Source organism: Arachis ipaensis, chromosome B3, assembly GCF_059453495.1.
Source record: "Arachis ipaensis isolate K30076 ecotype BB chromosome B3, ASM5945349v1, whole genome shotgun sequence".
Lineage (NCBI taxonomy): Eukaryota > Viridiplantae > Streptophyta > Magnoliopsida > Fabales > Fabaceae > Arachis > Arachis ipaensis.
The window spans coordinates 8,553,398-8,697,263 of record NC_142438.1 but is presented as its reverse complement, the minus strand read 5'-3'; the positions used below and the strand labels follow the sequence as shown (position 1 = coordinate 8,697,263).

Below are 143,866 nucleotides of genomic sequence, written 5' to 3'. Positions count from 1 at the left end.
TATTTATAAGATAAAAGATTCTGGTGTTTTTGAAACATAAAAATAGAATTTGAAAGCAATGTATTAATGAAGATTAATGGACGTATTATATGAGGTGATGATTAAGGTGGGGCGGTGGGGATGGAGGGGGGCCAGAGCGGTGATGGACGGTGGTTGGGAGGGGGAGCCCACTAGGGCTAGGTGGTGCAGCAACGCACATGTGGCTACCAACTACTCGTACTCCTTCATCAACAAACAAACGAGTTGGTAGCCTTCAACCCCCTCTTTGCTTTCATTCATTTATATTCATACACTCTTTGGATAATCTTTTTTTTCTATGGATAATCTTCTAACACCCCATTTCTCTTACTCTATCTATCTATTCCTATATATCATTTATATGAATTATTACATCTTTAACCATTTTCTACCTACACATTCTTTTCAATTAGTATTAACTTTTGTAAATTTTTTATTTTATGTTTAAATTATTTTTGAGAGAATAAATCAGGATTAAATTTTAATTTTTTTATTACAAATTAAAATATTATATTATAAAATTACTTATTTAAAAAATTTAAACTAACAATATATATATATATATATATATATATATATATATATATATATATATTATTTACACAAGGATGAATTAAAAATTTTAATACGAAAGAGTCAAATTTTATATGAACTTTTTAATTATTCTTTTTTTATTATATATTTTATTACATAAAAATAATTTAAATATAATATATTTAAAAAAATATCTAAAATATATAATATGATTACTAAAATATAACGATATAAGTCATTATTAATATTTTATATAATAATATAGTATTAAATATGTTAATATTTTAATATTATTATTAGAAAAAACAATTTTTTTTAAATAAATATAAAAATGAGAGTATGTAGAAATCAATTTAAAAAATATAAAAATTTTAGTGTATGATATTAAATTAATTAAATAAAAATTATTAATAAATAAAATAATAATTAAGACATAAATTTAGAATTTGAAACTTCTAAATTTTGAATTATACTTTAGAGAGTAAAATATGATCTATCACTATTTATTTTATAGGTGGAATCAAAAAAAATATAAAAGAAAAAATATTTAATAATAAAAGATCTCACTTTATTATCTAAAATAAAAATCTAAAATTTAGAGGATCTAAATTCAACGCATATATATCTCATATATTGATATAGTTTTTTTCTTAAATTTTGGGAAATTGAGACTACTATTCACCCTCTTTGCATCCGTTTCTGTTTACAACTTTACATTAATAAAAATAATTTTTAATATAAACTATTTGAATCACTTCAGAAAAGATCCATTAGATAATCAATAGTGTAAAACTAAACTTTGTTCGCACAATAGTTAGCAAAACCAACCTTGTAAAAAGTATGATATATGCAAATACTTTTGGTTGCTATAATCCTATTAGTTCAAGATATTCGTTTTTTTAAAACGGATTGATGGGAGGATCATGTTACAAAACTTATCAGCTTCAGATCAATAATTTAGCACTAAAAAATTGAAAGTTTCTTTAATTAGCTCGGAGTACCATGCTGTTTAGAATCTGAACTTTGTTGGAAACACCATGTGACCACAATCTTCAACTGAATAAAAAAACCATTATTGTCCATCTAAATAACCAAAAGCATCCTCTTCTATTATTTATATCAAGGGGATATAAATTTGATTAAAATTTCGTAATTATCATCATCTTACTCCTATAATAGCTGCTAGTACTTTACCTAGTAATTAATATTCTTTTGAGATTTAATTTCCAATTTCAAACACCAGAGTAGTTTTTTCAATTGAAATTTGTTACTTTATTTTGGCTATTTTCCCCTCTCAAACAAGTTTTTGATAGAAAATTTTAGGCTTATGACCCAAACTTAAAATATTAAATTATATAATTTACTTTTAAGAATGATAAGCCGCGTATATATATATATATATATATATATATATATATATATATATATAATATAATTAGATATTTTTTAAATATTGTCTTTTATTTAATTTTTTTATTATATTAATTAAAAAAATTAAAATAAACACATTTAAATAAATTTATTTTTTTAATTTAAATACAAATCTAAAAAAAAACAGAATAACTAAATTAAAATTTAAAATTTATATCTTATAAATACTAACACATCTTAAATAAAACTCTAAATATTCCTTTAAATAAAGATTTTAGCTAGTTACATCTCCTCTACAGTAACCAAAGAAAACCTTTCTTCCTTAAAAAGTAAAAACCTAGAGCTGTACCGCCTCCTCTTCTCATCGCGTCTGTCTTCTCCTGCACCGCACACCCCCCACCTCCCCCCGCGAGAACTTCTCCATCCGCGACGTGCAGCTCCATCAGTAACATGCAGCTCCATCGGCGACGCGCGTCTCCTCCGTCCATGCATGCCTCCTCCGTCTCGAGTTTCCTCTACTATCGTGCTCCTTCTCCGTCTCTGATAATTCTACTTGCACAATTATGTATGATTGGGGGATTTTGTAATATGAATGTAATTTAGATATGCTAAACCCTAATTTTGAATGTGCTTATGTTGTCTAATTAATTGTAGATATGTTTGTGTATCTGTATAATTTCGTATAAGATTTGTGAGATCAAACAATGAGCTTGAGTATTTATTTTGAAGACATTATACTTGTTACTTTATATGTGTCTTGAGCATATTTACGATTCTACATTAAACATCTAATTTTTATTATTCTATTAATTTCGAGTTTGAAATATTAGTGTAATTTAGATGTGTAATGATCTAATTTTAAATATGTTCATGTTATTCATGTTAATATTGGATGTATTTGTGTTTCTGTGTTGTGCCATTTTTAATTTTTCAGAAATTATATACGAGAGTTTTATTGTTTTTGAAAGTGTTCATTAGCTTAAAAATTTTGTTAATGAGATTTGTAATTAAAAGAAAAAAGCCTGAGTGACTCAAAATTTATTGTGTGAAAAAATCAATTATGTGAATTTTAATTGTCTCGAGAGGAATATTATATAATTGAAAGAAGCTTGAATATTGAGTTGAGAGTTCAACCAAAAAAAAAATCATTTGAGAGGCTGTGATTTTTTAGTTTAATTTTGGTCTTTTTGTAATGATTCTCTTTAAACGCCTCTTTATTTGTTTGTTTGCATGAAAGATTAATTTGCTACATTGTTTGTTAATCACAAAGGAGTTTAATGTTTTAGTATTGTCTAATTGTTCTATTTTCATATACTTGTATTGAGGATTTATTTATTTTTATTGGTAATTTTTTATGTCTATCAACTATTTAGTGTGTAATAATTTTGTGATTTTGATTGTGTAATCTTATAATTTTGGATGTAATCTTATAAATTTGAATTTGTAAACAAATTATATGGATATGAGTTTTGAATGTGTTGATGAAATAATTAGCGTGTATTATTATAATTTTAAATATTTAAACAAATCATTTGGATGTATGTGTATTTGAGTTTAATTTTCTCTATCCAATATGTAGTCTACACCCAAAAATATTAATAAAAAAATTTATTTGTGTTAGTCCAAAAAATAGTAGTGTTCAAATAAATAGTGAAAAAACTTAATTAATAATAAAATAAGGTATTATATTTTATTTTTAAATTTTATTTTTTTTGTAATATTTTGGATGTGTGCAGAAAATATTTTGTGTGTAATTATATAATTTCATATGTGTTATAATCGAAATAATTAAAAAGTAGAGTATTTATCTATTTTAGTCCCCAAAGAATTTCGAACCAGACACTTTAGTTTCCAACTAAAATTAATTACTCAATTGGTTCCTAACAATTAATTCCGTCTGTCACTTAGGCCATTTGCTCCGTCAACTCTAATGGAGGACAAAATAGTCCTTGACCCATCTGTTCTGAAACGACACTGTTTTTTCCTAATTTCTATCATATCTCGCATAATCCTAATAGTCTAACAGTACAACTTCAAGCTACACAATGCACATTCTGCAACTTTAATGTTCACAAGAAGAAAAATTCTCAATTTGTTCTCAACTAATTCATACTCAGGAAACTAGTTCTCTCAAGTATTTGTCGTCTTCGATGAATTTTATGAATCTAGATAGCAAGTCCGATTTGTTAAGATCCGTCGTAGTCGCCATCTCCCTCCTCTTCTGTCTTATCATCTCCATGGTTACATACTTACATTGTCCACCACCCTGATCGCTTCCTTCACTACACAAAAAATGGCAGATTGCGACGATTTTTTGGCGGCGGTTACCAAAAACTGCCGCCAAATAAGATATTGCGGCGCTTGATGCGGCGGATAAAAAAAGGGCTGCCAATTGTTTGGAATTTTGCGGCGGTTTTGGTATAACCGCCGCAAAATGAATTATTGTGACGCTAAATAAGCTATTAGCGGCGGTTTTCTCAACCACCGCAAAATACATCTAGCTCTTTTTTTTTTTTAAATAATTGGGTATGATCTACTTACATTTTCATTATTTTATTTGAGAAATATGTTTGAATCACTGTTACTTAAATCATTATAATATTTTGGTATTTGTTTTACGAACAAAAAATTTAATCCCTTACAAAAAATATATTTTGATTAAGGTAATCAACCTAAGAGTTAAAATAAAAGGCAAACAAAGTTCAATAAACCATTAAATTCTTAAAATTTTTTTATTTTAATTAATTAAATTATGTATAAATTATAATAAGACATAATATATATATATATAAGGGCAAAATGTACAATTAAACCAAAGAGAGGACCAAATTATACAATTCTATCAAACTGAAAAACGTTACCTGAATTTTCCAAAAGCACATTCTTATATAATTCGAATCAGTTTTATTTGAATTAGATAAACCAACACTAATTTGAATTAGTCCTATTCGAATTAGTAATGATGTTTGTAATTCGAATTTAAACAATTCGAATTATGTTTGCATCATTGCATATAGTCTTAGGGTAGTTCGAATTAGGATGATTCGAATTATGCATGCTAGGACGTCCTTAGTAATTCGAATGAGTTTATTTCGAATTAATTTTGGACCATAGTAAATCGAATTAATTTACATCTATTTATATATTGTCCAAAAGTATATAAAGAATACAATAAAGAGTACATTTAAATATTTAATAATACCCATAATGAATACAATAAACAGTATATTCAATATTAATAAATAAAAAAATAAAAATTATAAATATTTTTTATAAATTATTAAAAATAAAATATTTTCTAAAAATAATAATTATAAATATTTTCTATAAATTATTAAAAATAATAATTAAAAATATTTTCTACAAATCTTTAAAAATTCAAAATTTTATAATTTTACCAAAATTATAATTTTACATTTAAAATTTTTTATTTTAATGATTTGTTGAGCATTTATTAAAATAAAAAATTTAAAATTTTTATTAAGAACAATCTTAACCTGTATTCTTAGATATAAGAATTCATAATAACTAAATTTAAAATTAATTAATATTTTATCAAAATTAAATACTAAATAGAATAAAAATATTTTTATATAAAAATCAATTAATGATCTACATATTATCATGGTTAATAGATTTAATAATGCTAACCGACCAACAAATATAATATTTTTGGTAAATATTTCATTAATTTTAAATATTAAAGACTAAATTCTAAATCTTAATAAATATTTTTAGAAAATGTTAGATTTTAATAATTTATAAAAAATATTTATAATTATTATTTTTTTATTTATTATTGAATGTACTCTTTTTTAAATTCATTATGGATATTATTAAATGTACTATTTATTGTACTCTTTATATACGCTTGGATCATATATAAGTAGATGTAAATTAATTCGATCTACTATGATCCAAAATTAATTCGAAATAGACCGATTCGAATTACTAGGGATGTCCTAGCATGCATAATTCGAATCACTCTGATTCGAACTCCCCTAAGATTACATGCAAGCATCATTCGAATTGGACAAATTCAAATTACAAGCATCACTACTAATTCGAATAAGACTAATTCGAATTAATGTTGGTTTGTCTCATTCGAATTGGACTGATTCGAATTACATAAAAATGTGTTTTTAGGATATCCTGGTAATGTTTTTCAATTTAGTAGAATTGTGTAATTTCGTCCTTCATTTGATTTAATTGTGCATTTTGTCCAATATATAAGGTGCCTATGATAACTATGATCAGATATAAAGTATATAACAAAAAATTGTGTGGCAATCAAATGTGTTCATATGATATATATAATTATTAGCGCTATATAATAACTATGATCCACACGTTGTAGGTCCATTGATGGAAACGCGGGTTTAACGGTTGAACCGGTTGGACCACCGGACGGTCCGGTCCGATTTCAATAACTATGAACGAAAATACTGAAATTTGGTGGCGGTTTAGAACCGCTACAAAACAAGTGCTATTTTCGTTTATTTGCTATTTAGCGGTGGTTATTCCAGCAGTTAGCATAAACCGCCGCTAACCATTTGCCCGCGGCCCATCTACCAGCGTTTGGTTTAACCGCCGCAATATGTTTGGCGGCGGTTAAAAATCGCCGCAATATGCCGTTTGTGTTGTAGTGCTTCAGCTTCTTCTACGGTGAAATTGCTTGCTGTACTTATAGCTTGGATGCAAGATCGAACCTGTCTGCCAGCTTGGAGTCCGAAAGAGAAGGAATAAAGCATTCAAGATTTATTCCAAATGAAAATTTGCATATGATGTCGAAAGAAAATATTCTCATGATGTCTTAATGTCCAACAATCTATATTATTTGCTAGAGAGTGTAGAAAGGCGTGCCTTTGGGATAGTTGTGGAACTTGGTCTTAAGGATGTGGTAGACATTGTCGGGGTTAGAGGTGATGCTGTTATCAAGAACGTGGAAGTGGATGCGTCTGGTGGGTGAAATGTAGAGGAGGTGGGTGTACCAGTCATAGAGATTTGGAAAGTGTGTGGTCCATGATATGTTGAAGTAGGTGAGACACGCGTGGCAGTTACACCATGACTTGATCTTGGAACTGAAGAGAAGGAAGGAAAAGATGGAGAAAAAGGACTTTGAAGGTGAAGAAGGATAATATAAATGTTAGGGTTATGCGAGATATCATGGAAATTTGGGGAGAACGGTGTCGTTTCTGAACAGAAGGGATCATGGTCCATTTTGTCTCCTGTTAGAGTTTTCAAGGACTATTTTGTCTTCTGTTAAAGTTTACGGAGCAAAGGATCTAAGTGACTGACGGAGTTAATTGTTAGGAACTAATCGAATAATTAATTTTAGTTGAGGACTAAAGCATCTGATAATTCAGTGGCGGAGCTTGAAACAAAATTTTGGGGGGACAAAAATTTATCATAAAAATTTAATAATAATATTTATCTTAAAATAAAATTTATAAATATAATTATTCTTTATAGAGAGAGTATTTCTTGTGAAAGTCAACAAAGACCCATCCAATTCAGTCTAAATTCAACATGTTTTTAATGTTTAAAACTAAAAATTATTGTGCAATAAAAATAAAAGATGAGAATTAAAGCTGAGTGTTTTAAGTTATAGTAAAATTTTTGAGCTAACTAAACTATTTTTTTATTTTTTTTAAAAATACTACTAATTTTTTTATAAAAAATTTGAAAGATTATAACTCTCCAGTCTCAACTAAGTTCTGCCCCTATTTGATATGAATTTTTTTAGAAACCGAAATGCATAAATACTCTACAAATTATAAGTTGTTGTATCCGAACTCTATCTATATATACCGTGTAACTCTTGAATTGAAAATTTAAAAATGCATAATATTTCAATTTGCATGTGTTTACAATATTACAACGTCTATGTAAATTAAAATATTTTTTTATCCGTAATGGAAGAATTGAATTTAATTAAATAAAAACGTAGTACGAGACATCAAAATTAAGAAACACAGCAATACTCATATATACCAGCTAATACTAACAATAGAAATAAAGAATAAACAGTAAAATAAATGGAAAATGCATCGTAAATATAAGAGGAAGTTTGTATACTTTATCTCAAAAGGATAAAAATTCAAAGGAACAGTGATGCAGTCATGCAGTAGAAATGTGTTGAAAGAGAATGAGTTCGAGAGAGATCTATAAAATATAATGTAACGGTGGTGCATTAGAGGAGAAAAAATAAATAATTTTTTTATTTTTTAAACAATTAATACCGTAAAATAATAAATATTTAATTTAATTAAATAATAATAAATTCTTAAAAATAAAAGACATAATTAATTAACAAATAAAAAATAATATCTAAAAAATAAATAGCATTTATCCTAGGTATACAGCACTTATATATTATTTTTGGAGTAGATAGAGTATAAATTAATTAATTTTATATTAATCAGCTCCTTATTATTAAAGTTCGTGAATTAATACTTTATTTTAAATAATTAAGTGTACATCACTTGTGAGGTTTGATAATAGATCCCGGCCCTCTAGAAGATTATAGTGTTTATTTTGAATTGTTAATTATATTATTACCATTAACGGTGATCCAAATCTGTGGAGATTCATCATCGTTGGTGATGAGTAGGTAGCTATATATATATCGGTTGAAGAATTTTGAAGTATCACGTTTACATTTTGGTATCTTGTGAATTTTCCAATAATAATAATATAATGTAAAAATATCCGTGGTTATCTTATTAATTATGTGTATCCGCAAATTGGAGAAGTGTGTGCTTACGAATGATTAAGTAGTCAAATTAGAGAGGAAACAATAATTACCACCAAAAACCTATAATCCAAAACGAGAACGAAAAAGAAAATTTTGTACAAGTAGTGGCAACCCCACTTTGTCTGGAAGAAATTGAAGAGATATATAGATAGATGCCTAACTCATACCTTAATCACGTTGGTGTTTGTTAATTAGTTAATTATGAAAGCAAGATATCCCTACTTTTTGGAAGGTGGTACCAGCCATTAGGCAATATAATTCAACAACGATCATATACATGCAATGGAAAGTGCTTCTTCCTTTTCAATTCTCCCACGCTCTATAATATTAATCTATATTAATTTCATTCAGAACTGAATTTTCTTATCAATTACAAATTAATTAAGTGAAATATATATTTAGTATCAACTATGACTCAAAATTATTTTTAGCTTTTGGATATATAGCCTCCAACTATTCTATATTATAGTTATTTACTTCATTTTAAATTTTATTTTAACGTACTATTAGTATAAAATAATTTTATATGCATATTTAATTACATATTTTAATATCAGTAAAAATAATTATTTTTTATATTAACTTCATAAATAATTTTTATAATATTAATATATTAAAATTAAAATTTTAAATTATTAATTAAATTTTTCAATACAAATGCGTGTTTTTTTTAGAGTAATAATTATTAGTTTCAGGATTTTATTCTAGAAATTATTCTGAAGACACTTGTTTGTTAATGTTACTAATTAGTATGAATTAGAAAGGGTTTTTTAAAGTTTTGTCTATTACATACAAAAATACTACATTTAAATTTTTAATGTAAATATTTTACTAACACCTTTTACAAATGCCCTAATTTATATATATATATTATTTTGCGCGAGCATGATATTTGACTTTAGTAGCTGATTTTAAAAATAAATTAGAAAATAAGAAAATATCGGTGGAGAGAACTATTTATTATTAGACATATATGGAAAATTCTAAGTAAAAAGACCCCAGCAAAAAAAACCATTTTGAAAGATCGTCTGAATATAAAGAAGAAAAAAAACTACTCCTCCTTCCATGTATCATAATGTTAGACTTCAAACTTAACGAAATAATCCACACACACACATGTTGACTTTTTTGTACCTCAAAATTTCTAGCCACCATGCAATATAATTCTCATACATTTGGAAACCTAGAAATTGAATATCCCTAATAAGAGAATCATATATTTATGAAACCTAGAAGCACCATGCATAATATACACAAGTTCTAATTAAGGAATCAAGAAAACACAACACTAATTTCATGCCATTGTCTCTGGCTAACAATATCAAGCCATGATGCAATAATAATAAGGCAAACAATTCAGTTCACTTTATTGTGTCTTTATTAATTATCTTGTCATGCCTACTATGGAAAATTTACATTTGAATTTTATTTGATTTTGATATCTAAAACCCACTATACTTCAACTAATTAGACTTGACTCAAATTAAACAATCAAGTTTGGTGAAAACTCAGGTGCGGTCGACTTTATATAAAGTTGATACCTGAGAGCCGTTAAATGATTTGACTGATTTGACTAAATTTTCATCTAACGGCTCTCAGATATCGACTTCACTTGAATTTTTACCATCAAGTTTATTTTTGGAGTTGAAGTAAAAAGTTCTTCTTCCCTCTTTCATTAGTTTTAAAAAATTAAAAAAATACAAGACCTTAGTACTAAACAAATGAATCAAATATTAGTTAAACTTATTCAAATTAATGTCCAATTAAACTTGAGATTTGATCTCAAATATAAATGTGGTCCTGAAAAAGTGTTTTACCTACTCAATGGGGAAGTTGAGATTATTACATGGCAAATAATGGGTGTAGGAATTTGAGTAACAAAAATGGGAAAGCAAACAAACAATTAGTTAGGGGAAGATTTAATTTACCCACAAGAAAGAGGGAAGCTAAGTAGAGAAAACATTTACAATAAAAATGAATGAAATAAAGGGCATGGCCATAAATTGAACACATGTGGTGTTCCGTTTGTGAAGTTGGTTAAGGTACTATCAAACATTATATATATTTATGTGCACACATGTATATCCACAAAAGGAGAATGGATAAAAAGTACTTCTACCAAACTATGGTTTATGCAACGCATCTTCAATTGTTCGTTGTTGATGAGGATCTACAGAATTGAGATAAACCCTAAAATGGGTCCCACTTTTACATGCCCTCCATGTGATGTGGGTGGAGGTTGAACCAATTTATCTAGTTGAGACCAAACCAAACAAAAACAATTAAGTGCCCCATTATATTGACGGCCTTAGAAAGCAATAAATATAAATCACAACTTTAAACTACTTGCCTTTACCCTAGCTACGGTACGGTGTTCTCTACTATTTTCTTCTTTTTCTTTTATATCAGAGACATAATAATTTAAAATTATTTAATTTAATTTAATATTTATAAACTTGATATATATAATATTGAAAAAATTTTAAGTGTATCGGGGACACCGATGTTCCAGTTGTTTTAACCGTTGATTTCAATTAATATATATTATATATATTTTTTATAATTCAGATCAACGGTTAAAACAACTGGAACACCAACACCAATATTTCCGATACACCTGAAACTCTTCTTATAATATTTATATTTATATATTCATTTACATATAATATCATATATTTATTTCGATAATAATTAATAAATATAGAATAAAATAATTTTAGATTGATTTAAATTAATTTTTGCTGTGTCTCACATATTTTTATTTTTCTACTGAACCTAAAATCTTATTTATAGGTTTGAGATCCATCAATTATTTAGCAAAGTTATCACGTATCTTAAGGTTAGATGATTTGTTTGTAAATGTATTTAAAAATTAGTTATAAAAAAGACGGATTTTATATGTTAATAGAAATAACTTTAATAATATATTCTTTTTAATTTATGTCCATATTTAATAGTCATCTCAAAGTAAAAATACGAAACGTTTGGAAAGTAAACATTTATTTAAAGAATATGGCATATTTAAAAACACATAAATATCTCTATAATAAAATATAAAATATTAAATATTTTATATGTAAAAACAAAATTAGTAAAAATAAGTACAAAAAAATATACTTTTCTGTCTTGTTTTAAAATTTATTATTTTAATAATAAGATGTAGGAAAAATATTAGAAACATCTTTTTTGGTTAAAATTTGATTAACATTTTTTATTTAAATTTATTTTTTCGTACAATAATAATCTAAAACTTAATATATTATTTATTCGTCTACTATTTTCTTGATTACCTATGGATTCTTTAGGAAAATTATAATTAATATTTATTTTATTATATATTAATATATATAACAAAATAAATATCTAGTAAATTATACATACCAACCCTCTTAGTCCCTCTGTGTTTACAATCATATCAACCTCAAAAGAAAAAGAAGTGAAAAAAATCTTAGCTTAATTGCGGCATGAGAGCTGTAAAATAATTAATGAAAATGAAATAAAAATATCTTGTGGAAGCTTCTAATGTGTCTACCTAACACCTTTGAAAAAGAAAAAAAAAATAAAGAGAGAGGGAAGGGTTGATGGTTGAAAAGTGACGCTCTCCATTATTATCTATGGGAAGTGTATATAGTTTTTGGGATTTGGTTGAAAATTAGCTACCACCCATTCTGTCCTTTTTGCTCATTGCTATCTACTTACTTATGTATCTATGTCTTACACTACCTTTTTCTTTTTCTTTTTACAATTGCAATTCATTTCATTTCCTTTACAACTTTATTAATTTTCACCAATTCATTCATTCATTTCATACTTCATATATACTACTATTTATTCTTTTATATTTATTTTCTTTGTATATTTGTTACAAAAAATATGACTAATCATAAGTCATAGGATGAATGGACCATTTTATGCTTTAGAAATTTTTTTAAATAAATCTAAAATATCGGTATTATGTTTTATTAATTTTAACCGTAATCCTCAATTGCTTGCCGGTTGAAAAGCTCGCAACCAGTTGATTTTTGAAGGTTCTACTTCAATGTTGTCTGCTATTCTAGTAAGTTCTGTCAAGTTGCTCCGTAAAATTCAAAGAACTCCCAGTTTAGGTCGTCATCTCCATGAGGCAAGCTTTTAGTTGCATTCAATTTGATTTATCATTCTTTCTTCTTTAAGATTTTTTTTTATTTTTCGACCACGCACCGTTAAATGAATACCTTCAGTGTAGTGTTTTTAAAAAATCTCCATCTTTCATTATGTTGTCCTGCTTTTAGACATTTTTGTATTTCATTTTTCAATAATTAATTAAATATAACCTACAAAAAATATATATTATATATATTTTTATAGTTGAAATCAACGATTGAAACGACTAAAACACCGCGCGAATATATCAAGAACATTTGAAATTCTTTCCCTACTTTATTGATCACTAAAAAAGAATTGTTAGTATGAAAATTGAATAAGAAATGTATTATAAAATTGAAAATTGAATAAGATTATATATTATTATTAGGTTGGAGTAGTGAAGATCTTCCATTAATGGAAGGCACATCCAGAACTGGGCATGGCCTCTTGGATGGCCAATCGAATCAAATTACTCTCTGACCCCATTGAGCCATTGACATGACCCTCAGTTAATGCGGCAGATAAAATCTTTGATGGTTGGTAGGATCAATTCACTACCCTCCTCTTTTCTTTTTATTATTTTAGTTGCTACCACCTTTTTAATTTTGATTTATGCCCATTCACCTATTATAAAGTTCCTTATATATATATCGTCACTACGCAACAAACTAGCTACTATGGAGATTGGAGAGTGAGTAAGAAAAAGTATCCAAAATTAAAAAGGTTGACAAAGGATAAGACATTACTTATGCATCTATGATCTAACCCAACACAACATAATTCATAACCTTTTTTTTTATAAATAAAAAGGGAACTCAAATATATATTACTCGAATTTAATTTTAATATATTAATAATATAAAATATTTTATATAATAATTATTTATTTTTTAAATGGTTATTTATAAAATTAATATAAAAAATAATTATTTTTACTAACATAATATTATATAATTGACTACACGTATAAAATTATTTTATAATGACAATGCATCAAAATTAAATTTTTATAGTTATAATTGACAACTAAATAAAGGTGTCCAATAATTAGATAATAAAATGCCAAATAAAAGTAAACAAGCACCAAATAATATATGGTAGTGTATGTTGATTGGGCTCTTCCTCACCAATTTTAGTAGAGGTAGCATGTTGTAATGGTAATCTCACCCTCTTTTAAGGTAAGATAAAGAATTGCAATACCTAGGTAGGATGATATAATGATATATTGATATGTGTAGGCATACCAAAATAATGAAGTTGGTTGGATCTAAGACCTAAATTATTCAATAAAAAAGGAGGTTGGTAGAATGTTGCATGTGTCTTGTACTCTATACGGACATTTGTTTTTCATTATACGCGTTTTATGTAGCATATATTTAATTATGTTAAGCTAGTTGTAATTATTATTATTATTACTATAAATTAATTAATTGATTTCTTACACATCTCAAAGACATGCATCTACCTCCTTATTAGATCAAAGATAAATAGCAAAATTAGAGTAACCTATAATTGAATTAATAAAATATGATGAAATAAGAGTGTATGTATATTATTATGTTCCAAAATGAAATTAAGAGACCCACCGCAATAGTATCCAATAATTTTCTCCTCCTCTCACAACTTATCCATTCACTCACTCTTTTGTATACACATGAATAGATCTATCATCATCTTACACTCTTTACTTTTTCATCAAATTTTCTCCATAAAAGACAACACCAAAAGCCTCAAAAAGTCCAAAGGAATCTAAATAGATTTCAATGCAAAAGAAAAAGGGATGAGATATCATTACTCAAGGACTCACTGCTCTACATATATATATATTATGACGTATAAATAATGCACATATATAAAAAGCGTAACATACTAAAACATTCATATAAATTTAAATAACTGCGATAAGATGTGGTTATGTAGATAATTAAATTGAATTTTATTCAGTATTATACAATTAATATATAGCTGTCATTACTCATTATTCCAATTGGAAAGATTAAAAAATTTATGAATAAACTCAAATATGAAGCAGAATAAAGGTCTAATTAATGGGATCTTACATTTAGTGGCGCTAATAACTGCTGTTTTTACTCAAAAGAATGATCACAAATGCAATAATAATGGAAAGAAATTAATTCAACAGCACCAAGAAATAGAGCCAAAAATTTGTCCAATACTGTTCAACTGTACCGGTACTATATCTTATGCATCAGCAACTAATTAATTAATTAATTAATTATTTATACAATTTAAAAGAAGGAGAAAAATAATAAGAAAGAAAAAGAAATCAATAGAGAGAGAGAGAGGGAGGGAGAGAGAGTGATTTCAGAGTTACTGAATTTCATGCTCTCAAAACATACACTAGCTAGTTTATCATTGATGAAGAAGAATGAAGAATATAATAATCATCACTTCATTTCCAAGCTTCTGTAATCCCAAACACTACCTGTTTTCAAGCCCAAGAAATCATAACCAGAACCAGTAGCAGTGGTGGTGGTGGTGGTGGTGCCATTACTATTAGTGCCACCATTAGCATTAGCATTAGTGGCGAATCCACACCGGCAATCCTTGCTGTTCTGCAAACCCAAGCTGCAAACAAAGCAAGGGGATCTCTCTATTCCACTGAATTTCTGGTGATCAGGTTCATCAAGATGGCGTGGAGGACTAATTGTCAACTCAAGATTCAAGTCAGGGCACCTTTCCATTGATGATCCCTTTGAATAATCCTTCTTGTTCTTCTTCTCCATAATCCCAAACATGTTTGCGTTGCAAGTAGCACTAGTAGTGGTAGTAGCAGTAGTAGTAGTAATAGTATCTTGTTCTTGTTTAACAGCAGAAGCAGAAGCAGAAACAGAAGAAGCAAAAGATATGGTGGTGGTTGTGGCTGCTGCAACAAGAGAAGATGGTTGTTGTTGTTGTTGTTGTTGTTGTTGTTCTTGGTTGTTGTGATGATGATGTGAAGCAGAAGAATCATTGAGAGGCCTATGAGTTGCAGGGTCAATTCCTCTGCTCAAAAGCTTCCTTCTTATGTGTGTGTTCCAATAATTCTTTATCTCATTGTCTGTTCTCCCTGGCAATCTTCCAGCTATAAGCGACCACCTTAACAAAAACAAAAAAAGATGAGTTTTTTTGAAACGTGTGAGTGAAAACTCAAGACCCCATTTGATTATAGAATCTGTTTTGTTGATGGGGTAGTGTGGGTGGTTTCAAAATCCTTACTTGTTACCAAGGAGACTGTGGAGTTTGATGATGAGTTCATCTTCTTCTTCAGTGAAGTTGCCTCTTTTGAGGTCAGGGCGGAGATAGTTGATCCAGCGGAGGCGGCAGCTCTTGCCGCACCGGAGAAGGCCCGCCGCTTTAGGAAGGGATCTCCAGCAACCCTCACCATGAGCTCTAATGTAAGATATGAGCCTGTCATCTTCTTCCTTCGTCCATGCACCTTTGTTTGTGTGTGCTTTCTCACAGCAAGGTGACCTTCCCATTAATAATGATATGCCAATAAGTCTCTCTCACACTTCCTACTTCCTTCTTTCTTCTTTGATGTTTGAATTTTTGAGCTTCTGATTTATTTGTGTTTCAGTGTTTTATGTTTTGGGATTGGTTTCAAACTTGAAAAACGGCTCTGTATCCTTGCTGCAAATAACAAAGCCGGCCAAAGAAGGATTTGGGGTGTGATTTTTATAGGCTTTTGACTCAGAGAGAGAGAGATAGAGAGAGAGAGAGAGAGAGAGAGTAATACTAATTGAGCTTCTAGATGTGAGTTGGTGAGACAGGTTAAAGGGAGTGGCTGTTGGCTCTTTCTTTAGTTCTATGTATCTCTCTCTCTCTCTCTATTATGTGTGATGATGATATATATTAAAATTATATTATTATTAATATTGTTATTATTATTATATATGATACTATATTTTGCATCAATGATATATAATGAGTTAAAGGACATTAACTATGGGTAACCTTCAGGTTGGTGTAAAGTAGAATAATTTAAAGTATGGGCAAGGCAAGACAAGATGTGATCTCTTGCCCCTTTTTAGGAAAAAAGAAACACCAACAATATAATTTTATTTTATATATCCTATTCACTTTTCCCCTATATATAATTTGAAATTTCTCCACCCATCTAATCTCATGCCTAATCTAAAAAGAAAAAAAAAAATACTGTTTTCCTAATTCCCTTTTCAAATATTGCTGCTTTTGTTTAAAAAAAAAATTTACAAGCTGTTGTTATGTAAGGGGTAAGGCACCTCTTCTGTGTTTAATCAACTTTGAATTAGGGAAAGTAGTATTTCGGTTACACTTACATGTGATGGATGGAATTATATCAAAGCTAGAGACTTGTTATTATTATTATTATTATTATCTATAGTTGACTTAATTATTAGGATCCAACTACTGCATCACTTTTTTTAATTTGATTTTCGTTTCCATGTTAACATACTAATACATACTTTTCTTTTTTCTGATTTTATTAATGAAAAATTATGCTTAGAGAGAATTTCTTGTATGAAACAATTTCAACGGTACCACCAAACAGCAGATGTAATCTCAAATTTCAATTGTGTGTGTATATTATAATAATAATAATAATAATAATACAAGATGGTGTGATGTTCTTTCTGCATTTATTTGATAATTAATGATCAACATTTCTTTTATCACAAGCATAAGGCAAGTTTGATATTGGCCAAAATTCTGAACATCCCTGAATGCCACAAATATTCACCTTCAAATTGATTCAACTACATACATTATGCTCTTTCTATCAAACAATTGTTTATGCATTAGTTTTTTAATATGTTAATTTGTCTAAATAGAGAATTATTTGATATGAGAAAAAAGTAACACTAACATATGCTGAATTACATATAGATAACCTACCAACACAGTGCCTTAATTAGACACTAGAGCTTCATGTGGGCTTAGTTACCCAAAAAATAAGAATATAAAACGAATAAAAAAAATTAGCTATTTCGGTAAGTTAGTTGTAATAGGCAATTCCCTGAAAGAAATGTATCAGTAGTTTGGCTATTCATGTGGCAAAGCATAGAGATGGTAATGGTAGTTGTGGTTCTTTATTTTATTGGTGCATTATCATGAATGAAAGAGATAGAGAAAGAGAAAATCAGTGAGACATGTTTCTAGAAGAGTTGGAGGTTTGGTTTCAATAGTATACATGATGAAACAAGACAAGCTAAGAGGAAAATTGGAAAAGCCTCAAAAGGACTGTGTACTTGTGCTTTAATAATAATAATAATAATAATTGTCATGCAAAAAAAAATTATTATAGATAGATAATTAATTATATATTAATAACTAATTTTTAAACTCATTGATTAAAATATCATTTAAATTAAAATTAAACTAATAATAATAATAGTAATAGAAAAATAAAATAATATATGGACTTTGGTTCACCTTCCACTTTTTGGTTTCTTATTTGTTTTCTTTTTCCCCAAACCTTGTGGTACAAGTTTAGGAAAGGTAGTTAAGGGAAGGAAAAAAAAAAGTTTGGGATTGTAGGGGGTTTCATTCACCTTTATATTATTGTCATCTTCTATCTCCCTTCCCTAATTGCATATCATTATAGTAGTTGTCCACCACCATTCATATGTCCACTCCCTTTTCTCCTTCCCTATGAATGTCAAGTGGATGGTAAGAGTTAATATCATGCCCACAAGTTGCTTTCAAAATAGGAAAAAAATGAAAACAAAAAAAAAAAAGATTCAATCCACTAGAGTTATTATTTAGGAGGGTAGTATCTCATTTTTCACCCACCTCTTTTTCACCCTCATCTTTCTGACTTGTACTTGCAATTCTAGTCCAAATCCTACCTTAGTTATGTGTTGAATCTTTGACATAATGCCATGATTTACATTATTACCACTTAATGAAGTTATTGTATTTATTAACGCGCACACGAACTTTACAACTTTAGTTTAACTACTTAATATGAATTATGATTATTGATATTATTCACATTGAAGGCTAAGATTTGCGCACCAGCAAGAGAATATTAAATTGGGCGTGCAACCGAAATTTCTCGTATCTATTTTTGTTTTTGTTATTAAAGAGAATGAACAACTCAACTAAGATATTGAAGACATTACATAAGTTGCATTTATTTTATATGAAGTTTTAATTGAGTGAGAGGCAACAACATTACCTAACTCTAAATCATAGGGTACCCCAAATTAAAAAAGAAAGAGGAAGTGTGGGTATAGTACTAAAGTTTCCAAAGAAATAATGATGGATTGAACGCCTAACTGCACAGCCATGGTCACTATCTGTGGGGTGCAATTATTAAAAGAGATTAGCCTATAATGGGCTTCTTAGCTAACCCAAAAAGGAGGAGCAACCTAAGGGCTCCTCTCTCTCTCTCACACACTAGTCTTGCACACCAAATTCAGACACCACCCACATGCGGAAATCTCATATTTTGAATACAGCCAAAAATAGTAGACCCAGGTTCGAATTTGCGTAGTAGATGCAATAGCTACTTTAGAGAAGTTAAAGAAAAATAGGGGGAGAGGGAGGGGGTGTTCTCAAATTCTTGGAAAGAAGGAACGAGGAAGAGGGTGTGTGGCGTACGATTTGCATTTGCATGATTGTTTTGTTTCTGAATGGTGACAGCCAGCAGAGCAACACGAGTTTTGTCATGTGCTTAGGTACTTTGTGGGAGGCTGTCCAAAGAGCCCTTACCTACCTCTTCGGCTGTCCTCCACATGTGCCTCTTCTTCTCTTCATATCATGGATAAGATCTTAATTATTCAATATTAAATCAAAACCTTCCTCATCAATCAGAATAGTTTGGTATTTTCCTTTTGGTTAAAATAAATTAGTAGTATTAGCATTATTGACCCACACCAAATGCAGATACAGAGATACAGATCAATCTCGATAACTGTCACATTGTTATTTAGGTCTTGCTTTTCTTCAATCTTTTTAGCTATTTTCGTTTGCTTCCTATTAAATAGGACAGACTGTCCTTCAACGTGCGGATTATTATAATACAGTAACCATTAACCAGTTGGTAGCTTGGTACTACACCATCTGAATCTAAATTCGAATTAATAATTGGCATAACAAACACCGTCACTTGCGCTTGTCTACCTACAAAACCTTCCTTACATTGAGAGCTAAGGTTACATGTTTAATGTTTCAAATACTTAAGATTTCACTGGTAAAGGCTTCCTTAAGAGTTCGATTGACTTTGGCCTATATCAGAAATAAAGAGCCGTGTCACAGTTGAGTTTATTGCATAATTACATTCTAAAAATGTTCATAATTCTGATTTACTGGCACATGATATGAACTACGTAGTAAGTCTCTTGCCTACCCACTTTTTCCAATCTTTCGGAGAACAGAAATACATAATGATGATGACTATAGAAATTTGTATTTACTGCTTACATACTGTAAGTAATGTAGCTTTCAAATGGAGTATTCAGTTTGTTTTATCCAGTCTCAATCTATTCAGAAAGGTTGCAGCATTAATGCATTATTCTTATTAGTACTAGGGGAAAGAGATACTGAAACTGCAAAAATGCACCCAATTCTGTTCATTCTGGGTCATACAAACGTAACAATCTATGCTGAGAGAGACAAATCCATTTACTTCCCTCTTTTGTGGACTTCATACAAGTAACCGAGGATCACCACAGCTGCAGTAACTACAACTCCAACAGCACTTTGAGCTAGTATGGTCCCATCCTTAGGAAAAATCGGTTTTGAACTTGTCGCAAAGCCTAGCTCCGAAAGTTTCTTATGTGATTCAGCATAATCCCGGAAGAATGCATCTTCGTCCTGAAAGATGGGTCAGAGTTTTAAAAGATTCAAGCAATGCAATGAATACGATGCATCAATATCTGTCAGAACTTTGCTGCAAATGGCGAATCTTTATCTTCAATAAATTTTGAGCAAAACAGAAACTTTTGCATGGACGTCATCGGTAATTATAGCAGGTAGTCTAGTCTAGATCAAAGTAGTACTAAAGCACTAGTAGGCATTTGTTATGTAGACACGGAAAACAAGACAATGTATTGTCAACAGTTAGCAGAATAAAGAAACTTTTATTCGTGCCTGACGTTGAAACCAAGAAGAAATAACCGGATTCAAATATATTTTGTTGGCTTCGCTACCCAACAAGCACATGGCAACATCATCAATTTATATCAGGAGAGCCGCAGATAGCATGGCCCATGGTGAAGTCCAAAGCAAATGCTTATACATTACTGGCGAGTGCGGTGGGAAGAGGGTCCTACTAATCAGCTGCAACTAAATGGAATTGCAATGAACCCAGGCCAAAAGATTGACCTAATAATTAGAGGGAAGAAGCCTAAAAGCTTCGTGGCATAGCAAGTGGGTAGACTTAGAAATGCCAGTGAAAAAACATTGACTGGTGTGGCAGGTTACAGCACCAAATAAAGTTCAAATAGGAACTATGTACTTGGCATTTGACTAGAACAGACCCAATTACCTTTGCATACAGCTCAACATAACGGCGAAATTCAGGATCCTCCAACAAGGCCTTGTCTGTTGGAAGTTGAAGCAGACCCGCACTCTCACCTTTTAGAAGTTCCCTGATGTTAACAAACCATATTTAGCTGTAAATAAAATAGCTTTGCAAATAGGGAGGCAAAATTAAGCTTTACAAGTTTCCTTGTAAGCAAAAGACAGTAGTCCAGCACAGGGGTTTCAATCTTACACGAAGTATGAATTATCAAACTTCAGAGGATCCTGTGTCCAAGGTCCTTCAAACCCTGATCTCTCTTGATGTGCTCTTCCCTAATAACCACATAAAACAAATACTTAAGTATCTGGTCTAACCACAGCGCAAAACAGAGAGGATATATATAAGGAGAATCACCAGCGTATGTGCTCCAGACAGTGCAACAATATCCTTGTCAGACAGGCCCATTCGATAGAAGATACTACGAAGGTGTGACACACCTGCAAGCAGCATTCACATATTTTAAATTATTTCTTATTAACCTTGTTGCTTGTTAGCAGAAATTAGGACATGGTTCAATACTCTATTTCCTACACAAGTGAGGAGAATAGTTGTAATGCTGACGAAAAGTTTGGAAACTCACCTAGTTTAGCATCAGGAAGCCGGCCTTCTTTTGTAGATACTTTAGAGTCCTATAAGAAATTGGAAATCACATGAGCTAAGACATTCATTGATTTCATAACAAGTACTGTGGTAGAGTTTAGCACAATATACCTTTCTTCCAGGAACAAATTCAACTGTGGGACCCCCAGTGACCTCAACTGCAACGACACCTGCAAGCTGGAAACACAAGGAAAAGAAATTCAGATTCACAAAATCTATAGGTGAGCTGGTTTTGTTTCTATGAATGCAAAATTTGTTTCCAGGGTTTGCCCTATGAGTTGCAATTTGCAACAGTTCTCACTCCCCTCCCTATATGTTTTTAATAAAATCTGGACTCAACTGGCACTGCTCTCAACAATTTCAGTGTGATATACAAGATCGTCCGGTAATAACAAATCTTGGCTCTAAGGTTATACTGGTCTGGAAATGAATGACCTCAGCCAGATAGGCTTGAGGGGAAAACTTCAAGGACAGATTCATGAAAACGTTGTATGCAAGCCTAATCCTAGTTGGATATCAAACTCACCATATAAAAATATCAGGGGACAACACAAATGCAGACAAGCTAATTAACTGGGCAAAACTTTCAAATCTATTTGCAATCATATTCTACAATTATTGAAGGTAGAAGCCTTCAAATGTCATAACAGGATTGGGGGTGTAGAATTTGAATGATAACAATCCACCTATCAAAATCTGACAAGTGAAACAGGGAACACATCTCTGTGCAGTAGTCATGTTATGTTTGCATATTTAAGACTCACACGTGCGGATACTTAGCCTGTATCATGATCAAGCAACAAACTGAAACATGAACACGAAAAATCTAATCCCACAAAAAAATATATTGGCAAAACAACTTGAGCACTACATAAATATTAGCTATGAGAATTATAAACAGCCTAAAAAGGCATGAATTCAAGTTGTAACTTGCAACTGGGAGGGAACAGCTCCCTGAAATCACACAGATAAATGTTCCCCTAATCATACACTCTCAAGACAAATTTAAAATATCACCAACTCCACCCAACAATTTAACAAAAATAGCAATGGACTATTGATAAATAAACAACTGCTTATAATTACCTGGTAAAGGTCCGCATATGAAATCTTGGAATACTTTGCCTTCACTTCCTCTGTAACATCAAATAAACCAGACAACTCTCAGAAAAAACGACGAAACCGATTCATCTCCATGCATTCTCGTTAATTTAATATTCATATAACACACGCGTAGGCAAAAAGCAAGTAGCTATACAAATCACACTAACAAAGATGATATAGCAATTCATGCAGTGCTACCTATCAACTGGAACTAAATTAAAAGTTAACTGCGAATTTTAATTTATGGAGAAATGAGCGACTAAGAAGCATACCGCAGAAATCAATAGCCTTCTTCAAACCGTTGTTAGCACCATGTGAATACTCTTCCTCGTTCCTGATGGAACCGTTAGCTCCGCCGGTCTTCGTATTGACATCGTAGGTTCCGGCATCGTGCCAGCTGCGTCCGATCGAACATAGCAAAATTGAAAGGGACAAAAAGCATCAACAATCTTATCGAGAGTGACCTAGCTAGATTCATCATCATCATGATGATCATGATAATAATAATTATTCACCGTTGACCGTCTATATAACGAAACGCAAAACTATAAACGCGGAAATTTAGAGCGAAAACGAGAATCGTTTGGAGCGATAGAGTGAAAGAGAGAGCTTACGCCAAGCGGAGCATGAGAGGAGCGCAGTTCCTGTTGGCGATGAGTGCGCGTAGATCGCGGCGGGCCTTGTCAACCTCCTTGAGGTACTCTGCGTCTACCACCACCGGCAACGCCATTTCGACAGCTGGCAGAACAGACTTAACTGCTTTTCTTGAAGGATTTTGGAGAAACTGGGAAGAAGAACAAGAAGAAGAAGAAAAAGAAGAAGATGAAGGAGGAGAGTGAGATTTTATGGATAAAATTGGATGTATGAGTGGTGTGCTTGCCTTGTGCTGCTGCTGCTGCCGTTAACATCACGTGACCCCCCACTCCTCACTTGTGACGTGTCTCAATATCATTGGGTCACATGGCACGCACCTCGAGGAAGTGTGACTCACTCAACCACCTAAACTACTCGCCTTCTCCTCACTTCCCTATTTCTATTTTTAGTTGTATGCGCAAATTCTTTGGGTTTTGTTAAAAACAAAAAGGGCCAGAACCCAAAACTTTTTTGGGGTGAAATATTCTTTTTTCTTTTTGCTATTTGTTAGCTACCTTTTTATTTTCTAAACAGAAGTACTACTTACTACTAAAGAAACTATCGTACATGCATTAATATTTAATACATAATGTTGTTGCTGATTTCACCAAATATTTAAAAAAAAAAAATTCAGGCGATTAAGCCATTATTTAACTAAGTTCTCAACTAAGTGTTTTGTGTTTTTTCTTTCTTTCTCCCTTTTTCTTTTTCATCTTCTCTTCTTTTTTATGTCCTATTATTTATACAATTTTTTTAAAATTGTATTTGTTTTCAAAATTGTGTGTAATTTTGTGTTTGATATAATCATTTCTTGTATTTATTATACAAATTGTGTGTTTCTATTACTAAATAAAATAATTTCTAAAAACTTGAATATACAAACACTTGTTCACTCAACAATTTTTTATAAACAATCAATCAGGTCGGGTTCATAGTAATTAGAGTACTAGACCTGAGATAAATGAATACTAGTATTTCCATTGAAATAAACTGGCCAAAGATAAATCAAAGTACGAGACGACCTATTTTTTTAATGAGATTAATTTGGACGGAAAATGAAACTTAAGTCAGCCGAACAAAACTCTCAAATCCAAAAATATAAAAATTATACATCATATAATTAGCTACCTTATTATTATCTGATTTTTCTAAAATAGTTATCCATATTAATACTTTCTAATGTCATGTACTAAACCATAAGTATTAGAAGAGAAAAACGTCGCAAACAAGCAAGCTACTCATAATTTATACAAGGTAAATAACTAAAAGATCTGAGAGGTAAAACTAAATGTTTGAGAAGAAATGGAAGTCACGTTAAAATAAATATTATAATTATAAAGCATTCATTTAAAAGAAAATAACAATAATTTATGAGAAAATTAAAAGTTGTTTTGATAACCATAAACGGTGTAGGGGAAGTTAATCCAAACAAATAAAGGAAGAGTCAATAACAAAATAAAAGATGGCATGAACTTGAAGCTGCAAAATGGTTCATCATCACAATTCTAACCACAATGTCATGATCATATATATAATAATCTCTATCCAAGTTTCAAACCAAATCATATTATATGCTTTTACTATTTTAGATTTGTATTTCTTTTATTACAAGCATGTACATGATGACCAAATAAACCAATGTACCTCATGAGAAGAAATACAAGAAATGCTTCTCACCTCTTCCTTAAAAACAATTAAAAAAATGAAAATGCAAGCTCAGACAAGTTTTTTGATGGCGTGTGTGTTGGACTATGAAGTTCTCCACTGCAACTCTATCTGAATGCGACCATTCTTGGAGTCTATGAGATGGAACTTCTCATTGATTCTTTTGTTAGAAACAACATCTCCAAGATTGATTTCAACATATCCCAGTGATTCCTAATATCAAGAAAAGAATAGCAGTGTAACAAAGATACCATGAGAATTTAAAAGATTTCAAACAGCAGATTCTACAAGTATTCTTCTAACTCTTCTCAACAATTTGGTTTCCAACTTTCCGCTATGTTGATGGGTCATTATCAGAGATATATTATCATGTTAGAGTTTGAAGTTAGTTACTAGTTAGTTATTCTCATATGCACATTTAAGGCCTAATATCAATCGCATTACCTTGAATTCTTTCATGCGATCAGTTGCATTTGGTTTGTTTTCAGTTTCAGTATTTTCTGTTTTTAAAATTGTGACGAAAGAGAAAACAAGAGGTGAAAACAAAAAACAGAATTCTATTGTTTTCACTGTTTTGTTTTTTCTTTTGCAAAATCCTGAGAATGGAAAATACTGAAATGAAAAACCAAACCAAAAGCAGTTTTTCTGAGTTTTCTCTTGACACTGTTTTCTCTGATCAACCATGGATTTCAAGAGTTGTAATCCAGAACAATAAAAAGTTAATTGGGAAATATAAATTATATACCTTTTGATGGAGCAGGTTTCTTGCAGAAGTGCTAACAACCTCCACATGCAATTTGTCATGAGTGGGAGGGTGATCCAGCATAAATGTGAACTCATCTTCCCATCTTGGATCTCTGTTCTTTTTGATACGCTGCAGTAGCACTAACCATGTTATTATCGGTAACACAAATGTGCCATTCCAATCCCATGAGCACCTTTTTCTTTTCATTTTTGGATAACTATAAGTTGCATTATGCCATTATGGAACACTAGATTGAAAATTTAATGAAATATCAGCCAATACTACTGAATTCGGTTCTTATTTTAATTATATTGGTTAGATTAAAATATTATGTTCATTGTTTCCTTGTAAAAATTTCAGAAGCATATTGGTGGTGCCTACAAAAATTCAATCTTCCAGGTTTAACCGGCTGTTTCACATATACAGTAGAAAAAGATAAAATGCAAGTATTTCTCTTAGGATCATGTACCTTAGTCTTTTTCTCCTCTCCTCTGAATAAAAGCCGAACATGAGGATTAGTATGGTACTTTCCTTCAACATCTTGAGCTTCATGGACTATGACAACAAGCAGACCTCCACCAGCAGGAGTATTTTCAGGAGCTTTCGGTAATGTCTGTGTCTCGTCAAAACTCTTGCCTATGTCCTCCTCCTTGAAAGGTTTATAGGTCAATTCCAAAACAATCTGCCCACGTGATTTCTCATTCTGAACGTCGTTCGGATCCAAAGTTTTTAGGAGGTCAAGAGTGAATTCTTTTGGCTCTTCAGGGGAAAGTTCTTTTAAAGGGATCACATTGATACCCATCTTGTCATGTTTCCCAACCTATGCAAAGATACAAAATCAACATTCGTTACATATTGCATAGCAAGGAACTAGGTTATGAAACTTAAAATTTGAGTGTGAGAGGAATACCTGCTCCCAATCAAAAACATCAACTTCCAGAACCTGGGTCTCAGGATCTTTAACAGTAATATTAAAATCTTCGTTCCATTCAGGATTCAAGTTCTTGTGCTTCACAGTAGTCTTTTTCGACGGCGCCTTATCATCAGTGATCTTTAGCTTCACATAAGGGTCAGATGCACCAAGAAGATCTTTCTTCCTTAACTTGATTGCTCTCACAACCTTTACATGTAAAATCCCAACAGGTCTCCTCATGGCTCTAAGATTCCCAACAACATTTACAAGAAAAGGAGAAACTAGTTAGCAATAATATATCATTACATTACCAAAATTATTTTACAGAAATGCAGAAACATACTTTGATGGATCTAATACTTGAACATCAAGGGTTTTGGGCCACAGATACATATTTGCAACTTGATCTTTGATAATCTCCTGAAAACACCAGACTTCAAATTAGTTTAAAAGCCATAAAGTTAACCCCCGATTTTCAATCACCCCTGATTTCCATTGTCAATATGGAAGTTCACACTTCACAAAGAAGGGAAGCGAAAACAAAATAATGGAAAGGTACAATCGTACAACCATTAAAATCTTTTAATCCAACAAATGCTTCCAATCAAATGCTACCTCTATAACAAATACAGTGAGCGTAAGACAAAGAAATTTCAACTCTAGCAGAGAAGAAATTCTCTAGATGCACAAGCACAAAGTAAAGGCTGCTGCATTGAGAAAATGGTAACAACAGCCAATTGACATCACTGGACCACTTTGATCTTGTATGAGATCCTACTAATTTACCCTCACAAGCTGTAAAGTAACATCTAACAAGATCAGATTTCATTCAACCTCATATCTCCTCTATCCTATATTTATTTTTGTTTTCCTTCATGTTCACCTTAATATTATGCAACTCCTCCATTATAGCAAGACAGTGTGAACACAACATAGCGCATACAGAAATGAAAGGTATGCATTCATAATATAACATATTTCACACTAAGAACAACTTAAGCAAACAATGGTCCAGTTATATATTGAGTTGAGCATCACTTCTGATTCCGGGTTGAATATTGATGTAAGCAATTACAGACCTCAAACGGTAATCTATTATCTATTACGTATATAATTGGGATTGGAAGGGATTTGGTGAACAAATTTTCTTTCCTAAAATAACCTTCATCATGTACAATTTATAATGTGTGTAAGAGTAATAAAAATGGAATCAGTTGGAACAACAAGTTGCTTATAACTTAACTAGTAGGTCTTGGGTTCAAGTCTTAAAAATAGCCAAAAAATAAAATATTTTTGACAAAACAGAAAAAAGATCTAAAATTTAAAAGAAAATAAAAAGGTATCAGCTTAATACCTGAACAAGCCTATAGGCACCAGGAATGGACATAAGATCAGCCCCCAAAAGCTTTAGCCCAAAGTCAACATGTGGCTGCCGGAACAAACAACAAAAACAAAATAACAAAAGAGAGAATAAGACCATACATAAAATTAGGGACGCTGAAAAAGTTGGAGGGCATACTTATAAACTGATCAATCACCAACCTTTTCCATGAGAGAGACATGTATGTTGGCAAAGCAAGGAAAGCTTGGAACCAATGGTTTCAAAGTAATTCGAGGTATGAGAAATACTTGCAAATCAACAACCTGAACAACAGAACTTTTAGCTTCAAAAGAACCAATATCTTTCACACACACACACAAAAGCTACCTGAATGGTTGCTTTGAATCCAAATGCCTTTACACCAATTGTGACATTAGGATTTCCAGCCCACTTTATGGAAGGCTCCATAATCAACTCCTTCTCATCAGTCACATAAACTTTCATTCCTATAAAAGTATCAATATGCAATTATGCATTTATCAAAGGAGAATTAGTATACTCACACCATATGACAAATAAGTTACCAAGACATAATCAATCACATGAACAAAATGGAAACGAAGAAATCATACTTTCTAAGCCTATGATAATTTACAAACTGCCCACAAAATAATAAGTGAAATCAAAAAGAGAATCTCTTTGGGAAATGCATATGCATAACTCTCAATATATGATACATTGAAGAAGATTATAACTAATAAATTGCACATTTATCCCCCAACGAAAATAAAAACTCTGTGTTCCTTAGTATCTTACGACAAAACTAGGAGATTCTTACCCATGAATGTATCAAGTATTATATCTTTTATCTTGAATCTAGATCTACTAACCTTGAAAAGTTGGGGGCAGGCATCCCAGTGTTAGAGTTTCAAACTCAACAGAATCAATTTTGTATTTCGGAATCTGCTCAGCAATTATGGGCTTTGCAATATTCTTCGCAGTCTTGCAAATTGCCTAAACAAGAGAACAATTACCACACTAAGACAAACAAACAACCAAGGTAAAAAGCAAAAATGGAAAAGGGTCAAAGCTTATTCAAAATGCAAATACCTTGTCAAGGTAAGGCCACATGTATTCAATAAACTTGTTCAGCCAATCAATCTTCAGCAAAAACACAGAAACAAGAAACATTGCATCAATAAAAACCTAAACCCCAAATAGTTCAACCAAAATGAAACTAGTCAAAGATAGGTTCTTACCCTATCAAAGTCTGGATTTTTAATCCAAAGTGGAATCTCAGGAAACATTTTCTGCAAGGTTTCTGCGTCTTGCTCCACCAATGGCTTGATTTCAGGATCCTGCCCCCCAACCCACCAAAGCATATATCAGTTTGAAATAAAAAGAAAACATTCAGTGCTAACAAGAAAGACAATGCTTGTAAGAGCCACGTTTGAATTCTTACACACAGTAACAAGAATTACCTTAACATCAGTGGGTTGAAAGTAAATGAAGAGAAAATAGCCAGCTACAAGACCAATGGTGATCCCAACACCAAATCCGAAAAACCCCAATATAGTGCCAAAAAAACCCATCTTGTTCGAAGTTCCAAGCTCGAATCTTTAAACCTACCCAGTCCCAGATCGCGATTCCTCTATCTAAATACCAACTCCCACTACCATTTCATGTCACGAGAACTTCACTTTTAGCTTCAGTCATTCACCATTCCTCAACTACAACCAAAATTTCGGGAACAAAAAAAAAGTATGTGAGAGAGAGAGAGAATCAAATACCTTGGTAAGAATAAAATACCTTGGTAATTAGTAAAAAACAATAATAATAAAAAAGAAACAAGAAGAATAGAATCAAGAGGATGTAAGTTTTATGCTTACTGAGATGTTTCGATGCGTTGAGAGATGAATGAATGAGATTAAAGTCTATTAAAGTAAACGTAAAGACAGAGAGAGATAACAGGAAACGGTCGAATGCGAAGATGAAGCAGATTAAGCTGCTAATGCCCGACGAAGAAAGCAAAGCATATCATTTCATATCATATAATTATTATTAGAATATTTATCCTCACTGACATATTTATCATCTTAATTAAAACATTAAAATATTTACTATTTCAAATAATTTCATACTTATTATTATAAATATTTAATTTATATAAAATGTGAATAAATAAACATATTTATTAATAATAGGAATAGGATATTAATAAGACTAATATTAGTAATAATTAATTAATAGTTTTTAGGTGCATGTATAAACTATAAAGTTAAGAGAATATATGGTAGATAGATTATTATATAAGACAAAAGTATAAAACAATATAATTTGAGTGATGAATATTTGTGGCATGAGTAGAATAATAAAAAGTAGAAAATAGAAAAATGATGCACACGTGGCGTGCATGGGAAGTTGTCGGCATCGGCAACACGGCGAGATCAGCGATAGGGACAAAGAGAGGTAAAGTCTACGTGACACGTGGCCCCTTACCAATTAGGGATACAATATAACTTGCAAATTACAATAAGAGAAAGAGTTACTAGTATTTTAATCCAACTACGTTCATCATTGACCGATTGACCCTTGAAATACAATAGAAGTCGTTGGACTTGTTCAAGATCACATGAGGAGTTAACAGGTAAGCATAAAACTAATCTCCACGTCTCAAAAAAAAGTAGTTGGATGAACCTGTCTTTAGTAAGCTCAAGTTTTTTAAGCTTTTTTAATAGACATAAAATATAAATTATAAATATATAGAAGTTTAATAATAATAATTATTTTTTTATGTTTATCATAATTTTTTTTTAAATTTAATTAATAAAATCCTTAATTCATCACACTCTAAATTTAATCTCACCTCCAAACTCACCGTATGGTATACTAATTCCCAAATCATTTTCCTGTTAACTTACTACCACCTACATGACTCTCTGCTGGTTTCAGGCTAACTTGTCTATTACTAATATATATACAAATTAAAATACATATTAATATCTTTCGGTAAATAATTTACTTTTATTTAATTTATTTTAATTTTAATTATAAACTCACTCATTTTTAAATTAATTATATTTTTATTTAACAGTAATTATAAACTCACTTATTATTTTTTTTCATAATTATATAATATCTATTAATATTATTTTTCAATAAATACTTGTAGTATATAATAGTATAATAGATATAAATTAATTAATACATTATTAAAATTCAAAAATAATACTTATTTTAATATAAAAACAAAATAAAAATATTTATGATAGAGTAAAATTAACAAAATACTTATTGTTCCTGTTTCATATTGTTTAGAATAGCTAGATATTTTTAAAATGTTAGTAAAAATATGTATTTTAAATTTTTAATTCTAATTTTTTAACTATATTTTATTTTTTATTTACATAGGACCGGATTAACCGATTCAACCAGTAACCCACCGGTTGACCCAGTGACCCAGTAGCCTGACCGGTTCGATCACCGGTTCGGTTCTGACAACTATGGTCATATTAGATAAGTGGAAGAGGAAATAAATGGAAAGATAGAAGGGTGGAGAGAAGCTTTAGAAGCAGTTTTCTTTATCTTATATCATTTATATTTTATATTAATAAAAGTAAGACAAAGTATACAGAATTTAAAGTTTTACAAAAAGCTTATGATTTCTAGCTTAGAGGTGCAAATTGGGAAGATATACTAACATCACAATTCAACCAGTTTGTGTTTCTTGGTTTTTATCTAAGATACCTGTTTTCTTCCTAAGATACTTGTTTTCTTTATTCCTCTCTAAAGAAAATATCATAAAACATGTTTTACATTCTTAGACAATTGAGAATGACATTTGATCACAGCCTCTCTTTCTCTCTCTTTCTTTCTCTTTCTTTCTCTCTCTTTCTTGATCATTCATTCCTACTCTTTTAACAGATATCAAGGCAAATCCTCAAATGCATTAAAACAACAACAAAGTTCAAATTTTATTCATTTTATTGAAAATTATAAATTTGTAACCTGGAATTGATAAAAATAAAATAAAATAAAAATTAGTTTACATAATCCTTAAAATTATTCCTATGAGCATTGCTATTTTGATGTTATCAGGTTGACCAATTTTTACATTTTTTACTATTACAAAATATTTAATGAAAAATTAAAGGGTGGACTAATAGGACCCAACCTAAGTGGATGAAACAGAAAGGAATTTTAGGTGTTTTAAAAAATGGTTTCTGGGATCTTTTAATAGGTATCAATGCAAACAGGGTTCCGTCCATCCCGCTAAAAGATTTGTTTTGTTTCCAAAACTAATCTCTAGTTCACATTATAATTCCAAGACACCAAGCAATGAACAAAAATATGGGAAGTTTCGAAAAGAAAGAGCAAACGGAGCAAACTTTGTATGAAAACATTAATATAAAGTGAAGAAATATACAAATGGCAGCTAAAAGTGAAGTTGGTATGAGAAAACAATACATGTTAGGGAATTAATAATATACAAGAGAAAACACATAAATAGCATTTGCAGCTGTTCTTGCTGCTGTGAGTGCAGCTTTTGCCTTTGACCAAGCTGGAGAGTAAAGTCAAAGCTTTTGAAAACTCCTTATTTTCCATCAGAAGTGTTGCAAGCCTTGTCTCAACTGGAATTTTCCATCAGAGTGCAATTTGAAGAGCAGATGTTCCTGGAATTTTAGTAACTGGACAAGAGCTGCAAAACACACATACACAGTGTCTTCAACATTTAAAACCACCAAAATGGTGAGATTGGAAATCATCTCAAATTACAAGCTCAGATCCAATTCCAAAAACTAAAGGAAACAATAACATACACAATTAGTATTATTGCAACTACTGAAAATCTAACATGTTCCAATCCAAATTAAGCATAACTATAGACTTGAAGTTGTGCAATTACAAGCTTTAACTAAGTTTTCAAGGTCTCAAGTCATTAACAATTGTTTCGCAATGAAATAATATACAAGAGAACAGGAAGTAAATGAACAGTTGAAGGGGACAAATCATAGCAATTGAGGAAATCCACAATTTTTAATGTTGAAAACAATAACAAGAACATCAAAACACCCACAAAAATACAAAACGGTTGGCTCCATAATTTGATATACTCATAATGATTATTATTAATACAGAAAGATTAACAATCAGGATCTAATGTTGTACATTTAAACAGTAAATATTCTAACATGACATCCCTTGTATGAATATCTAAAAATTCTGACCAACTGAAGCTAAGTTCTTTATCCCCATCAAATGTTCATCATTAGAAATATGTAGTGATATACGAAGATTAGTCAATAACTCTTATTGTTCCCAACTTAAAGAACCAGAAGCATATATTGCCTCTAGAGTAGTGTGATAGGCATGCAACTCTACCCTATGAATTCCTTCTGCTACATCCTCCTCAGGAGAAATTGGACACCCTTTATCCAAATCTCCAACATTTAAAGACTCTGCGTCACTAGAAAGGGTATCTTCATCATAGCAAGAACCTGCTAACATATTACTGGAACTTCTACTTGTACTACTACCTATCACACTACAACTGCCAACAGAACTCAGATCATTACAAGAATAATCTGGCTCCGCAATTCTTTCAAAATAACGTGTTGTAACATGGGGAGGTTTCATCCATGTTTCACAATATTGGTTGGTACCATTAATAATGGAATCATACATGCATTTTTCACCCATTTTATTTTGTGGGTAAGCAATAACATCTACCTTTTGGGCTGTCGGAACCACTTTGGATCTTTCATACTCACCCTTATTTATAACAGCCCTCATCTTTTTAGGATAAGCATCAACAACAGAATTACCATATGGAGACAGTCTCTTCATCCCTGTAGATGAAGCTGCAAAAGGCTTGTAGAGAGCACTAGCATTTGTACTTGAGAAACAATCACTTCTATCTTGCTGACTTTTTTCTGGTACCAGGTTGTTGAACTTCATGCATCACCTTATAACTGTTTGAAATCAAATTGTAGCTAGACTTCCCACCTCCCGAATTACCAAGATCCTGGAACAAGCATAAAAGAAAACACAATAAAAAAGCCTTCGGGCAAATATTCAACATAGTATACCACTAGTTTAAAGCAAAAAATGGAAACAAAACACAATAAAAAGCCTTTGGGCATTTTCATAAACTTTTTTATTTTTACAAAGTTTGAATTTATTCTACTCACTGTTGATAGCTCATGGGTATTCAATAATCAATTAGATCTAAATCCAATCACCAATTTTCACATCACCATAACAGAGTCAATAAAAGATTGATCTTCTGTACCAATTTTCACAACTGGATATTGGAATGACGAACTCAAGAAGCTGCAACAAGTAATTTAAAGCTATAGAGATAAGATTGAAAAAACTCAATTTTAATTCAGTTCCTGTTCCTTTCAACTCAACAATTATAGCCCCAATAGTGAAATTCCCAGCAAAAGTGAACATCACTTACCACATAAGAATCTCCATTTTTCAAAACATTAAATCAAAATATATAACAAAAGAAACTCTATTAAAAAAAATGTTGGAAAAGGGGGTAAGTACCTGTTTGCGTTCCCTGAACCTAGCAGCAGACTCTTGATCATGTGTCTCTGCTTCTGAAGAGTGGCCTTGTCCACTGGTTCCTCCACCGCCCTTCTCTTCCCTTTTGACTTATTTTTTATATGAATCAACAATCAAATTACTGATGTGGCATAATTACTATCATGCTATCAATTAGAACTCTTCAATTGTTTTTCTCCTCATTTATGAATCCTGGCGTTTTTTTTCTTCTTTTTTGACAATTGTTTTTGGGATTTGGATTCTCTAAAATTTAAATTTTACTTTAGAGAATAAAGTGTGATCTCTTAATTATTTATTTTATCGGTGAAACCAAGAATAAATATGAGAGAGAAACCATTCAAGAATAGAAGATCACACTTTACCCTCTAAAGTACAAATTTAAAATTTAGAGAATCCAAATTCTTGTTTGTGTACTTTAGATGATAATAAGTTTAGTGCATCTTCTTTACTAGAAACAAGTGCAAAATTAAATCCTGAGGATAAAAAAATTAATCCTTCAATAAATTAAAAAAAAATCATGTAGAGATATTTCAGATGTAAATTTCACTCACAAAACAAATCAACTAGTATCTCAAAAAAGATAATTGTAATCTTAAAAAAAATGCCTTAAATAATAAATAATTAAACCCAATAAACTTAAAAGAAATTATTCGGATGATTTGCCAGAGAAGTTTCAATTCTTCAACCTCAAAAAATAAAGAGGAATATAGGACTAATGTCAAATATTTAAAAGAAAGGAACATCTCAAACAGAGACAATGATAAAAAGTAAAAATCCAACATTGTCAACTATTATTTACCTAAGATTCTGCTTGTATTCAATTCTCGTCGGATTTGATTTGTACCGTGTAAGTATTATAGGTCGCGTTTCACTCACACTCTTCAACTCTTCAACAACCTTTTCCAATTTCGCATTCGAATTCGAATTCTTCATATCCTTAAAAATCGTAATTTTATGTCCATTTCAGATATCTTTTTCGCTTCTTCTTCGATGCATTCCAACTCTCCGTTAAAAGTTCTTAACTAACCGGCTAAATAAGGTACCTTGAAAAAGTGAATTGTAATCCTTTGGCTAAGTTCCCCTAGTCGGCCGGGTCATTTGACGGAAATAGAAGGATTTTCCCCTATTAGATTAGAGAAGGCCCTCCGAAGCCAGCTTCTAATTCTACGGAAGAAACGGAGGAAGAGAAAGACTAACTACGCACCCGTCCGCTGTCAGGTCTTTAGCTAGAGGAAGCTCGTTCTTTCCTAACACATGTGAACTCTTTATGCCTACCCCCCGGTTCATTAATGGTAAGAGCAAAATGGCTATATTTTGATAAGTTGGGCGCTAAAGAGCCTGAGAAGGCATCTTCTTTCTTCAGTTAAAACCCCTGAAGATAAGGGCTACGTAATTGAGGACCTTGAAGCGCCTAAAGATCACTTAGCGAGCGAATCAAGGAGAAGATCTGGGAAGAGAATCACAGGAAAGAATATTGAATTCATCCCCGGTTGGGTAAGAGAAGAGACGTGACTACGTAATACCAAACTTCCCGGGCCTAGCTTTAGACTTATAAGTTCGAGACAGACTTTACGCTTGAACCCCAACTTCAAAAGGCATTTTCGGGGACTAGCCTCCTTCCTTTTCCTTGCTCATACTACCAGTAAATTTCTAGAGTCCAGCCCCTTATACTTATAGTTCTGTTATTTTTGTTATTTAATAGTAAAAGGTAATATAGATCCTTTTTGTTGATGGTCCGGATTTCCTAAGTCAATATTGCGTATTAATCCCCGAGAGCATCCTCGGCAGTTGAGTCTTACGCGTTAGGCTCTAACTCTACACGAGGACAGCTGGCACCTAGAGAGAAAGACATCAGCTAGACATTCAAAATGCATTCTGACATGGCTGGACTAGTTTTTCGTCTGAAGAAAGATTGATATGGTTTGAAGCAATCTCCTCGGGCCGAATCAGTTGCGACACCGATGGGAATGCATGCTACGAAAGATAGGGTAGAGTCTGAATGCAAGCTATGCAAAAACGGATTTCACTCATTTTCTTAGCCCTCAATCTCTTTTTGACACAGGGCTGAGCGCTCTAGAAGCGAAATAATTACCCTCACGGGGTTGATGAACCTGCCTTTTTGGTTGGCGTGGGGACCTCGCAGCGGAAACGAAAGAAGGACCTGTACTGCTTAGAGGGAGTTCACTTGCTTTCTTAATGCGTTCGTGTCCCTCAGCCTAGCTGCTGAATTGCCGACTAGACCTAGCAGCAGAAAGGCCGCTATTCCTGCTGACTAGCTTATCGCGACCCTCGGACCAAGAGGCTTGGACTATGAGCCCGCTTAGCAAACGAGGCTCGTTTTCCTATCGTATCTACGATCGTCCTTTGCTTTGCCAGGCTCCAGGCTAGAGAAGGGCTATTCCATATATATAAGCTGCTATGCTAGCTCGACTAGTTCTTAGCGCAATTTCTTTCTAAGATCTAGCTGTGGATGATGTCCCAGCTGGAAAGTAAACCTTTTCATATTAATGCCTGCCCTATTGGAGATTCGACAGAGTGGAAGGGCCTGTGCTCAATAAACCACTCACCCACGCTAGGGCTAAGACTGAAAGTAGCTCTTCTGATTCATCCTGTCTTTCAAGGAGAGGAGTTTAAGGAGCTAGTATAGGTTCGAAGAGTTGCTGCGAGTGGGTTCAGGGAAGCCTTTGTGAACAGCTAGGGGAATTTTCCAGAGAGGTGGGGGAATGAAGAATGGGAGAAGTCCCAAGTTCGGGGCTTAGCCCAGGTGAGAAGTCAGATAATGAAGCTGGTGAAATGGCATCTGACATTATTCTGGAATCATCAAGGACTCGAATCAACAAATTGGCCTTTTGAGATGACTATAATTTTTTTAAATCGAATTCAAGAACAATCCAAACAGAAGAAAAGCCTATCCAAATTCTGAATAATAAGTCGTACTAGTTTTATCTCCCGTGCCAAGCATAGGCATTAAAATTATAATTGTAAATAAATATTATTCAATAAGAAAACGAATTAAATTATTTAAAAATAAACAATGCTTGCGGCCAGCAACGTTTATGATTGGCAGCATCAAATAATCATCAATGATGATTTAATGGTGGTGGATTGGTGTGAGATTTCATCAAATGACTCAACGTTCTCTACGGATTACATGCTAGCCAAAATTAAATAAAATTGCTAGCCCCCTAGACTTTTCCTTTAAAAATAATTGTTTGTATAGAGATGTATTATATAAATAATAATATTTAATATGTAATTAAGTAAGAGAAAAATGTTCTTTATTTATTCTTTAAGAGTTAGAAGAACTGCGTACCGAAAAGATTACAGAAGGAGCACATGAGAGGTAAACCGATCAAGGGAGAATGTTAGGTAGCATCCCGGTAAAAACTTCTCTATAGACAACATTAATAGTATGATCTGAAACTTTGCCGTTAGAATCAACAGATAAAATCTTCAGTCCAGAATGCATGCTGACCCGAGAAAGCGCAACATAAAGCTGACCATGAGTAAAAACAGGCCTCGGAAGATAGACGCCAACTGTTGACAGCGTTTGACCTTGGGACTTGTTTATGGTCATCGCAAAGCAAAGAGCAACCGGAAATTGACATCGAGTAAACCTGATTGGTAATATATCGTTATTGGGTGACATGTTCATCCTGGGAATAAATACAACATCACCAGTATTACGACCTGCTAAGATGACGCACTCAATGATATGGTCACCAAGACGTCTACCCTGCATGCGCGTACCATTGCATAGTCCATTGGATTGGTCAATATTGTGAAGAAGCATCACAGGAACCCCGATTTTAAGAACTAACCGGTGTTGGAGAATTCCTGAACAATTTAGCGCATTCAATGACTCGGTGCTCATTGTATATAATTCAGATTACAAGTGACCATCTTCACTAATTAGTGTATCAGAGCCCAAGTATACCCTCTCGTTGCCAAGGATCAAAGACATCACATGATTGTTTACTTCAGTTACGACATCAAGTGTTGGTGCTAATATATTCCTACCCTTAAAATAATCCATGCTAGAAGAATAGAGTAAGATGTTAGGATAAATGAACAACACCAAATCATGCAGACAGGGAGACTCAACATTAAGCAGCAAGTTGTCGGGTATTCTAATCACTGATTCGCCATCGGTATTGTCTCCGATTAACCCGTCACCAACTTGAAGCAACCATGTAGCAAATTCCTTCAATTGTACACCGTGGATATCTCGTGAACCACGGGACAGTCTCATGTTTTCAGTTAACTGCAACACTTGGCAAGATTGCCACAGGTTCGAAGCATTAATACACGAATGAACGATTTCTTCCCGGGAACCACGAGGAATCACAGGCAATATATGACGGAAATCACCTCCTAGAACAACAATTTTCCCACCAAATGGGGCATGAGGATTATATCCACGATCAAATCGAAGAACATCCTTAAGGCATTTGTCCAGCGCTTCGAAGCAAAATTTATTTAACATAGGTGCTTCATCCCATATAACTAATTTTGCAGATGAAATAAGAAGCGCGGGGGGTGTGCCTTGCCTTATATTACAAATAGAGTCTTGGTTAACACTGAGCGGAACCTTAAAGCGTGAATGAGCAGTTCGCCCATTAGGCAACAACAGAACTGCAATGCCATTGGATGCAACATTTAGGACAATATCACCCTTAGACCTTATCGAAGCAGACAGTGCATTCCATAGAAAGGTCTTACCAGTTCCACCATAACCACAGACAAAGAAAAAACCACCAGCGTCACAATGAACTGCATTTGCTATTGTGTCGAACGCAACGCGCTGGTCTCGATTCAACCGGGAAATCAAATCCACGGCGATACTTGCCAATTCTGTCCTGTCAAAATTTAGCTCATCAGAAAAGATTGTGTCAGAAGGTTCAGGTAAACCAGCATAATCAGGAAACGGCATGTCAGAAAATTCTTTCAGGCTCCGACCATTCGGCTGCAAGAGTTTTTCAATTTCGGCAAGCGTGATGGACTTAATCTCATGAACAGAACGCTGAAAACCTAAAAGCAAAAAAATGCAACGTAGTTACGTAAGAAACAAACTGGACACGATGACGAAGGGAAAATAAAATAAATGCATAACAAACTGCAAGAGGTGGAGACGACCGGATGTTTTTGAATGGAGTGGTCTGAATTTATTGCGAAACAGTAACCGGATAGTAAAAGCAATCCGGAAAGTTTACCTAAGTTATGTCTTCCAGAAAGAAGCGAGTTGTCCACGCAATGTTGCCAACATTTCTCCCACACCATGTCAGGACGCACAATGTTGTTCGACATCAAAAGCATTGCAAACAACCTCCTGATATAATTCGGCGATGCCCACGCACTGGCTTCATTAAGTGCATCAATAAATTCCTTATCATCCTGCAATAACCCTAGGGCATAACAGGCCTCTTTGAATGTATCGTACACAATCCCACAAACGGAACGCACATCAGCAAATGTCTGGCACCCTTTTTGATAATTCAATAACATACGAAGGTAGTACTCCTCTCCATGCGAGTGAGGAATATGCGTGAGACGACCTATGACATTCCCTTGCTTCCGTGGCCTCCACATATACCCCTGCTTGTCCCAAACAAAAAATGACGGCATCTCCGCGCAAGTCAGTGTACGGGCCAGATCAAAATTCTTGTTAGCCTTAAACCAACCAATAAACATACTATCCTTTGAGACCGCAGCGTCGATAACATTCTCAATAAGCTGGTGATCTTCGTACAAAACATTTTGCTCATTTGGAAGATGGTTATCTTCATATTACAGATAGAGTATATGAAATAGATAGCAAAAAACGAATATATGATTTATGAAGATATGAATAACAGAGGTATTGAGGCAAAAGGAAACGTACGGCCACGGGATCCAATGCAAGGAAGAGAAGCCTATAAAAATCAGGGTTGGGATCACCATTTTCACCCGAGTCAGCCGATGGCTAAAGGCACATACTTCACAAAAAATAGCAACAGTGTCATATGCTATGTACGGACAGGAAGATCTCATTTTGCCTTAGCTTGTAAATAGAAATCGCTATAAAAGGAACGCATAGGCTTGTGTGTGTGAACATAAATAGAAAGCAACATATATATTGGTGACTCATCCATGGTCCACCAAGCCGTAAATAAACTTTTGGAACATTTCAGAGAATGACCGCATGGCTAAAAACAAAAACAACGTTGGGGGAAACAGCGGAATCCTGTGGAGTGGGGGGAGGGTGTGGAATGTTGTGCGTTGAGTAAGTGATGTAAGGTAGACCAGGAATATATGTGTATATATTTATTTATTTATTTATTTAAAATAACATATGTATGTGTGTGTGTGAGATACGCTCATGCATATAAGTGGGGTTATGAATAGCCTATTCAAATATTTGTATTAAGTTAGTCATATTTCTTATCTTTATATTTATGTATCTATTTATCTATTTATCTATCTATTCTTGTATTTACAAATTAAGTAATATATAGTAAGCGGTGCCTAGAAAGGTGTGAGGGTTACAAAAAAAATACTAATAATATAAAAAATAGTAATAATAATCGTTGATGCAATTGATCAAAGATCGAGAGATAAAATTAAAAACTTATGAACAATAATTGAAGAATACTGTATGAAAGAGGATTATATTATGAAATCACTAAGGATATTATTGCGCCCACCGTGGGTCGGATAGGAAAAAAGAACCTTGATTAGATAGCCAAAATTGAAATTGGAATATTAAAATTTATAATAAAAAATTGTGGAATTGAAGAAAAAAATTACTGTCAAATTATAAATTATAATTAGGGTAAAAAATCAAGCCAAGTCAAGAATCATGTAACGTAAATACGCCAAAGCGAAAATCGTTTCAGCAATAAGCCAAATCATATTTTTATATAATTCGAACCATGCTGGTTCGAATTCCATTTCTACATAATTCGAACCAACTTGGTTCGAATTATACACAAACACATGCATACACGTAATTCGAACCAGCTTGGTTCGAATTACACACAAACACATGCACACACATAATTCGAACCAGCTTGGTTCGAATTACACACAAACACACGCACACACTAATTCGAACCAGCTTGGTTCGAATTACACACAGTAATTCATGGTATAATTCGAATTATGCTGTTAAAAAATTAATAATTTATTTAAAAAAATTTATTAAAAAAATTAATAATTTAAAAATTAAAAAAATATATATTTTTATTTCATACGTTAAAAAAAGCTAACAAAATATTTAATTACGAGACTTCTTTAAAATATTAATGAGCTATCAATTCGAATTCCATACAATACTTTTCTGTCCATTTTTAATAGTTCATGAATATTTTTTAATAAATTTTTTTAATAATTTTTTTTAAATTATAGTACAAAAAATATTTTATCCTATACAAAACAATTTAAAAAAAATGGCTTAAAAAATGTTAAGAGTACTATAAAAATTTGTAATGTTATAATAACTTAGGTAAATACATGCATGTACTCAAATTTTAAATAAAATACTCTACATAGTCAATAATAATTTAGAAATGAAAGAAAATATTTTATTCCATACAAAATAATTAAAAAATATATTTTATTCTATACAAAATAATTTTAAAAAATGGCTTAAAAGATGTTATGAGTACTATAAAAGTTTGTAATATTCTAGTGATTTAGATAAATACATGATAAAAATATTGTTTCTTTAATTTCTAAATTATCAGTGACTATGTGGAGTATTTCTTTAATGTACTAAGTCATTAGGACATTACAAATTTTTATAGTACTTCTAACATCTTTTAAGCCATTTTTTAAAATTATTTTGCATAGAATAAAATATTTTTTTATGATATAATTTAAATAAATTTATTAAAAAATATTCATGATTATTTTTTAATAAAATTATTTAAATTATATGGTGAGATATTACATGATTCGAATTATGCATAGGGAAGTTCGAATTACTCTGATTCAAATGATATGGTGAGCAATTCGAATTCTATACAATACTCTTCTGCCCATTCTTGATAGCTCATGAATATTTTTTAATAAATTTATTTAAATTATACCACAAAAAAATATTTTATTCTATGCAAAATAATTTAAAAAATGGCTTAAAAGATGTTAGAAGTACTATAAAAATTTGTAATGTCCTAATGACTTAGGACATTAAAGAAATACTCCACATAGTCACTAATAATTTAGAAATTAAAGAAAAAATATTTTTATCATGTATTTACCTAAATCACTAGAATATTACAAACTTTTTTAGTACTCATAACATCTTTTAAGCCATTTTTTAAAATTATTTTGTATAGAATAAAATATATTTTTTAATTATTTTGTATGGAATAAAATATTTTCTTTCATTTCTAAATTATTATTGACTATGTAGAGTATTTTATTTAAAATTTGAGTACATGCATGTATTTACCTAAGTTATTATAACATTACAAATTTTTATAGTACTCTTAACATTTTTTAAGCCATTTTTTTTAAATTGTTTTACATAGGATAAAATATTTTTTGTACTATAATTTAAAAAAATTTATTTAAAAAATTTATTAAAAAATATTCATGAACTATTAAAAATGGACAGAAAAGTATTGTATGGAATTCGAATTGATAGCTCATTAATATTTTAAAGAAGTCTCGTAATTAAATATTTTGTTAGCTTTTTTTAACGTATGAAATAAAAAAATATATTTTTTTTAATTTTTAAATTATTAATTTTTTTAATAAATTTTTTTAAATAAATTATTAATTTTTTAACAGCATAATTCGAATTATACCATGAATTACTGTGTGTAATTCGAACCAAGCTGGTTCGAATTAGTGTGTGCGTGTGTTTGTGTGTAATTCGAACCAAGCTGGTTCGAATTACGTGTGTGCGTGTGTTTGTGTGTAATTCGAACCAAGCTGGTTCGAATTACGTGTATGCATGTGTTTGTGTATAATTCGAACCAAGCTGGTTCGAATTATGTAGAAATGGAATTCGAACCAGCATGGTTCGAATTATATAAAAATATGATTTGGCTTATTGCTGAAACGATTTTCGCTTTGGCGTATTTACGTTACATGATTCTTGACTTGGCTTATTAAGGTTTTTTACCCTTATAATTATAAATGAACAAAGCAATAATAATTATTGAAATTGTCCAAAAGATGAGAAATAAAAGAAAGAAAAATTTCTTTGAGTAAAATTTTGGAACAATAAATAAAAAATGACAATTAAATAATTAATTAAATTATTATATCTAACAACCGAAGAAACCTATTGAGGTGAGCAGATGGTGTCATAATTTACGGTATTGTTATTGTTATAAGATATATGGGATCCGAAGTTGTTGGCAGGTGTGTTATTTGGGCCATCCAGGTCCGGATATCGAAGGAGAGATTGGATTAGCTATACTAAAGGAAAGGATTGGCATAAATAAAAAATTGAAGAATTAATGACTAAAGCAATCCCTGAGTGAGGTGGGTATGACAAATGTGATCACTATGAGTCTTTTCATGATAACAAATTGCGTAAGTTAAATTAAACACTTAAGCAAAAGGTAGTATGGCCAATTAACCGAATAAAACGAGAGACCAAAGTTATTTAGATGTTAACAATGCTAGGAAACCAAAAAATTAAGCATCAATTGTTCAATAATCAAAGCAACCAAGCGGTGTTCATTAAAAAACTTTGGGCCCCCTGAAGCACAGTAAATAGAATCCCAGCTGATGTGATGATCAGAGGGCTTATTAAATAACCCATTAGAGATATTTAGCATGTAATACAACGATAAATAATCATGATAATGACCAGCATATATATATATATATATATATATATATATATATATATATATATATATATATATATATATGTCAACGGTTCAGAATTAATTACGGACAATATAGGGAGCACTTTATACGCAGGAATCAGACAAAGTTAAAAAATTTGAAGAAGAAAAAGTTCCTGCCTTTGGAGTATAGCGCGACGAAAATTAATAAGAAACAGGTACTCAATAAATGCAGATCATGAAATGAGATCAATCAGCAACTAAGTAGTCTGAAGACTAAAAATAGCATTCATAATAACTTAGTTTAATTACACCTGACATAAGTATGACTAAAAGAAGATAAAGTATCATTAAATGTAATTCACAGTAAGTGTTGAAGCAAGTATGGAAAATGAAGTTTATTAACTCCAGGTAGGAATCTGTCTTGTCACGAGAGATTCACAGGGTTGAACAGGATGGATAGGAAAGAATAGAACAGATATAAACTAATTAATTGCGTTGAATCACCAAGCATATTGAAATGGAAGCAATATTAGATGAATGGGGAAGTCGGATGGATGTATCATACATGGAGAGATGCATGGGAACCAAGCAAAAAAGGTACGAGAACGTCATAGTAAAAAATGAGCGCTGTGACAGATTTTAAAAGCGTTGATGTATATGTAAATGTATTTGCAATGAAAATGCTGGGCTAACAGATAAGCATAGAAGTAAATAACAAATGAATAAATTTGGGAAACAAAAATTATTAGGAGCAAAAGAATATACTTGGCAGCCAAAAATAAATCGGAGGATGCGTAGAGGCATTGGTTGATTGCATCTACTCGGTTGTTAACCAGTTTAATGATCAGCACCAAATCTGAATAGCAAAAGTTACGTTGCCAATGTTAGCTTAGCGGGGGAATTCAGCAAATAGGAAGTCATGGCCTAATAAGCTAAATGTATTCAAGCTAAATCAGATTGTTAAATAGGTAAAGATATGCAACCTAAATCAGATTAGTAGGGATCATCAATAGTGCACCTTGATTTTGCCATGCATAAAGGAACATTTAGTTATATAAAAGCATGATTGTATAAAATATCGACTGATCAGAACACAATCTCAGGAAGAATAAAACTGACATGTTGCAATAGGCAAGATTATGATGTGCACAAAAGTTAATAGATTGGTACCTCATATGCCTCAGAAGCTTGGCGACAATAAACAGTTCTGCCACCTTCGAGCGAGTACAACTAATCCAGGAGTTCAAACACTTCACTGCATGGTTGATGAACAGAAGCCCAAATTGTTCTTCGATCTCTTGCCAAAGCACACATTGCCTTAGTCCCAATTAAAAACGACGCACTGCAACAACAAGACATGTAAAACTTTATCTGGGCTAAGAAGATCTTTAAAAACTTAAAAGAGAAAATCAAAACAGAGAACACATGAATTCACCACATACAACTCTTTTTCTTTTAGCGCATGCTATCATGTCTATAATTACCGTCCTATGCAAGGTTGATCAACATTTAAAAAATATTGCCAAAATTCATATTGGGTTTGTTAAAAATCTGTTAAAATTTTTTAATTTTAAAAACGAATCAGTTTTTTTTTTTAAACTATGTTGTATATCTAAAATCTAAATCTTAAATCTTAATTTTTAATAAACAATAAAAAAGTGATAAATAAAAAATGGATCTTAATTTATATTGGCTCAATAAAAAGTGGTTTTTTATGTTTTTCCCCGAAATCAAAGTCACGGTGGATTTGTAGTTGTAAAATAAAGATATAACTACATACAGAGACTGAACTAATAAATCCATAGAAATCATTGTTGTGTTAGATGAGTCAGTTGACAAATGTCAATTTAACGATTCTTTAATATGTCATATGGCATATGTGGCTATTTAATCGTCATTTCATATATATATAGGTTCCCTTTTTTTAGTTTTAGGGTACTCCGGAAAACAAATCCAGTGGAGACGGGATGGGGCCTGTAGCTCAGAGGATTAGAGCACGTGGCTACGAACCACAGTGTCGGGGTTCGAATCCCTCCTCGCCCACAACCGGCCAAAAAGGTAAGGACCCTTACCTCTGGGGGTAAGAAAATCATGATCGGGCTGTGTCCGAAGAAGGATAGCTATACTGATTCGGTATACTCGAAAGACACCCTGGGTACAATATTGACGATCTAACAAGGATGATTCTCAGTAAATTTCTACTTACTGCTCTCATCTTTTATGGAATCGATCCCCCTTTGATCAGTGATCGATTTCTAGGTTTCGCCGTAAACCTAATTGGTTACTTCCAATTACGTAAATCAATAGTTCATATATATATATATATATATATATATATATATATATATATATATATATAATGCATGATACGATGATGAAGAAAAGATAAAAATAAGCCTTTAATTATTAATTGCATCACCCTAATCTTTACTACAAGAAAAGGATATCCTGTGTTTAACTATTAGTGAGGATGAATAATATTTGATGGTATTATTATAACTATGATCATTATAGGCAAAAAGCACAGTTGACTAATAACCTGCGCAGTGAGAAAAGCAGCGCCAGGAAAGCATATATCCTCGAAGTTCATTAACTAAGCATTGCCGCACAAAAGCCGGAGCTGCAGCGCAAAAGATGTAGCTCAAAAGTGGATGGTATTAACATATGCGGTCAACGAAATTAGTCGGAATCAACAAATGGGATAGTCCGGCATTAGTTGAAACAAAAGATTTTTCCATGCATGATGTTGGAAAATGCGATTTCTCGAACAACACAAACCAAGCATAGCATCAAAACCGTCGGAGGGGGTTAAATTTGTGAGAACAATGAAAAAAATAAAAAAAAGAAAAAAGAAAATAACAATAGAAGGGATGAATCAGGAATTACCGAGGTAAAATGCAAAATGAAAGTGTCCTGGCCACGGTGAGGAGCAAGAGCCACAATAACGGCGAAAAGAAGGACCGGCGGTACGATCACATAGAGGCATTGCTGTGCCAACCTGTTAGCCGTGAGCGACGGCCGAGGCAAGGGTTTCAAGCGGATACGAAATTAGGGGGGGTCGTTGCAGTAGGATTAGGTCATATCTTATGTGTGGGCCAATGCAAACCCAAACCACAGTTACAAATGCAATAGATTGGGCCCATGTGAGGAGAAAGGGCCGGTTATGCCTGAAAGAATCATGATGCATCTATTGATGCATTTGGATTGAAATGGCGGGTTGAAAACGGCAGCCCAACGGAACAGGCGGGCTGTGACTAAGTTACGATATGTTGCAAAGAGAGGAAAAGTAACCGCAACACAAGGTACTTGGCCAAACCAACCATTATCATAACCACCAAATCCAGGTCTAGCATCACCAATAAACAATACCCAACACATTACATGATAACCAGGGAATAAAAAGCGGGATTTATAAAAGATAAATAAAACATGAAACATTTATCAAGAGACATGGAGACAAAAGTTCTAAATCATATCAAACCCATCAGCCCCCGGAAAATGATGCATTAAACTCGGGGGCCAAAACTAAATACTACAATTGGCAAACCACCAACTTGTTCAGCAAGTGCATACAAAAAACTAACTGGATCAAAGAGGAAAACACATCGCGTAAAAGAACAACACGATAATCAGCAATAGTCAGACTTATATAGAAAACCCCATGCACCCCCTGATGTAAACAACTCCAGGCCATGTAATGCTTCCAATAAACTTCACAACTCCGTCGTTCAGACCAATGGAGCGGAACTAGGCAACCGAAACAACCTCATCAAGCGACGCCGCAGCACCGTCGAACCCGCAGACACAGTGGTTGATCCCGAGGAGATCGCGGCCTATCTTCAGAGAGGGTGTTTCCGTCATGTTAGCGACACCAATAAAGTGATGTCGACCCCACGCCATTGCGCCAACATGGCTAAGGTTGATGGTCATGACATGCACTCCAAATCTCAAAGCGGACCGCTCATACGTTACGAAATCTACATAATCATCGTGGCCAATCAAGGTGGGATGATCCAGACATGCGCTTGCGCCTATCTCTATCTCATCCCACGCGGAGTCCATAGTTTCAAATCGAACCACGAAAACCGGTGTCTTCGTGAATCTACCTTCACAATTGACCCAAAAAACCCGGCTGCTGACTACGGCATACCCACTGCTCAGTCTATCGATCATTGGCGGGGTTCGGACAGCGCTACTCCACCGACTCGTAGTCGAAAGATACATCTGCACATCGTATCCAGGACTTGCCAGATTACGCTTCGTCAAACTGAGAATCTTATAAGCATCACAACCCACCATGCTGAGAAAGGCATCAGCAGAGCAGTCGTCACAGTGGTTATAGTGGTAACCGTCAGACCTCTAAGAACCCAACGGATCCCAAGTGATCAATGAACTCGAACGACCGTCTATTGAGAATCTTGCACATACCTTGCCGGAGTCTGTTCCCACCAGGGAAAACCAGGTCCATTCCAGAGGAGCCGCAACCGAAATGGCTACACGAGTTTCGAAGACAAACATGGAAAGCCTCCCACAATCAGCATCTCTCAGGGGGTTGTCCAAGTGAAGAACCACCGCTTTCCCACCAACCGATTTGAAATGAGTCACTATGTTATTTGCCCGGTTCAATCTGTCGTACCAATCACGCGACGTACACCTCCCTTTTCCTATCGTTTTTGCATCAGAAAGAAGAAAAATCTTCAAAATCACGTCGGTTGGCAAGGCAGGAATGTTGAAATTGGCCTCATCGCTACCATGCCCAACGTGGAAGGCATGATCAACCTCTTCGATTGTTGCTCGAGACATTCCAAATCGATAGTGAGGTTCTTTCCTAGACACGAAGGTGGAAATTCTCTGTAAAAGGTAGAAGTATTTCTCTAGTTGGTGTGGGTTCCTACACCGTGACTGTCGCTCTACTTAAATACACAAACAAAAGCATACAGTAGAACACAATGGAGAATGAAGAATATAAATTATAAATTATGATTATAAATTATAAATAAAATATATATTATAATTTATACATATAAACAAATACATAAAAAAAAACTACATGCAAGTAATAGTATATTTTATATTGTATATTATTATTATATATTATACAATTATATAATAATAATAACTATATAACTATAACTATATAACTATATTATATTACATTACATTATATTATATACATTATATTATTTAACTATAAATATAAATATAAATATATAACTATAATTATCCTAAAGAAACATATACTTTAGTGGGTCAGTGGATATATATTAGTAGATAATTTTTTTTGTGTACCATACTTTGATTGAAACCGGGAATGAATGACAGCAGGAAATAGAGTCGAATTGTCAACAGTCAAACGCATGAGCTGGTTGAATGGTTTAAATCAAAGGAAGACCGCGAAACACCTGTGTTGAAAAAAAAAAGATTCACCCAGTATTACCTGGGGTTGTGACACCTGGACAGCTGAAACCGAAAATTAGGATATTAACTTAGAATAATACATGTACTATCAAGAAAATTGAAGAGGTAGAGCAAGTACTCTACACAAACCATCACCAACAAACAATAAAGATATATAACGACATAAGTAGAAGATGATAAAAAAAAAGGAAGAAAAAAAGCGTCATAATTTATAAATAGGAACAAAGATTAAATTAGAGAATTATAATTAACAACATAATAGTGGATATGTCTAAAAAATTATTTTTATATATTTTAAAATTTAAAATTCTAAAGTGTCTAATTTTAAAATTTTTAAAACTGATTTAACCCGCAATAAAAGTTTAAATATGGTAAAGCCTCATTCCATTCTTAACGTTATCTTATGAGTTGAGGAAAATAAATAAATTAAAGGACTTGATTAGTGAGCAGAACCGTAGTTGAGGAAAATAAATAAATTAAAGGACTTGATTAGTGAGCAGAACCGTGGCTTTATGCTCTCCTACTAGGAGATGACCCCATTAGTGTTTTATAAAATTCACTCTCGAAGAATAATTAACGAAGACTAATTAATTATTTATTATGTCAACAGCCAAATGCTTGATTTGATTTGATTAAACACTACTCGTTGTTGTCATGTTGTGTGCATTGCATGTAGTGGGGGGAGATCACCACCACTCGACAAGACAATGATGTTCTAAAATATCTTAACTTTTTCGCCACTTATATTCAATACTCATAAATTATTTTATGACATTTTTGGATTTTTTTTAAGTGTTTGTTTCGGTAATTTATAGGTATCGGTATAATATAAAAAATAGACAAATAAAAATTTATCACATAAATTATATTTATCCACACCAACATTTTTTTTAAAAATATTATGTGATTGTATATATAAAAATACCTTCATTAATATTACAAAAACACAAATATATCCTTTTAATTATTTTTATTAAATGACTAAATAATTCTTTTTATTTTTATCACACAAATACTCTTCTTTAATAACAATTAAAATAAAAATCAACTCATCAAATTATTTAAAAAAGTAAAACGAAAAATCAATTAACATTAAAAATAATTCCAATTTAAAAAAAAAAATCTAGTAGCTATTTTTGTGTTTGTTTTTTACCCTAACCCATTGTTCTTGTTCTTTATCCTAACCCATCCAGAAAAAATGAATTCTCTCAATGCTCTTCTCTCTTTCCTTGTTGCATTCCCAACCTTTCTCCTTTGCATGCTCCCCTATTTTGCACCCTCCTGTTATAGTCCGTGTCCCGCCTTCGTTGTCCTGCATCGCGGCATCGTGCTTTCGCCGCCCTATATCGCGTCATCGTGCTTTCGCCGCCCTGTCCCATTAGCTTCCTAACACATTCAAATGACGTAAGGACGGCAAAAGCACGATGACACACACACACAGGGCAGCGATAGCACAACAGAGTTTACACCATTCGAATAACGGATGAAAAATATTTTAAAACGAACAAGTTATACGCGTCCGAAGTTTGGTGTACAGAACAGGAATTCTGGACATAGCAGCATTTTTGCAACTTCTGCTATGCACGTGTACGCGAGGGGCACACGTGACGCGGGCATAGCTCTCGAGTTGAGGGGATCGCGTACGTGAACCAGTGACACGTACGCGAGAGTGTCCAAAATTGCTTCCTGTGCACGCGAGCAGGGTTCCGCATACGCGGACCTCTGTTCTTCTGAAAATGTGCTTTTTTAACATTTTAAACCATTCTTCTAACCTTCCAAACCTCTGTAAAACCTGTGAAAAGTACGATAGCTAGTATTTATACTTTGGGGTAAGCACGAGAGGTAGTGGGTGAATTAAGAATGGATGTTTACCGTCATAAATTTAGAGCCAATAGAGTAGAGGGTAGAGGTTTGGGTGAGTTATAACAACGACTGATTTTGTTGGAAAATAATGAATATAGTATGACGAAGATGATATTGATGTTAATATTTGTGATGAATGAGATATGATTAGGAATGGAGGTGCGAATGATTTATAATGAATTTGAAGATGAAATTGACTTTTCTTGAGTTTTGACCTGGCAAGGTTCGTGGTGGTTTATCGCTTGTCCAGTGTCGAGACGTATGTGGGGTTTGTGGTGCTTTACCGCCCACATATTTTTTTTTTTAAATGACAATGCTTTGTGGGATTTGTGGTGGTTTATGGTGGTTTACCACCCACATATTTTTAAATGAGAATGCTATGTGGGGTTCGTGGTGGTTTACCGCCCACTTGTGTGTGTTGTTTTTCCAATCGAAAATCTTGCGAGGTTCGTGGTGGTGTACCGCTCGCAGTGGTGGGGTTCGTGGTGGTGTACCGCCCACCAATTTTCAAGAAGACGGTATCCGGGTTAGCTACCAGTTGTGTCAGATTCTGGCAAAGTAACTGACACGTGAGCTTATGGCTAGTAGGAAAGGCATGCATCATATGCATTTATGTGTCTTATTTGGTTTTGCGTTCTTGGGTTTGCGTAATTGATATTCATGCTTAACTGCTATATATTCTGTTTGCTGTATCTGTATCTTACTTGTAAGGGTGGCAAACGGGCCTAAACCCGCCAGGCCGGCTCGCGTAACCCGCTAAAAAAGGCGGACTGAGCTGGAAAATTAGGACCGTCAAATAGCAAAAGCCCGCCTAATCCGCACTGCTTAAACCGCGGGCTTTGGCGGGCGGGGCGGGCTTCCCCGTCGGGCTTAGTATTTTTTTATCAAGGGATATTTTTACAATTTTTTTTGCCAAAACCTAACTTCCCCCAACCCAACTTACAAGAGAATGAAGATGAAAATTGAGTGTTTTGGATTATGTTTATTTTGTTTTAGAGACTATTTATAATTATGTTTTGGATTATGTTTATTTTGCTTTGGGAAAAATATTTATAATTATGTTTTGGATGAAAACTTGGTTTATAATTATGTTTATTAGATATTTATAATTACAAAGACTTTAATGTTTGTGAATATAAAAATTATAATTTGTTTATACTTTTAGAAATTATAATAGTTAAAAGTAAAAAATAGAAGAGATTTTTTTATGCTTTTATATATATTATTTAATAGTTAAAAGTAAAAAAAAAAAGATATTTGGCGGGCTGGAATTTTGGGACCGCCTCACTAGGCGGGGCGGGGCGGGCCAGCCCGCCAAATGGTGGGCTTCTGGCGGGGCGGGCTTCCCCGCTTGCCACCCCTACTTACTTGTGTTTTTCTTTGTCTGTATTGTTTGTCTGTACACTGGAGCTTTGGATGATTGGAGGAAGGTGGAAATTAGGGTTTAAGTAAGAAAGGAATTAGAAATAAGAACCTTAGATAGCCTACCCTATTTATGGTTTTCAGTTTTAGTTTTAAGTTTGAATTTATTGTCGGAAGTTCTAGGATCGCCTCTGGCTTTCCCGAAACCTTATATGTTAGTTATGTGAGCATTGTTACCATGTTGAGAACCTCTGATTCTCACCCCATACATATTTTGTGGTTTTCAGATGCAAGCCATGAGACACCTCGCTGAGGCATATTGGGAACTTCTGAAAGCGAAGATCTTTTGTGCTTTTAGGAGTTTATTTCGGTTTTGATGTATATATGTAGATACTTATTATCTCCACTGTATGTATATTATGCTTTATCCCTTGTAGAGGCTTAATTGGAGAAATAGGTGTTGTAAACTGTCTTTTTGGGCATTTTGGGTTTTATCTTGTATATATGTATATATGCTCTGATCGGTTTTAACTTCGCGAGTCGAGTCAAAAGCTTTGTTATTTGTATTTTTAGAATTCTTTTCCTATGTATATATGTTGCTTTACTCTGATCCTGTCTGGTATATGTTTATCGTTTTCGAGAGTAATGCGCTTTTCTATTTAACGTGTTTATTTAATATTTTTCTTCAAAGGCTCCTAGATAAAACAGTTTTTCATTTATATTATATGTATGATTTTATTTTTAGAGGTTGTAATACCTCGTCACCTCTGTTTTATGACTTAAACATAAGACTCTGTGTGGTAGGGTGCTACATTATGGTATCAGAGTAGTTCGTTCCTGTAGAGTATGAGGGACGGAATGACTATGCTTTCTAAATATACTCTAAATGTCTATACATGCTAAATTAGGTTATCTAGTTGATATATGTGGCATGAATGTCCATGAGCATATATTTGAGACTTAAAAGTACTGGACTTGCGATATTGAAATTGATCAAATTGATATCACTTGTTTGGTGTGACCAGAAATCAGATGTCGACTCGCGAACGCAGTTGCGGGCGAGGTAAAGGTATAATAGATAATGCAAACCCTGAAATGAAGGGAAACGACTCTGTAGACTGCATGGTAGGGTGTTACAATACCAATACGTATAAATTAATAAATAATAATCGTTCGTAGGGAAATAAATCCCTTTTGTATGTAGTCACAAAAAAAAAAAAAAACCCCTTTTGGTTTTTATTGTGATGCCGTATTTGTAGTCTTAAATATTTTGGTCTGTATTTTGAGAAACTTGTTTTTGTTTGCCTGAGACCGCTAACTTTGTTTTGGAATGTATACTATGTGGCCCGCTTTCAGGTCCAAAGCTGAATGAGAACCAAAACCTTGGATCTGACCCAATCAATTGATACCTTTACCTGTCTTCGGCCCGCCCAGTTCAACCAGCTCTCTACACTCAAAAAACAAAAAACAAATAAACTTCCTCTCCTTTACTCTTAATCTTCTAAAACGAAGAAATTAGTAAAATAATAAAATAAAAATTAATTACTCTTAAATTAAAATAATAGGATACATATTTTATAAAAATTATAAAATTAATAATAATTAATATTTATTTATCATTTTATTAATTTTTTTTATTTTAAAAAATCCAAATTCTTCAAATTTATCTTTATACTCTAACTTTTGCCTATTTCACTTCTATTACTAAATTTTTTATTTGCTATAGGATATAAATTTAAAACTAAAATGTTTCATGAATATTAAAACTCAATTATTATGTTCTTTATATATATATTATTTCATATACTTTTTAAAAGTTAGAATGATCAAATTTATTATTATATTAGAAACCGAATATTTGTACAACTATAATTAGATTTTTTTATAAATTTTATATTATTTATAAAATTTAATTATAAATATAAATATGTGGTTATTTCGTATATCAAAATATACGTTATATATCGATTAATTAATAGTTAATTTTTTTATAATTATATGGAATCTAACATGGATGAATTTAGAGTATTGAAGAAAAATAGACAACCTTAGTCAGATAAGTCAGTTTTTAATTATTTTTGGTTTGTGGAATAACAAATTGGGTTTGAACTAGTTAGCTACGTGGCCCGTGGGTACATGTATGAAAAATTGAAAAGCTTTAATAAAAGTACGTCGTTGGAGAGAGAGCTGGAAGCTTACGCGCCACACTGCGGCAGAGCCACCGAACGCGCTCACCCCAACTTCGTCATTCACAGCCACTGTTCCATCACACTCTCCAATCCACTCACCACAAAATTATAAATTAAAAAAAAAAAAGTAGATTAATTAAAATTATATAAAAAATATACAGAGAAAGTTACATATAAAAGGCTCGTCTTCCTCCTCTGTCTCTTTATTGATTCTTTTCCCCTTTTTCCCTTCCTTAGGGTTTTCAATTTCATTCTCCCAACCATCTCTCATTTTCTATCTCCGTCGATTACACACAACACACTCTCTATCTTCAAAATTTCACTTACCGAATCGTCATCTGCGCGCGAAATTACTCCCGGTAACGATTTCTAGGGTTTCGATTTGGGGATTTTTTTGCCCCAGCTGATTGTTCCGAACCGAAGCTTTATTATTTTTTGTGTCGATCTATTTACTCTATTCGATGCTAGGGTTCGTTCCATCGATGGTAGTGTGAATCGCCGCCTTTCCGGTGGCGAGCGAGTTGACTCGTTGAGGGGTGGGTGAGTTCTTGTATGGAAACTCGGAGCCGGAAGCGGGCGGAGGCTTCCTCAGCTGCCCCTTCATCTTCCTCCTCTGTTCCCACCACTCGTTCCAGCAAGCGCGCACGCCTCAGCCACAACAACGCAAACAGCAGCAACAACAACTCTTCCTCTTCTTCTTCCGCCGCAGCAGCAACCGCACCCGCCGCCACAAAAACAGTCACCACTCGTTCCCGCGCAGCGTCTCGTTCCACCGCCAAGGATCCCTTACCGCCTAAGAACCCTAATCCTCCTCTCCCTCCTCCGATGGACTCAACCAACGAATCATCAGGCTCGCGCAGAAATCGCGGGAAGAATTCCGCCGATAGAGACAATTCCGACAAGGGGAAAGAGAAGGAGCACGATGTCAGGGTCAGGGAAAGGGATGCCGAAAGAGGATTGGCATTGAACATGGAAACTGGAGGCGTTGGAGACGATGATGATGATAGCGAGGGCGGAGTTGGGATTCTGCATCAGAACTTGACATCAGCCAGCAGTGCCCTCCAGGGCCTTCTTCGGAAACTCGGCGCTGGTTTGGACGATCTGCTTCCATCATCGGCCATGGGTTCGTCTTCGGCCTCTCATCAGAGTGGTAGGCTGAAGAAAATCCTTTTCGGGTTGAGGGCAGATGGAGAAGAAGGTAGACAGGTGGAGGCATTGACGCAGCTGTGTGAGATGCTCTCGATTGGGACTGAGGAATCGCTCAGCACTTTCTCTGTTGATTCGTTTGTTCCTGTGCTTGTTGGGTTGCTGAATCATGAGAGTAACCCTGATATCATGCTTCTTGCTGCAAGGGCGCTTACACATCTCTGTGATGTGTTGCCTTCATCTTGTGCCGCGGTTGTGCATTATGGTGCTGTGTCAATATTCTGTGCGAGGTTGCTTACCATAGAGTATATGGACTTAGCTGAGCAGGTTGTTCACTCTCCATTAGTGTTGTATGATTGGTGAAATTCCCATTGGCGTTGCCATTGGTAACTTAGAACTAATATTACATGTTGCCACTGGTTTTCTTGTTGAAGGGATATTGTGCATTAAATTGATATGACATTGATGGAACGGTGTTCTTATTGTTTCCTTACTGTGATTTGTGGTTTTACAGTCTCTTCAAGCACTAAAGAAGATATCTCAGGAGCACCCAACTGCTTGCCTTCGAGCTGGTGCACTTATGGCTGTGCTTTCTTATTTGGATTTCTTTTCTACAGGAGTTCAGGTAAATGATTAGTGAAAGCTGAAATGCTCAAATGTGAGCAAATCTGGTTAGCACTTGACATTCTGATATTGACATGATTCTATGTTTCCAGCGGGTGGCATTGTCCACTGCTGCAAATATGTGCAAGAAGCTTCCTTCGGATGCAGCTGACTTTGTGATGGAAGCCGTTCCTCTTTTGACCAATCTCCTTCAGTACCATGATGCGAAGGTAAGACCATATTTTCATTATTTTTTTTCTTGCTACGCCGAGAGTTTTAGCTGTAAAAGAACTTATATTTGAGAAGAGGGAAGTGGAGATGATTTTTGCACCGATGCAATTCTAAATTTTGTAGGTCCTGGAGCATGCCTCTGTATGTTTGACTCGAATAGCTGAAGCATTTGCATCATCTCCGGACAAATTAGATGAATTGTGTAATCATGGACTAGTAACACAAGCTGCTTCTCTGATTTCGACCAGCAGCTCTGGAGGTGGACAAGCTTCCCTCAGCACATCAACATATACTGTAAGTGCAGTTCTACTCCATTTTATGTTTGAGGCTTTTGCCTTCTGTAGTTGGTAGTTAACTTTATAGGCATATGCAGGGTTTAATTCGACTTCTTTCAACCTGCGCAAGTGGGTCACCTCTTGGGGCTAAAACTTTGCTTCTCCTGGGAATCAGTGGCATTCTTAAAGATATTCTGTCTGGGTCTGGAGTTTCTTCAAGTGTTTCCGTGTCTCCTGCCTTGAGTAGGCCGCCAGATCAGGTATAGTGCTCTGTGGATTTCTTCTTTTGGTTCTGTGCTCATTGGGCAGATTTTTACCTTGAATTACAGTTTTGATACTCGATATTTGCTCTTCTCTCTCTTTCTGAGGTGAAATATTCTAACCATGTTCTCTAATAAACAGATATTTGAGATTGTGAACCTTGCAAATGAGCTTCTGCCCCCATTGCCACAAGGAACAATTTCCCTCCCTGTAAGTACCAGCATGTTTGTTAAAGGGCCTGTTATAAGAAAGCCTCCTACTGGAAGTTCTGGGAAACAAGAAGACACAAACGGAAATGCTCCCGAGATATCTGCTCGGGAGAAACTACTAAATGATCAGCCTGAGTTACTTCAGCAATTTGCAATGGATCTCCTCCCAGTTTTAGTACAGGTTTACATTTATTGCATATGCTTAAATTATGCTTCATATATTAGTTGCAGTGGAAATATTCAGCTCTGTTTCATTGCAACTTTACTTATACATCCCCTTCGGTGATTAATCTTATCAGTCTTGGTTTGGTTATGAAACAGATTTATGGTTCTAGTGTTAATGGTCCTGTTCGGCATAAATGCCTTTCTGTAATTGGAAAACTGATGTATTTCAGTACAGCTGAGATGATCCAGTCTTTGTTGAGTGTGACAAATATATCAAGGTATCTAGTAATTCATTTGATTTGAATAGCTTGAAACCCTTGGCGTTTTAATGGTTTTGGACACTTATCAAATGGTGTTACGATCTTACAGTTTCTTAGCCGGTGTCCTAGCCTGGAAAGATCCACATGTTCTAGTTCCTGCCTTGCAAATTGCTGAAATTCTTATGGAAAAGCTTCCTGGGACATTTTCTAAGATGTTTATCAGAGAAGGTGTTGTCCATGCAGTGGACCAACTTATTTTGGCTGGTAATTCAACAAGTGTCCCTGCACAAGCATCTTCTGCCGAGAAGGAGAATGATTCTGTATCTGGAGCATCATCTCGCTCTAGGCGTTATCGTCGCCGTAGTGGTAACAACAATCCTGATGGAAATCCCATGGATGATTCGAAGAGTCCAGTTTCTGGAAATGTTGGTTCACCTCCTGGTTCTGTGGATATTCCAGCAGTAAATTCTAGTATCCGGTTATCTGTCAGCACAGCTGCAAAAGCTTTTAAAGACAAGTACTTTCCTTCAGATCCTGGGGCTGCTGAAGTGGGTGTTACTGATGATCTGTTGTGTCTGAAAAATCTCTGCACAAAATTAAATGCTGGTGTTGATGATCAAAGGTCTACTGGAAAGGGGAAATCAAAAACTACAGGATTTGTTGTGGAAGAGATTTCTGCTAACAAGGAAGATTATTTGATTGGGGTTATCTCTGACATGCTAAAGGAACTTGGCAAAGGGGATGGTGTATCTACTTTTGAATTTATTGGCAGTGGAGTTGTTGCAGCTTTGCTCAATTATTTTTCTTGTGGAAATTTCTCCAAGGACCGAACCTCTGAAACCAACCTTCCCAAGCTTCGCCAGCTAGCACTTACAAGGTTCAAGTTGTTTATAGCTGTCGCACTTCCTCCTAGTACTCATGAGGGTTCTGTTGCTCCAATGACTGTCTTGGTCCAGAAGCTTCAAAATGCTTTGTCTTCCTTAGAGCGTTTCCCTGTGGTTCTTAGCCATTCATCTAGGTCTTCTAGTGGAAGTGCACGCCTCTCTTCTGGACTAAGTGCTTTGTCTCAACCCTTTAAGTTGCGTCTCTGTCGAGCCCAGGGTGAAAAGTCACTCAAGGACTATTCATCGAATGTTGTGCTGATTGATCCATTGGCATGTCTAGCAGCGATTGAGGAATTTCTTTGGCCCCGTATCCAGCGAAGTGAATCTGGTCAGAAGGTGTCCATACCAGCTGGGAACTCTGAATCTGGTACAACTCCTGCACAGGCTGGCGTTCCATCACCTTCTACGTCTACTCCTTCCACTACCCGCCGTCATTCTACCAGATCCAGATCATCCGTTAATATAGGTGATACGCCAAAAAAGGAGACAACTCCAGATAAAGGCACAAGCTCGTCTAAGGGCAAGGGAAAAGCTGTTTTAAAGCCAGCACAAGAAGAGGCAAGAGGACCTCAAACCAGGAATGCAGCACGCAGAAGAGCAGCTATTGATAAAGAAGAGCAAATGAAGCCGGCAAATGGCGACTCCACTTCCGAGGTATGCTATGACTTGATTTCATGATGCTACAACCTCTATTAAGTTTACAAGTTATTTAGTCTTCAACTGTTTTCACCTGCAGATCTGGCTATGCATTTGTGCTGTTGATTTTTGTTTTCTGTTCTCTCTTTTATATGCTGATTATCTTCCGTTCCTTTATGATAGGATGAGGAACTGGATATTTCCCCTGTTGAGATCGATGAGGCATTGGTGATTGAAGATGATGACATCTCTGATGACGAAGATGATGACCATGAAGATGTATGCTATAATTGTTTCTTCTTCCTCATTTGGCTAAGATTCTTTTTCCGTGTTTTAATAGTATCTCTTCTGAATAATTGTTTTTTTTTTTTTTTGGGGTGGTGCTTTTCTCTTAGAAATACATAAAAAAATGCTTTCTTTTTTTTTTCTTCAGCTGTTTTCTCTTTTTCTCATGATTAATATAGCTTTTGATAAGTTCAATTCTGTGCAGTTTTAATTGCTTGCACTATATTTGGCGCTGTTCCCCTATCTTCTATTCAAATTTTATCTTGTCTAAATTCTCTTATCCTTTCAATTTTAGATTTTTAACATTCATCCTTATTTGTTATTAATCAGGGTTGAACAGCATCATTAAGCTCAGTTGCATCTGTTAGTTACTAATGTCTTCTTTAAAATTTTGTTGTGCAGGTCTTGAGGGATGATTCTCTTCCTGTTTGCTTGCCTGACAAAGTACATGATGTGAAATTGGGTGACTCGGCTGAAGAGAGTAGTGCTGCTCCTGCTACAGGTGATGGCCAGACTAATGCTGCCTCAGGTTCTAGCAGCAAAGTTGGTACTGCCAGGGGATCAGATTCAGCTGATTTTAGGAGTAGCTATTCATCTGGTTCAAGAGGTGCAATGTCCTTTGCTGCTGCTGCCATGGCAGGACTTGGATCTGCTAATAACAGAGGTATCAGGGGTGGTAGGGATAGGCAAGGACGACCGCTGTTCAGTAGTTCTAATGAACCTCCGAAGTTGATCTTTACTGCTGGTGGGAAGCAGCTTAACAGGCATTTGACTATATATCAAGCAATTCAAAGACAACTGGTGCTAGATGAAGATGATGATGAGAGGTTTGGTGGCAGTGACTATGTGTCCAGCGATGGAAGCAGGCTATGGGGTGATATTTACACCATAACTTATCAGAGGGCAGATAGCCAAACGGATAGGGCTTCCACTGGTGGTTCAAGTTCTAATGTGTCAAAATCTGGCAAATCTGGTTCTGTGTCAAATTCTAGTACTGAACCAAAGCTTCATCAGGCATCCGTTCTCGATAGCATTTTGCAGGGAGAATTGCCTTGTGAGCTTGAGAAATCTAATCCTACATACAATATATTGGCGCTATTGCGTGTTTTGGAGGGTTTGAACCAGCTTGCACCTCGCTTGAGGGCCCAGGTCATTACTGAGAGTTTTGCTGAGGGGAAGCTTTCGAATTTAGATGAGTTAGGTGTTACCACTGGTGCAAGAGTTTCTTCAGAAGAATTCATAAGCAGCAAATTAACTCCAAAATTAGCTAGGCAGATACAAGATGCCCTTGCCCTGTGTAGTGGGAGTCTTCCCTCATGGTGTTACCAGTTAACTAAAGCATGCCCATTTTTGTTTCCTTTTGAGACCAGGCGACAGTACTTCTATTCAACTGCCTTTGGGTTATCCCGTGCCCTGTATCGACTTCAACAGCAGCAGGGTGCTGATGGTCATGGATCAACAAATGAAAGAGAGGTAAGGGTTGGGAGATTGCAGCGTCAAAAGGTTCGTGTCTCTCGAAACCGCATATTGGATTCTGCTGCTAAAGTGATGGAGATGTATTCTAGCCAAAAGGCTGTACTTGAAGTTGAATATTTTGGTGAAGTTGGTACTGGCCTTGGTCCCACACTTGAGTTTTATACACTTCTAAGTCATGACTTGCAAAAAGTTGGACTACAAATGTGGAGATCAGATTCCTCAGAGAAATATCAAATGGAAATTGATGGAGATGAAAAGAAAATGAAAAGCAGTGAAGGTTCTCTTGCTGGTGATGGAGAACTTGTTCAAGCTCCTCTTGGGTTGTTTCCACAGCCTTGGCCTTCAAATGCCGATGCAACAGAGGGTAGTCAGTTTTCTAAGGCGATCGAGTATTTCCGACTTTTGGGCCGTGTGGTTGCTAAAGCTCTCCAGGATGGACGTCTGTTGGATTTGCCCTTGTCAGTGGCATTTTATAAGCTTGTTCTTGGTCAAGTAAGTTCTTTCAACTACTGATATGTTGCCCATTATAAAAATCATATGTATAGTCAATCTAAAAGCTGATTTCATTTGATGAACACATGTTTAACCTACAAATTTTGCAGGAGCTTGATTTGCATGACATTCTTTTCATTGATGCTGAGCTTGGAAAAACTTTGCAAGAGTTGAATGCACTTGTCTGCCGGAAATATCATCTAGAATCTACTGGTGGTAGTTACACCGATGTGAATAGTAATTTACATTTCCGTGGGGCTCCGGTTGAAGACCTCTGCTTGGATTTTACTCTTCCCGGCTATCCTGAGTACATCTTGAAATCAGGAGATGAAATTGTATGCAGTTAAACCTATATTCAGTCTTTCTTTCTCATTTTGGCTTCCGTTTTACTACATTTTTCAAATTGAGTTTAACCTTCTGCCAATTTTCAGGTTGACATTAATAATTTGGAGGAGTATATATCTTTGGTAGTTGATGCAACTGTCAAGACTGGGATCACACGTCAAATGGAAGCATTTAAAGCAGGATTCAACCAGGTTAGATACTGATCTTCATCAATAGAAAGGAGTTATAATTTTGATTAGATTATGTTTGGTATTAAATTCTCAAAATGAGTTTTGATTGTTATTGGGAAGTTCTAGTATTAGATTGTATTATATTTATTATTTATTTTAATCATGGCCTATTCTTGTCTCCCCCTTTACTAATTTTTTTTAATTATCCCTGAGACATGCTGAAAGAGAACTTGACGGATTAAATTTTTATAGGATTAAATATTTTTTTCCTCTGCTGCTATTTCTGAACTTTAGAGTTCACTGATACATAGCATCAATAAGGTGACATGTCATTGAGTTGTTTTTTGTACATAGCCTTATCTATGTGTCTTGATATTGTTTGTGAATTAAGAGGGTGGTGGTTTACTGCTTGCATCAACAAGGCAAACAGATGAGCTGGACTATAGTTGGCAAATTAGTTAAGGATTCTTTTTCCAGTTCACTTGAATTCAAAATTTTAACACTTGTCACTTGTTTCTTTCTTTTGGTCATTTCAGGTTTTTGACATATCGTCTTTGCAAATTTTTACTCCTCAAGAACTGGACTACCTGCTTTGTGGTCGTAGGGAGATGTGGAAGGTCTTTTCTTATGCTATTTTATCAATGCTTATGACAATAATTTAAATCTTACCAATGGCAGGTGAATCATTTTTCCTGTTTTCTTGCTTTTCTGCAGGCTGATACACTAGTTGACCATATAAAGTTTGACCATGGATACACTGCCAAGAGCCCTGCCATAGTCAATGTACAATTTCTGTGTGTTAGAAATAATGTGATTGGAAAATTAGGGTTATATTTTATTCTCATCCTGATTGATGCTATTTCAGTTACTTGAAATTATGGGAGAGTTTACACCAGAACAGCAACGCGCTTTCTGTCAATTTGTTACTGGTGCACCTAGGCTACCCCCTGGTGGACTGGCAGTTCTAAATCCGAAACTAACTATTGTGAGGAAGGTATGGCACATGTTTCTCTTGGATGGTATATTTCAATGCAAAATTCTTTGTAATGTGGTGTCTTGGTTGACTGCCTGCCTGCCTGTCAAAATGGTAGTGGCTAGCAATTAACCTGACTTTATTGTGATAAAAGTCAAGTGGATTTGTTGCTCTAATAACTCATTACATCTTTAGTTTAATGGGGGCCTAAATATGCTAAGATGATCTTCTCTTTTAATAACCAAGTACAATTTTAACATATGATTGCATGTGTGGGTGCAGCTTTCGTCAACTGCAGCCAATGCTTCGTCTAATGGGAATGGGCCTTCGGAATCAGCAGATGATGACTTGCCAAGTGTGATGACATGTGCTAATTACTTGAAGCTTCCTCCCTATTCTACCAAGGTATAATTCATCATATAGATTTGATGATTCATTATCATGCTCATTGAGGTTTCTTTTGGCACTGATTTACAATACTCCACATTTTCTTGGCAGGAAATTATGTCCAAGAAACTACTCTATGCAATCAATGAAGGGCAGGGATCCTTTGATTTATCATGAGTCTCAGGAACTAACCAAGCTGTCCCTGAATGTTAATATGATGAATCAGGGCTTACTTTTGAGGCTGAATTAATTTTTGGTTGCATGTATTTCCCCTCTTCTCATCTCAAATAATGGCCTAGTTTGGGCTGGTCATCGAAAGTTGTGGCAAAGTTCAGGTTGGTGTATCACTTTCTGTTAGTAACTTGGTCTTGCTAGATTCTCTCTTTACTTCCTTTCTTTCTTTTCTTCTAACTAACATGAATTCATGTATAAATGGCAGCTGAATCGGATTGGCACATTTTCAAGTTGTAAAGGGATTCGCGGAGCTCATTTTAGCTATTAGAACGTGTAAATAAACATAGGAATGTTGAGTTTTTTTTTGCCTCCCTAAATTCTTCATTCTGTTTGCAAGTCAAATTATTGGCAGCTAGTTATTATACATGTATGGAATATTATGGTAAAAGGGAATAGAAATAATTTGAATTATGTTTTATGATTTCATTATATTCCTGTTAGATTTTGTCATGTGGGAGCTTCATGATGATAAATTTTGTCCCATTAGATTTCTTCTACATGAATGGATTTAGCTACTCTTTTCGAAATGAATGCTGTCTAAGATTTGTTCTTGTGCATTTTGGGCGTAGGGCATGGTAAAGAAATTGGCAGTGTACATCGAATATAATTCGATAACATGCACTAAAGTTTTACTTTTAACGAGTTAATATTCATTCGTACATGATTATTTAATATTTATGTAAAATTTTGATGAAAAAACGAAACGTACGAAAGTTATCTTTTACTTGGAGACTGCTACATCCTTCTCACGTTAAATAAGCATGTTAAAAAATTCTCATGTTAATTGAAAAAAAGCGACTATGTTATGGAGTTTATTCTTCTAATGATGCTTAATACCCAGAAATTCATTAAAATGAAGAATAAAGAGCACGACGAGTGCTTTAGTTGTGTAATTTGCTGAACAAAACATCCGATATTTTAGTATTATTAGAGACAAGCAGTAGTTCTTCCCGTACTTAGCATTCTTCTTTTCTTTTCTTTTCATTTTTTGATAGCGCTATCATATGAAATGGTTGGCTATAAGAATGATTGTTAGCGTTTCCCACTAATCTTGTAACATACAAATCTTAAATCTAACGGCATTCTGTATAAGAAGTCCCCAATTATTTCATAACAAATTAACAACTCCCTAAAAATATTCAAAAGAAAAAATATGAACATTGTAAAAACGGAAAAAATGCCTTTGCACATACAGCACAGGTATTGATGACTATGTTATACTTTTAAGTTTTAACTGACACTTAACCTAATATGTTTTATATTTTATAATACAACTTCTATTCAATTATTTAATTCTATTTTTGTTTTATAAAAATAATATTTGGTGTCTTTGTTTCAATGTAAATATTTGGTTTCTTATAAATAACTACTTTTTGACATTTGTATAAGATTTCTTTTCTTTTTAATCGAAGTAGAATGTAGTTGCATCATTTTTCTTTGTTGAGTTAAGAAATTAACCAAATTAATTAGTGATGATAAACATTATTTTTGGGCAAAATAAATAATTAGTGTTGATTAATTTTAATTACATATTACTAATTATTTATAAAATATTGCAGGCCAAAATTTGAATTACAGCCCAAATGGAATGGAAAATAAAACAAGAAGTGATGGGTCAATAACATAAACGAAGCCCATAAGGAAAACAAGGATAGAAAAATTAAAACGGGTTGCTTAATGGAAACCAAATCCAAGCCCGTGTCCATCCCACAAAGCTTCTCATACAAGATTGAAGTCTTCACTCTTTCAATGTGCTTCAATCAAAAGCAACGTTCACCTCTATGAGTTGGTCAGGAACTCAGAAAAGTAAGAAAGAGAGAAAGACCTTCTTCCCTAAGCTAGTTACCAAAGAAGCAAGAGAGAGAATGATTAAGCTTGAAAGGCAGATGTCAAATCTCAAAGTTCAAACCAAATCAAGCTTAGGTTAAAGGTAACTCATTTCCTATTGCATGCATCAGATCTTCTTCTCTTCTTCCAAACTCTCTGCAAGTCCGAAAATGGCATACAAGGAAAAATTGTTTTCTGCCATAATCTGCTGTATATCTACGGTCACAAGTGATTCTTGGGGACCAAGTAGCTTCTCAATGGCTCAGATTAAGTTGACCATTGAAAAATTTTTGTGGTTGCTGTTGTATGGCTTTCGGTCAAGATGAGGAAGTCAGAAGGAGAGTTTCTACTCTGGGGATTAAGGAGAAAAAGTGAATCTGTGGGTTGGTGAGACTCAAGACTCAAGGTGTTGACGTTGGAGGAAGAACCAAGCAACATGTAAGGAGATAAAAGAAGACTTTCTGCTCATTAAGAAGTAAGGAGAGAAAACCAGTGCGTGAGAATAGTGTTCTGCAAAGAAGTTCCTCTACTTGGATAATGTTTTCTTTCAAAGAAGCATTTGGCCAATACTGAAGAACTGTATCTGAGTTTGCAAATCTGGTTTTGCACATAGCTAAGAGGCTGCTGATGAAGTCAATCTCCTTCATGTTTTACTGATTGTAATGTACTTTTCTATGTATATCTTTCTGTAATTTCTTGTGAGAAAAGACATTGTGAGAAAACTCAAGTAAAAGCCATGGGTGGAAAAAGGTTGAGTGATACATTTGAGAGAAAAGTCTAGATTTATTTCAGATTTCTTTAAGTATGTTTATGTCTTGTATCTTGTACCTGTGAGGTATCCTTTTTTAGTTGGGTTAGCACTAAGAGTGAATAGTTAGGTATTAGCATAGCCAATGTCAAGTTAGGTTAGAACTTGAGTGTGAAAGGATTGGGTCAATCCTGTGGAATTGGTATATGTAATACTGTTAACTATAGTGGAAATTCCTCCATTGTTGTGGAGGAGACTGGACGTAGGTTGCATAGGACAAGGCAACCGAACCAAGATATATGCTGGTGTTAGCTTTTTTCTTTTCTGCACTGTTCTGTTTTCTGATATTCATGAGACAAAAATAAATTGTCTCATAAATTTTCGCTGCTAAGTTCAAACAAAATCAGAATTGAAAGTTTGTTTAAAAAGAGTCATAACAGCCACTAAAAGAAAGGTATAGATTCAACCCTCCTTCTCTAAGCCTACCACAACCTTCATTCTTAATAAAATTTTAGAAGAATATCATACAAGATAAATTTTGCTAATACTTTATTGTCTAAATAACATGGTGATGCCAATAAGCTATAACTTATATGGCATAGTCTTCTCATACTTACTTAGAGATCGCGAGTTTGAGTCTCCATATCTTCGGTAAAAAAAATAACATGATGATATCATTAACTTCTACATGAACAAATGAGTCTCACAACTTTAACTAATTGAACCACCTTTATATCTTCTTTCAAATATTCTGGTTAGAATTTTTTTATTTTTTAGCTGTATAATACTGCTTTTTTTTTTCTTCTAGAAGCTAACTGTTGTCTTGGTTGTTATTTTTTAACCCTTTTTTCTATATATAATAATAGAAACATGAAAACCTTAAATCTTTTTCAGGTAATGGAATAGAATCACTCAAGTACTTTATTTTGTTAAAAGTCATGAACTCCATTACTCCAAAACAGAGGCCATGCTAGCTGCTGGCTAATATAAAAGGAAACCGAATTATTATAACTTCTCTTCTACATTAACATTTCTTGGGATAAATATAACTAACAAAAAAGAAGAAGAAAAAAACAAAGTTGTTGAATACAGACACAAATACTCAGGTCAGGTAGTTACTACTACCTACCAACAACAAAAAAACTAACCAAAATCTGAGAGTCTCTCTTGTTAGACTCTGCATTTATATCATACAAACAACTAAAAAATTAGGCCACCATTCAAATTCAGTCTTCACTTTTTCATCTCATGGCAGCTGTAGGTGAGCCACAGTTAACTTGGACAGCAAGTGTCTTAACCACACCTTTGCAATCAACTGCGTTGTTGAATTTTGACAGTGGAACAAAACATGAATCTTTTCCCAAGCATTCCTGTTCATTTGCAAACATATCTCATAAGAGAAAGCGAAACAAAAGAGAAAAATGCCGCAGAGAACCTACCAGAAGAAGCATAATGTAACTTGTGGGGCAAGTTATGCTTCTTCTGGCAGGTTCTCTCGAGCGAAATAGATATATATACCTGCTCAATAATCTGTTTGGAGTTAGGTGCATTGCACTTTCCCAAAACATATTCTCCACAGACGCCTGAAGGGTCGCCGAAGCTTGCAAACTCGACGGCCGTGATCTTGTTTCGGTCTGGACAGATGAGTGTGGCTCCTGCTTCAGGAGGAGTATCATCAACAGGCTTCAGTTTCTGGCCCTTGACCTCCCATGAGTTCACATTTGGTGGATGATTTTCAGTGATGAAACTGCAGATTGTGTTCCTGTCCACAGTATTGATCACAACCTGATCTGGGGACCCTGGCTCCTCCTCCAACACAACAAGCAGGTTGTCACGTGGATTCAGGAAAGATCTTGGGATGTGGTAACTGTTCAAACAAACTCACATACTTAACAACATGCAATTTGGTCTCTAAGATTGCAAATTTGATTAGTTTTTAGTATTTGAAGTTATCTTATGATAGATTTTAGACCAAGACTCATGTGCAGTTTATCTTTCTGTGAAGTTGATAGTTGAGACTCGTTTTAACTAAATTATCATCTAACGATTTTTTACTATGGGCTCTACATGAAAACAACTGCATGCGAGTTTTCGCCTAACTTACTCGGCCTGAGTAGGCTTTCCAAGAGGCGAGAGGTAGCTCATCCAGTAACGACCAATGTTATTGCCATTGATAAAAACCATTCCTTTCCCCATGCCAGTCATCCTTATGGCAACAGGATCTCTTCCTTCAGGAGTTGCAAAATGTGTCTGCCAAAATCAACATGTATTATTAATACATAAACTTCGGAAGCTACAAAGCAAGTTAGTTGTAATAATTGAACATTGTAACCCTTTACCTTGTACCACCTTAGACCTTGTACTGGCCCGGTTACCGGACTCCATTGTACCTTCTTTGATCCTGCCTCAGTGAAAATTTCAAGCTTCTCACCTTGAAGACCAACCTGAAAGTAGAAAAGTGGTGTTTATGTTTCTGTCTCTGTCTATGCTTTATCCAATGTTTTTTAAATGGAACAAAACAATACCTGATGACCCCAACCATTATGAGTAACATCAATTGTTCCAGTGTTCAGACCAAGGATAGTAATAGACTTTGGTCCAGCATACCTGTGTTCCATGTATGCTCCACTGTCCTGCAGGGAATACAAAGATGTTATTTTCCTAATTTCCTCCTTAAACCTTACATGTACTTCAACATTTTATAGAAGTAAAAAGTTTGATCCTCTTACTGGGAGTCCCACTGTGCTACCCAAGATAGATATATGGTTAGTTCCAATCCTGAACTTCACTGGTTTTTGGAACTCAAAAGCCTTCTCTTCATGTGATCCATGGCCAGATCCTTAAAAACATCAACACAATAGACAAATTATTAAGTAGAATGATCCATCACTTGCACTTGATCAAAGCATGGTTTTATATGGCAGTATCTAAATTTATCATTGCATACCAATGTATTCTCCATTTACATAAGCACACAATGAATGTCCGAGACTCAGAATTCGAATAACCGGGGATGTTCCATCCTTCTTTGGGAAGTCTTCTGGTCCCAATTCAACACTGCAGTAAACATTACATTTCAAAATGTCTTAAGAGAATGATGTTGCACTACATATATGAAAATGAAGTGAAGAGAGTTATAAACTCACCTTGTGGTGAACCATGCATAATCAGTCATGTCCTTAAGCATGCTATAAAGCTCTGCAGGTGCATTCTTATCTGGTTTCAATTGCAAAGTAGTTGGAATCTCCTCAACATACATCTCCCACTTATGATTGTTTCCTAGCTTTGACCTCTTGAAGTTTCTTGAATTATGTTGTGAAGCAATCTAGTTTGTGGAGGCAATGCAAAATATAGAGGTGTAAACAAATCTTCTGCTTTGATTGTAATAATAATTATAATTAATGATTGATTAGGAAGTTAATTACAAGTTGAGTGTTGTAGATGACATTCTTGCAATCACCAAGGATGCTTATGGAACGTGGTGGCAAAAAGTAGTCTTTTCCGTTGAAGTTTATAGTTGTATCCACTTTGGTGTGGTTGTTTGTAAGAAAAGCAACACACCCATCACCCTTCTCAAACTTTATAACCTGCACAATTCATGCTCAATCTCTGTGATGCCTAGGATTCTTTCCTCAAAATTTGTATTTGATGCCAACAGTAATGTTATATATATACATTAAAAAGCATAAAAACCAAGAGGAGGTTGTTGAGATGCATTCTTAATTACCTCATTAAATTCGGTTAGCTTGGTGACAGTAGAAGAACCAAAGAGGAGAACCTTTTTACAGAGATTGATAGCCCTATGACCATCCCTGAGGTGACCCCATTTTGGATCTCTTTGTAGACCATACTCATCAAGAGGAGCTTCATCGTAGTATCGAGTTGTCGAAAATGCAGAACTTGTTCTACCAAAATTTGTTCCACCATGGTACTACATACAAAGAGTTTCAGAAACAATAGTACCCCTTTAGTTTCATTTCATCAAAATCAAGTTGGAAGATGAAAGGTTATTATTATTATTACCATATAGTAGTTGACCAAGGACCCATTCTTGGAGAAGAAGCGCACAATTGAGAAGGCAATGTCTTCTGCAGATCTTTGTGATGGTGGATCTCCAAAAACTCTGTACCTGAAATTGCAAAATCACCAACAAAATATTATTAGCTTGAACATGAAATGAACAAATTAGTTTCCAATCATACTTACTGAGCAGTCCAGTTTTCAGTCCAGATTTGTGGCTTGTATGGTTTGTTTGGTCCTGAGAAGGTATCACCACAATGCCTTCCATTGCATGCATTGATCTGCAAAATGAAGTGCAAGTAGGTAACATTATCAAGTCACATTTAAGTCTCAATTTGAACAACTTACCACTGGATCAGGAGCATCCCTTTGCTTGCACATGATCCACGGAACTCCGGTATCCAATCCAACTGCCATTCTTGCAGCCCATTGGACATAGTTATCACCCTCCTCATCATAAGCAAGTTGAATGTGGTTGTACTCATTCTCAATCTGAACAATAATTTCAGTTAATATGTATGATATTGAATACAGACTTTTAGATAAGGATACAAAAAATGCAGGGGAATTCAAGAACCTGTGACAATATTATGGGGCCTCCTTGGGAAGCAAAGAGCTTCTCTTCTTTCATCTTTACTATCACAGATGTTACATATTCTTGCATATATTTCTGCAAAGGATTATTCCATTATTAGTCATGAAATTAGATATTATTTCAGTAGAGAATGAAATTAAACATTTGTGGTTACCTTAAAGGGATCATTGTTAGATCGGAATATGATGTTAGGTACTTCTCTTAGCCAATATGGAAGTCCACTGTTGTAAACAAATTACAACCCTTTATTTATTTAATAGTAAAAGAATGTGTTTGGACTAAGAAGACATTGGTTATGGTGTGTATGTATGTACCCGTGATTCCATTCGGCTTGAATGAAAGGTCCAACCCTGAGTGTAACATACATTCCTCTGTCTTGAATGAGCTTAAGAAACCTCACCACATCATAGTTAGTAGGATCAAATTTGAACTGCATCATATACAACATTCATGCATTAATTAATCATTTCTCTTAATTAAAATAAAGTTAGGTCATGCATGCATGAATGAATGAACGTTGCATCATCATACCTGGCCTTTCTCAGGCTCATGAGCATTCCAAAATATGTAAGTTTGAATCACGTTTATACCTCCACGTTTTGCCTTGTCAAGAAGGTCCGGCCACATCTATAAACACATCAACCATTTTCTACTAATTAATTACTTGAACTCTAGTACACAGTAATACTAAGAAGACAAAATAAAAAAAAAAAACAATCAGAATTTGTCTTATTTAATATTTATTAATTGTTGTCGATTGTTTTTGATTAATTTTTTTTGTTATCAAACATTTTCACAGATACAAATACAGAGATACCTCGGGAGTGCTTCGTGTATAATGAATGGAACCGGAGTAAAAAAGCTCTCGTTTTCCATTGATAAGGAGTGATCTTCCATCGTAAGTAACTTCGCTCAAGTTACTTTTGGCCAGTGAGGAAACGATTAAGGAGACAAAGGTAAGTAAAAACACTTTGAGACTAAACATTATCTTAGCTTAGCTTATTTTTTCTTGTTAAGTTACACACTGGTTACTTACTACTAGTTAATCATCATTATCATTACTATTACCGTGCATTGATGATGAGTAATTAATAAATAAAACAAGAGAAAGCTAAGATATGAGAGTGTGATTGGAGCCTCCGAAATTCGATGGGAGTTCAGTAACATCAGTGTGATTGGAGAAAAGCACGCTTCTCTTGTTTTGAATAATTAATTTTCTGTTACAAATCATTGGTACAGGCTTTGTCTTCCTTTCCATTCTTCATCAATTTGCTGATTATTTCTCCTTCTTTCACTTCCTCTTATGTGATCTGCTTTCTTTCTATTTTTGGCACATCACTAATTAACTACTGTTGTTCTGGTTATTTTTCTTCATTGTACTCCACTCTAATTTACACTATAATTTGATTAACTATCTTAGTTGTATACAAAAAAATCCATTATCAAATATATAAAATATATGTTAAAATTTAAAATATATATTAAAAATAAATTAAATAATTTTTGTATTTATACACAAATATACAGTGATTGATTTTTTGGGAGCCATTCAGATAAAGACATCTAAAACGTCTTTTTTTAAAGATGTTTTTCAGTAATTAAAATTTAACATATATAATCAATTAAATCATATTATTTTTGTCAAAATTAGACTAGACAAATTGATTTAATTGAAAAAATAGTGAATCAAATCTTGAACTGATCTAAATTAATATTATTTTTTTATAAAAAATTATTACAATACCCTTATTATAGAGAATGATTAAAATCCTCTTATTATTTATTTATATATATATATATATATATATATATATATATTAATTTTAAAAATTCTAAATCCTAACCTTCCGATAGAAAAATAAAAGAATGAAATTTAGAATTCTCAAAATTAATATATATATATATATAATAGAAGTATTTTAGTCATTTTCTATAATAGGATATTGTAGTCATTTTCTATAAAAAATAATATTAATTTAGACTAGTTCAAGATTTGATTCACCATTTTTCAGTTAGATCAATTTGTTTAGCCTAATTTTGACAAAAATAACACGATTTAATCGATTATATGTGTTAAATTTTAATTATTAAAAAATATCTTTATAAAAAGAGATTTTCAGCGTCTTTATCTGAGTGGCTCCCTGATTTTTTTTCATCCACATAAGAATACTTGTTAAGATGTTAAAATGACAAAATCTTGTTTTTATTGTAAAAAATATTATTTGAATACAAAAATTCAAGTATTATATATTTGTGTATAAATACATATGTTATTTAACTTATTTTATTATATGTATTTATATTTTATTATATATTTTATACAGATAACTGATTTTTTATTTTATTTTTTTACAAAATTTTAAAAATAAAAAACATTGAAAATAAAAATTAAAACCAATCAAACTCTTAAATTAAAATTTTTAAAACATTTATTCTATAAAAAAAACATAAAATCCAAAAATAAATTTCAAAATAAATACCTTTAATTTGTGCTCTTACAATATTTGTTAGCAAAATCTTTCACTTATTTATAAATGAAAAAGTGTCCCAAGATATTTAAATAAAAGATTGTTTATGATGGAATTTAGGATACCTTTTGAATAAGAAGTGATATATCTATGCATATTATGTAGTAATAATAAATTAAAATGGAAAATAAATTGTGAAAATGGGAGTTTTCAATACAAAATATATGTCCCTTTAGAAAGCTGAGTTCATAGCATATGCATTGGTGTTTGGTAGGAACTGAATAGGACTCCGATACATCATCATAATATAATGGAATTTTGAGGCTAATAAAGGTTGGTGGACATTTATCTGTGAACATGATGGATTAGTAACTTGGAAAAAAAATGTTACAACTTATTAGCGATACAAAAGTTTGAGCTTTAATTAATGAATATCCATCTACCAGTTCTAAAAGGTTATATGGTAAATTAATAGCGTATTATTTCTAATGATTTGTTGAAGTTCAAGTGGAGTGAATTATATTCTTTCCAAATAAAACATGTCTATGAGTATCATTTCTGATCTTTAAGTTTTGGTTTCATTTTTCAATAAAATAAAATCATCCGTACATATTGCGGGTTATTTTAGAAGGAGATTATTAATAAGATCACCTTTAATTTATTTTTATATTTTTTATCATAAGATTTTTTAGTTTCGAAAATTGTCTATGAAATTATATTATTCTTATGTTTGTTCGAAGCTTTAAAATATAATTCCTAAAAATAATTTATTTTCAGAAAAAAGTTATTGTCAATTTTTTTTAGATAGTGATTATTGTCAAAATTTAAATTTTTAAATTAAACTCATCCCCAAAGATGTGTATATTCCCATGTCAAGGGAATAAGGATTAACATATATAATTATTATTGTATCTTTTAATTAAATTATTCCTACCATGCTCTTTTTCGTCGCTTTGAATAGGTAGACTTTAATTAAATTATTTATGTGCTTTTAATAATTAAGTAGTTCATTTATTTGGTAGTTGGGCCTATAATATTAATCTCTGTATAGGAAGATAATTATTCCTACCTTATTCCTTTCATAATTGCTAATCAATCAATGGCAGATGGACCTGAATTAAACCACTTTTGTGTCCACAAGAATTAAAGTAGTTTTTGAAGACATTGGTACGCTTTAGATAAATAGCTTAATTAAGTTTTTTTTTTTTTATGTAAAATAATTTAAATAATAAATGATTATATTAAAAATTGTTTATAAATAAATTATTTTATATTTAAATTTTTAGTTTTAAAAATATTTATTTTATAAAAATATAATAAAAAATAATAGTATTATGAGATAAATCATTTTTTTAATTTTTCTATAAGTTTTTAAATAATGTTTTAAAAAATTATAATTTAATTTTAAAAATTATACTAAACATTAATATTATTATTTTTTATAAATCATAAGTTCAAAAAAATTACTTTTAAAATTTTTCAAACGAGGCATAATATTTCTCATGTTTATGATTTTACTTTTACATAATAGTAATGCTCTAAAGTCTAAAATAACCTCTGATTTGGTGGGTGGTACCACTAGCCACCTTAACAGCCTTAGCTTACTTTCTTTTGCCATCATACTCAACAACCATGCAAAACAAAATGAAATTCACATTCTTATTGTAATGTAAAGTGAATATTTCCCGCCCCGCCGGGGGAGAATATTTCTCGCCCCGCCGGGGGAGAGAGAATACTCTCAACGTAGACTTTTGTAATTAATTTTTTTTAGATTATTAAAAAAAAAAAATCAAATTCCTATAATTTTAAATATTCTTAATTAAGTCTTTATGTTATGCAAATAATTTTAGTTCGATCCTTTTAATGAACACTTATAATCAATAACTTCTATATTATACAAAAAAAATTTTTAATGTTAATGGTAATTAATTATAATAGGAATACACAAAGTTACATAAAATTAATCATAAATTTTTTTTTTCAGTTTTTTATTTTTATTTATTTAAAATTTTTAAAATAAAAAGAATTAATTTTTCTTTCTCTCTCAGTTTTTATTCTTCTTATGCCTCTTTTATTCATTAAACCATTAACATCATCTAGCTTAGATTTTTTTCACGGTGTTGGATATGTTAGTTTTCCTAAGAGGATATTTTGCTGTGTATACAACCGAGCATGTATGTGAAATTTTTTTTTTTTCGGTGAATATGTATGTGAAATCTTAGTAGACACACAAAAGGCACTGAACACAGAGCGCATTCAACAAATTAAAGAAGAAGAAATGGCAATTGAGTTACTTAATGGTGACAGCAGCGGCCACACCAATGTCACCGGAGTAGCCAAAGCAGACTAAGTGGTCAACGGGTGTGGCACCAGGGGACTATGGTGGACCGCGAACCACCAAAAAAAACTTGGCAAGTACTGGGGTGGCGAGGAGAAAGACCCTTTGACCTCCGATGAGTTCATGTGGAACAAGGACTTTGTTGGTAGTTTCAAGAGGCTGATTCAGGATCCCCAACATGCCCCTCTTACGCCTCCTAAGGAAGAACCTTCTGGATTTCTAAGCTTAAATAGACTTTGGAAGTTGATTTAAGCAACGAACTCTCAACTCCTGTAAACCGCAATCTAAACCAGCAAACAGAGGAAGAAACCGATGTTACTAAAAAATATATTTTGTGCTTAATTTTATATATTTTTTATGTATTTTTATTATAATTAATTATCATTAACATTAAATTAATAAAAAAAATTTAGATAACAAAATAGTAATTTATTTTCTAAAATGTTTGATCACAAAATTTTTAAAGTAGCTATTAATAATATTTTTAATTGTGTGAGATTTTATTTAATGGTATGGAATTACTCACTTTTCTTTTATTAGTTACATACTGGCCAAAATTTAATAAAGTTGCTGATCTCTTAGACTTTTTTGATATAAAAAAATATTTAAGCTATTAAAATTTGATTAAATAAATTATTATAAGATTAAGAAATGGTTGAACTTTAGAAACCTCATAACAAAAAGAGTTTAGAGATGGATATATGTTAATTCTTAATGGACTTTAAATGTGTGCATTTGTAGTGTTCTTGTATGGATACCTGGAGGGAGAGCTCGGTCTCTGGGAATCGACGCCGAGTTGTTATTTTCGGTGCCGACCTTTGAGCTTTGTGGTAATCCGAGCTTTACTCCAAGAGGATGTTCAATCGCATAGAGCTTTGAGCAAGAAACAGGGGGGAGTGTACCTGCAAAGGCACTCCGAAGCTTAAGTCAGTATTCTGTATTATTCGAACTTACTGAAGAAAATACTTTACCTTGCTTTATATGATGGACCTTTCGTCTGTTACGCTTTTGGCATTAAGGTTGGTCTTAAAAATTGTGGATAACGTATCCGAGTTGTGTGCCGTTTGATCGTCGGTTATGATAGAAGCATTTATCTAGCCGAGTTATAGCTCATAAATGGACGAGCTATAACGGATGACGCCGAGTTATAGCTTGTAAATAACGATCATATCAAGTCTGATTGTAATGTATAACGCCGAGTTATAACGTAAAGTGCCGAGTTATAGTGCATAATGCCGAGTTATTGTATATAATACCGAATTATGACATCGGATTTGTAACGGCCATATCATAGCCCCCAAGCTTAGCCTGACTATATTTTGATAAAGCAGGTTGAGCTTTTTTAGTTATAACTCGGCGATTTGAGTTATAGGTATGGAGCCCCCAGATCAACTTACTTTATTAAAATAATGAATAATTTAAATTTCAGACGTGATTTGAAGTTAACATGTATTGGAAAGTGTAGTAGTCTTGTCATTGATTGTGCCTTTGATTTTTCCAATGTAATTTTGAACCGTTGATTTAATAGATGCAACGGTTAGGTTTTTTCATGGAACTGAATAGTTAATTTGAATAGTTGATGAGACGATTTTGATAAAAGTGAATTAGTTGGACGAGAATATTGAGTTAGTTCACCGTTGTTTGGTGATTTGATTGAGTTTGATTGCGCATGTGTAAACGATGCGACTTTGAATTGAAGAGTTGTCGCGAATGGATCAGTGTTTGTACTTGTATGATATGTGATTGAGTTTGTTGACTGTTGATAGTCATAGTTCGGAATTGAAGATTGAGTTTGATTGCGCATGTGTAAACGATGCGACTATGAATTGAAGAATTATCGCGAATGGATAATTGATTAAAGATTGTGTTTGATTGCGCATGTGTAAACGATGTGACTTTGAATTGAAGAATTATCGCGAATAGATAATTGATTGAAGATCGTTGATATAGATCTTATGATAGTTGATATAGATTTGACAATAACTAATAATGATTGATATAGCTCGGATAATGATTGATATAAATCTGAAAACTGAGATAATAGATATAGATTTGAAAATAGAAAAAACAGATATAGGTCGGCGAATAGAGATAACAGATATAGGTCGGCAAATAAAGATGACAGATATAGATCGGCAAATAGAGATAACATGTAGATCGACAAACAGAGATAACAGATATAAATCTGCAAATAGAGATAGATTGGCAAATAGATATAACAAATGTAGATAGAAAAATCAGATATAGATCGGCAAATAGAGATATCAGATATAATTTAGCAAATAGAGATAACTGATAAAGATTGACAAATAGAGATAACTGATAAAGATTGGCAAAAATATAGATAATTGATATAAATCGGAAAGTAAAGATGATAGATATAGATCGGCAAATAGATATAACAGATGTAGACCGAAAAATCAGATATAGATCGGCAAATAGAGATATTAGATATAAATTGGCAAATAGAGATATCAAATATAAATTGGCAACTAGAGATAACTGATAAAGATCGGCAAATAGAGATAACATGTAAATCAGAAAGTAGAGATGACAGATATAGATCAGAAAATCAGATAACATATATAGATCGGCAAATAGGGATAACAGATATAAATTGGAATATAAAGATTATTAATATAAATAAGAAAATAGATATGACTGTTATAGATCGGCGAATAGAGATTTTTTATATAAATCGGCAGTTAGAGATGATTGATATAAATCGGACAATAGATATAGATCGGCAAATAGAGATGACTGATATAAATTGAAAAATAGAGATGACAGATATTGATCGGAAAAATAGATATAGATCGGCAAATAATTATACCAGAGATGATTTGAAAAATAGAGATGACAGATTTTTTATCGGAAAAACAGATATAGATTGGCAAATAAATATAACAGATATAAATTGAAAAATCGAGATGACAGATATAGATGAGAAAAACAGATATAGATCGACAAATAGATATAACATATAAATTGGAAAATCGAGATGACAGATATAGATCGGAAAAACAGATATAGATCGGCAAATAGATATACTAGAGATGAATTGAAAAATACAGAGATGACAGATAATGATCGGTAAAACAGATATAGATCGGCAAATAGATATACCATAAATGAAGAGATGACAGATAATGATCGGAAAAACAGATATAGATCGACAAATAGATATGCCATAGATGAATTGAAAAATAAAGATGATAGATAATGATCGGAAAAAGCAGATATAGATCGGCAAATAGATATCCCATAGATGAATTGAAAAATAAAGATGACAGATATTGATCGGAAAAGCAGATATAGATCGGTAAATAGATATACCAGATGAATTGAAAAATAGAGATGACAGATATTGATCGAAAAAGCAGATATAGATCGGCAAATAAATATACCAGATGAATTGAAAAATAGAGATGACAGATATTGATCGAAAAAATAGATATAGATCGGCAAATAATTATACCATAGATGATTTGAAAAATAGAGATGACAGATTTTTTATCAAAAAAACAGATATAGATCGGCAAATAGATATGCCATAGATGAATTGAAAAATAAAGATGACAGATAATGATAGGAAAAACAGATATAGATCGGCAAATAGATATGCCATAGATGAATTGAAAAATAAAGATGACAGATATTGATCGAAAAAGCAGATATAGATCGGCAAATAGATATACCAGATGAATTAAAAAATAGAGATGACAGATATTGATCGAAAAAGTAGATATAGATCGGCAAATAAATATACCAGATGAATTGAAAAATAGAGATGACAGATATTGATCGGAAAAATAGATATAGATCGGCAAATAATTATACCAGAGATGATTTGAAAAATAGAGATGACAGATTTTTTATCGAAAAAACAGATATAGATCGGCAAATAGATATGCCATAGATGAATTGAAAAATAAAGATGACAGATAATGATAGGAAAAACAGATATAGATCGGCAAATAGATATGCCATAGATGAATTGAAAAATAAAGATGACAGATATTGATCGGAAAAGCAGATATAGATCGGCAAATAGATATACCAGATGAATTGAAAAATAGAGATGACAGATATTGATCGAAAAAGCAGATATAGATCGGCAAATAAATATACCAGATGAATTGAAAAATAGAGATGACAGATATTGATCGAAAAAATAGATATAGATCGGCAAATAATTATACCATAGATGATTTGAAAAATAGAGATGACAGATTTTTTATCGGAAAAACAGATATAGATCGGCAAATAGATATGCCATAGATGAATTGAAAAATAAAGATGACAGATAATGATAGGAAAAACAGATATAGATCGGCAAATAGATATGCCATAGATGAATTGAAAAATAAAGATGACAGATATTGATCGGAAAAGCAGATATAGATCGGCAAATAAATATATCAGAGATGAATTGAAAAATACAGAGATGACAGATAATGATCGGTAAAATAGATATAGATCGGCAAATAGATATACCATAGATGAATTGAAAAATAAAGATGACAGATAATAATCGGAAAAACAGATATAGATCGGCAAATAGATATGCCATAGATGAATTGAAAAATAAAGATGACAGATATTGATCGGAAAAGCAGATATAGATCGGCAAATAGATATACCAGAGATGATTTGAAAAATAGAGATGACAGATTTTTTATCGGAAAAACAGATGAATTGAAAAATAGAGATGACAGATATTGATCGAAAAAGCAGATATAGATCGGCAAATAAATATACCAGATGAATTGAAAAATAGAGATGACAGATAATGATTGGAAAAACAGATATAGATCGGCCTTTTTCGGGCCTTAATGATTTACTATATGACCTTTGTTTACAAAGGTGCAGGTAAGTTTGAAACCATTGGAAGGAAATGGGGCCTATAGAAAGAAGGGTGTTTATTTCGAGGCCCCACGGTGGGCGCCAATTGTTCTTGTATGGATACCTGGAGGGAGAGCTCGGTCTCTGGGAATCGACGCCGAGTTGTTATTTTCGGTGCCGACCTTTGAGCTTTGTGGTAATCCGAGCTTTACTCCAAGAGGATGTCCAATCGCATAGAGCTTTGAGTAAGAAACAGGGGGGAGTGTACCTGCAAAGGCACTCCGAAGCTTAAGTCAGTATTCTGTATTATTCGAACTTACTGAAGAAAATACTTTACCTTGCTTTATATGATGGACCTTTCGTCTGTTACGCTTTTGGCATTAAGGTTGGTCTTAAAAATTGTGGATAACGTATCCGAGTTGTGTGCCGTTTGATCGTCGGTTATGATAGAAGCATTTATCTAGCCGAGTTATAGCTCATAAATGGACGAGCTATAACGGATGACGCCGAGTTATAGCTTGTAAATAACGATCATATCAAGTCTGATTGTAATGTATAACGCCGAGTTATAACGTAAAGTGCCGAGTTATAGTGCATAATGTCGAGTTATTGTATATAATACCGAATTATGACATCGGATTTGTAACGGCCATATCATGTAGTGTGATGGAGTAAGTAGCTAACAAAAAGGAGCAATGTATGTGCTGTAAAAGAAGTTGCTGGTTTGATATGATAATAATGTAAGACTATAGTACCTTGTCATGGATTTAATTTCACATAAATAATTGTTGCTCTAAAAGCCAAGGTTGCCGTCCATACCCAACCAAGGAGCATTACAATACAAATGAATACATACATGGCTTCCTAATGAAGTAAAAGTGTGGTCCATTCTATCTCTTTGCTGTTCTTTGTCACATAATTGTAATTGTTTGCTTTCTTTCACATCATCCTCATCACTCTAGTCACCATCTTCCACGTGCTTCTTAACTTCTTATTGGAAGATATCTATGTATTACTACTATTGCATTCTCCATTCTTATCATCTTTATTATATTATTGCAAGATCTACATTTCAGGCACAAAAATCTCCACCTTACCATGCCAATTTCAATTTATGCCTTGTGTATATATTAAGCATCACATTAATTAGACCTATATCGAAGTGATAAAAATTAATTATAATATAATATGCAAAAATGAATGTAATATATATTATTTATTTGTTCATTTGGTTGATTTTTGCATAGCTAACAAAAAGCTTGAATTCAAATTTTGTTAAAGTTTAATGGCATACAAATAATAATCTTCCATATATAGTTATTAAAATTTGTTGTTTATTTGCATTGGCATTTATTCTTATTATTAGTTCTCAATTCTCATTTGTAAAAGCAATTGCTTAATTATAATAAGCTCTTCCATGTAGTAGACGGCAAGATGGGTTGACTTGACTTTGCATTTTATTATGCTACAAAGTTACACAAGTAAAGAGTTAGTTAAAAGGCTATAAAATATGCTCACTTGATAAATTAAATTATAATTCTGCTAAGTAGTTAACAGGAATCTAGCCAAATAATAAGTCAATAAATATTTTTAAATTATATTTTACATTAATTAATTATTATTAATTAATTGTTATTTAAATTTTATTTTTAAAAAATATAAAATTAATGATTATTAATTATAATTATTTACATTTAGTTGATTAAAAATTGTTTATCTATATTTTTTTATTAAATTATTATATGAAATGTGAGACTAATGCGTGTAACTCCTACTTTATTTTTAACAAAATCAGGGATAAATAAAAAGTAATCATTTTTCTTTGTTAGAAGTCTATAAATAACAAATAACCCTTATTATGAAGTACATTAAAGACCGAAGATATTGAAGATTATTGACTTTAGAATTTTTTTTAATTATTTAAAATTATCATGCATGTTACATTGTTTCATATTTAATTGTAAATTGATTAAAGAAGCCAATGTACACCTTTGGTGATGCTACTAGCCCTAGTCTTCAATAAGTACATCCATTGAATTGCATTGCATCAATGCATGAAGTTTAAGATTATTTTCACTAAGTTATTTATAATTCTTCTCATATATATCATCCAAAAAACTATTATTATTCTCCAAGACATTTTGTATTTATTGTTCATTTTGTCGATTTAGCTTTAGTCTTTAGACCTTCACGGACCTAATAAATTCCAACATCTTGTGATTAAATATTGGTGAACAGCTTTAGTGGGCAAGAAAATGAAAATGGAAAACAATTAATTAGACATAAAATAAAACTTTTTCTTTATTTACGGCAAACGATAAAAATTAGGTAAGCTTTTAACCCATTTTATATGGTTAAAACCACTATTTTAAAGTAATGATTCCATAAGACACGTTTGTGTTAGTTTCACATGCTAACCCTAATTATCTTATTCTTTTTTGTTTTTGACAAACCAATGACATTGTTTTAATTTAATATATCAACATAATATCTTTTATTTCTCAAAATTGTCACATATATATATATATATTTTCGTTGACATAAAATATTTGCTATTTTTTTACTATATATATCGTGAAAAAAAATTGAAATTAAACAGATAGACTAAACATTTAGATTTGAGAAGATGATTCACCTGATATTATAAAAATTAGTATTGTAATATTTAAAATATTTACATTCAAGATAATGAATGGGTTTAATTTGAATAAAATAAACTAAATATGATAATTAAATCTTGAATACTCAAATTCTTTTAGAAATGAAAAGAACATATATAAATTAAAAAAAAATTAGATTTTTTAAATGATGTATAAATATTATTTTTATAAGCATTAAAGTAATTTAGAAAATATGCTCTAATAATAACATAATCATCAGTGTATCGAATTTATATATTTTGTTTTTAATAAAACAAAATAAGACAATTAAAAAAGCTAAAAGCAAGAGAGAGTTGGTGGGTGCATTATTTATTTATTCATATTTATATATAAAAAAAAGGGTATAAAAAAAATTTGGTAGAAAGATGAGCTGAAATTATGGCATGAATGATGAATGTATGATATATAAAAATATAAAAAAAATATAAAAATAATAATCTATAGCTGGCAGAAGCTGTCTCTACTATAGGGAGGCCCAACACACCAAGTTCCCAAAAAAATTCAATTTTTTTCAGATTTTTTTCTCTCAACACAAAACAAAACACTACAATTTACAAACCCCCCTTTTTGCTCTCCCATTTTCCTTCTTGAGCATGCACAAAGCTCAGAACTTGAACATCAGCATTGCCTCATGAGCCATTAGGGTTCATCTCCCAAGAAAGAAGCACAGATTTTGAGGAAGATTTCGTTTGTGGGTTGCTTAGGTTACCTGCAGAAATGAGTGCATCAAGGTTCATAAAGTGTGTCACTGTTGGTGATGGTGCTGTTGGCAAGACTTGTATGCTTATCTCCTACACCAGCAACACTTTCCCTACTGTGAGTTCAATCCTCTTTCTTCCTCTTCTTTTCTCCATTCTAAGGGGATCAAGTGTTAAGTAGCTGTATTTTGAGGTGAATTTGATGATATTGGGGGATTTTGTGGATGCAGCTGAGCTGGTTGTTCTTTTCAAAATGTGAAATGGGTTTGTTTTGTAATTTTTAAATTTTATGTATGTTTTTGCTTTTTTTTTTTCTTTTGGTGTGTATTTTCTTTGTCAATTTGTTTGGACCTTTTATTTGGACATGATAATGCCAAGATTTCTTCAAAATAAGGAAAAAGTGTGATTCTTTTTCCATCAATTTTGTGTACACTTGCTAGAAAGACTTTTAATTTGGCCTGATTTGTTGGGTGAAAGGGGGGAAATTATTGAAATCTTTGATTTTGACTTTGATTCTTAGATGCTGTCTTTATGTTTGACATGATTCTGCTCTGCTGAGTTACAATGATCCCTCCAAGTAAATTGCTTTGCTGAGATTGGTGTATCAGGCTATTAGGACTTAGATTTTTCTTGCAATAATCTTGTGTTTCTTTGTATCCATTGGCAACAGGATTATGTTCCAACTGTCTTTGACAATTTCAGCGCAAATGTGGTTGTGGATGGGAGCACTGTGAATTTGGGTTTGTGGGACACTGCTGGTAAGTTATTTCACTGTTTATATCTCAATTCTTGTTTCGGGAGTATCTTGGTTTTGATTTTTTTTCAAATTCTTTGGAACAGGCCAAGAAGATTACAATAGATTAAGACCTTTAAGCTATCGAGGAGCTGATGTATTCCTGCTAGCATTCTCTCTCATAAGCAGGGCTAGCTATGAAAATGTTGCCAAGAAAGTAAGATTGGTATATACTTGTTATTATTATTGTTTTTTTTTTCTCTCTACTCTGGACTAATTTTTTCTTTTCCTCCTTTTCCAGTGGATTCCTGAGTTGAGGCATTATGCTCCTGGTGTTCCAATTATTCTTGTTGGAACAAAACTTGGTTAGATTCTTGTTCTTTCTTTTTTTATCTTCTTGATGTTTGATGCCCTTATTACCTACCTGATAACCTTCAGCATGATAGTAGTTCCGTGATCCTGTGAAGTTTCATCATATTATCATACTAATTGCTGTGTTTTACTCATACTGTGTTTCTTTCATTATTAGAAAGTTGGGGAATAGATTCTGGATTCCAATGTCATTGCTGTTATTTTTTTCCCTTTGATTGCTTGTTATTCAGTAGTGGTTTAGAGAAGGAAGTTCATCCTCGAAGGTTACCTAATTCATGACTTTAATCAAGAATTGATTCAGATATACCAAACCATTTCATGGAATGCTTTCTTAATTTTGCCCTTTACCTCCTTGTTTAACTAAAAGGATAATGTAATGATTGTTTTAAAAAGTAAATGGCTGTTGATAAATCTTGAAAAAAACTTGATTTATGAAGAGTATTAGGAAGTTTAAAGTGACAGAAGATTGCTACTACTAACATGAGTAATTTGCCTTGGTGGAGCTGGTGTTTGCATAAGTTCTTTTCTTATTGACTCATTAGAATTTCCATTTCTGATGATCAATAACAAAAGTAGAATTTCTATTCTGAAAATTGTCTCTGGTCTCGATTTTTCATATGGTTTCTTTTGGAATTTGTCTTCTCCCATATATAGTGCTAACTTAATTATATGTATTTAATGGTTTCCTTGTAAAGATGTCATTATTAACTTGCTTGGGCATTTCTTGAATATGCAACTTGTGTAGATCTTCGGGATGATAAGCAGTTTTTTCAAGATCATCCTGGTGCAGCGCCTATCACCACAGTGCAGGTACTTCCTAGCTTTCATTGCTATCGCTTTGTGTCTTATTTCATTGCCTTTTAGCCTTCAGTTGGTGTTCATAAGAGAGACCATCTGCTTACTTTATACATTAGTGATCTGATTTTCTCTCTTTGTTGAAGGGTGAGGAACTGAGAAAACTTATCGGTGCTCCAGTTTACATCGAATGTAGTTCAAAAACACAGCAGGTACATATATGTTCTCTGCATCTATAAAAGTTCCAAAGGTTAGATAATATCACGGCCCTAACGATATCTGCCTTTGAATACAGAATGTGAAGGCTGTTTTTGATGCGGCCATCAAAGTAGTTCTCCAGCCTCCAAAGCAGAAGAAAAAGAAGAGAAAGGGTCAAAAAACCTGTTCCATATTGTGATCTTCTCAGTTCTAAATTGGTAGTTGGCAGAGGATGACATGACTGTAGCCATTTCTTGGTAGTCTTTGCCATTCTATATCTTATATACTATTTCCAACCTAGAGGAAGAAATCGCCCGGCTCAACTGACCACATTTACGGTTCGCTAATAAGCATCAATCTATTTGTCTCTCTGGCTGTAGGATCTGTGTACACAGTCATAATCTCAATATGTTTGGCATGAACAAACTTCTAGTGCTCTTCTGGGCTGTTTTACCTGTTGTATTGACACTATTAAATGACCATTTCCTTCTGTGGACATGGTTTCTATTTGGATTGTAATGTAATGTAATGTAGGAAGTGCTTGCATATGTGCCTTGATATGAAACTAAGTATATGTAATTATGTTAGCTGCTTAACAGACTGAAATATAGTTGGTTTGATTAAGGGTTCATGCTTTCATCTGTTCCCTGAATTTTAATTTAGTGTGGGATAAATATCAAAGATGTCAAGCTTTGACAATCTAGAAGGTTATGATTATGGAATTATGAGGGAGAGTATAATCCCATATTAAAGTGGAAAATGCATGCTGCTAGTTAACAAAAAGAGAATCCTAAGCTGTCAGCAACTTTGTGCATGCATGGGAATATGCAATGTATTATTAAGATTCACAGAACAAATCTGGACTCATCTGTCACTTGTGACTTTATCAAATACTCAATGGTTGGCTATTATTATTAGGCATCCAATAGATTTGTATCTTGCATCACTGGTTTTAGGATTTGGTACATTTCACAAGGGAAATGGGTACCTCAAGGCCTAAAAGGAAGAAAGAGACATGTTTGAAAATGTCGACAGATGCTGGATACATTGTAACAAACAATAACATGCAATCGGCTACATAAATCACACGACGACAGGTGCCAAAAATTCATTAGTGTTTATAGTGTCATATGAATATGGTTATAAACTATTAAAATGACTTCTTAAATAAACAACTTAGCAGTAACTTAAAGTGCTTATGATTAATTAAAACTTTGAAAGATTAACAAGGTAAAGGTTTGAGCAGCCTAAAACACAAGTAAAATGGCAAACACCTTTCACACATTCCCCATTTCCTAAAGCTAGTTTGATTCTCAAAATCTTATCATACCCCCTTTTTCCTGAGGAATATATACTGTGCCCACTTCCATTGGTCAAAAACGACAAATGGTACTAATCTTGATTCCACTCAATCTCTCTTCAAACACCACATATATGCTTCCATTAAATATGGCTTCAACCCTCTTTTTCTTTCTCATAGAATTCTTTGTACTACTTTTCATTATTTGGCCTTCTCCAATCATTCCCCTCTTGATTTCTTCTTCCACAAATCTAATATCAAGTGAATGGCATCCAAGAGAATCCTGAAGGAGCTCAAGGACTTGCAGAGAGACCCTCCAACTTCATGCAGTGCAGGTAAAGAACTTAAACCATGCTCTTATTATCATTATTATTAGGTAAAGAGATTGATCCCTCTCAACTCTCAATCATAGTCATATTTGTCTTCCCAAATGGTGTTCTATCTAGAAATAGAACCTGAATTCTTATTGGACCTTAGTGTGTCTTTACCACTTCACCAACACCCTTATTGATTGAATTGGGCCTTTAATATCAGTTTTAACAATACTACAATGTTTTGTAATCTTGTTGCATTGCTAACTTGTTATGGTGGGTTTTTCAGGCCCTGTGGGTGAGGACATGTTCCATTGGCAAGCAACAATCATTGGCCCAAATGACAGTCCCTATGCTGGTGGTGTTTTCCTTGTCACTATCCATTTCCCTCCTGATTATCCCTTCAAACCTCCCAAGGTACAGCCCAAAAACTTCACCATATTCATCCATTAATGTTATATGCAATATTTTTGTGCATCTTCCATTTTTAGTTTTGAAAATGATTGATAAAATGTCAGAGAAGATAAAAAAAAAAAAAATTGTATTTTATACCATAAAAAGAAGGTATACAAAAGAAATATATAAAAAAGTAGTTCAAATATCATTTCTCTATTCATTTATATATATGCACTGTGTCTGTGTTTTGATTAGCTTATTTTAAATTCAAAGCAGCTTTAATCAGAAGGGTAACTTTCATTACAAAACATGTTTATAACTTTATGTTATCATAAAAGGGTTGGATCATTGGCAGTATGTATGGAGTCTTAACCTTAAAAGGATTAGTCCTTTCTGTAGGAAGTGGATGAACAATAAATAGTAAAAGGTTGAATGAATCTGATTAATACAAAAAATTGTGAACTTTTTGCAGGTTGCATTCAGGACCAAGGTATTCCATCCCAACATAAACAGTAATGGCAATATTTGCCTAGATATACTGAAAGAACAATGGAGTCCTGCTCTTACCATATCCAAGGTAATGCATGAATGGATATATTTTTCTTCTTCTGTTTCATGATATGATATGTTGTATAAATGCTGATTGTTAAAGCTAATGATTATATGCAGGTGCTGCTGTCAATATGTTCATTGCTAACAGATCCAAATCCTGATGACCCTCTTGTGCCTGAGATTGCTCATATGTGCAAGACTGATAGAATAAAGTATGAGTCCACTGCTAGAAGCTGGACTCAGAAATATGCCATGGGCTAAATAAACAATAATAACATCTTGTTGCAGGACTTGTCTCTTTTTGGTCTCTTCAACTCTTTGAAAAGTATTATAATTAATATGGCTTTGGAAAATTAAGCCATGTTGGATGCATGTGAGAATTGGTTCTCAAATCTCAAGGCTAAGGCTTTAACTTTGTAATTGGAGTATAGTTAAATAAATGATATTCTGATTTGAAACTTTTGTTATGTTCTTCTTGGTGAATGTTTGGAATAAATGAATAGTTGGTCAGCATCTAACTAATTACTACTTTTTTCTGTTTTAAAATAGATATTTTAGAAGGGAAATAGCATTTGTTAAGGGTATTATATTATGTTACAACTCAGCACATGCTTTACTATAAAGATTAAGGAGATTTTATTGGGGACTTTTAAATTCTTGTCTAATTAGTCTAAATATGACCAATTTTTGGTGATAAGAAAAAACTATAAATGAACTTAATTGTAGGTACTATAGTAATAACCAAAAAATAAAAATCTCTAAAAAAATATGTTTAACATGAGTTATCCACTTGTTGATCACACGAATATTTGACCCTACCATAGGGTTCTTGAACTTACTTTTTTAACACTTCTAAATTAATGCTTAATTATATTAATATCTATTATATATTTTACATCTCTTATGAACAAAGTCTCAATTTGTTTATAAATATTGAATATCTCCTATTTTATGAATTAATTTTTAGAATTGAATTAGATTCACTTCATTTCAATTTTAATATAATATTAAAATTTATCCAATTTACTATTATTAGCCATTTACCTGCAAATGTTTATATCCTAAACAATTATTTATAGACGTAAAGGAAATATTACAAATGAAGAGTGTTAGGGGCAGCAACTTTTATGTTTTGTAATCTAATTGTGTGAGATTACATTTAATAGTAGAAGATCACTCACTTTTTTTTTATGGCTAAGTGCTGATCATAAAATATAAAAATTGCTGACTCCTGGACTTTCTCATTAGCAATCTCATATTCCTTAAAAATAAAATTTTTAAATAAATAATTATTAATAAACTGCTTAAAAGGGTTTGAATTACACCAATTCACAAAAACCCCTTTTTCTCTCCCGAGAACGACAGAGTATGAAACTTTTCTGAGGACTGTCGCCACCGCCTCAGTCAGGGCTGCAGTGACCTGGCTCTCTCCCCACTTTAATCTTCTTCTCTTTTCTTTTTCTTCTTCTTTATTATTTATCTTTTTTCTTGTTTTACAGTTATAATCTCACTTTCGCTCTTTGCCAATCGCATCTCTCACTAGATAATTTTAAATCTAAATGCAATATTGATTAAAAAAAAAAAAAGATAATTGAAATACCTTCAAAAAACCTTTGAAGTTATTTTTCTTTCTTTTGTGATGTATTAGTCTTTTTTATGGGTATTTTAGATAGAGAAAGTATTGGGAACCAATATTAATTATGTACAGTGTGTACAATGAGTTAAAAAAAAAAAGATAAAATTAAAATTAGTATTTAAATCCATTCACACTATATACGGTTATTTCTAATTTTACCGTAACTTCCAATACACGTTCAAAACTCACCGTCATCTTCTCCGGTTCTCACCTCGCGTCACTGAATTTCTCACCGGCCATACCGAGGCCGTCGCATCCTCCCACCGACACCATCCTCACCTCCGCCGGTCAGCTCGATGCGCCTCGCCCTCCGACGCTCAGCCTAACATTGCTGCCGCTGTTTCCGAACCGGCTTCGCTTTCTCCCATTCCTTCAAGCCTCTTCTCACCGATGATACCACCATGATCTTCTTCTTCTTCTTCTTCGGATCCAAGCATGATTAGTTTCTTTCATGATTTGAGCCCTATGCTTCACAACAGTGCCGCTTTTGTCATGACTAGTCCTTCAAAATTATGTTTCACCACAATAATAGTTTCTTCTGTTTATTCATCTTCTTCTTCTATTTTAATGGTCAATTTAGGATGGTCATTTTAGTAGGTATACGGATGGTTGTTTTATTTTTATGTAGATGATTATTTTGATTGGATTGAGTTTAATTATATATAATTAAAATATGTTAGATGTTCAATTCATTAGATATGCGGATGATTATTTTTCTCCTTAAGTGGATGGTTATTTTTATTAAGGGTGAGTTGCGTGTGGCAAGCCAAGTAGCGACGGTGAAATGAGATGATTATTGATGAATGTGGGGTGGTCGCCGGTTGAAAAAGAAGAGAGTATTGGAGGATTTCAGATGGTTATTTTTTTTTGAAATAACTAATTGAATTTTTTAAAAATTTGGAATTGGAGAATTTGAAATTTGAAATTTGATGTGAAATAACTGAATAAGAGTTTTTAAATTTATTATTTCATGAGTAATTTTTATTTTTAGCTCATATTGAGCTAAATAAGCAACTCATTGTACATATTGTACAAATACCCTATTGACTCACTAACGGGACTCTTTTAGATATGATATTATAAGTACATAATGAAGATACAACGAGAAAAACTTGTTATTCGCATAAAAATATCTTCAAAAAACTTTTAGATCTATTTGGAGAAGAAGAGAAGATTTTTTTTGTGTTACAACACTTTTCGTGTAGAATTAGAAATAAAAGAGATTGTGATTTGTCTCTATTTCTATCTTATAAGATTATTTGTAATCGAACTAGTGCTTCTTCTCAAATCATAAAGATTATCTATTTTCTTTTAGTCTTAAATCTAATGTGTTCTCTGTAATTTATAAGTGTCGTTCCACTATTTTCTTAAATAAAAATTTTTTTTATAAAAAAAATAATAATTAAGACTTAAGAGTGAAAGACATTTTTTACCTGATGAACTAATAATTTTGAGATTGAGTTAAGCACTCTTAATCTGAATTCTAATAATAGTTTAGTGAGAAAATCAAATGCTATGAATCATTTTTTTAAGTGTGATAAGCCAAGTTTTTTTTAACAATTTTTTTTCAAAGGGTGGTTGCTACTCCTAATGAAAATGGAAGCACAGATCAGCGTATGTTTCATATTTTGTACATGAGGTTGAGGTATATGAAGAAAAAACGAAAAAAAAAAAAAGCACTAGTGGCGAGTTAAGCCCCACTTTGGTTTTTAAAATTGGCGAATTGTACTGAATTAGTCCTCGAGATTTCAATTGCACTAAATTAGTCCACCAGATTCGAAAAAATGCACCACGTTAATCTTTCTTCTAATTTCCGTCACCGGAGCACTGACGCCGTCAGTGACGTGGCCAGTTCTTGCCACGCTGGACCCAACAATGGTTAGATGACATGGCAATAAATTTGATTAGCTCCAATTTAGTCCTTGTCCCCTTTTATAACCAAGATTTCTGTTCTAACTTCTTACTCTTCTTCTTCTACCCACTTTTCCTGGTTCTTCGTCTTCTTTCTCACTGTGCAGCTTTTTGGGTTTAGGATCATGAGTGCAAGTGCGAGTCAGAATTTTCTGCGGTCAAACAGAAGGATCTTCAAAGAAACTAGTAGAGTATCGAGTGTTCCAGAGTAGTGTGGGTGTGACTGCCACCCTATTCTCGGGTGGTCCACAACAGAGGCTAACCCTAACAAAGTCTCAACTAATAAGAATTATACATAAATAGATATGTAATAAAAGCATTAAATTTTTATGAATAACTACAAAGTGATTTCTATCTAATCCTTGAAGAAATTGCCAAAAGAAATTACCAATAACCCATGAACTTGATAGATTTCATTATCACAGAAAATGGTGGATGATGGAAATTGAAAATACCTGATATCCATGAGAAAGATGTCCACCATGAGGAAGATTAAGTGCCATGATTCTGTCATGAGATTTTAGCAATGCAGTATAAACTTGAAAATTTGACAGATAGAGGCTAAACGTTCACTGTAGTTTATGGGTAATAACATATGAGAAAAATTGACATCTAAATATTTTAAAAGAATCTACTGAATATCAAGAAAGCTCATAAGCATTCATTTTGAAATTTAACCAGCAAAAAGTTTACAAGAGAATTCAACCTAAATGCTACTTCTGAATTCTGAACAAAAACTCGTGTGCCTCAAGTGGTAGAAGAGGAAAGGGGAAAAAAATAAAAAAAAAAAGGTAATCACAAAGAATAGATCATGTCCACCTGCAAATTTAGAACAATTAGAACAACAGGCCAATGACCAACAAGATGAAATAATGTGCAATCAACAAAGCCAAATAAAAGGGTATACCAATATAGTTATTGTGCAGTTACCTCCCCATTTAGCTGGATCCAACCTAAATGCCTCGAGGGCGCGCTTCTGACATAGTCTTTCTGCCATATCAATGTACCTTGAGGAAGAAAGGCAACAATTTTTTAATTGGACTAGAAGCAGGAGTCCAATAATAAAATCCAAAATGCTAGCCACTGTATATTATTGTGTTTGTTGAATTATCGAGAGGTGAACGAACACAAAGAAGAAAAGTGAGTTCCAATTCTTATGTAATGTTCTCCCTAGGTGCGATAATTTTGAACAGAACCACGATTGAAACAGAAATAATTTTGTTGTTTCATGGTCTCTGCAATCACATTGCACGCAATAATTGTAGCTGCATAAATGAAGAGTCTCATGACCAATAACATGTATGTAAATAAATTACCTTCCATTGCCTAGCTTTTTCGAGCTCAAATATATCAGCAATCTAAGGATCAACAACCTCAAGTGGGGCATTCAATTGTTTTGGCCATTGAAAATTCCAACAATTTGAAATCGAAACCATCACACTACAACCACAATTAACCTTCTTTTTTTTCTATAGTAGAGATGAATTGAAGTGATATCTTACTGTAACTCCTGGTTTCTCTTTGTCGTAGACAGCTTCATCAGGATTTGTTGGTTCTGTGATGTTGGGTAGTGAAGTGTTATCAGCCAGGGCAGCGGGCTTATTGCCTTCGATGGGTGCTAATTCTTCCACCATTGAAACAGAGCATAAAAAGAAACCCCTAAACACAGTTCCACAAAACATCAAAACAAAACTCTAACATAAAATCAGCTTTAAAACTTGTGAACTGACAATATACAAAACACTTAACCATGATCAACACACATCACAGCATTCCATTAAATTTGAAAAAAAAAATTTCATCCTCACTAACCTCAGTAACGACACAGAAGATCCCTGTAGTGGCAAACGTACTCTTCCGACAACTGCACAGCGAACGTCGTGTTCCAATGGTCTCGAGAAATCCTATTGCAGCCACCTGTTGCTATTTTGGGTCACTCATGTAAGAGAAACCTTTTTTTCTCTGCACTGATGGAGAAGTAGAAGACGAAGAGTAGAAACAAAAAAAGGGTGCCTAACGTTTTATTTCTCATCACATACAAACGACGTCATTCAAAGGGGTGTTTAGTGCCAAATTAGAAACGACCTCGTCTCATTCTGTCCAGCGTGGCAAGAACTGGCCACGTCATTGACGGCGTCAGTGCTCCGGTGACGGAAATTGGAAGAAGGACTAACGTGGTGCATTTTTTTGAATTTGGGAGACTAATTTAGTGCAATTGGAATCTCGATGACTAATTCAGTGCAACTCGCCAATCTCAAGGACTAAAGTGGGGCTTAACTCCACTAGTGGCAGAACTAGTAAACGTATGAGTATTACCATAATAGTTATATATTGACACTTAAATAATTTAAAAAAGAAGTCCTCTATTATTCTTAAAATGACACATCTAATCCAAGTTGATTAATCATGAATGAAACTAGGTTTAATTTGCCTTTATGTCAATCAATTTCATCAAATAGTGAAGAAACCACACCACTATTCTTCATTCATCAGCTTCCATTGGCCAAAACTATTAGTTTCTTTAGACACCTACCAATCATAATAAAGTAGTTAGGTTTAATGCTATTTATGCTCCTATGTGAAAGTATATATATACAAAAACAGTTGAACAGGCATTACCACACATAATAAAGAATTCAAAGATAGCAGTGATGATGATAGAATTTGAACAGGGTCATGTATATATGGAATGGCAGCATCTAATGAAATGCTTATGGTTGTTGTTATTTCAGAAAGAATAGGGCATATCCCCCATCAATATGTGGTTCCAAATATGCAGTTGAGTAGGCCATGTATTTAGTACCAACTTTCTTATTTAATATCATTCTACATTATTCATCACTGTGGGGAACCCTTGTGATTTTGATGCTTGAACTGTTTTAATAATTCAATTATTCATTTCAATCAAGTTAATATAAGGGACATGGCATGGCACGAGAAAAAAAAAAAAAAAAAAAGAAAGGTGTATGTAGATGTATCATATATGTAGCGTATTCAATTGGTGTATGTATACATTGATATAATATATTTAGGGAGAGTTGCATAGCAAAAATAATTATTTGTATTTAATAAAAGTATCTATTAAACAAGAAAATTATATACATGTGAATCCTAATTTTTTGTTGATTTTTTAATAAAATTCCTAAAATTATCCCTATACTCCACTACCATCTTTTCTTTCAACAAAGATGTTTCTTTTTCTTCATCCACCACCACCACACTTGTACTTTCTCTGCCCCACTCCTTTTCAAGCTGCTACTGCTACTTCTTCTTCTCTATTGTTCTTTTCAATTGCCAATTCGAAATTTTTGACCTCTTCAATTGATTAGTGATACTTTCTCTTCTTCTTTTTCTTCGAAATTTTGATTGCAGAATTGGCGGAAGACTTATTCTCTAAGATTTTTTTCTTTTTTTTTTTCGTCGATGTCATAATGTGCAGATCCGATATTGTTAGGGATTTAAATTTGTTCGTTTGATCTCTGAAAAGGTTGAGTGAGTTTTTTCTAAAAGGAATTGTTGTCGAAGAATAAGGACGCAAGGGCGGTGTTTGCTTTCAGCGGGGCGGCAAAGAGCGAGGAGAAAATACCGATAGTGAGAGGGACGAAGCTAAGTCGTCGGTTTGGGAAGGGTCTTTTGATTTCTTTTTATCCATTATTTAAATTTAAGAATACACCGAGTCAGAATTTTGGGTTTGGGTGACAGAAAAAAACCCTAAAATTGACACGATAAGACAGAGCAGAGGAGCACGATGTTAACCTCAAATTCAGTAAAAGCAATGCTTTTGGTGACAATAGAGGATTGTAAACGTTCGAAATTTTTGGAAGAAGAAACGATGGAGTAGTTGAGGTTAAAAATAAATAATAGAGGTAATTTAAATATTTTATTAAAAAATCAACAAAAAACTAAAATTTGAGTATTTTTATCGGACAAAACTTATTTTTTATAAATATAATGTTAATTTTTTTATTTGATACATATTTTTGTCAATATTTATAAAATTTATGAATATAAATTGCTATTTTTACGAATTAGATATGTATAGTAAGATGAAAAAAAAAAAGAGTATATACCCATTTTAGTCCTCAAAGAATTTCAGACCAGACACTTTAGTCCCCAACTAAAATTAATTACTCGATTAGTCTCTAACAATTAACTCCGTCAGTCACTTAGGTCCTTTACTCTGTCAACTCTAACGGAGGACAAAATAGTCCCTAACAACCCTAATAGGAGACAAAATAGTCCCTGATCTCCTTTGTTCGGAAACGACACTGTTCTCTCCCAATTTCCATCATATCTCGCATAACACTAACAGTCTAACATTGTAACTTCAGGCTACACAATGCATACTCTATAACTTTAATGTTCATAAGGAAAAAAATCCTCAACTTATTCTCAACCAATTCATACTCAGGAAACTAATGACTATGTCTTTTAACTACTTATCATCTTCGATAGATCCTATGAATCTAGACAGCAAGTCTGATTTGTTAAGACTCGTCGTCGTTGTTGTCATCTCCCTCCTCCTCTGCCTTATCATCTCCATGACACCACATTGTCCACCACTCCGATCGCTTCCTTCAGCTTCTTCTCCGAACCAATGTTCAGTAATCGCTTCAATTTTCATATGAGCGGCAATGGCGATATTGCTCGTTTTACTGATAGCTTAGATGTGAGGTTGAAGCTGTCTGCCAACTTGGACTCCGGGAAAGAAGGAATGAAGTACTCGGTGTCTATTTCAAATGAGAATTTGTATATGATGTCAAAGAAGAATATTCTCATGATGTCCTAATGTCCAACAATCTATATTGCTTGCCGGAGAGTGGAAAAAGGCGTGCCCTTGGGATAGTTGTGGAACTTAGTCTTGAGAATGTCGTGGACGTTGTCGGGGTTGGAGGTGATGTTATCAAAGACGTAGAAGTGGATGCTTCTGGTGGGTGAAGTGCAGAGGAGGTGGATGTACCAGTCACAAATATTTAAGAAGCGTGTTGTTGTCCATGACATGTTGAGGTAGGTGCGACACGTGTGGCAATTACACCATGGCTTAATCTTGAAGTTAAAGAGGAGGAAGAAAAAGATGAAAAAGAAGATTGTGAAGGTGAAGAAGGAGAGTATGAATATTAGGATTATGCGAGATATGATAAAAATTGGGGAAGAACAGTGTCGTTTTCGAATAAAGGGATCAGGGGCCATTTTGTTCTTTGTTAGACTTGTCAGGGACCATTTTGTCTTCCGTTAGAGTTGACGGAGCCAAGGACCTAAGTGACTGACAGAATTAATTGTTAGGGACCAATCGAATAATTAATTTTAGTTGGGATTAAAGTGTCTAGTTTAAAATTCTTTGAAGACAAAAATGGGTATATACTCAAAAAAAAATTGATAATTTAGTTAAGACTTTATAAAAGAGAGCCATATCAAATAGAATAATTATGTTTGGCTACTACTTTGATCGGTTGTTTGTCCATCTTTTTAGAATTAGAAAAAATAAATCTTTTACTAACATTATTAACTATATACAAAAATCAACTATCAAATAATATTTATGTATATATCTTTTGTATTCAATTCTATATAAGTGAAGATTTGGTATTTACATGTAATATGATTTTTTTTTTATGTGTTAGAAAAGAAAAAGGCCATCCTCTTGAATCATGATTGACTTGAGAGAAATAGTTTTGCCACCCTACATATATTTATGTAACAACCAGACACAGATTTTTTAATATATATAGGTTTTACCAAGGTCAGATCAATTGCGATGACCATGTATAAAATTAAAATCCATTCTTATGAAAATATGTTGACTTGTCTCGTGTCTTCTTTCTTGTAATCCTTACACCGGTTAATATTAATTTGGACTTTGTTGTCTTTTCAACCTTAGCCTTTTTTTTCATTTTTAAATATTTTATTGTATATAGTAATTTAAATACAATTAAATTAAAAATTAATTTTGATACATTATTAATATAAAATATAAAATTATTTTATACATATATTTAATTATATAACATTATATTAATAAAAATAATTATTTTTTATATTAATCACGTATTTTAATCATAAAAAATGAATGCAATTACATAATTTTATAAATTATTTTACACCGTAAATATATTAAAATCAAACTCATTAAACTGTATAAAATGATCCTTTTCTATGTGAAGAGAGAAGAACGGTACCCTCAATTAGACAAATTAAAAGAAAATAAAACTCCAGTTATTTACTATAAATCAAACCAAACCAAACCCGATCTAATATTCTGTTATACCTAATATATCCGATAAAGAAACAGTAGATTATTTCTCAATTCTCATAGATTATGAACATGAAGTCAAGGTAGAAAACGTGGAAAAATTGAAAGGAACCTAGCTTTCTACCATCACTTTGGACTTTGACTTTGTGGGACCTATAACCTGTTTATGAATCGGTTTAATTATTTTTAACGTGTTCAACTTTGATTTCATCGCTAATTTCATTTTTACTTATTATATTTGAAGAAGCAACCAACAAATTAAATAGAATTAAACTAAACTAAGTAACTAACACGTTCAAGGTATAGTAACAGTTTCATTTTATCACCCCTCTTTTTCCTTCCACTTTATTTAGGTTGATGCTGCTGAGCGGTTGCTGCTATAACAAATATGTTAATGTTTTTTGCTCTGTAAACAAATTTGATATATCAAAGGAAATTAAAATTGAAATCAAATATTAATTATAAAAATATATATAGTATTTACCAATTCTTTTTGTTACTAAAAAACGTATTAAACACTATTAAAATGTCATTTCGATACTCATTTTAATATAACATATAATTTTTTAAAAAAAAATTAAATATAGAACTATGATAAGTATTACACATTTTTATTAATAAATATGACATCATATTTTATTCTTTATTATTAGAATAATACTACACATTTAAATCTTTTTGTTAACTAATTATAATTAAATTGGTCTAACATAATAAAAATCAGTTATGACTAATATTATTCTAAGTCTTATTATTTAATTTGGTTGGATCGAACAAGGTTTATAAAAAAATTTAAATGTATAATATTACTCTTATTATTATATGAAGAATTTAATTATGACTATTCTGTTGAGGGCCTTTTTTTATTTAATTTGCAAATTAGCAAGTTGATTTTAGTTAAGCTGTTGGCTGGTGGATCGGAATCGTTGGATGCCCTGCAGCCTCCATAAAAGGAAGTAGAAAAGACGTATTAGAATCTGTAGAGTGTAGACAAAACATTATTATTGTAGCTATAATATTAATTAACTTGACTTTATCCCATTTTAAATACTTTTGAAGGAAATTATTACACGATTATGGATTATATATGTCATTCAATTCAACAAGCGTTCGTGAAACACGTGCTTAACTTTATAATCAACACAACTTGAGTTATTTAGACTGCGGTTAATTTTGAGAATAGGACAAGATAATGACATTGAGAATAAGATATAAAAATAAAAATATAAAATTTAATATTTTTATATTTTGTTTAATGATAAATTAAAATAAATTATAAAAGTCTAATTTATTTTATTTTTATTTAAAATATTTAAAAAATATAATAATAAAAAATATAATTATAAAAATTAATAAAATAAAAAATATATTTTTTATTATTGTCTTAGTATTTTTTATTAAGAATGACACAAAATATACTAATTTAATATTTTTGAATATAATATCTTTATCCATATCTTATCTATCAAATATTATAATTTTGTGTTTTTCCTATCCTTATAAATTAAACAAACTAGCATTATAGTCAGTATCAAATGCTTAGTCTTTTTTACATTTTTAAAAAAATTACTGATGAATTATTTATAGCTTTAAAATTGAAAGCAATTATAAATTATAACTTGTTTATGTATCATGTTGTGTAGTCCTGCATAACACATTTTTCACGACATTTGTAGTAAAATGGAAAACATTATCTTTTAATATGATTGAACAAATTCGAATTTGATCCTACGTTGACATATTTAATATTTTAATTTCATTCTTCACATATATTTTTAAAATAAATTTAAAAAATATGTATATTATTTATACAAAAATTATCTAAATAATGTTGTATAATTATAAAAGATACATAAAAATTAGTTAAACAAGTTAGTTTGCACTTTAAAAACGTTTTGCATTTTATATATCAACATGTCAAATCCTTACGTTTTTTTTTTCTAAATTGAAACTAGCGTACCTGCATATCAAGTTTTTTTTTTTTAACAAAAACTAACACAACACAACAAAATGGAGTAATTTGAGAACAAAGAGTTATTAATCAACCAAATATAAATTAATTTATAGTCATTTTTTATATTATCATTAACAACTAAAAAAAATTAAAATCAGTCTACTATTTATAATTCTTAATGGACTTGTTAATAACTTTTAATACACTTACTTCTTGATTTTTTAATATTCTATCATTTCTTTCTAACTAAGTATTTTAAATGTTAACAAAAAAAACCAATCAACCACCTATTCAATTTTTCATTTTTTACAGGTGTTCCTGTTCAACTCTCAAAGTGTTACTTGATTGTTCTTGAGATTGACAATAGTTTATTATAGGCGACCAACCAAGTACACCACAACTGCCAAGTAAACTCACACCTAAAAAACAAGCGATAATAATTTTCAGTACCTTTGTTACAAAAAAAAAAAAAAAAAAAAAACACAAATATTATCATGTTGATCAATAGTACCAAATCTACTTAATCTGTCCTTAGTATTGGCCCTGTTAACTAACACAGATCAGGTAAATAAGTGAATAACTCAACTCTTGGTGGTACCAAGTTCCTCCAAATAGAATTAGTGAAACTATAACTTGTAATGTCTTTCGAAAGTGTTTGAGGCTGTAAGACCTGCACAAATGGGTTGGTAGAATAAATGCTTGATATGTCAAAATTTCGTACAATTTTATCTATTCTCTTATTTATTAATATCTGATAGATTGTATAACCTATGAAGTCGGTTAACTAATTCCAACTTCTATTGGAATAGATCCCTTCTCTAATAAAAATTTCAAATCCATTCTAATCCATCCCATAACTTATAGTCCCTTATTATAGATTTGGCTTGGTTATTGTCTATTAAAAAGTGTGGCTATATCTTGAAATTGTTAGTTTAACTTTGACACTAATTTTTTAATTTATTTAAAATTTAAATTTTTAACAAAAATTTTATTAGAGAATTATTTTATCTTTTTATTATTTTGTATAAATTTTATAATATTATTTTTTTACTTCTATTTCAGTATTAGTTTCATATTTTTTATTTTTTACAAATTTAATAATTTTTTGCAAGTTAATTTTTTTTACCGTTTTTATAATTCTATTAATAATTTTTTTATATTTAAAAATCTACCAATTTTTATTGCTAATTATTTTATATTTAAAAATCTACCAATTTATATTTTATATTAATTAAAAGATTCAATATCATTTGAATTAATATTAGTTAGATCATTAATTTTTAGTCTATTAATTTAGATTAATTATTTTTTAATTAAATATTTTAATTTATTTATTGATTTTATTTTATTCATAATTTATATTTTTATTATTAATTCATGTTTTTTAAAATTAGTTTTTTAACTTCAGCCAAATAAATAATTAAAAAAATATTTTTGTATTATTAGTATCCTTACTACTTCACAGTGAATAGCACATGCACTAGTCCCCGCCACCACCAAGGTGGCCGGTCACATAACACCTTGCCAAAGAAGTTTTCGGTTCACAACACACACAAAAAATTATAACTTGCATCAAAAGCAAGAGCTAAATATATATCTAGTAAAAAAAGAATACTGATAGTGGCAAACGGCAATTAAAACAAAACCTAATGAGAACCAATTTGTATTAAAAATAAGAAACCATAGTTACATAGTAATTTGTGAGGAAATTATTATAAGCTAAGAGATCCCTATATCATATCATGTAATTAAACTAACAGCTCATGGCTGATAGTGGAAGCAATGTGGTCCAGCAGGGTCGTCGCCCAACCCGCAATAACCGGTAAAAAATATCCACCAGCATTTCCTCCTTCCATGTAATGCGACCGGATATCAAGGGTTTCCCGCCAAAATGTCCGGTTACACTCGAGTGCTAACTAAATTAACAACATTAGCATATATCACGCCCATTTTTTTTCCCTTTGTATCTTATAATTAAAAAATATATGAATAACCAATTTAGTGACAGATTTTTTTGTGTAAATATAATATTTTTTATAATAATAAATTATTTATTAATTAATTAAAAGAAAACTAGTATTTCTCTGTACCTTCCACTTAGGAGGCTTTTGTTACCTCACTTTTCGCACCAATTCTTTTCTTCGTTGCCGACACTACTTTAGTTTCCCTTCCCCTTAATCCTCTACCATCTCTATGATTCTCTTTTCACTTCCAATTTTAAACACCAGCCACTGAATTTAATTAATAAAAAGCACACATTTTTTTTGTTAGTTAGAAAATTTTCTTTACCTATCTGGGTTCTTAATATTCTATCATCACAATCAAACAAAATCTCTGTAGATTTGGTTGAAAGTAGGTGAGCCTGCTGATGCAATTTGGCGGTAAATTCAGTTAAAAAAATAGAATTTAACATATCAACATAATGTTATTCTCAAACCGTGGCTGCTTAGGTACACATTTCATTGTCAAATGTTGTTTTTTTATTCAACATTCTTTTTTTCTTAATGCAAAATGTTGAAGGGTCTCAACTTTTGTTTCATCCAATGAGTCTCATGTGACTTTTTATGTCCATGCTTCATTTTTTTTTAACAATATTTTTTATTTTCTGATGGGGTGGTGCTACTATTTATATTCAAGGTATGCATGATGAGCTATTTTAGCTTATTCAAGTTCCAACCATGGTGGTTCCTGTTTTGCAGGGAACAATAATGAGATGGATGTTCATTCAAGAAGTGATGATGATGATGCTAGTGTGGTCAACGACAACCAGCAGATAATTGAAGGTGTTTCTTCTTCTGCAATCCATAGCTTTTTCTGGTGTTGAAGTTTAAAGCAGGGAAGGTGATTGATAAAAGGTCCAAATCAAAAATCAAAATCACAATGACAGTTGAGAGAAGGTTTGTTTTGGTTGGGATTAGAATAGATAGCCATAGCAGACATCTCCTCAACTGGGCACTTTTTAAAGTTGCTGAACCTGGGGATTGTGTTATTGCACTCCACATAGTAAAAAATCCAGGTAATTAATGAACTTTTAATGAGATTTTGCACTTATTAGCGTATGTAACTTTTCTTCCTTTTTTTAAACTCAAACATTGTAAAAGTAGTTCCTTTCTTTTCTTATGCAGCTTATGTTTCCAAAAATCAGACTTTGATAGATGGATACTTAGAGGTTTATGAAGGACTATGTGATGTGAGGAAGGTACACCGACATTTATACACCTTTAATGCTTCTTTTGTTGATGGGATTGGGAAGTGCCATTCATTTTTATTGATGGGGCCGCCAAATTGGGTTTCAGGTAGGACTCACTGGTCAAATCCTGACAGGAAGTTCAATCAAAGACATTCTTGTTAGAGAAGCAAAAAACCATTCTGCTGTGGCTCTTGTGGTAGGGTATGTATATGTATGTAGGAGCTTGTTAATTTTATACAACTTCTAAATTGTGGGTTTAGTTTACCTTATTATTATCCTTATGCATGCATTTACTTACTCTAGTACCATATTTTCATTTCCAGGGGCCGAGCTGCCACAGCTAAATATTGTGCCAAACGACTTCCAACTACTACCAATGTTCTAGCCATTCAAGATTCAAGAATTGTCTTCAGAAGGTGCACCAATAAAGAACTACCACTATCAGGTTTGATATCTTACTCTTTTTTATTATATTATAGGAAACCTACTCTTGATCTAAGAGAAAAATTAAATCACTTTATGACAATAGATGCTAGAATAAGGCTTGTTTTTCATGTGTTAGGTGGTTTGCTAGTGGATCCAAGACCAAGCTTAAGCATAGAAAGCATGAGTGATAGAGTAGTTCAGTCAGAATTTGGTGACTCTGAGTTGGAGATTGAGAAATCAAGCCATTGGGGTACCAGGGAATCAAAGCAAGAATCGTTAAGCGGAACAGGGAAGTTCAAGACAAGGTCATTATCTATGTTTTCAGGTGATCCTGCTGAGCAGAAGCTTGGATGGCCTCTGCTCCTCAGAGCCAATTCAGAAATCTCACAAAACCTTCATGCAAGGGACATGTCGGTAGTGAAATGGGTGATGAGATTTCCGGATCGTTCGCCACATGGAAGTCCTCACTCTTCCATCGAGGAGGGAAACCTGTCTGAAAGAGGCATAAGTGATTTCGAGGATGAGAGCTCTAAAAATGGTTCACCTCTATCTTCTCAGCTACCAAAGGGAATAGAAGGGATGCTTAACCTCAATTCACTCAATTGCAAATGGTTCAGCCTTGAAGTTCTGAAGTCTTGCACTAGCCAATTTTCTTCAGGTTAAACTGATTCCACTTTCACTGATTCTGATTATGCTTTTCAGGATTTAAATTTTAAAGTAACATAACCATGGATTCTCATTTCATTTCAGAAAACTTGATTGGGAAAGGAGGGTGCAATCGTGTTTACAGAGGAACTCTCCCTGATGGAAAGCCAATTGCAGTTAAAGTTTTGCAGTCATCAAAAGAAGCACGGAAAGAGTTTGCCCTTGAGGTGGAAATAATATTATCACTGGAGCACAGAAACATCACTCCTCTGCTTGGAATTTGCATTGAGGACAGTGAGTTAATCTCTGTTTATGATTATTTCCCCAAAGGGAGCTTAGAGGAAAATTTACATGGTAAAGTTTCATTGTGAGTTTCCTTTGCGTTCTCTTTTTCATTCATCATTGAAAATGATGCTGATATGAATTCAAAAATGGATGTAGGAAGGAACAAGGATGGTCCCATCTTATCATGGGAATTAAGATTTAAAATAGCTCTTGGAATAGCTGAAGCCTTGGATTACCTGCACAGGGAAACTCTGAAGCCTGTAATACATAGAGATGTCAAGTCCTCAAACATTCTTCTTTCCCATGAATTTGAACCACAGGTAATCAAAAGCTTCTGATACTATTAGTCTATTAGTACTCAAATGATGTAAACAATTATGTGACTCATGAGTGTCCTTTTGTTGCAGTTATCTGATTTTGGGCTTGCAATATGGGGACCAACAACTACATCTTTTCTGACAGAAGAAGATGTTGTAGGAACATTTGGTTATCTTGCTCCTGAGTACTTCATGTATGGAAAAGTCAGTGACAAGATAGATGTTTATGCCTTTGGTATAGTGCTACTTGAACTCATATCAGGGAGGGAACCTATCAATCCTGAACCTTGCAAAGGACAGGAAAGCTTGGTGGTGTGGGTAAGGCCTTAACCCCATTGAGAGTGATACAAAAATTGTCACAATTTTATTGATCACATGAGATAACATGTTTACTAACTGCTACTGTATCTATTAAATTAATAATTTGGTCAAATTATTGTATTAGAATACAAAATTATGATGACTTACACATAATTAAAAAAAAAAAAAATTCTTTCAGGCAAAACCAATCCTCGAGAGGGGGGATATAAAGGGCCTATTGGACCCAAGTTTAGAAGGGAAGTTTGATGAGGTCCAATTACAAAGAATGGTTCTGGCAGCATCTCTTTGCATTACAAGGGCTGCAAGGCTTCGTCCTAAAATGAACCAGGTAACACTACAAAATGAACATTCTTAGCGTATGCCATGAGTTGGAACCATTGTTACATAAATTCACCAATTAAGTGACATACTGCATATCAATTTCCATACCAATTCATAAATTACTATGGTTGGAACATTTTACAAGAAATTCTATGGATTTATCAGTATAATATTGTGTTGCAGATACTAAAGATCCTAAAAGGAGACAAGAAAGTTGAAGGTGTCCATAACTTGCAAGGGAATGATAATAATGATGAACATTCAGAAAATCAAGAAAACATTGATGATGAGGTCTACCCTTGCTCAAGTACAGAGTTACACCTTAGTCTTGCATTACTTGGTGTTGACGATGACACTACATCATTTAACAGTAGTGAACATCCAAAAGAACAATGGAGCAGGTCATCAAGTTTTGATTAGTTTCTTTATCAATTGTATGAGTGTATAGTTTTTTTCTTAATTAGAAAACAAAATAAAATAAATAAATGAATAAATAAAAGAGCTGCACCCATTGCTGAGGTGGTTTGTTGATTTAGAAAAAAGGCAAAGTTTTCCTTATGAAGTTATCCAACCAATAATACAATAATATACTACTCAAGTAGTATATTAATATGGGATTTGAGGTTAGCAATCATCAATCATAAGTAAAATAAAATTAAAAAAGAGGAATTTTAAAGATTTATAATACAGCATAGTTGGCACTTGTCACCTGCTCTGGGCCTGTGGCATGAGGTTAAGTGTGCTAAATCCGTTGACTGAAACCAACAATAATCTAAAGATAATTGCTTTGAAAAATTTTTATTAACCGTGACCAATTATAGAAATGTTCAATAAGAAATAAGTAACGTGACAGCTACATATAAGAAAAAGAAAATTATATGGTACAGATCTAAATCTGTACAGATTTAAAGATTTGTTTCCTTAAACCACACTTTTTAAAGCCACACTTTTCACTTAAAATCGTAGCTCTTCACAAAGAAAAACGTCACCTAATGAAAAAAAGTAAATTAGAAGATTTAAGAGAAGAAATAATTAAGTTATCGAAATTAATAGATCAAAAATTAATGATTTTAACTAATGTTAACTGTAATGACACCGAATTCTTAAAATCAATACAAAATGATTTTTCTCAAAATCTTTATTTTACTATAAGTTTTATTGAAGGACTTCAAAAACCTGAAAAAACTTATTTTTCACACGAAATTTCTAAGAAATGTTACCATGGAAATGATTCCCCACATCTTTATCATACTTTTAACCCACAATTAAATTCTATAGTAGATATGCTTGAAGAAATATTAGTATCTATAAAATTTCAAAGAAATAAGGAAAAAGAAAATCCTAAAGAAGAAAAATTTCAAAATATAATCAACATAACAGATTTAAAAGTAAAACCATCACTAAAATTATGAATATTGAAGAAAAATTAGAAGAAGTTACAATGCTTTTTAAACAATTAAAAATGGCTCAAGAAAATAATATTATGGAACAGGGATTTCAGATAGAAGAAGAATTAGTAAATTCTGAAAATATAGAAAATGAAGAACACGTCCTAGATTATTCAAGTGACGAAGAACCAGCAATTCCAATACAAGTAAAAAATGAAGCTGGAACATCTAGGGATAATCAATCTCAATTTAAATGGGAAACAGGTTTTGATAACTATGCTTTTAAAAAAGGATTTATAAATAAAGATTCAAAATATACAAAAACATCATCAAAATACGTTCCTAAAATCCAGAAAATGGAAGGAGAAAGAATGCTCGATTTATACTGTAAAAAGAATGAAAAAGAAATTTTCGAAAACTGGTTGAATTCCTTCTTATTAGAAGCCTTTACTAATCCAAAACTTAATGAATTATCTGGAAGAGATATTTGGAATTACATAGGGTTTCATACTAAAGGAGCTATAAGAGATTATATGACATCAATAGAAAACCAAATAATAGAAGAATTAGCAACAAAAACAACAGCTTATGATAAGATATTATATATAATGATGATTCTATATAAAGAATTTTTTGGAAAAAATATTATAGATCATAAACAAGAAGTCTATAATAAAGAATATCAAGAAGCAAAAAATCATTTAGCTAACATTCAGATATATGATCTATGTAATGTGGAGTCTTATATATGTGAATATAGAATACATTATTACAAATTAAAAGAAGAAGATAAAAATCATTATCTTAGTATGTATATAACAAAACTTCCATATCCTGCTAATGAATTTATTATGGGAAGATTTATAAGAGAAATAAATAGAGGAACAATTGAAAATAATTTTGGTGGAGCAACCTCTGCAATAAGAGAGGAAATAAAAGAACGTTGTATGCAAGAAGCAACTCAAAAAAGATTTGCAAATATAATTAGAATTTGCTGTCAGGATAATGAAGAGATACCTCAAAAATATGGTCTTAATAAAAATTTTCAAAGAAAAAGAAAATATCAATTTAGAAAAAGAAAATACTATCCAAACTGGAGAAAAAAGAGGTATTTTAGAAAAAGAAATAACAATAAAAACAAAAGACAAAAAAGTGATTATTGCCCGAATAAAAAAGAAAATTGTAAGTGTTGGTATTGCCAAGAAGAAGGACACTATGCAAATGAATGTCCGAAAAAGAAGGATAAAAAGGATCTTACTAAACAAATAGAAATTGCTAATTCCTGTTTTATGGAACCATTAGAAGAATCTGATGATAACTTAGACTATATTTTTGAATATGTCTCGGAAACAGACTCAGAGACTGAGTAATAATGCTACATTTATTACTATAAAAATAACAGAAAAGTTTATAAATGCTTTCATAGATTCTGGAGCAACGCAATGCTTTGCTAGTTCAAACATAAAACTTGATTGGAAAAAATTAAAGAAACCATTAAGAGTTAGAATAGCCGACAAATCAATACATAAAATTAACCAAAAAGCAGAGATGGTTGAAATTTTTATTCAAAATTATAGGTTCATTGTTCCATCTATATATATGTTAGACTCTGGAATGGATTTTATCATAGGAAATAATTTTTTAAAGCTATATCATCCATTCATTCAAGAATTAACATATATAGTTTTAAAAGCACCACACGATTCTTCAATAAATCAAAAATCAAAACGTATAAAAATACCAACTACCACTATAGATAAGATCTTAAAATTTAAAATATTTTCTATATTAGAGACATGTTATTTAAATTTATACTTTCAGATAAACATTCCAAAAAATAGTCTTGAAATAAAGATAGAAGAACTTTTGGATGAAATTTGTGCTGAAAATTCTTTAGATGTTAAAAATACAAATAACGAATTAGTAAGTATTAAATTAAAAGATCCTACAAAAGAGATAAATGTTCCAAATAAAATTCCTTATTCCGCAAGAGATAGAGAAGAGTTTTCATTAGAATGTAGAGATCTTTTGAAAAAAGGAATTATAAGATTAAGTAAAAGTCCTCATGCGGCTCCAGCCTTTTATGTCGAAAATAATAATGAAATTAAAAGGGGAAAACGAAGAATGGTTATTAACTATAAGAAGATGAATGAAGCAACTATTGGTGATGCTCATAAACTTCCAAGAAAAGATTCTATTTTAGAAAAAATTAAAGGAGCAACTTGGTTTTCATCTCTTGATGCAAAATCAGGATATTGGCAGCTTCGTTTAGACGAAGAAACAAAAAAATTAACTGCTTTTACTTGCCCAACAAAAGAATCAACAAGTGTGTTACTCTATGAATGGAATGTATTACCATTCGGATTAAAACAAGCCCCAGGTATTTACCAAAGATTTATGGAAGAAAATCTAAAAGAGTTAAATGAATTTGTTTTAGTGTATATTGATGATATACTAATTTTTACAAAACAGGATAGAGAAGATCATCTTCAAAAATTATTAATAGTTTTAGAAAGATGTAAAGAAAAATGATTAGTTCTTAGCAAAAAGAAAGCAAGAATAGCAAAACAAGAAATAGAGTTTCTTGGATTAATTCTATCTACTCAAGGAAAGCTAAAACTTCAACCAAATGTCCTAGAAAAGGTAAATTTATTTCCTAATAAAATAGAAGATAGAAAACAATTACAAAGATTTTTAGGATGTATAAATTATATTTCTGATCAAGGATTTTTAAAGAATATAACGGAATACACTAAAAGCTTATTTCCAAAAATAAGTACTAAAAAAGAATGGAAATGGAATGAAAAAGATAGTATGCAAATTCAAAGGATTAAAGAATTATGTGAAAAACTTCCAGAACTTTATATTCCAGAAGAAAATGACTACTTAATAGTAGAAACAGATGCTTCAGACATAACCTGGTCAGGATGTCTAAAAGCTAAGAAAGCTATAAAAAGTTTGGAACAAGGAAAAGAATCACTAGATTCTAAAGATTCCCTAAAGGAATTACTTTGCAAGTATATTTCAGGGACTTTTACTCCAACAGAACAGAGATATACCACTCATGAAAAGGAAACTCTAGCAGCAATTAAATCTCTTAAGAAATGGAAAATTGATTTACTACCAAGAGAATTTACATTAAGGACAGATTCAAGCTACCTAATAGGTTTCATACGATATAATTTAAAAGTTGATTATAATCATGGACGATTGGTAAGATGGCAATTATTTTTGTTACAATATTCAATAAAAATTGAATATATTAAGGGTGACAAAAATGTTATTGCAGATACATTAACAAGAGAATGGAGTTCGTCTACAACGCATTAGATCAAGAAATTCAAAAATATGAGCAAGAGCTCGAAAAATGTAAGCATTGTCAGCAAATAAGGACACAGATCCAATCCCTCAAGAAGGCCATCGAAGCAATGAAATCAACACAACAAGCAGAAACATCAGAGTTCAGCCAGCTAAGCATGGTGGACAAATCAGGTGAAGAAAAAATTTCAGAAAATAAAACAATTGCTGAAATCATTAAAAAATCCACCCAAGATAAAAAATATTATGTAATTTATAATGGCTCCATGAAAAGAGTATATGATGCCTGGGAAAAAGCAGCACCATTCACACACCAGTCAAAGATAATTCATAAAGGAGGGTTCCTAACACTGGAAGAGGCAAAGAAATCCTTCAAGGAATATGAAGCTCTTCATCCAGAGCAAACCCTAAAAAGAGCAGATAAAGCTCCAATTTAAACCCAGAGAACAGGGATAATAAGAAACATTCCTACAAGGGCTGAAATCAAGGAAAAGAAAAGGTCTGTAGATCTAATCTCAGAGAAACCCTTAACATAGTCCTGAATTGGACTGAAGAAAAAAGGGCAATTTTGGGATATTATCCTGTTGCCAAAGAACAGCTAACAAAGCTGGTTATATTTCCAGATGCTTCCCCATCTGACACCTATCAGTTTTTCCAGTATGGATTAATTGATACAATCTTAATTTTTAATGATCTAAAAATTATTAGTGAGTTTCCTGCAGGATTCGTTGATGCAGTAAAGAGATTTAAAAATATGATTGACAATGTAAATCCAAGGGATATATCCCTAAAATTTACAAACAGTCAACCTATTTTTAATGAAGAAGAAGAATGCTTGGTTCCAGCACACCAAGTAATATTCATGTCCGTCTTCCCAGGAAATTTTCAACAAATTGATCAAATTCAAGATTTAACAATTTACAGTCATGAAGGAAGGCTAGCCAGCACATTAGCAAGGGTCTTTGAAAGAACTCAAAAAATAACGAAAGAATCTCACACAAGGATTAATTATAAAAGTAGAAATACTCTGCTTGTGTCCAGTAAAAGAAATGAAATTGAAGAAAGAGAGATGAGACTCTTAGTAGAATTTGAATCAGCATTTTACAACTTATCTGGACTTTTAGAAAAGCTCCCTGAAGAGATAAAGAGGAATCTCTGCTATTTGATAAAAGACAGAGAAGACCACAAGTGCCAGCTATGTGCCTCAGAGTTATCTGAAGAAAGCAATAATGAAACGGAATCAACTCACATGATGAAGGAAGAAGACAATACATCTGACGGTCACATGATAAAAGAAGATGACAGCACATCTGAAGCATCTCTCAACATTATTGCATAGTGACGTAAGCACTTAGGTCATAGAGCACCAATAATGTAGCTGGTGAAAGAGAACAAACAATGACGTAAGCAATGACGTCATAAGAAGGGTAAGGATGGGAATTGTCCATCAAACCCAACTATTATAAATAGGCTGCTTAGGCAATTGTAAAGGCATAAGACAATAGGAAGCAGGAGGCTAAGAGTACTCATATGCTAGGAGAGCAAGGAGGAAGCTGCCGAGGCGATTCTATAGTCTGAGGAAGAATCCCCTTAGGGAAAAATAGTTCTAAACTCCCCTCTGGAGTTAGTATCTACAATCTCCCCTCTGGAGATAAAACCCCTTATGTAAAATATACTGAATAAAGGAAGTTTTTCTCCAGAAAGGTACATCTTCATTCTAGTCTTTCAATTATGAATTATTTAGAAAGTTTAGAATTAACAGAAGAATCTGATTATTATAGATTAACTGCTTTATTAGATAATGAAAAGTAGGCTGTTCTAAAAACAGAATTAAATCTCAAATCAAATGAAAATTTTAATAAACAAAATCTTTTAAAAGAAGTTTTTAACAGAAAAAATATAATATACTATGAAAAAATTCAACTTGAAGCTCCTATAAAAATAAAATCTGCCAATGGAGAACTTGAAATAGCTTTGATAAATAATGAAGAATTGAGTAAACAGATTGAGAAAATTAAGGATCAACAAAAAAGATCTAAAATTGGATGGATTCATATTAGTACTATACAAGTCTTAATTAAATCTACATATATGAAAGGAATTAATTCACCAATAAGTTTAGCAATCTATGACAAAAGAATTACTGATGACCCAATAGATCAAATAATTGGAATTGTTCATGGAAATTTGGCAAACGTAAATGTTAAATTTAATGCCCATCTTGGATATGCTATACCTTTATCAACTGAAAATCTTGGAAGATCTGTAAGTTTGGCTTATAAATTTCATAGAAAGAATCTAATGGAACAAGATGATGAACCATTTTCAATTACATATGCAATAAATTATGCTTTAACAAATAGCCATCATAGTATAATATTTAAAAACAGAGAAAGAATTTATGTCGATGAATTATTTCAGAAAATTGTAAAAACAGAAATACCAAAATATAAAGCTATTGAAAATTCAGTTCTATTACTAAAAGAACCATCAGGAAAATTGGTTTCATCAAATTTTCAAATAAGAGAATCTAAAATTAATAGTCCCTTAAGTTTATCTAAGTTAAAGATTAAAGAAGAAGATTCTGAAATAAAAGAATTGACAAAAAAGGTCGAAAAATTAAATGAAACCCTAAGTACTAAATTATGACAATAAATAAAGAAGAAATATATGTAACTTATCAAGATAAGAAACAAGAGCTCTTTGAAAGAGAAAATCGTTTGAATTATTTGCAGTTCTCTGAAATAAATCAAAGAGCATTTAAAGCTCTAAAAATAATCTATGACAAGTTAAAAAGAGAAGTTGAAGAGTTAGAAAAATTAATAGAATCTCTAGAAAAAAGTGATGAAGCAATGATAGAATTTGCAGAAATTCTAAAATAAATAATGAAGCTTACAAAAATTGAAAGACCAGAAAATAAAATAAAAAGAAAAAAAGCGAAAAAATTAAAAAGTAAAATAAAGGAGTATAAAAAGGAATTAAATAATCTTCAGATCGAAATGGATGACCTTATAATAAAAAGGATAGAAATAAGAATAAATATAAACAAGTTGGAGTTAAACTTAAAAAATTTATAAATGCCTGGAAAACCATATTATGACTTAAAAGAATTAAAGCTGTTAAAAGAAAAAATGGAGAATGAGGTTGAAAAATTAAAAAGATATTTAGAAACAACGGAAAGTGTAGAAATAAAAGAAGTTTTTGAAGATTTGAAAAAATATATTAAAGAAAAAGACAAACAGATAAAAGATTTTATAAACAATAATTCATGAAAAAAAGAATATTATAAACTAAAACAAGATTAAAAAACTATGAAAATGAAATCAGAATTATAAATACTAGTAATAATAGAAATTTTCAATATCTTCAAATCTATACACATTATAAACATAAAAGAGTTAAAAATTGGTATCAGAGTCAAGTTAACGATTAAGGGTAACACTTTCTCTTTAAGCAACACTTTTAGTGATACGCTTTTAAACCAAATAAAAACAAAAATCTGTAAATCTGTACCAAAATGCATATGTACACTAAATAGACCCTACAAAACAAACACAATGGACAAGTGTGTATCATAGCATTGTTGTTGATTCCCTATTATTTTTGGAGGAAAAAAAGATTCCTTGATAAGCTTAACAAATACTTATATTAATCATCACTTGCAATTCTAAACAAAACAGGTAAATCGAGACATGTAAAATCCAAACTGACCACACATACTTCTAAGATTTTATTCTCGTGAAATTTGTGAGTACTAGAAAACTGTAAGTCCAAGATGAAATAGGATCGAATAAACAACGATCGTTGTCATAGATTTATAGATATTCACGTAGGGATGTCAATGGGACAGGATGGGGGCGGGGGATGCCTCTCTGCTCCCCATCTCCGTCCTCAAATTTGCTCTCCATTTTCGCCCCATTTCCCGCTGTGGGAGAATATTGCTCCCCATTCCCATTTTCTACGGGGTCCCATTCCCGCAGGGACCCATTCCCATCTACATAATAGTTCTAACTAATTATTAATTTCCATATGAATAGGGCTGCAAGTATCTATCTTATACAAAAACTGTAAGATTTTATACGAAAAGTCTAAATGACACGATGGTGACTTCTTTTGAAATAACGCAATGGAGAGACGCAACGACGAGCCAAAGGAAAAAGCAGTGGACGAGGTGGGAGACGCGACAACAGAGAAGAGAATGAACACGACGGCAGAGTTACAAAAAGGAACGCTGCAAATAGAAATTACGACGCAGTAAGGGTGATGGCACGGTGAGGTGTGACGATGCAGTGAGAAGGGTGACGAGGAGGTGGCTGTAGAGAGGTTGGATGGAGTATGGACAGTCTTAGGGATCTCTGAATTGAAGAAGGGTTATGCAAATAAGGATTATGAGTTTTGGATTTCTATATATATGTGTGTGTGAGAAATGACTAAAAAACATATATGAAAAATAAACTATTAAGGATAATTTAAGGAATTTATAAATTTCGGGGAATAGCGGGGACGGGACGGGGATCCCCGCTCGGGTCCTCGCGCTTGCTTCGGGGGAATTTTGTCCCCCATCCCCATCCCCGCAGGAAAAATTCCCCACAATCGAATTCCCATTCGGGGCAGTTCTCGCAGAAATTCCCGCGTCTCGAAAAATTTTGCCATCCCTATATCCACGCATAAGTTTCTTTTTTTTAATTATTATTTTCAATTTTGCTATCAGCCTAATTTGTAATTTCTCATGATGTGCCAATAAAATTTAGAAAGAATGTAATTGCGCTATCTATAAAGGCTGGTTCACTCTAATTTCGCTAGGTCTATCGCGAAATTGACTAAGAATTCATTCTTTTTTATCGCTAGAATTTTGTTGGTTCTGATGACAAAAATAACAGAAATTTTCTTTGTTCAATTTTATTAGAATAAAATACATCATTATAATACTATAAAATTGTGTTTAACAAGTAATAAATTTCAGCGATAAAATTACAGATACAAAGTATTTTTGTAATAAATTCAATCAAGTTCGCATCACTTGAACAGAAAAAGTATGCATATGTACTATATGCTTCTCTTCTTTCGTTTTTTTTTTTTAAGAATTTAATTTTAATACAATGTCAGTGTAAAGTAATTCTATATGTATATTTAATTACGTAATAATACATTAATAAAAATAACTTTTTTTTATATTAAGTGCGTAAATGATCATCTAAAAGAACATATATAATTGCACGATTGTATAAAAAATTTTATACTATTCATGTATCAAAATTAAACTTTTTTTATTATAAAAGCTTATTGATATAACATAAAAAATTTTGCGCATGACAGAAATTTTTAAGTATAACACATAATTTATTGATATAGTATAAAACTTTTTACACACAGTTAATAAATTTTTACACATAACTTAGACTTTTTGCACATAATATAAAAAAATTTTATATGAATATATTTTGTTGTTTGAGTTCAATGATTTAGGCATGTGGACTATAAAAATTTCGGTACTATATGCTAAAATTTATGTATTATGCACTAATATTTCTGTGTTGTGTATTAAGATGTGCGTATTTTATTAGTTGAGTGTCAATATTCTAAATTAGTTTTTAAAAAAAAAATTTGTACTGTACACTAATGTTTTTGTGCTTCGTGTTTTGTTAAATATACATAAGAGAAGAAAAAGATGATAATGATGATAATAAATGAGAATGAAGAGTAAAAAAATAGAAGAAGAAATTAAATAACAAGAAGAAGATAATGATGATAATGTTAAAAAAACGCCTAAAAGAAGAAGTAAAATGATAAAAAAAAAAAATGACGATAATGACTATGTTAAAAGAAGTGCGCTTATATGACTTGGTTAGTAAAATGAATGGCCGTGTAGGTTTATTGTTTTTTAATATATCTTGATCCAAACATAATACATTCAATAAAACCTTATTTAACCGACACTTTTTTAAGTAGAAAAGTAGTTTAAATACAACACAAAGTTAAAAAATAATATTTAATTTGATCTCTAAATTTATATACAAACTTCAATTTGATCTTTAAAATTTTAATTGTATCTATTTAGTTTTGAATTTTATAAGTATGATTCACATTAGTCTTCTGAACAATTTGTAGCAAATAAATATTAATAGAGTACTAATATAATCATACAAATACTATGTTAAATTCGTGAAAAATTATGTGTTTTGACTTTGGAGTTCAAACAACCAAAAATAATGTTATATCACTTGTTTTAAAAAAAATTAATAAACATCAAAATAAGTGATACAATATCATTTTAGACTATTTAAACACCAAAAATAAAATGGCATTGTTTTAAGAAGTTTAATATGATAATCCATTGTCTACATCACCATTCTATTAATATTTGATTGCTAAAATTTATCTCAAGAACTATTATAAATTACATTTATAAAATTTGAGGATAAAATAAAAAAAATTAAAATTTCAATAATTAAATTAAAATTAACGTATAAATTTAAAAATCAAATTAAAAGTTATCTTCAAAGTTAAATAAAAAAGAATAAAGGAAGCCATCCTATTGACAATTTTCTCAATTATTTAGTGTAGTCAAATGGATTTAATAAGCCTTTGAAAAACCAATCTGAAATACGAAATACTACTAAAATTATTAGTGATTCATTCAAAGGTGGTTGTGGAACCACAATCTGAACCCGAACATAGTTGACAAAAGTTGCTTACCTTTAAATTATTCATGTTTATATGAATATAAGAAACCCGCAATTAATAAATTACTTGCATAGAAATATATAATTATTTTATATTTATATTTACATTAAATTATATTTAATGAATAACATAATTAAAATAAATCCATATTTATAATAAAATTTTATAAATAACATAATTAAATTAAATATATATTCATAATCTAAATATAAATTAATTAACTACTAATAATTAAATATAAATATAAATACGTAATATGTAATAACTTTTTTTTTTGTATCTTTGTATACTTTCTAAAATCATTAGTCGCATAATACACAAAAAAAAAATCAAATATTTTAAAAGGAAAAATAATAAAATATATTAAAAATTTAGAAATAACAATAATAGAAGTATTCGGCTCGTGTCTCGTCTGGGATGAGAATACGTATAAATTGGAAGCGATTAGGGTCTAGGGATTTGCAAAATTGAATTCTGTGTCTCTCTCAGAAAATAGACAGAGAGAGATAGAAAGAGTGTGTGTGGGAAAGAAAGGGAAATAGAAGAAAGAGAACCACCAAAAAGAAATCGCAGAATCTCGAAACCTGGTATGTCCATTACTGCTTTTTCCCAAAATGATGTCATCTAATTAGGGTTTCCGTTTCATCCCCAAATTCTATTCAATTATGCTGCTTCTTTCTTTTCTTTTTTTTTTTTACTCTCTTCTTATCAAATGAGTATCACGTTTAATTTCCTCGGCTTTTCATTGTTGCAAGCATATTCTAATAACTGCACTAACCGCACTATTCATCGCTTTGTATTCTAAATTTTCCACTTTAAATTTGTTCCTTTGGCTGCTTTCAATGCCAATTCAGTAATTTGATTAACCTTTTGTCCCCATTTAGAATTCAACTTAGCAAAAAAGTGCTCTTTTTTGTTGTTGACGATTTGTATATGATTCTTCTCTGTTATTTGTGATTAAATATTATTAGGTTTTGTGCCATCTTTAGGGGTTCCCTTCTGATGGACGACGGGGAGCTTGATTTCTCGAACCAGGAAGTGTTCTCAAGTCCAAACATGGCTGAACTTCCAAGCAGTGGATCAATGGATAGCTTCTTTGAGGAACTCCTCAAGGACAGCCATGCTTGCACGCATACCCACACCTGTAACCCCCCTGGTCCTGATCATTCCCATACTCATACCTGCTACCATGTTCATACCAAGATTGTGCCTGCGCCGTCTGAGGAGCAAGTTGGAACTGACGACACTGCTGAGTCTGCTGAAAAGAAGTCAAAGAAGCGCCCATTGGGTAATCGGGAAGCCGTACGCAAGTACCGCGAGAAGAAGAAGGCTCGGGCTGCTTCTTTGGAGGATGAGGTTGTCAAATTGAGAGCTTTGAACCAGCACTTGATGAGGAAGTTGCAAAGCCAGGCTGCTTTGGAGGCAGAAATATCGAGGTTGAAGTGCTTGCTAGTTGACATTAGGGGCAGGATTGAAGGAGAAATTGGAACATTCCCATATCAGAAGCCAGCGGCTCCTGCTGTGAACCCGCCAGCACAGAACTTACCTGGCTCGTATGTGATGAACCCTTGTAACTTGCAGTGTGATGATCGGGTCTATTGCCTTCACCCGGGAGCAGATGGAAAGATTGCCGAAGGTGCATCACTAACTACTGAAGGATTTAATGGTTGTGAATTTGAGAATCTTCAGTGCCTAGCAAGCCAGAATCTGGCCCTTAAGGATCTACCTTCTTGTGGAGTTGGACAAACAGTGTCTAATGTGAATTCTTCTGCATCAAACAAAAGAAAAGGTAGTAGCTTATTATAGTTGCTCTAATCCTAGGATGAAATATTTGATTTATCACTTAATTCATGTTTATACTTGATTCCCATTTTAGTTACGGGTGCATGATATGGCATGCCTGTCATCTTTGAAATTTATCTTTGCGATCCACTGTTAATTATGTCTAACTGTCTAGTTTTTGCCTTGTAAAATTGCAATTTAAGACTGAAAAAGAGACCACTGGAATTGAAGGCTAGCTTACTCTCTACTTTCACCTGCTTCATGTTTTCTGTTATGGTCATAAATAGGAAGAATTTTGGAAATAAGATAGTCACACAATCTAAATTTTTAATTCTCCTTAGTTGTGCTGAATTATGGAATTATCAATGCTCTTTAACTTCTTTGAGAAAGTCACATTTAATGGAATTATTGATAATCCAAACATTTAAGTTATACGATTGTAGTGGACATCTTAGTGAAGCTACAAGTAATTTATCACACACACACACACACTCATGCATGCCACGGACGTATACAGCTGGAATGGTTATATGACTTATGCTTGCATCCATCCTTTAAATGACTGAAGTTTGTTTATTTATAGGGGGTTCTCGTGCAATGACAGCTGGCTGAAGAATAAAATGGTACTTTTTGTTGTAGCCATGTTAATATCTACTTCCAATAACTCATTACCAATCGCAACATCAGCCATCCAGAAGGTCATCTTTTAAAGTAATTTTCTCTGTTTGGCCCTCTGCTTGTGTAATGGGTTGGGATGGCTGTTCTAGTATTGGAAGATGAGTCCTAGCTCAATGTTCTGTTAGCAGAATTAGCAGTTGATCTGTAGCTGGTATAGCTTATGCAATTCAATTTGCGATCTTTTGATTATCTTTGAACTAGTTAAACTGCTATCATAAATGTTTCTCTACTGGTTCATTCTTGAATCATGTAAGTATTTGTGTTGTTGTTTGCACTGTTTAATGATCCAATATTTAAGCAGAAATTCATGATTTCTAAGTACAATAAGTTTGTTATTGCTGGATTACAGAACTTGGGGAGATGGGGTTGTGTTTCATCTTCTAGTACTCTGGATGTGTACAGGTGAGGCACCATTATCATTGTATAATACTGTAATCTTTTAAAGAACACTACTTTGTGAGACAATAAAAAATGGGTTAGTGCCTTAGTGGCATTTTTTCTTCATCTTGATTTTTCTGAATCAGTGGTTTATTTCTGTCTTAAGCATTTTGCTGGACAAATGTTGACAATGTGACTGAAGATGTCATATATGGGCTCTCCTCTTCCCCGAATCAAGCCGGACTTGTGATTTGCTTTGTGTTTGATATAAGTGGCTGTTAGCTTTGCTAATTGACACTGGCAACACTAGTGAGACATATGTACATAGGTGGAGTTGACTTAATGAGAAGTTTTATCACAGGGATCATCATGCATCATTCTCATCAACTAATCACTTGCCACATGGGAACACAGCAATGCTAAGAAACAACCACCAAGAAAATAATCAATCATATAATTAAATTAATCGTGCATGCCTCCACCCAAGGTTCCTAACATCTAAATTGAGATTTTTGTTGGAATACAAACCTAACACCATTTAAATTTATTTGAAAAACTATGCTTACAACTGTCATTCTATGGGGTAAAATTTATTGAGACATGTGAAGATAGATATTTGCTTGTTTTTGATAATAAAAACCCTCTCGCGTTATACCTTCACAAGGTTGTACCTCTTAATTCTAGTGTTATTTCGTTCGCCATACTTTGCCATTGTGCTAATATTGTAGATTGAATGGATTGTAGATTTACAAGAACCAATTAACTGACCCTAAATTATGAAGTACTATTAATGGAATCCACTTTAACAAAATTGGTGGATTGACCCTTTTATATAGATTAACGTTTTAAACGGATTTTAACTACGGTAGGAACTTTAAACTTTTAAGATTTCTTCACGCAAAGAAAGTCTTGTTCTGAATAGAAAATGATAAATCATGCTCCAATGACACCGTATTCTAAGTTCCAAATTTTAATAGAAGAGAAACAGAAAGTAATTTAAATAATCTCAGCCTTGGGTATGATTTGGTTAGTTTTGACCATCAGCTGTCCAGATATCTTCGTCATCACCATCTTCATTGTATATATTCTCAGCCATTTGCCACACATGGAAAGAATTGTCCTCAGCCACACTTGAGATAACCCATGGTTGATTCTTGTTCCACGAAAAGTCCGATATCTTCCCTTTGTGACCACCATGAGAGAAGAGTAGCTCAGGAGGGCCACCATCACCATCCCCTTCATTCTGCTCATCCCCGACTCTGAGTCATCATCACCACACAAAGCATGCAAAATCATAAGCCACCGTTTTTAGTAATGTGTAACTCTTTGCAAAGGTGTAACCAATAAACACATAACAAAGGAGATCAACACAACCAATGTCAAAAATGAAAGTGAAACACCCTTAGGAGGACTCTTTTTTCCTTTTACCTGCTAAGGTCCCAAACGTTCAGCCTTCTGTCAGCACCTGAAGATGCCAACACGGTCTCATGATTAGGATCCCACTCCACCTGGTACACCTCATCGCTACATACATTTAGAAACAAACAAAAACAGTGAGCAAATATAGTTATACAATATGACTTATAGCTTGCTACTGTGATTGCAACATGAGCGTAGTAGCAACAAAAGAAACACATAACGTGATACATAAAATGACATACGTGTGGCTACTCAAAACATGCAGTGGCTCCGCCAGTTTCCTTGTATCAAAGAGGGCAATGGTGGTGTCTGAAGATGCTGTAGCTACAATCCATTCATTATATGGATTGAAAGAAATAAAGTTCACCTGATTTGACCCAAAATCGAAAAATAAATAAAAACAGATGGAAGAACTGAATGAGGAAGAGAAACCGATATCAAGGGTAGCCAATTGTATCAGAAACAACAGTGTAATCTCACTGTTCCAACATGAGAGTTCCTATTTCCTAAATTCAAGGAATGAATGTGCAAAGACTAAAGGACATATAATAGTTCAACGCAACTTCATAATACAGAAGATCCCAATGGAGGCAGTTCTCTTAATGAAACTAGAACTCCTCTTTATATTTTCCTCTTTTAGGGGAATTTTGGATTTTAAAACAAGTTATTATAAGAGATGCTAAGATCAGATCAGCACAAGCAACATGGACTTCTACATGACATACACATTACAGAATGATCAGACTCACTATATATGCTGATCCTTTGAACACTTCTATTAAGAATTGCATAAAACCAACTTAATAAGCTTGATGAACAAGAAGACTCTGTAAGCATTAACAATCACAGGCATTACCTCATTCTCATGTGCCTTGACTGATTGCTGGGCCTTATTTGTCCTCAAGTCCCAAATGATTAATTTGCAATCATCGCCAACAGAGCCAAATAAACTCTCGTGCTTTGAATGCCAGGATACATCCCCAACCACGCCATCATGTGCCTGACAAGAAATAGCACACAAATTAACAAAACAACCAACATCAACATCACAAAACAATTACCATTTATCAGACAAGCATAATTGAATCTCAGCATCATTACCTCAAAAACATGGATCGCATCAAGCACATTATCTTGATCCGCAGCTAACACATCCCACACGCAAATCTTTGAGTCATGGGAGCCACTCAAAAGATAGCCTTTCTTAAAAGGGCTCCAAGACAAACCATACCCTTCTTTGTCATGACCCCTCAACCTCAAATCAGGATCACAACCACTACCTTGTTCCTTTCCATGCTGCTTCTCAACATCAAACACATAAACCTCAGAACCACAAGTCTTGGAAGCAACAACACTAGGGTTCTGGGGCATACTCCTCGCCCTATTCACCTCCCCATCAACCATAATCCTTTGGGTAACCTCCACCTACAAAGAAATAAGTAAATGAATAAATAAATCTCACTGTGTCATTTCATCAAACACATGGCGCCAAAAACTCAAAGCTAGTTAGTTTTCTATTATTTAATCATTAACAAAGTTAAACCTTGGGCAGAACCGGGTTTTCAGCGTCAACAGCAGCAGCGACAGGCTGTGATGGGTTGGCAGGAAGAGCAACATTGGCGAGGATGAGGTAGTTCGGTTCGGAATTTGAAGTGTGAGTTGCGTAAAGGATCTTGTGGAGATTGAAGGAAGGATGAGAATGGGGTTGTGGAGAAGAATGGAGCCAGTGAACAGTGAGAGAAGGCCATGGGAGAGGGTGCGAAATGACAAGATCGTACAACAACGGCGTGTTCCTCTTCCAAACGGAGAACTCTTCTTCGACATCATCATCGTACTCTTCTTCCGCCATTTTTTCTTTCGCTTTTGCCGCTCTTTCTGTTTTCCCTCCAAAACTCTCTCTAATGTGCAATGGAAAGAGTTTAGGATAGGGTTTCTTTTTTTTATTTGGGGGAAAACTGGAAAAGCTTCGTTTGAACCGAACCGTAATTGTTTCCCGTTCACGGTTAGACCAGTCTGGGCGACCAATTTAACCCAACCATGGAGACATTTGGGCCTGAATTGGCTGGGCCAGAACCCCAAAGTCCAATACGAGCTTCGGCCTTTAATTTTCAGATTTTGTATTTTTTTTTTCTTTTGTTATTATTGTCTGAATTGATTGATAATTAATTAATCTTAACCTTTGTTTTTAGGGTCAGACAGTAAAGTGTCACATTCATCCATTCAACTTTGTAATTGCAATCAATTAAAGGGAGTTGCTTTAAAAATTGGAAACCGATCATGTAGTGTTCAATCATTTCTGTGATGAAATGATAACTAATCTAATAGAAACACTTTCATTTTATCATAACAGTGTGCATGGGCCATATAGGGGACTTGTTATCATGCGTCAGCTTGGCGAAACATATGAAGTGTACAAAATGGATTTTGAACCTTTATATTGTATTAAAAGTTAAAACAGAGAGTTCAATATATATACACTACTATTTAATCAATATTTAAAGATTAGTAAATTTTTTCACAATGATCATTTCTAATTTTTTTCCAACATTTGGAGTTTGAATTATTTGTATGTGATAAAGTGTAGGCGTGTAGCGGCAATAATCACCTCCTCAGTCAATATTAGTACATTTCAGCTATTTTATTGACTTTATAACACTTTCTTTAACTAAGGTTGATTTATTTTTGCAGAAACATTTTTATCATTGTTAGATATCATGTTAATATTGTATATTTAAATAATATGATTTTAAGGAATACGCTATGTTCCAGATTTAGCGCCTAGTGTTTGTAAGGAGATGAGAGTAAAGGAAACGGATTCGTTGTCGGTTAAAGAAAAAGGGAAGAAAGAAGAGAACGAGACTATTTTATTTTACAGATGGATATAGGTATAGATATACACTGGATGAGTATAATTGTTCCTAATAAAATAACACTATTTGATTTAAGATATAAAAATAAAAAAATAAAAATCTATTTAAAAAAAAATTAAAGTATAGAAATTAAATCTTTTAATTTCAATTCCTATTATAATTTTAAAAAGAATATAATTATAAAGTATATAATTTTTCTCATTTTTTTGCCTACAAAATTTAGATATAGGAGTGAGATGAATGATATACGTTTTCAAAATTATTAGAGGTACACAAATCAAATTTTGTGTTTAAAAAATTTAAAAAATTTAGAGTACATAAATTTGGAGAGTCCAATATTCCAATTTGTATACCCAAATTTTTTTAATTTTTAAATACAAATGAAAGAGTCCGAATAAAAAAACGAGAAGATCCGATTTTAATATTTTATACTTAAAAAATTAGATGGTTCAATTTCAATACCGATTGAATATTAGACGGTCCAAATTTTGCTGCTAACACCACAACGACATAAAATAGTCGCATACTTTATATCTACGTCCTACACTATTCTTCCTTCTATATTTAAATTAAAAAATATTTTTTTTACTCCAATTTGTTTTCATACAGAATTTGTAATCTTAAAAACAAATGTAAATAAATTCATAATCAATTCAAATATGTTATTATGTCAATACTGTCATATGACTTCATCTCTATTTTTTATCAGTATTTTGTTAATAAAAAATCAAATTAATGATACCATCTATTTTTTTCTCATGTAATATGAAGAACGAAACGACTAAAACAAAAAGAAAATAATATATCACATTAATATTCAGAAATAAGAACCAATGATTACAGACAAACCAAACTTATCTTAGTTTTCACACGAAACAACAAACACTACCTAACCTGTTATACTTTTTTTTTTCTTTTTCTATTTTTTGATTTTGCTGCAATAATTAAAAAAAAAAGCGAACAATAAGAAAGTGTAATTACATAACGGCACATGCGGCGGGATTCTCGTCGCTGAAGGCGGTGGTGTACCTGACCTCTGCTGAGCTGGCACGCGCCAGCTGTGAAACGTTGGGGTCAACAAACTCCGTGTTCCTCACATACCCTGCGGGTGCTTTCTTATCGTACACCCCCTGAGCGTATGGGTGCGCCACCACGTCATACGGCACGTATGGCCACAACTCTGCCCTCTTTCCCGTCCTGTGACCAATTCGCGCCACCACCTTCGAAGGTTCCACATAGCCCTGAACAGTTACCTTGTTCGCTTTCCTCTCCACTTCTACGTTCGTTACTCCTTTCATTCCTTCCACCGATTTCTTCACCTTCCTCTCGCATCCTTCGCAGTCCATCTTCACTTTCACCTCTACCGTCTACAGATTCATAAATATCATAATATATTAACTAAGTTAGATTTGATTAATCAAATATAAGTTAGTTAATTAGGTATTAAATTTGATTAATTACCTGAAACTGCTTGCGCTTCTTCTTGAGCTTGGAACTGCTGTGAGAACAGTCAAATAGATCAGAGATGTGATCCAGAGCACCCATTTTTCTTTTATTTCTCTTGTTAGCAGATTGATTGATTGTGTTTTACTTTTGGGTTGGTTCGGTTGTTTAAGGGAAGTATATATAGTGAGAGTGAGACTCTAGCTACTAAGTAAGGTATGTTAAATGCTAGTACTTTTATCTATTATTTATACACGACCTTAGTGGGGTCAAATTCAGACTACCAAGACTTATTATAAATTAAATATATTTAATTTTCATAAGGTGAATTAATATTTGTGGCTAAAAAATTTAAATATAAGAATGAGATGAATGATATATTTTAATATGGTAATTTTTTATGTCTTTTAAAATTGTAAGAGGTACATAGATTGAATCGAGTGTTTAAAAAATAAAAAAAAAAACTTAGAGTACATAAATTGGATTTTTCGATTTGTGTTTAAAATATTAAAAAAATTTAGAGTACACAAATTAAAAAGTTTAATTTATATACCCTAAATTTTTTAATTTTTTTAATACAAATCAAATAATTCGAATACAAAAATAAGAGAATTTGATTTTTACTGCTAATATCACAATTACATAAAATACCTATACACTCTATAACTATATCATACACATTCATCCTTCCATATCTAAATTAAATTAAAAAATGCAATAGGGTAGGAAGGTTCACGGAGAGAATCTAGGGAGTAATTCTGTGTAGCATCGCATGGCAAGAGTGTCAAGTGTGAGCGTCAATGCTTGACAGTTGTCGGTTGGTTTTTGTATTGAGTATGGTGGTTATGCGCCACATGTTCTGTTTGGAAAGGGCGATGACATTTGTTTCGGTTAGCCATGGAGCTATCACATAAACCAAACAGATACTATAGCAGAACTAACTATATGACACAAAATTAGAAGAAATATTATTTGTATATATAGATTTTTAAAAATAATATTTTATATCAAAATCAGCTATCAAAATGAATAATAAATATATTCGTATATAAATATATGTATAATTTAATTTATTTTTAATATATATTTATATTTTAATATATATTTTATATTAATAACTAATTTTAGTATTTTTTTATATTTTTTATTATAATATAAAAGACTAAAAGTCAGTTCTTTTCATTTTTATTATTTTTATAATTCTTTTGATATTAAAAATAATATATATAGTACTATCATATTCTCTTAGAAAATAAAAATGGATTAAACACGTCAAAATGGATCGAATTCGTTAGTTTGGTAACAATTTTAAATAAGTAAATTTTGTTTAAAAAATGACCTGTAAAAATAAAATTTTAATGGAACTAGATTGATTAAATTGTGAATTAAATAGATTATCGGTTAATGTGTCAAAATGTTTTTCAATTTTTTACCAGTTTTAATATTTTTAAGGGATAAGTACTTTTTTTGTCCCCAAAGTCGAAGGTCGAAATCAATTTCGTCTCTAATCTTTTTTTTTTATTAAAATCATCCTCAATCTTTACAAACACATTAAAATCGTCCTCCCCTCCTTATTTACGAACATTTTTGGACACATTTACTTCTGAAATTGTTACCGGTAGTTAAACCACATAATGGTTTAGAAAATTAAGTTTTATTTTAATTAAAAACCTCACCCCCAAACCAGAATCATAAAGCGTCTGCTAGGGTTAGGGTTCCAGTGCAGCGATGGCGTCGGAGAGCTCAAGGTCTTCTCGGACCAGTGAGTCTGCGCAGAAGAGGGGACTTCTTTGTGGGCATGGAGAGAGACCAGTGTTGCGAGTACTATGAGGTAAGTTGATGTTTTATTGTTCTCAGCTGACCCCAACATTTTGTTTCTGGGCACTGAGTATGGTAGGTTCATGTAGGTTAAAGATGAGTGTCAGTTTTTCTGTTGGGCAGACCCAGAAGCTGAAAGCGAAGATCCGGATGTGAGAAGGTTGAAGAGAAAAGTTATAGCCCTAAAGGCAGACTTGAAGGCATCTGAGTGGAAGTTGAAGGTTGCTACAGTGTTGGGCATGGTTGGCTGGGTTGGTTGTTTATTTTGCTGGCTGCAGGTTTTGTTGAATCACAAACAGGGTTTACCATGTTTGCTGCCTCTGAAACTGGGTTGATGAAAGTTAGGTAAAAAATAGGGCAATTTTAGTTAGTTTGTACTTAGGCATTGAAGTCTAATTTATGTAATTAAAAACTGCTGCTGTGGCTGGATAGTATTTTGGTAATGAAACTGGTTTTTGTAGGTTAGTTTATGTGTATGTAAGTGATGGTGTCTGTCTGTAATTTCACAAGAAATTGGCAATGAAAATGAAAATGGTTGCCCAAAAATATGACTGAAGAATTGTGTCTGGTTTAGTAATGCATAACATGTAGTATGTAATATTTGCTCAACATCAGAATGAAAGCAGAAACAGATACATCAAAACACAACTATGTGACTTCATTCATTAACAAACTAGGGGTAATAAACTTAAACCATTCAACAAACCAGATGACAGTTGGTGGTAGAACCAAACAACAGTAATTCTATTCACTTTTACACAACATTAAGCATAAAGAGTATGTAATAAGTTGCAATCAAAATGAAATCTCACAATCATACGGTATGATCAAACTAGCTCTACATTAACCAGCTAACAACTTAAATAGTTTCTAAACATTGTTAAAGTTTTTTCCAATCCATTTGAGGCAGTTTTGCCATGAGCCTCAACTTTCTTGGAAAAACATGTAGTGTAATGTTGTGAGTGAAGGAGACCTTGTTCATAACTGGTTGGCTTGAGCTGGATGCACCCTTCTCCTTGGCAGCTGGTGGTGGTTAGGTTGAGCTTCTGATGGGCTTCATCTTGGGCCTTCGCTTGGGAGTAGCCGCTGGTGTTGAATTGGGCCTAGATGCATGTGTTGTGGGCTTGGGGATGGGCTGGGAATGGGATGACTTGGACCTAGTTATGGGTGTTGAGCTGGGGGCTGGTTGGGGCTGTGATGATAACTTTTCTTGTGGTTTGGACCTCTTCCTCCCTCTGGTAGTAGATTGCACAGCAGGTTGTGATATCTTCCTTCCTCCATTAGTTTTCTTGGCAGCAGTTTGTTTAGGTGGTTGGGTCTGCAATACACCAACGAGGAGACAGATAAACCCTAACATACATATGAAAAATATTGCAATAAACCCTAACAGTCATGTGGAGAACTGAACTTACAGGGAGGGGTGGATTGCTGCACCTTCCTCTCTTGTGACCTAATGCACCATACTTTGAACACCTCTGTATCTGCCCCCTCTTAGACAAGTGTATCTGGCATCTAGTCTCTGATTCATCAGGTCCTCTTTTCCTTTTCTTCACTGGTCTGTGGCTAGGCTTCCGATAAGGTGGTGGCATGACATCATCGAAGTTAGTGTGCTCCCATAGATCAAGGCCATTGAGAGAGTTGATTATCGATTCATAGCACTTGATATAGGCATCTCTCTTGTAGCAGTCATCCACAAACGAATCCAATTCAAGACCCTTAAAGTTTATACAGCTGATGGCATGTATTCAAGGAATTCCACTTAGCTGCCATTTCCTACATAAACACTCATGAAGAGACAAATCAACATCATATTTGCTCAACCCATTGACAACCTCATAAGTTTGTGCAGCAGACCAGTAAGGTCTCCACTCACCGGCTACCCTACCTCTTCTCTCTATCTTCTTCCTAATTCGAGGTAAAATTGTTCCATTAAACTTCGGATTATGTTCCACCTTCTTCTTAAAAGCTATACTCAGCCACGAAGTATGCATTATTCCAACCCTATGCGACTAGCCACAAGTATGCTTAAGGTTCATGGAGCGAAGCTGCCAAGTTGCTTCCTCTTTCATCTTAGCAGCATATAACCAAAAAGGGCAGCCAGGCTGACAAACGGCTCATCACTCTAACCAAGTCAAGCTTCACATACCTGAGTCCCCTTCTCGTTTGTACTGCATACGACGTCACAGCGTCCTTAAATTCATGTCTTGAAGCAAAAACTGTTCCCACCTCCCACTTGTAACTACTCATATCTTTACAATCCTTATGAATTGGATAGCTCCTTGTTTCATTGTTATCTTCCCCTTTTCCTTCCTCATCATCTGAACCAACACCAACCTCGTACTCCAAATCCACTTCATCGCTATTGAAGACTTCCTCATCACTAAAATCGACATTCATAACCCTTTTTCCTTTATCAACACTCTTACTATTCTTGGCACTTGTATCTTCCTCAAATCCACTCTCATCATCATATTTCTCGTCACTATCTGTAAATTGAATGTTGTCTGCACTATCAACCTCAGGATCAGACGGAATAAACTCGTCATCATCGCTGTTATCATCGCTATTTATCTCAGTCCGTTCATTTTCTGCAGCCACATCTGTTTCTAACTTATCTCCTTCATTGCCTTGTTGCACATCATCATTTTTCACCTCTTGACCTTTTTCACCCTCATAAACCACCAACTCATTACCGCGCATCTCCTCTGTTTGGCCTCCAACATTAATAAACCCAGCTTCAGGAAATTCTTCTGCATCCTCAACCACATGCACCACAAACACCTCAACATGACCCCTCAAGTTCGCTATTTTGCACATCTTAAGTGCATCTTTATCCGTAGCAAATAATTTCAGGGTCTTCTCTAACCATTGACTAGCTAGATCCTTATACCACATAGCTGAAATGTTCTCTTTGGTGTATCCGAACTGCCTTAACTCTGCATATGCCTCAAATACAGACCATCAATCACTATCAACATCTTCAATAACTGTCTTTTGTCCCCGTATATACCGCAACATCCCATCTTCATATCCAAATCGACCCCATGGTAGACAGTTAGAGTAAAGCTTCCCATTTCTTAAAGACACAAAAAAATCAAATCAAACCCTCGCAATAATAAGATACTAAGAGAATCTGTTCAAACATTATTACCTTCAAACTCGAAATGAAACCGTCACAAATGATGCATACATACCTGAATGTCGATGACAATGCCGGACCGACCTCCTTCCTCACCGTTGCTAGCGACCTCCAAATGCAGTTCCGATACTCCTCCGATGACGACACACCACTGCTAGGACATCATTGAACATGAAACATCACCTTTGAAGTGTGTAATGACAAATGAGATAGTGAATGCCTTTCGCGGGAATAAAAAACGAAGCATTAGGGACCCTCAGGAGTAAATGTGTCCAAAAATTTTCGTGAATGGGAGGAGGACGATTTTAATGTGTTTGTAAAGATTGAGGATGATTTTGACCCTAGACCTTGGGGACGAAAAAAGTACTTATCCCTATTTTTAACTATTTAGCTCAAATATTTTAAGTTTTAACTAAAATATTTTAAATTTAAACAAAATAATCTATTAAATAAGTAAAATTTTTTATATAAATTAATATTTTAATGTAAAAAATGATTTATTTAATTAAAATTATTTATTAGAAAAAAAGAATAATAATATACGTATAAATGTTTTTATAGATCAAATTTAATTAAATTGGTCTAATATCAATAAAAATTATTCTCATCACTTTTATTTACTTATTCAGCTAGATTTTATTGTCAAATTTGTTGGAATTGGTTTATAAAAAATTTATACGTATAGCATTTCTCATAAACAAAAAGATTAATCCATTTGTGATTAGTTCATTGAAATTTCTTTAAATAGATAATACTTTTAGTTAGAGATAAAAATAAATAAAGCAATCTGTCAAGAACTTACAGCCTGACTTGTATTCGGCCTGACTTGATTTGGCATGTTGTAAAATAAACACAAATTTAAATTTTTGTAAAAATTTTAATATGATAATAAATTAAACTTAGATTTATTAATTAGTTTTATTAACCTATCAGATCTATTTGGATTTATTAAAATATAAATAAATAAATAAATTTTTATTATTAATAAAATTATTAAATATTTTAAATTTATGATAAATATTTTTATATATTAAAAAAATTTAAAATTTTTTATAAATATTAAATATGATATATTATAAATAAATATTTTTATTAAAATTAAATTTGTAAATAATATTTTTAAATATTTGTATCTTTATGAAATAAAATTTATCAGACTTTTTAATTAATTTTAAATTAAACCAAAATTAAATAACAGACTAAATTTACTACTTAAAAAAAGTTTATAATAAATTACTGATCAGATCAAAATCGATTAATCTGGCCTGATATGTTTCTAACCTTCTACCCCTAGTTCTAGTTTAGAAACTCTAATTACTTATTTAATTTTACATACTTAAATGGTCGAACCTAATTTATTGTTTGGGTCGGGAGAATTTAAAGAAAAAAAATAAAAAGAAAAAAAAAATAAATAAAATTTTTATTGTTCGAATGAAAAGAAAAAAAAAATGATATTTACTAAAATATTTTCACCCAAAAATGAAATGAAAATAAATAAAAATATGACAAATATTAATAAATTATACATTTATTTTTTATTATTAATAAATTATAATTTATATATAATATAAATAAAAATATTAATATAATTTTATGTCATTCTAATTTTTTTCACTTTTATTTTTATCTAAACAAAAAAAAAATCTCTATTTTTTTTACATCTATTTCTTCTTCATCTAAACAACATACTAATAATTTCACTCTTTCTTCAATTTTTTCTCCTCTCATTCTCCTTTCTTAAATGTAAGGGGCAAGCTGGTTTGTCACTATTCTAGGCTTCAAGCTAGGATGGGTATATGAGACAAGATTCTTAAAAGTGGGTCCCTGGGCCTTTAAGTCAAAAGAATGGGAACGAAATAAGGATGAAGGGGCGGTGGTGGTACATAATGTGAAAGAAGTAACCAGGAACATAACTATTTTAATTAGTGAGGATGGTTAGTTGTATCCATTCTTGGAACTGCTAAGACCAATACTTGCATCATCACATGCCTTGTTTCCATTGGGGGACCCTATTCGGAATAGATATATATGGCTACTTCATTGTACAAATTAACGCGTATATTCATAAATATCTCTTTGTATTTTTCTTTATATATAGTCATGCACGGATCTTATCTTTGGTTTTTTTGACTGGCTCTGTGGTACTCTTCTTATCTTTGTTATCATTTTCTTTTCGTGTGGCTCATAATTTGTTATTTAGTTTGGATAAGTAACTTTGTTTCTTAATTTGGGGATTTAAAAGAACCGCTTCCAAATGATATAGATACAAGTGTCAAATACTTGGATGATCAAATTTTTACCTCCTCTACTTTTCAACCTTCAACCTTCAACCTTCCAAGCTTTTAATCACAACCACATTAATATATTTGGTTAATAAGTATCTTAAAAATATTAATCAAAATTATTTATATTATTTTTTTAGTATTAATTTAAGACTAAAAATATGATAATGTATGCTTTATTCAGATTATGGGATACATGCAATTGCCTTGCTAACTTTGTTCCTTCTATGTACAAAATTCACTTAGTCGGTGTCACAGTTTTCTAATACATATACATATAAAATTGGAACGTTGTGCATATAGCAATGGTTTTTAATGTTGTTCACCCCTTTCCTATGTTGCCAACGAATCTTTCGCACACAAGAATGAGGACAAAATAAAATACCTTTTGCTAAGACATACAACTAGCTATGCTTGGGTAACCACATCCCATGTAATTTATACAATTGTTTTCTTCATCCAAAGCGTTATAGTAAATAGCAAAGCGTAATTCCAATACATTCGAAACATTTATATTTATAAAAAAAAAAGGTTCGTTTAGGGTGTACAACAATGCAAATGACTAAAATCAATCAGTGGTGGAAATATTGAAGATCCAAAATTAATAAAACCTTTGGTTGACTCGATGCGTTTCAGGTTGCATATAAGACTATGATTTTAATTAATCGAATTATTTTAAAAAAAATCAACAGCTTAAGTACATTGGTTAAGTTTTTTAAGTAAAACTACCTATTTACTAAAAAGACATATTTTAAGCATGAAGAATTTCAAAACATTTCTATATATGACTTAACCAAATCCTTAATTAATTTAGTTAGTTCATCTCCATCACTAGTTAATCATTAATTAATGTTTGTTGGAATACTGAGATGAGTTACATTACATTACGTGACAAACTCTCTTATAGAAGTCCAATAAGGTTTAGACAGTTGTTTTGTTGAGTAGTGATATCAAATCTTTGTGATGAAAATTATGAGTGCTGCCTAGTGATGACTCATGACACATATACATGCATTGACCTACATAAACATATCATTCTTATAGTTGTGATAATGGTTTACTGTTGTCCATGAGTTGCTATGTAGATAAAATGAGATTCGAATCTCAATATTTATATAGGGTTTAGATGTTTTTTTTGGAGTTTTATAGTATTTTTCAATTTGATAAACTAATGAGTAATTTATTGTAGATCGAAGTTTCATATAAGAGTTTTTCATTAGCCAATAAGTTATTGCAGGCACAATGCTGGATTCAAATTCTTAACACTTTATTAAATGAATTAGTGAACTAACTACTAAACTAACCCAACTTGATTAGATACTCTCTTTTTTTTTTTCCGTATACCTTGTTTAGATACTTTTTTTTTTCTCACGGTATTTTTTAATCTGGCAAGCCAATGACTAATCCATCGCGGTACTGAGCTCCATTTAAGAGTTTGTTGCTGGACAATGAGTTGTTGCATGTACAAAGCGAAATTCAAACTCCCAACACTTGTTTAAGCAGACTAATTAACTAACTACTAGACTCCAATTTAGTTCCTTGGTTAGATACTTTATTAGGTCTTTTCTTCCTTCTCTCTCTTTTTTTTTTTTTTTTGCCCAAAACAACTTTATTTATTGACAGAAACATCCACAATATATGGGAACAAGCATTACAATTCAACATTTTCACCATATAAACTTGAACATGAACTAATACCAAAAAAAAAAAAACTTGAACATGAACTCAAATTAAAGGAGCACTCATAATCATAAGAAAAAGAAATTGGAAAAGTGATGATATGAGTCAAAAAGTGACCTTATAAAAAGCACTTATTTTTGCCGACAAAAAAAAGGGACTTAATTTTGGACGGTCTTTTAGAAAGCACTTTAAGAATTTGGACATTTGGGTTGCCATGGGAGAATGATGTGGCAGCAGTTTTAGGTCAGAAAATCCATTTCTTCTTGACTAAGTTTTTGGATAACACTAGGCCCATTTTCTTACCATTAATTTTCAGAAGCCCATGTCTAATTACTGGGCCTTGTTTGAATAAGTTTATACAAAGATGCTTTTGTGACGAGATATACCCAAAAAAAAAAAAAATATATAAAATTGCCACATGAGTTCGAATCTCTCTCGATGAAAAAGAGAGTATAAGATGTGTGTGTGTTGACCAAATAAAAAAAAAAAAACAATATAATTTAATAATTTTATTTACATTTAAACTCTAACCTATTGAAAAAAAAAAGAGAGCCTCTAATAAAACTCTAAACTTTTTCTACTTGTTCACTTCTAACGGTGAAAAACACAACAAAACAAAACAATATTGTTTTAACTTTTTATTAATTTTATACAACCAAATTCAGGAAATATGGGAAAGATAAAGTTGCACTACTACTGCACATATTGATTGCAAAACTTTCCGTAGATCAATAATTAAAATGTGAATAAATCATGATAAGAATAAAAAAAGAAGTGGGATCCATATCCATTTGCGAGTTTTTCTCACACGCTTTCGTTGACTGACTAACTGAAAGAAAATCAAAGTAGCATGCAAAAAGGTCAAAGTTGCACGACAAACCACAACTTCGTTCAAGTTTCTGAGCTCTTTCTTGCTTGGATACATACCCAGCAGTCAATGAGTCAACAAAGCATGCATGGGATTGAGATGGCTCCTCTCAATTTCATAATTCACATTATTTTATGCTTTCCCTTGGTCGGTTCCAACTTAGTATTATAATGAAATGCTAAAAAATGCTACGTACGAAGGTGATTACAGTTTTGGCTTTTTCAGCATAGTTTACTTCTTGGTGGATCCGTCTGATCGTATTTATTAAGAACCAAATTAGTTACTACCTTAACTCGCTGCAAAATTTGTAGTTACTTTCCTGCACTTGATTATGTTGCCAGCTAATATAATAAATTTATCTATCTACCACCTAGCATGCCATGACAATTAGCATGTCATGACAATGTTAGTGTTGTAAGTGTGAGGAGTGTTCCTATATCAAAGAAAGTAAGAAAAAATAAAAAATTTATAAGATGAAAAATTTATTCATTTACTATCTTAAGGTTTTGAGTTGGATGCAGTGTAATCTCATTTTATATTTTCTCCCTAATATTTTGATATACAATTACATCTCAATAAAAATTAATATTTTCAGCTCCACATATATACTATCTCATTGTGGAGATCATACTAAAAAATACAATGAGCGTTAATATTTTATTTAAATTAAAGAATTAAACCAATCATAAGATGGATAACATTTTAAGTAGACATGTATTGAAATTGTAACAATATATAAGTATATAACGAATTATATTAAAGTATAGTGATTGTGAATGTAGACGCAAACTTAGGTGATTGTTGTGAAGCAGATCGAGATCACGCTAGTTGTTGGGGAATGTAGTGCCCATTTTTCTTCTCCAATTATGCATTATGGCGGTGGTCCTAAGATTACCAAAAACCATTGAACCATATGCATGCTTTTAACCCATCCAACTCACACATACAATTAATAATATAATGCGCTTCTCTTTTTAATTTCCACGCATAAATATATTCGTACGGAACTGCATGGAGTTGGACAAAGTCTTTCAAAGACGTATATCAACCCCACAAATATATATATAGCTAGCTTCGCTGTGCTTAATTATTAGTAGTTATGTCTATAATAAAATTACCAAAAATATTATTCGTATATTAAAATCAGTTACTAAAATTAATTATTAATATATTTATATATAAATATATATAATTTAATATTATTTTATATTTATAAATAATTTTTGTAATTAATTTTAATATACACGTAGTATAATCCTAAAGCTATACTGCCTAGGCCACGTGAAATCAAATGTTAAGGAAATTAACTCTAAATTAGATTCGCATAACTTTTTCCCCAAAAGACACTATGCACCATTACTATAATTGCTATGTGACTAACCTAGCTGCAATGCTTTGTTGCCTATACGACTCAGGCACAAGATAAATTAAAGCATTATAAAATACAATCTTAAAGAAATATTGAATTTAATTTGGTCACTGTATAGCGAAGAATAGTTCGAGGATATGCACAACAGCACAAACATATTTTGATAATCACAATAGTTGATTCTATGATTTGGTTAATCTGAAATTTTTAAAAACACACGAAAACAACTCAAATAATTGATTTATATAACTCTGATTCGTCTGTTATAACTAGCTATGTTATAAATTTATAATTGAACATTATCTTAACTTTAATTTTTTTTTTTTGAAATCAAACAGCTCAACACAATAGAAGTGGAGTGACCAACCAAGTTACATAAACTAAAAAAAAAAAAAAAAGGACCTACCAAATATAACAACACAAATCCGATCCCATGTCATCTCTGGTATAGCCATCAACAACTAAAGGGATCCCCACCGCTCCACTCGTTAGTACTACTCGAAGACATGTTGATGATTTCTTCAACTCCTTTGCTTGTGTGCTGAAAAATCCGTCTATTTCTTTCCAACCATAAGTTCCAGACGATCGCGCAGAAGCACCTCAACCGGTGATTACGCTCTTCCATCCTCCTCGGTTCTTCTGTCCAACTAAGAAAGTGTTCTTTCATCGATCTTGGGTAAGACCACCATTGGCCAAAAGCTGAAATCCAAGCACTCCACACCTGCCATGCAAATATGCATCCTAGAAACAAGTGATGTACATCCTCCACCCCGTTGTTACAGAGAACACAAGTAACATCTTCATGACTGATGATTCCAAACCGGCTCAACCTGTCCTTTGTATTCACTCTTCCTATCAGAGCAAACCAGACAAACAGCTCCACTCTAGGCGGGACCAGCCCCTTCCAAATAGTCCTGGTGAAGCTGTAACTGGTTACCTCCTCTGGGATCAATTCTTCCTGCATCACCTGCACAAATGAGTTAGTTGTAAAAACACCTCGCCTATCATATTTCCACACCACTCTGTCCTCTCTGTTATGAATTAAGTTCACAGGTCTCAAAACCTCGTGTAATGCACTCAGTAGTTCCAACTCCCATCGGAAGAGCTCTCGCCTCCATTGGAAGTTCCAAATCCACTCAAGCCCATCCCAAAAACCACAGTCCCCTATAACGGATCCACACTGGTTTGAAACAGAGAAAAGCCTCGGGAATCGGTTCTTCAGAGACCCACCAAGCACCCATGTATCCTCCCAAAAACGTGTCCGACGCCCATCCCCAACCACCATGGACAGGCCTGCAACCATCTTATCCCTTAAATGTTGGTTCAGGATGTGTAACTGGCAAATATCCTTCCATGGTCCTCCTCTAGTAGGCGGTTCTTGAGTCCACAGAGGCTCATTGGGGTTTAAATTATGACAAGAAGCTACGACTTTTTTTCACAAGGGGCAATCTTCCTTTGCAAATCGCCACCACCACTTGAATAACAGCGCTGTGTTGCGAACCATAGCGTCCCCTACTCCCAGTCCACCTAGTTTCTTCGGCGCCTGCACCACCTCCCACCTTACTAATGCCATACCAGTCCTACCCTCTTCTGAGCTCCACAGGAATCTTCTCTGTAGTGAAATCAATTTCTCAGCCACCGCTTTCGGCATCTTGAACAAGCTCAAATAGTATACTGGCAGACTGTTCAACACAGATTTGATAAGTACCAACTTCCCAGATTTGTTCAGCACCTTGGCCTTCCACAAGCTGAGTTTTTCCTCCACCTTGTCTATGATAGGCTTCCATGTCTTTACCAACCTCGGATTAGCTCCTAGAGATATTCCAAAGTATTTAACTGGAAGGGCATCCCCCTTACAACCCAGCAGGTTACACATATGCTCGACCCATTGCTCCTCACAATTAATTGGAATCAGGCTGGACTTATCAAAATTGATACTCAGGCCTGACATCAACTCGAAGAATCGCAGAAGCCTCTTGTAATTCCTTATAGTCTCCTCCTCTGGTGGGCAGAAGAGGATAGTGTCATCAGCAAACTGAAGGTGTGACAAAGGTATACTGTCTCTACCAACCAGCAGCGATGATATACGACCATTCCTCACTGCCTCGCCTATCATTCGATGCAGCACATCCACCACTAATACAAACAAAAATGGAGACAGTGTGTCACCTTGTCTCAAACCTCTTTTCATGTTGAAAGGCTTAGATGGCGAGCCATTTATCAGCACCGACATAGACGCAGTGGCTACACACTCCATCACCCATGCTCTCCATTTATGCCCAAATCCCATTTTCTGCAGCACAGTGTTCACAAAGCTCCACTTAACTCTATCATAAGCCTTTTGGAAGTCAAGCTTAATTAGTGCAGCCTCCTTTTTCCTCAGTTTGAGCCAACTAACTGTTTCACACGCAATAAGCGCCCCGTCGTGAATTTTCCTTCCCTGTACAAACGCACTCTGGGTCTCTCCTACTAATGCTGGCATCACTGATCTCATCCTCCTAACTAGCACCTTCGAAATAACATTATACACACACCCCACCATACTGATAGGTCGCAAATCTTTAATCTCCTTTGCACCCATGAACTTAGGTGCTAGCGCCACCCAAGTGATATTGGCATCCGCCGGTAACCTGGCCGTCTGGAAAAACCCCATCACTGCCGCCGTGAATTCAGAGCCAATCTCATCCCAGCATCTCTTGATGAAGTTCATGTTGTATCCGTCACACCCTGGCGCCTTGGAGGACTCACAGTCCCACACGGCCTCTCTGATCTCTTCGCCCGACGGTATCACTTCTAGAGCCATAGCATCCTCCTCACCTATTTGAACCACCAGACCATCTCTGAACCCCATAGTAGGAGAGTCTTCCTGATGATATAGATCCTTATAAAACTGTCTGATAGCAACCTTTATTCTAGCCTGATTCCGAACCAGCCTGCCGTTGATAACCAGACTATCAATCCTATTGTTCCGCCTTCTTGCTGAAGCTATATTGTGGAAGTATCTTGTATTCCTGTCCATTTCATTCATGTGCCGAGATCGCGACATCTGCTTCCAGTGTACTTCTTTTCTCACATACCATCGCTCACAGCACTTAACCAACGCCTTTCTCCTAGCCTCCAGTGTTCCATCATATACTCCATTGCTGACCATATCATCAATCTTCTTGATCTCTTCCTCAAACTTTGTAATCTTCTTATCCATGTCACCAAAATTTGCCTTATGCCAGCTTCTCAGTGGTTCTGTCAGCGCCTTCAATTTATCTGTGAACTGTAGCTCTCCTAACCCTCTCCACTCCTCCTTCACCATCCTGAGAAAGCCTTCATGTGTAAACCATGAATCAAGACTCCGGAACGGCCTGGGTCCTCCTCTCAGCTTCCTACCCTCCACTATTAGCGGGCAATGATCTGACAGACCCCTTGGTCCACCTGGCAAATGTGCATCTGGAAACTCTTCTAACCACTCCAAGCTAACCAGGACTCTATCTATATGACTGCAAGAATGCCCGCGAAACCATGTAAACTTCCGATCGGTGAGCGGCAAATCCACTAAGTTCATGTCCTGAATCCAAGACTTAAAATCTTCCGCAGACCTTGTCAACCCGGTGTTGCCTCTCCGTTCCTCTATATGTACTATTTCATTAAAGTCTCCCATAAAACAGCACGGAACCTGACATAACCCCGCTATATAGCTCAGCTCTTCCCATACCTGAACCTTCTCGTCTCTATCATGTGCACCATAGACCAAGACAAACGCACAGTTGAAACTAGTTTTTAATATCACTCCTTCAACACACAACCACCTCTCTCCCTTATAACAGTTATTCAATTTGAACATCTCCTCATCCCAAATTAGCAATAGTCCACCAGACGCCCCTTCAGACCCTACATATTCCCAACCTGGACTACCTTGTCCCCATATTCTTGCAACGTCAAATTTCGTCACTATCTGCCTTTTAGTTTCAATCAACCCTAGCATTTGTAACCTATGTTTATTTCTTAGGTCCTTTGCTATCCTCAACTTTCCATCTCCCCTCAACCCCCAAACATTCCATGAACTGAAAATCATTTTAAAATTGTTTTACACACCTGCTTTGCATGTTTGGGTCTGCACCGTCTCATTTTCGTTTTCTGCTTTGCCACCTTTCTTTTACGAGCTATTTCTTCGTTCTGCGCTTGTAGAATGGCCATGATGTCGTCTTCTTCATCATATAATATCGCTCCTGATTCGCGTGCCAGCTCCCAGGTCTTTCTATTTTCTACTAACTGCTCCTCCACATCAGTGTGTTGGTTGTCACTTTCTTCCGCATCAGTCCCCTTCCCCTCTTGGCCCGCTTCAGTTTCTGCAAAGGCTTCCTCAATCTGCCTGCCGGGCACCCTACCGGTTCGAGCACAGCACTTATGTGGCTTTTTTTCACTCCCGGTTTCACACCCTGGCCTGGCGCTATGTCTCCCGTGCCTCCCCTCAGCGTAATCAGCCAGCGTCGCACCTCCCTGCCTGCAGCTCTCTCGAATTTTGTCGCATTGGTCTCCCTTTGCTGTCGGAAAATCTGGGATGCCACACCGACACCGGTCAACCGCCGCCGATGAGCCATCTTCCCCACCACCAACTCCACTTCCCGCGTCATCGTCAGCGTCAGTCCCAGGGCTTTGGAGTCGGACCGGGCCACCACGTAGCATCTGCCCCCCCTGGTTCCCGCTGAGACGCCCCCTTCCGCGACCGTCCTCGTTGGTCGTCGCCTGCCTTCGATCGACCGGTGGGTCTCCATGGGCGCCGCAGCCTTCTCCCGTGCAGATCAGATCTGGAGGAATGCGACCCACATCCCCCAAAGGAGACCGACCCGCACCAGATTCCCTGGACCACTGACCCGCAGCTGCTTTCTCGTGGGCTTGGAGTCCTGGGCCCAGCTTTTCCTGCCTGCCCCCATGTTGTGTTAGGGCCCAAGTTTTTTCCACAAGTGAATTTTTTGGTGTTACATTTGTGGGCTCCCTTTCCAGCCCAATTAGGTCATCAGTCATTGTTTTTTCAGAATCCTCATCATATAGCATAACGGCTCCACCCCCCAAATCTTGCATACCATAATTATCCTTAGTTAATGCCAGATACGTTCCGATTTCCCCGAGATTATGCTGCACATAGTCATTATTCCATTCATTCAAAATTGTATCTGTAATTACAATTCTGCCCTTGTCTTCTTCCTCATTCCGTGGTACCATCAACAACCGATCTTCATCCCGTATCTCTTCATGCAATGACCCTACATCAGAATTCTGCATGATATCTACGTCGACACTCCTGCTTTTGCTATCAGAATTCCTTTGCATACTTGTGTTTTCATCCTCAGATTTTTCGGTACACATTAAATCACACGCCTCATGTCCAGCCTCCTTCACCAGGACGTCAAAGCCTCCCGTATCCACTGTGACGTGGACCCTTTCTTGGATGGCATCCATTACGCTCGTGTCAACCTGAACACGACCCACGGTGAAAGAGCTACATATTTCCGTTTCTTTGGCACATCTAACGACTTCTCCCCATAGGCCTCCTATCGTTCTAAAAGTGTTAACTGACCCACAGTGTTATCTTAACCTTTATTCTTATGATTCTACTATATAATTCGATGTTTGTATGATAAATTATTTTATTATTATTATTATTTATCAATTACAATACAGTCGATTATTTCTAAATGATAAGATGAAATTATTATTATTATTCTTCATATTTAAAATATATTTTAATTAATTTGAAAAAAACCAGTTTGATCTCCTCTAAACGAGTTATACATGAGGAAATTAAGGTATACAAGAACAGTCACATTAATTGCACCGTGTTCATAGAGTGTAAAACCAGAACAAATACACAGTATGTATCATGTATAATAGACTTTGTAAATAATTAAATTAAATTAAATTAAAACCTTTGGACCATACATATACCTTTGTTTAGGCATCTAGGACTAGCTATGTAACTAGCTCAAACCCTATGTTTTTACTGCACGCCAACCTAAGCTTTTTATTTAGCTAGGATTATTACTGGACCCATTTCATAGTCATATATGTTTAGAACCATTTATCATTCAAGAATCAAGCCATCAATATTGATTGTCATTGT

General features: G+C 33.1%; 13 protein-coding genes, 1 non-coding gene and 1 pseudogene across 22 annotated transcripts; 5 read left to right on the top strand and 10 right to left on the bottom strand.

Moving 5' to 3' along the window:
• Positions 1-14,958: 14,958 nt before the first annotated feature.
• MYB4 (myb domain protein 4) lies at positions 14,959-16,624 on the bottom strand. Its single transcript, XM_021118016.2, has 2 exons — positions 16,025-16,624; positions 14,959-15,904 (listed from the first exon to the last, which is right to left on the bottom strand). The coding sequence occupies exons 1-2, from the start codon at positions 16,285-16,287 to the stop codon at positions 15,214-15,216; spliced, it is 954 nt and encodes a 317-aa protein (XP_020973675.1). The 5' UTR covers positions 16,288-16,624; the 3' UTR covers positions 14,959-15,213.
• A 3,548-nt stretch (positions 16,625-20,172) lies between these two features.
• APX3 (ascorbate peroxidase 3) lies at positions 20,173-24,037 on the bottom strand. The gene is made up of 9 exons (XM_016331371.2): positions 23,636-24,037; positions 23,294-23,418; positions 23,004-23,053; positions 22,029-22,094; positions 21,898-21,946; positions 21,672-21,754; positions 21,510-21,589; positions 21,282-21,384; positions 20,173-20,608 (listed from the first exon to the last, which is right to left on the bottom strand). Exons 1-9 carry the CDS (start codon positions 23,749-23,751, stop codon positions 20,417-20,419), a joined length of 864 nt encoding a protein of 287 aa, XP_016186857.2. The 5' UTR covers positions 23,752-24,037; the 3' UTR covers positions 20,173-20,416.
• Positions 24,038-25,148: 1,111 nt separating this feature from the next.
• On the bottom strand, positions 25,149-30,561 carry LOC107628776 (synaptotagmin-2). The gene is made up of 13 exons (XM_016331372.3): positions 30,188-30,561; positions 29,780-30,028; positions 29,558-29,656; positions 29,409-29,459; positions 29,189-29,312; positions 28,686-28,804; positions 28,520-28,621; positions 28,332-28,406; positions 27,321-27,397; positions 26,975-27,221; positions 26,534-26,884; positions 26,065-26,193; positions 25,149-25,532 (listed from the first exon to the last, which is right to left on the bottom strand). The coding sequence occupies exons 2-13, from the start codon at positions 29,888-29,890 to the stop codon at positions 25,404-25,406; spliced, it is 1,614 nt and encodes a 537-aa protein (XP_016186858.1). The 5' UTR covers positions 29,891-30,028; positions 30,188-30,561; the 3' UTR covers positions 25,149-25,403.
• Positions 30,562-33,004: 2,443 nt separating this feature from the next.
• On the bottom strand, positions 33,005-35,804 carry LOC107628777 (uncharacterized). The gene is made up of 4 exons (XR_015906940.1): positions 35,750-35,804; positions 35,671-35,694; positions 34,854-34,960; positions 33,005-34,323 (listed from the first exon to the last, which is right to left on the bottom strand). It is a non-coding gene; the product is annotated as an uncharacterized LOC107628777 (transcript).
• Positions 35,805-39,127: 3,323 nt separating this feature from the next.
• LOC148569771 (uncharacterized) lies at positions 39,128-41,054 on the bottom strand. Its single transcript, XM_088506619.1, has 5 exons — positions 41,010-41,054; positions 40,749-40,833; positions 40,085-40,651; positions 39,180-39,902; positions 39,128-39,135 (listed from the first exon to the last, which is right to left on the bottom strand). The coding sequence occupies exons 1-5, from the start codon at positions 41,052-41,054 to the stop codon at positions 39,128-39,130; spliced, it is 1,428 nt and encodes a 475-aa protein (XP_088362745.1).
• Positions 41,055-48,307: 7,253 nt separating this feature from the next.
• Positions 48,308-49,465, bottom strand: LOC148569770 (uncharacterized; annotated as a pseudogene).
• Positions 49,466-55,637: 6,172 nt separating this feature from the next.
• On the top strand, positions 55,638-65,053 carry KAK (HECT ubiquitin protein ligase family protein KAK). The gene is made up of 18 exons (XM_016331375.3): positions 55,638-56,967; positions 57,155-57,265; positions 57,357-57,473; positions 57,598-57,768; positions 57,848-58,009; positions 58,152-58,400; positions 58,541-58,662; positions 58,754-60,182; positions 60,348-60,443; positions 60,852-62,417; positions 62,528-62,752; positions 62,849-62,953; positions 63,469-63,549; positions 63,647-63,715; positions 63,798-63,926; positions 64,188-64,310; positions 64,404-64,627; positions 64,732-65,053. Exons 1-17 carry the CDS (start codon positions 56,047-56,049, stop codon positions 64,467-64,469), a joined length of 5,742 nt encoding a protein of 1,913 aa, XP_016186861.1. The 5' UTR covers positions 55,638-56,046; the 3' UTR covers positions 64,470-64,627; positions 64,732-65,053.
• Positions 65,054-68,001: 2,948 nt separating this feature from the next.
• LOC107634072 (beta-galactosidase 13-like) lies at positions 68,002-72,701 on the bottom strand. The gene is made up of 18 exons (XM_016337654.3): positions 72,534-72,701; positions 72,248-72,343; positions 72,031-72,146; positions 71,871-71,937; positions 71,699-71,791; positions 71,470-71,613; positions 71,308-71,402; positions 71,125-71,230; positions 70,829-71,032; positions 70,527-70,688; positions 70,248-70,426; positions 70,049-70,158; positions 69,831-69,940; positions 69,627-69,734; positions 69,441-69,545; positions 69,206-69,351; positions 68,620-68,968; positions 68,002-68,471 (listed from the first exon to the last, which is right to left on the bottom strand). The coding sequence occupies exons 1-18, from the start codon at positions 72,699-72,701 to the stop codon at positions 68,343-68,345; spliced, it is 2,487 nt and encodes an 828-aa protein (XP_016193140.2). The 3' UTR covers positions 68,002-68,342.
• Positions 72,702-84,462: 11,761 nt separating this feature from the next.
• LOC107632261 (rac-like GTP-binding protein RAC1) lies at positions 84,463-87,447 on the top strand. The gene is made up of 7 exons (XM_088508069.1): positions 84,463-84,843; positions 85,396-85,483; positions 85,566-85,675; positions 85,760-85,823; positions 86,576-86,640; positions 86,772-86,837; positions 86,921-87,447. The coding sequence occupies exons 1-7, from the start codon at positions 84,745-84,747 to the stop codon at positions 87,020-87,022; spliced, it is 594 nt and encodes a 197-aa protein (XP_088364195.1). The 5' UTR covers positions 84,463-84,744; the 3' UTR covers positions 87,023-87,447.
• Positions 87,448-88,211: 764 nt separating this feature from the next.
• On the top strand, positions 88,212-89,840 carry LOC107628779 (ubiquitin-conjugating enzyme E2 28). The gene is made up of 4 exons (XM_016331379.3): positions 88,212-88,458; positions 88,724-88,851; positions 89,303-89,407; positions 89,500-89,840. The coding sequence occupies exons 1-4, from the start codon at positions 88,389-88,391 to the stop codon at positions 89,641-89,643; spliced, it is 447 nt and encodes a 148-aa protein (XP_016186865.1). The 5' UTR covers positions 88,212-88,388; the 3' UTR covers positions 89,644-89,840.
• Positions 89,841-103,243: 13,403 nt separating this feature from the next.
• Positions 103,244-107,179, top strand: LOC107628780 (protein kinase STUNTED). Of its 2 annotated transcripts, XM_088506542.1 has the most exons (11): positions 103,244-103,583; positions 103,833-104,149; positions 104,259-104,332; positions 104,430-104,524; positions 104,647-104,768; positions 104,886-105,407; positions 105,500-105,748; positions 105,836-105,999; positions 106,087-106,314; positions 106,496-106,645; positions 106,822-107,179. In XM_088506542.1, the coding sequence occupies exons 2-11, from the start codon at positions 104,014-104,016 to the stop codon at positions 107,056-107,058; spliced, it is 1,977 nt and encodes a 658-aa protein (XP_088362668.1). In that variant the 5' UTR covers positions 103,244-103,583; positions 103,833-104,013; the 3' UTR covers positions 107,059-107,179. The 2 variants fall into 2 exon arrangements, with proteins under 2 accessions (XP_088362668.1, XP_020973668.1); XM_021118009.2 differs by lacking the exon at positions 103,244-103,583 and having other exon boundaries at positions 103,788-104,149.
• An 11,223-nt stretch (positions 107,180-118,402) lies between these two features.
• BZIP19 (Basic-leucine zipper (bZIP) transcription factor family protein) lies at positions 118,403-121,230 on the top strand. 8 transcript variants are annotated; one of them, XR_015907285.1, is made up of 5 exons: positions 118,421-118,615; positions 119,000-119,817; positions 120,394-120,433; positions 120,838-120,890; positions 121,033-121,230. XR_015907285.1 is itself a non-coding variant. In XM_088508503.1 (4 exons), exons 2-3 carry the CDS (start codon positions 119,031-119,033, stop codon positions 120,420-120,422), a joined length of 816 nt encoding a protein of 271 aa, XP_088364629.1. In that variant the 5' UTR covers positions 118,421-118,615; positions 119,000-119,030; the 3' UTR covers positions 120,423-120,433; positions 120,838-120,992. The 8 variants fall into 8 exon arrangements, 2 of the variants coding, with proteins under 2 accessions (XP_088364628.1, XP_088364629.1); XR_015907283.1 differs by having other exon boundaries at positions 120,394-120,521; XR_015907280.1 differs by having other exon boundaries at positions 120,394-120,737.
• Positions 121,231-121,754: 524 nt separating this feature from the next.
• On the bottom strand, positions 121,755-124,280 carry MSI3 (Transducin family protein / WD-40 repeat family protein). The gene is made up of 6 exons (XM_016331384.3): positions 123,829-124,280; positions 123,387-123,710; positions 123,142-123,285; positions 122,528-122,652; positions 122,295-122,390; positions 121,755-122,125 (listed from the first exon to the last, which is right to left on the bottom strand). Exons 1-6 carry the CDS (start codon positions 124,132-124,134, stop codon positions 121,894-121,896), a joined length of 1,227 nt encoding a protein of 408 aa, XP_016186870.1. The 5' UTR covers positions 124,135-124,280; the 3' UTR covers positions 121,755-121,893.
• Positions 124,281-125,937: 1,657 nt separating this feature from the next.
• On the bottom strand, positions 125,938-126,844 carry LOC107628784 (heavy metal-associated isoprenylated plant protein 26). Its single transcript, XM_016331385.3, has 2 exons — positions 126,617-126,844; positions 125,938-126,522 (listed from the first exon to the last, which is right to left on the bottom strand). Exons 1-2 carry the CDS (start codon positions 126,698-126,700, stop codon positions 126,133-126,135), a joined length of 474 nt encoding a protein of 157 aa, XP_016186871.1. The 5' UTR covers positions 126,701-126,844; the 3' UTR covers positions 125,938-126,132.
• An 11,364-nt stretch (positions 126,845-138,208) lies between these two features.
• LOC148569769 (uncharacterized) lies at positions 138,209-139,057 on the bottom strand. The gene has a single exon (XM_088506618.1). It carries the CDS (start codon positions 139,055-139,057, stop codon positions 138,209-138,211), a length of 849 nt encoding a protein of 282 aa, XP_088362744.1.
• Between the last annotated feature and the right edge of the window lie 4,809 nt (positions 139,058-143,866).

Excerpts from the sequence above, each read along its gene's own strand:
- MYB4 (XM_021118016.2), bottom strand. The coding sequence starts at position 16,287 with ATGGGAAGGTCACCTTGCTGTGAGAAAGCACACACAAACAAAGGTGCA. Across the intron at positions 15,905-16,024 it reads CACAGTCTCCTTGGTAACAA|GTGGTCGCTTATAGCTGGAA; the intron begins GTAAGGATTTTG and ends GTTTTTGTTAAG.
- APX3 (XM_016331371.2), bottom strand. The coding sequence starts at position 23,751 with ATGGCGTTGCCGGTGGTGGTAGACGCAGAGTACCTCAAGGAGGTTGAC. Across the intron at positions 23,419-23,635 it reads CCTCTCATGCTCCGCTTGGC|CTGGCACGATGCCGGAACCT; the intron begins GTAAGCTCTCTC and ends GATCGGACGCAG. Across the intron at positions 22,095-23,003 it reads CATATGCGGACCTTTACCAG|CTTGCAGGTGTCGTTGCAGT; the intron begins GTAATTATAAGC and ends TTGTGTTTCCAG.
- LOC107628776 (XM_016331372.3), bottom strand. The coding sequence starts at position 29,890 with ATGGGTTTTTTTGGCACTATATTGGGGTTTTTCGGATTTGGTGTTGGG. Across the intron at positions 29,657-29,779 it reads TTCAACCCACTGATGTTAAG|GATCCTGAAATCAAGCCATT; the intron begins GTAATTCTTGTT and ends GTTGGGGGGCAG. Across the intron at positions 28,805-29,188 it reads CCTGCCCCCAACTTTTCAAG|GAATGAAAGTTTATGTGACT; the intron begins GTTAGTAGATCT and ends ATACTTTTATAG.
- LOC148569771 (XM_088506619.1), bottom strand. The coding sequence starts at position 41,054 with ATGCGGTCATTCTCTGAAATGTTCCAAAAGTTTATTTACGGCTTG. Across the intron at positions 40,652-40,748 it reads ATTGGATCCCGTGGCCGTAC|ATAACCATCTTCCAAATGAG; the intron begins GTTTCCTTTTGC and ends TGTAATATGAAG. Across the intron at positions 39,903-40,084 it reads TTCTGGAAGACATAACTTAG|GTTTTCAGCGTTCTGTTCAT; the intron begins GTAAACTTTCCG and ends TTTTGCTTTTAG.
- KAK (XM_016331375.3), top strand. The coding sequence starts at position 56,047 with ATGGAAACTCGGAGCCGGAAGCGGGCGGAGGCTTCCTCAGCTGCCCCT. Across the intron at positions 62,418-62,527 it reads ATAAGCTTGTTCTTGGTCAA|GAGCTTGATTTGCATGACAT; the intron begins GTAAGTTCTTTC and ends CAAATTTTGCAG. Across the intron at positions 63,550-63,646 it reads GTCGTAGGGAGATGTGGAAG|GCTGATACACTAGTTGACCA; the intron begins GTCTTTTCTTAT and ends GCTTTTCTGCAG.
- LOC107634072 (XM_016337654.3), bottom strand. The coding sequence starts at position 72,701 with ATGTTTAGTCTCAAAGTGTTTTTACTTACCTTTGTCTCCTTAATCGTT. Across the intron at positions 71,033-71,124 it reads CCTTGGTCAACTACTATATG|TACCATGGTGGAACAAATTT; the intron begins GTAATAATAATA and ends CTTTGTATGTAG. Across the intron at positions 69,546-69,626 it reads ATAATGGTTGGGGTCATCAG|GTTGGTCTTCAAGGTGAGAA; the intron begins GTATTGTTTTGT and ends TTCTACTTTCAG.
- LOC107632261 (XM_088508069.1), top strand. The coding sequence starts at position 84,745 with ATGAGTGCATCAAGGTTCATAAAGTGTGTCACTGTTGGTGATGGTGCT. Across the intron at positions 84,844-85,395 it reads CCAGCAACACTTTCCCTACT|GATTATGTTCCAACTGTCTT; the intron begins GTGAGTTCAATC and ends CATTGGCAACAG. Across the intron at positions 86,838-86,920 it reads GTAGTTCAAAAACACAGCAG|AATGTGAAGGCTGTTTTTGA; the intron begins GTACATATATGT and ends CTTTGAATACAG.
- LOC107628779 (XM_016331379.3), top strand. The coding sequence starts at position 88,389 with ATGGCATCCAAGAGAATCCTGAAGGAGCTCAAGGACTTGCAGAGAGAC. Across the intron at positions 88,852-89,302 it reads ATCCCTTCAAACCTCCCAAG|GTTGCATTCAGGACCAAGGT; the intron begins GTACAGCCCAAA and ends AACTTTTTGCAG. Across the intron at positions 89,408-89,499 it reads CTGCTCTTACCATATCCAAG|GTGCTGCTGTCAATATGTTC; the intron begins GTAATGCATGAA and ends GATTATATGCAG.
- LOC107628780 (XM_088506542.1), top strand. The coding sequence starts at position 104,014 with ATGACAGTTGAGAGAAGGTTTGTTTTGGTTGGGATTAGAATAGATAGC. Across the intron at positions 106,000-106,086 it reads CCCATGAATTTGAACCACAG|TTATCTGATTTTGGGCTTGC; the intron begins GTAATCAAAAGC and ends CTTTTGTTGCAG. Across the intron at positions 106,646-106,821 it reads TTCGTCCTAAAATGAACCAG|ATACTAAAGATCCTAAAAGG; the intron begins GTAACACTACAA and ends ATTGTGTTGCAG.
- BZIP19 (XM_088508502.1), top strand. The coding sequence starts at position 119,031 with ATGGACGACGGGGAGCTTGATTTCTCGAACCAGGAAGTGTTCTCAAGT. Across the intron at positions 119,818-120,393 it reads TGCATCAAACAAAAGAAAAG|GGGGTTCTCGTGCAATGACA; the intron begins GTAGTAGCTTAT and ends GTTTATTTATAG.
- MSI3 (XM_016331384.3), bottom strand. The coding sequence starts at position 124,134 with ATGGCGGAAGAAGAGTACGATGATGATGTCGAAGAAGAGTTCTCCGTT. Across the intron at positions 123,711-123,828 it reads AAAACCCGGTTCTGCCCAAG|GTGGAGGTTACCCAAAGGAT; the intron begins GTTTAACTTTGT and ends ATTTCTTTGTAG. Across the intron at positions 123,286-123,386 it reads ATGCGATCCATGTTTTTGAG|GCACATGATGGCGTGGTTGG; the intron begins GTAATGATGCTG and ends ATTTCTTGTCAG.
- LOC107628784 (XM_016331385.3), bottom strand. The coding sequence starts at position 126,700 with ATGGGTGCTCTGGATCACATCTCTGATCTATTTGACTGTTCTCACAGC. Across the intron at positions 126,523-126,616 it reads AGAAGCGCAAGCAGTTTCAG|ACGGTAGAGGTGAAAGTGAA; the intron begins GTAATTAATCAA and ends ATGAATCTGTAG.
- LOC148569769 (XM_088506618.1), bottom strand. The coding sequence starts at position 139,057 with ATGGTTGCAGGCCTGTCCATGGTGGTTGGGGATGGGCGTCGGACACGT.